A 134,869-nucleotide genomic window follows, 5' to 3' on the forward strand; every position below is an offset into this window, starting at 1 on the left:
GACATGTAATGACGCAGTTATTAAATGCACCATGTACAAAAAGACAATTGAGACCAATGGAAAGGTGCTTTTGCATAGTGCCTCTCTGCCTTCAGTCTTGTAAATATGAGCAATGTGCAGCTGAACAAGTTAAAGTTCATAAACGTGAATAACGTGACAAAAGTGAGTAGCAGTGGTTCTCCCATCCAGTGTTGAGTGTCAACTCTCTTGCACCACTCGGTTGAAAGAACGTATAACAGCTACGGTAGCCTTCATGTTTCCAGAAACCAAGATGCCAATCCACATCATTTCAGCCAGATACTGTGATCATAGGGCTTGAAAAGGGGGCGTCACAATGGAAAAAACGCACTGTTTTATCGGCCAACTGGACAGTTGGTTTATAACACAGTCGCCAGCTCTGTTGGTGTGTTGAAGTCTGTCTGCTAAACTGTTAAACTCATGATGGAGACGTGCTCTGTTAACTACCACACTCCTTCCCATGATCACTTCAGGAAAGCATTGCTTTGCTAATGTATCCATTTCATTGATGGAGGAAGGGCCATGGACTCCAATCCTGGAAATGAACAGTGATGCGGCGTATAACCTGGACAGCAGCCAAGAGACCTCGAAACATCACCTTGATGGAATCACGTGACACGTTGGTGTGTTCACGGCAGTTTTGACTGGGAAGTATGAATAAACAAATCACGAATCAAAGCACGTGTTGTGGTTTTGCGTGTAATGCCGTTGCGTCCAACGTCAAGTAGTCCACATCTCTGCACTCAGCAAGGATTGACTGCGAGTTTGTTGAAGGCTTTTTTTACATTTGGCTCTCACAACATGCTTTAACCAAATAATGAATCAAACCACGTGTTGCACTGGTTCACAAGTGTCACATAGTAGCACTCAGGTTAGCTTATGTGTTTCAATGCGACAGACAGACAGGAGTCGATCATCTTAAGTTTATTGAATGTTTTTTATCATCTCAAGTTCATGGCATAATTATATAGATTTTTCCCACCTCTAGATGTGACTTATAAAAACAATTTTATTTACTGTCAAGAGCCCCAAACAATAGTAGTTAATAACAAAGCCTTAATCTAGGAACATTACATGTGCTGGCTCTTAATGGTTCAAAACATACACCTCTCAGGTAAATGGGAAACCTGGCCAGACAGCAAGTAGGTACTTGGAATCAATCCTGTGATCCGACCAGAGTGATACCGTTTCAGTCTGGGTCTCAGGAGAGCTTATCGACTGCCTTTGAAGATAGCTTGCCTTTCGTGCCTCTGCGATACCTAGAAGGCTCTGAGCCTTGCACAATGGCTTCCCTTTGCTGCTCCTCCACTCTGCGTTCATGGGAACACACAGTGCATGCTGTCTGCTCAGCATATTCACCACTTCTCTGCTCTGCGACCACTTCCACCCACTCTTCCCGGCACAGTCAGCCCTAGCATGACCCAGCACCTCCCTTCTCATCTGGGGCTGGTGGTTGTTTGCAGTGATCCGATTCACGTTGCTGCTGATGGACTGGAGCTGCCCAGACCTACTTGGATGTTTTCCTTTCATCCCACCTGCCCCCTGTGTGATGCTGGCACCATTCTGATTCCTTCCACTTCCTCCCCATCCCACCCCAATAGTGTGAAGATTCTTCATTTCCTTTAGAAGTAAAAACACATTTTCACTCACGACTCTGAATAAACTTGTCTTAAACCAAATAAAATGAAGGCTAGCTAATTGATAATTCCAGCATGTCTCAGACAGGACACTGGTGTATGAGCACTCTCACTTAGATTTCAAGACTTTATTATGGTTCACATTCATTCTCACCTGCATAAATGGGCTTAAAATTAAGCTGGTGTATTAGAGCAACACATTCTTGACATTCTGGTAATGAGGTGAGATGTTGGCTCAAGAGTTATTAGGATCCCTCTCATTGGACACACTTCATTCGTTTCAAAGGAGAGGTATTTCTGCACATCCTGGCTCATGTTTTCCCATGACTTATTCTCAAAAACAAAACTACAACAAACAAAAAATTGTTTAATTCAGTTAAGAAAGATAAAGCTCAAGACCACAGCAACCACTTCCCTGCGGTTTGTATTTGTTAAACTTATGTGCGGTATGTAAACACTTTTGTAGGATGAATTTAATGGCTATTTGTTTTTCTAAAACAATGACTTTCAAGGGTTTAGTTATAGAACAGGAATGTTAAAAGCAATGATTTACTGACCTAGTAAGTCACTGAAAAGAGCCACAAAAATTGTGACGTGAAGTCACCATCTCACTGTTACAAAAAAACAGTATTTTAGTGACATCCTCTGTTTCATGAAATACCATACTACAGAGTTTCCAACACTGCTTCATCTATCATATTGGTTGCATAGTCACCAAGATCCACTGAGTATTGACTGCATGGCTTCACTTAATATTCTAATTGGTGTGGAGGATGAGAAACGTATCTGGCCATTACACAACATTCACATCACCACTTGACTGTGATGATCGGAAATGTCTGCACAATGTCTGAGCGTCACATGTCTCTCAAGTGTCTTTCTATGTTGAGAATTATGTGGAAATAAGATAGGTCTTATACATGGATAAAATTCAACCTTCTTTTAGTCAGTCAGTTCTTTTAGTCACAGACACAGACCTCCTGAAGTCAGAACCATAACCCTGGAGTCATTGGCCTCCACAAGCCTTCTTCATTCAAGTGTTCCATTTGCTTCAACAGTTGCAGTTCATTATGGCACTTGCACTGTGTGTGGTGGCCGTTCTCTTTACTGGTGAGGCACATTATGGAATTATGTTAGTACCCATATACAGTTTGATCACTGCTTTGATTTTAACATGCTTGTTTAATGTCAGAATAGTTTAGCTTTGTGTGTGTGTGAACTCACTCACAGAGCTCCAACTTCCACTGCAACCCCAGCGTGATATGAGAAAACCGCAACCCACAGAGTCTTGAAAAAAACATTTTATATCCAAACATAATAACTGCTCTTAAAAGCTCTTCTCTCTCCACACTGCTTGATTTTCAATAAAAGCTGACACAGAACACAATCTTGCCAACTGATTTGGCTCAGCACTTGCCACACACAGACACACTCGGACACACACACGCACACTTAGATCTGTGGACTGTCCTTATACAACCTTTCCCGGCTCTATAAAGTGCAATGAAGCTGTTTTCACATCATAAAGCCTAAACTCTACCTTTGCTGCTTCTGTGGCCATTATCATTTATTTAAGTGAATAAATGAAAAGACCCCAGAGAGTCTTAAAAGATTCTTTAAGACCAACCATTGATCACGAAGAAGAAAAAAAAGTCACCCTGATGTTATTTTTTTTTCCTCTGGAGGAATAAACAATGTTGGAAGGAGAAGTTTATGGGACAAGAGAAAGTTGGAAGAGCTGAAAGCAGTTTCCATTCCAGTGAAGGTTAAAACGCTTTACACAAATATACATGTCCAAATCTTCATTTTATGGAGAAAAAACAACATGAAAATACAAAATACTACAGAGGGAGCTCAGGAAAACGCCAAATTCAAACAGGAAGTAGATATACAAAATAAAATGGATCATAAACAGCACAGTCCATTTCTTAAAATCATCTATTTGCTTTGTTTGAAGTGAACAATGACTTAAATTTATGTGAATGAATTGCAACCTAAATTATTTCATTCACTTTATAACCATGGTGAGCGGTTTTGTCCCCTGGTTCCTTGAGCCTTTCTATGCATTTGCACTTGCAGATGTCACCATCATCACTCGCAAAAGACAGGAAGCCCTTGATGCACTGCAACAGTTGACAGTCAACGTGAAAAGAGCCACTGTCTGTTCCAGATTAAACATGAGCAGTTTGAAGGAGCATATTTATGGTGTCTGAGTGATGATTCCACCCCTGGACTGGATTATTTCTGGCACGAGATGACTGAGGTCCAAATCCTACTTTTAACACTGATGTAACACAATTTCTCCTCAGTGTCACCTGAGGCAGCATTGACATGCTCATGGCTTTATTAACTTGTTTCCTTCTTAGAGCTGAGAGCATGTGTTGCATTAGCGGATTATTCCGCCTTGAAATTTCTGGATTTTCACTTGATGAGATACTGAAATGAAAATGAATGACTCTGTGCAGTCTCATGATTAATGCTTCATGTGAACACAAAAGTGACCCAGTTTGGTCAGAATCAGTGTTTGCTATTAATTTAGATGAATTAGAGAGAGTTTGTAATTAACTAGATTATTTTGTAATTACCAGTTCCAATTACGGCGCGACGAATATTCTGCATCTCTAATCTGATTGCATCGTCAAAAGTCTAGCCAGAAGCTTCACCCCAATGTTTCAGGCGTCATGATTTTTTTTTTTCTTTTTAAGCTCATTGACACGCTTCAAATCCACAGGTCTAACAAAATAAATGTCTCCTCACTGAAGCTGAAAACCTCACACTTGTCAACCATAAAGTTGTTGCCTTTTCAAGCTGTTTAAACTGGAGTGTAAATTATTAACTGGCCACTCTGCAACTTCAATTCCTTGTTTTACACTCCCTTTCTTCTGTGAATGCTGAAATGTGTCTTTGGGCTGTGGGACAAAAAACCACCGATGCCAGAATCAATGATCGGCTCAGACGGCTGGACACAGGAAGGCTTCCTCTATAGGCAAAGATTCTTTAAAAGGTCAAGTCCGGTCCAGAAGTTGATCCAGCTCCAGCATTTGGATCCATCTATTCCCGAACAACTTAGAAATCTCAAGCATCTCATTTCGCTTCAAATGAGGTGAGACGCCCCTGAAGGTTAAGTGAGCAGAGGAGAAGGTGAGCTCTGGCCCGTTCATTAGGGAAAAACCTGACTTTGCGTTTTTCTTCAGAGGCCTCTCACGGGTTGCAGTCTGGATTCTATGTAGATAAAACCTGGTGACACACAGGTTAATCACTGACTAAAAAAGGTGTAAATGGGTCTTTTGGAAGAGTGAGATCTTAAACTCCACGATGATGTGGGAATTGGAGGGTCTGAGCTCATTAGAAATATGAATACGTGACTTCAGTATAACCTCAAGAAGAACCACACTGCAGAACATTTCCGACCTGCTGTGCTCTCCTGCTGAATTCTTGCTTGCATAATTGCACGCATTTTCATCGACCCAGCTGAGGTCAAGCTGAAGAAATCTCTTCCAAAGAATGACCAGGCATTCCTGTTCGAGAGGTAAAGTATCTTCCTCATGTTGGTGGCCCTCCTCTGTGGTGGAGCACCTCAGCAGAGAGGCATCCCTGAGCTCCACTACTGACTGATCTAGAAGCCTTTCCTGGCTGACCACCTGCAGAGATGACTCATTTGAGTATTGTTTTGGTCACAGACATTTGGCCGTGAGTGAGGAGAAGAATGTAGTGATCTCAGAGCTTTGCCTTTTGGCCCAGCTCTCTCATTTATGGAAGATGCTGCAATGATTCACCTGGTGACCTCAAACTCCACCTGTCCATCACTTGTACACAAGAGCACATTTGAACACACTCAATGAAGCCATAAGGTGGAGTGTAATGTGTGTTGGCTGTAACATCTTGATGGTTATAATACAATCTCCATGTGAGGAATGAGACCTAAATAATTGAATAAAACATTGGTTTGAGGAAAGAAACTGTCGCACAAGGAGCAGCTCAGTGATGTTGACAGAAAACAGGTTGGATGAGGTCCCCCCTCACGGGTGAAAGCTTAGCTAACTGGACACTCACCACCTCCACTGGGTCAAGCGAACACCCCGGGACAGAACCGGCCTTTTTAATGTGGATTATCAGTCTTCTCTCGTAGCTGTTGTGTTGTGGCTGTTCCATGGTGCTGCTGCCTCCAGTGAGGCATGTGAGGTCCTCAGGAGCAAATACAGTCGAGCCTGACCTTTGATGTACCTGATATCATCAGCGTGCCGCTAGTCCAATTGGTTTTTATCAGTAAAACCTACGTTCATGGTACTTCCAGGATCCTGATCTCATCAATCTAGTGTTGCCATTTGTCTTCTTTGTGAGGAATATTGGAATTAGTCCAAAAAATCCTTTCTTATTTTGTGAGTTAAATGTGAGTTTATGTGCTGGACAAGTGACAACTGCTGCACTTGTTTGTAAACAACATGCAGTTTCCTGATGTTCACACTTGGATTTAACAAGCACACATGAATGTGAATAGGTGAAGCCGAAGATTCTGATGCTGAAATCGAAACTAGTCGACCACTTGTCCAGATGTCCAAATGTCCAGCCTAATCCTGCACTCTACATCCGTACATGGCTCTTGACCTCTACGTGTGTTCTATTCTGCTTTTCGTGAGTGTCTTGACCTCCATACAATCTCCTGTTTCATTGTTTAATGCCCCGTGTCCGGTGAAGATGGCAGCTATATGTTCGTTTTAATGGAAACTGGGAGGCGCTTTTCAAACAGAAGTGCCCAAAGGGATTAAAATCAAGACATGACAAATGTGTTGATGGTAATAGATATAACACTGGAAAGGCACTCAATAGAGCACATACCATACAATGCTGTCACATTTTAATCCACGCTGACTAGTGTGTGAACTTATAATTTATAAAATAATTTCAATTCAAATTGTATTTTAATACAGTGATTGAATCCACGGTAATACATGTAATTGGATTTATTCTTCTCTGCCTCCCACTTTAAATCTGTCTTTGGAGAATTTAAGGACTGTGGGAGGCGAACGTCTTCAACAACACTGTGCAAGGAAGTAAAGGTGAAGTCACTTCAGCAGTCTTTATTCATATAGCTTTAAACACTTCTGACGACAGTGTTTAGGCAGCATTTTGCAAAATGTATTCTATGTTAAAATATATGCTTCAACATTACAATGTTGAAATGGTATTATTAAGAGAGAGACTGAGCTAAAACACAGTAGGTTATGTTGTTATGTGTTTTGGGGCTCTATACCTCTGTATGTAGACAAAAAAAAATTATGCCTGTTTTTAGTTCAGCGACTCCCAGCTGAAAAAGGAGGAGGGCAGTTTGAAAGAAAGTTCCCCAGCCGTGAGGGAGGGGAACATATGGAGGTGAATAATCATTGTTCTAAATTGGTGTTTATTATTACACAGTTTAGTATGTTTCCCTATCAAAGGGAAGCAACTCCACAAAACCAATCTCCTTCATGAAGAACGATCATTGAATGGTTTGTGCTTTTGTAACAATAATGTGCCAAAATATGACTCCCAGTAAAGTACAGTGACATCTTCAGATTTAGATCTCTTTTAGAATACCAATTCAAATAATGTTGGTGGTAAAGTGCCTCAAAAGGAACCTCATTGTGCACCAAGCACTTCCACTGTAATGGAATTTCATAGGAGATTGGGTGCAGTAAATTGGCTTTACAGTGGCATGGATATAAAATAACTCAATGCTTCTCATAACTGCTTGAGAGGTAAGCCTTCCAACTGGAATGACAACTGAACATTTGAATTGTTTTTACAAATACACGTATAATAAAATGCGCTCTCAACAAACTTCCATTTTCCTCCAATATTTGCTTTTGTCCTTTCTCATTTGGGTGTATTTTGATAGCCATTTAAAATGATGTCTGTTTAGCTACTCAGGAGTTTAAGACAAGCAGAGTCTAAACAATGGAATAGAATAAACAACAGCACACTGCTGTGAATAATTCCATATGTTCTGGTCCTGGAGATTTTACATCTGTATTTGGTAGCATGGCTAAACCACTCACCACATTTCAACAAGTATTTGGATCCACAACTGACAGTTTCATTGATTTTATCTGATGCCAAAAATGCAATATAAACCATTTTTCTGCAGTGACAAACGCAAATACCCCTGCAGGACACCTGCTGCCAATCCAAGCACATCTAATGCTTCTAATCCCGATGAAGATCAGCAAACTTTCTTGATTTGTTTGAGTAATGCCTTCTTATCTGCACTCTGACGACTTAATCTTCCTTTTAGGTGAAGTGCTGCAACCTTTAGGGGGCTTAGACCACTATAGTTAATGAAGCATAAAGCCATTATTAGTTTAATGAGCCGCAGCACGAGACAATCGAGACGGAACGCATCATAGATTAACAAGTTCAACAAGTAAAGTAAACATCCCTAAACAGTCTGATCGATTCGTCTTGATAGTTGAAGGAGCAAACAAAAGTTGTCAGGTGGCTTTGTTTGTTAGAGGGTTGGTTTTAATGGGTTCTTTGTCCTGCAAGGGAAAACTGGGATGGTGATGTTAGGCAGCAACAAGGAAAGCTAGCAGTCTGTGGTTGTGGTTTTTAACAGGACAGCAAGAGTCTGGTTCTCCCTAGTTTTAAGGCTAGAGATTCGGGGGCTTTTCACACTGCAGGTTCTGTCTCGGGTGGCCTGGGTTTGATTCGCCCCCTGCTGTGCAGCCCCGCACCTCTGCGTCTCAGGCCATGTCCCTTCTTTCCTGCTCAGCTGGCGCCGCTCTGCGCAAAATAGCTGGTTTGTGACCCACGACGAAGCACTTCTTAAGGAAGTTAAGGAACCGCGCTACAACCTTTTTACCACCATCGGCTTGACCTCCTTATTTCTCTGTCACTTCTACTACTATGGCGCTACGAGTCATCGTCACCTCAGATATGAACTGATGACGGAGCTCCGCCACGACTGTAACAAAATGTGGCGTTTCACAGCCAAAACTAAACAAGAAAGAGTGTTGTCATGTTTATTTCACATGGAAATAGCTGCATAATACGGAGCGTCTTTATTGATCCACGCCGCTCTCACAACACCTTGGACAAAGTGAGAGAGATTACTGACAACTGAGAAGATTTTACTCATTGATGTACAGATCCAGACGTCGGAAATGGTCAATGAATAGTCTGGTGATTTACAGTAACTTGGGGAAAATGAAGTTATGTCTTTCCTCCTCGCAGTCATCCTCATGCAGACAGCTGCGCTGCAGCCACATCACAGCAGTGAAAACAATTACAGTACTGTACAGCACAGCATTATTAATTTCAGCAAATCTGTCTGTCAATAAAATCAGGTGTTTATCAGCCTAATAAAGCCAAAAGCACATGAGTTATCAAACATCTACACACATCGCGAGTCCATCACGAGTGCAGGTCTCCATCCGGGATAAAGTCCGCGGCCAAAACCCGACTCGCTTGTGTTCACATCTCGGACTTCTGAGCCGAAAGAGCTTTGTCTCGAGACAGAACCCGCAGTGTGAAAGCGCCCTCAGTGATGCTGGAGGATGAGGTTCACTCTGGTTTAGAAATATATCTGGATTACTCATTGATAGGTAGCTGAACTCATGCGAATGAATTTGAGAAAGAATTTGTTGTCTCAAATAAAAACAACCTTTTATCCAATACGCTGTGTGGTTCGATCTGGACCATGTCACAGGTTGGATCACTCCATCTGGCTCCAGCTCTGACTTTCTTCTATTACACCACTGCCATCTTTAATTTAAGCTTTCAGTACTTCATGTCTGCTTGGATCTCGGCTGTGGCTGACATCTTCAGTGTCAGCAGGGTCTCAATAGCCTGACTAGAACAAAAGATATAGCAGGATACAAACGTGAAGTGTTTCAGTGGATCCTGCTGCAAGAAAGCAATTTAAATCATGGAAAAGCCTCACTATAAATCACATAGAAGGATTTAGGTTACGCAACCAAACTTGAGTAAAGGCAGAGTCTTTCGTCACCCTGAATGAGCCGAGGGTACATTCAGCACCATGATGCATGAGCGTGAGAATCATTTGTGTCTTGAATAGTGAGTCAATGACTAGAGATTTCAGCTTTCCTCAACGCAAAACTTGTTGTCCTTGTAAATGCCTATGTTTGTGCGGATGTATTTTCCACATCAACCATGTGACTAGTTCTTGTTTTTTTCTGAGCAGGTAATAACATACGGTTGATATTTGGACTTTCAAATTCTTGAGATCAACGGTTCCTGTTATCTTAATCTCTTTTATGCATAATTCCGAATGTCGCAAAGCTTCAGCACATTTTTGTCTGTCAACAAACTCACCCCAAAATGATTTACAGACACACCATTTCATTTTCATATTGCTTTTTTTCCCTCGTTGACATTGCCTTACTAGATCATGAGCGAACATTTTGGTAGCTTCTTGAGCGCCAGCACAGAAAACATTGGAATTTGTTTTTTCAAATGTAGTCACATTAAAGTTATATTTTTGAAACAGACTTATTTTCATTGTTACTGGAGCTAGAATAATGCCAGCCAACAACATGGTAATCCCTCAGCGGGAGAAACAACTACCGTATGCCTAAAGCAATTTATGAAACAATTTCCCTGAAAACACCATCTAAAACAGATGCCAGCAGCTCTGTGAATCTCTTTCAAATTATCTATGTGTAGATAGCTCTTCATTAATTCTTCCACAAGGAAATGCACTTGTCTAGAGTTAAGCCAAATAAAGCAAAAATAATGTAAACAGTAATAGTTGTTGTTGGAGCTGCAGACTCACATAGTTACAGGTTGAAGTCCATCTTCCAGTGCCTCAAGGTTCAGAGCATGTTGTCTTTCCTTCTTTCGTCTTTTTTTGTGTGGCTAGAATCCATATGTTTCACGGTGACCTTTATATTAACAGTCTGCAATTACAGCCAGCTGTCACATTGTGGGTCCTAAAGAGTCAAAGTTCAACCAAAAATGAATGATACAAATGCCTTTGAATGATCTAAACAAGGGTCTGTTCCCTACATGAAGGGATTCATCATTTATTCTAATTTTATAATATATTTTCTAATATATATTATTAATAATGTGCTTCAATGCTGTTACAGGAAGAGGTTTGTTAGCACGTAACCTGGCTGAAAACATAAAACTTGAGATTACTCTTAACCGTAATATCATACAGTCATGAATATGACCTGCAGACACGAGCACTGTCAGCAGGATGAAAATGATAGTAAGCTTTAATAAATGACAGCAGCAGATTGAAAGAGGGATTCAAAGATGGTGTAAGAATGTGGGAAAGGGGGATTTATGAAGAGAGGAGGGTGTACGGTAATAGCAGGTAATGGATAATAAAAGAGGAATAGCAGCATAAATTCCAGAGATGGGCAGAAACAGACGGGCGGCTGAGGCGCCAAAATGAGGACCAGAGATTGAGAAAGTGGGCTGTAAGAGAGTGGCTGATCATTTCAGGTCGGCTTCTGGTGTAATACCCCAGCGAGGGAGCTCCCCCGCCGAGCCTCTAATCCCCGGCCTCCACAAAACAGAAATTGAGCTAAATGCTGACTCCAGTTGCCACTTGAGACAGTCCAAAATATTATGGGATATATTCTGCTGATTTCACACAGTGACAAAGATGAGACTGGGAGTTTTGTTTGTTGGGTGTTTTCACACTGTGACCCACTTATTCTCAGAGCAGTTGACCAAAAACAGTGTCTGTGATATAACCATTACTAATATATAGATACATATAGTGCACTTTAAAAGTATGTGCAAGTGGCATGAATAAGAGAAAAATGTAGATCAAACAGAGATGTTTGATGTGGTCAAGAGCTAAGCATAGTGACTGAACATAATCCTGGATAAACCTGTCTGAAATGCACTTCCCTGCAACATCTTTTCTCACCCTTTAAGATGGGAAAGTGAGCGAAATCATAAAGGGTAGACACAGAATAGAGCTTCATGTTGAGAGATGCAAGTCGAGGTGACTCTGGCTGCTGGTCAGGACTCCTTCCTCAAGGGGCGTTGAGTACATGCAAATGAGAGCAGGCAGACCCAGGAAGGAATGTGTCCTGGTGTCCAGAACGCTGAAGATATCTGAGTGGAGGAAAGCTTATTTCAATAGCCCCCGAGGACTAATGGTGGCTGTAGTTTCTGTCCAATATATGGACAGAAACTACAGTAGTTACAAAGAAATGACCTGGAGTCTGGTCAATGAATTGTCAAAATAAATGGCAAGTCAACCAGAAGGAGTTTGTCAGCATCCGAATAAAGTCATGTGATATATATATGACTGGTCACCATGATAATCAGACTACACCTTATGTATTCTGTTTACCGTGAGCAACTGCTCCATATCTGTTGTGATTCTCCTTCACTTTTCCAGGTGATTAAACGCCAACAAGAAGGTCAAAGGTAATGTAAGCTTGCAATGGAAAACAGAGAAGGTAGACACACTCAGAAACTGAGAACAGCGTTCACTCACCCTTCCTGTGGGGACAGAATACTAAAATGATTCTGGATCTAGGCGCTATAAAATCAAAGCCTCACATGTTACTGAACAGCCTCAAACAGTTTGTTGCCCAAATGAAAACGACTCAGTTCCTACAATTTACTGTCCGGTCTTCACAGCTCTTCTAGTGAAACACTGAACCTGGAGGGCAACAATGAGAAACAGCTTAAAGGGGGTTTGATTCAATAGCCAAAGTTCACTATAGGTGCGAGAGCCATTTTGCAAAAGAAAACTTTAATGAATAAATCTTTCAGCAGGCGTCCCTCCTGACTCCATTTAGGTGGCAGAGCTCATGAATTTTCATCAGGCTCTGTCTGCCCTCAGTCAGCCTTACATGACAGCCTCTTACCTCAAACCAGTGTCACCATTTTTAGGAACACCTTTCACACATCTGCCCGACCATCTCTGTCCCAAATCAGGGTCCACCCTTATCCATGGGGACGACAAACTCTTGCCCCTCCTTCCTCGAAATTCCCACAACGCCAGTGCTGCCTCCATTTAGACTTGGCAGACTGTTGTTGGTTAAAAAGTAGAAACCGTTGAATAGAAAACTGCCGATCAGGTTTGCAGATCCCAATCTTTCACTGCGATGAACACCTCAGATTGCATTTCAAACAGAGAGCACAGGTTAGAAATTAAACCAAATTGAGGTCAAAATTCAAAATCCAAAACAAAAGATAATAATCTCATACTTTAATCTGGAGCACAATTTTGGCTCTTTTCTGCAGTTGCAATGCATTATGGGATGTATGTCACAAATGTTTTGGCAGAATTCAACTTCCTTGCAAATGATCTCCAGGCCACCTTTGCTCAGTCTGCCGTCAGTTCAAAAATTCACCATGGACCAGTCTATTCTTTCCTTTCATGCATCTCACCAAATAAATTAAAGCCCTCACAACACATTGCAGCAGCGTCTCTTCGGTCCTCCCTCCTCCGTAATCATTATTCGACTGTCTCCAAATAACTTCAGTTGAAAACAGACAATCAATAGCACAGATGTTCTGACGATTCTGATTACAAGCTTGGGCTTCCTTGGCTGGGAAGAAAAGAAAACATGGCGTAGAATTGGCAGCCAGCGATAACAAGCCAGACATATTGATCGGGCATTGGGCTGGTAATGATGTCATTCATCTTTAATCTATTGCTATGGACATCTTGAAGAAACTTCATTTAATAAATCAGCAATGGGGTGTTACACATGTTCTCCACAGTTACGTATTTCACCGGCACCATATTCATTTTTGGTGCCTGCTATTACCAGTTATTTTCCTCCTTCAAATGAGACAAGAGTCAAAATTGTTTTTGTTGAGTGTCAAAAACCACAGGGCTTGTTTAGACAAGTGGGATAAAAGTGACTATAAGCATCTTGTCTTGTGTTCAATCTATCTCCGTCACCAGTCTTGCACTTTAACTCCAAGCTGCCCTTCTGCTGCCCAACTGCTCATTGCAGCGCTCGTTCTTTCTGCTTTGACAATTGAGGAGATTTGACTTGATCACGGGGCTGAATGTTTATTCAGTTCACCGAAAAACAAGCATTTTCTCTGCCAAAAAAATTAATAGCACTGAAAATAAAAAATACCTTACGGAGACAACAAGAACTGCACCAGAATACCAACCACGAGGTGAACACAAACAGAGTGCAGGAGCAAAGCCAATTTTCTAGCATATGCGCAAAGTGGATGAGGCTCTCGCTGGTGGAGCTGTGGAGTTTATGAGCAGGCGGCTTGACTGGGTGATTAGTTCCAGGTGTGTGCCATTTAATGAAGCTTTAGGGAAGACAGTGGAGGCCAGGCAGGGAACACATATACAAAATAAAAACAAAAAACAGACAGAATCGACAGAATATGGCTAAATATTAGTGATGGGGTGAGGTATCATGAAACAGTACTGCAGGGTTGATCACAGTGTCCTCTTGGTTTAGAAATGATGTGAGGTTTCATTGACAGACAGCGCCATCTGGTGGCCTCTGAAGATCAGGATAGTGTGTCATGAAACGTCATCGACCCAGCTATACTTCGTCACGAAACCTCATGACCCATTCTTCAGTTAAAAAAACAGGTCGTGCAATGTTACTGCCATTTCCTTAAACCAATACATCACATCCTCTAGTCTCCGTGTGACAACTAACAATGAAAACTGGATCAGAAATAACGTAGTTGAATGTAGTTGTCTGCACATTACCAGACCAACGACATTGTCAACAACATGGTAATTACAGTTGTGTGTTTATCACAGAAATGAACCACATACAGCATCTAGTTATACACACGACTTCCCTTCTGTATACAATGCTATAGATCATCTCCGCTCCTTCCAGAACACTTCACACATCACTGTTCACTTCTGTGAACAGCACTTTGTGCCGGCCCAGATCACCCGGTCCGATTTCAGTCAATCTAAGCGGTTACATGAGGCTTCATCAAGGTCCGACTAGCAGAAATGTTTTTTTTCCATAGTCTGTTCATCGCTGCTCAATTGCATTTTAAAGATCCAACCTTAGCTGGACTATGGACAGCAAGGTCTTTTTCTGGGCCGTCATGTGGCCGTTGCTTAGCTTGTGACTAACTATGGAGAATTGACATTATCAGATGAACATGCAATGTTTCCATCAATAGATTTCTAACCCAAAACCTCGATAAACACACAAAAATCATCAGTACGAATGTTAAATTCCTATTAGGGATTTTGCAGTTGATTCCGAACAGCTGCCATAGATTTGCACAATTCAATTTGCATGGATACATTTGAATGTTATTGGAAATTAGACTCAAACAGACTGTCTAGCACAGACAACAAACCTTTCCTGGTTAGTGCAACTCTCCATTTATTCTAATGGGAAGGGCCATAATTTGACCTTAATTAAAATTAATGGCACATCCCCCAGACCATAGCGAAACAGATGTGTTATGGAGTGCCAAATATGAATTTAGATTGTTCAACAAATGCTGATAAATGTACGCAACAATGAAGCAAACTAGTTGTAATAACAATAAAGGCGGTGACACCTCACGAAACAGTGTTTGGGTTCACAGCGTCCCCTTCCAGAGCAAAGCTGTGATGACGCATTCTGGCTGTGAACACTGATTTATTTGCCATGACAGGTGGGCAGGATCATTGATTCAATGAATAATTGGAAATAAGGATGTTCTGTTTAACTAAAAAACAAACAGCAGGCAGAAGCTCATAATGAGAGCAGGATCAGCTGCGGGAGGAATCCTAATGTGTTGGTCAACATGATCGTTCATTCCAACTGCAAATTCTCTAGGAAGGTTATGAAACTCATCTGAAGTCCAGAGTGATGAGCAGCTGCAGCGGAAAACAGACCGACGGAAACAGTTGGAAGGTTGTTTTTTTTTTCTCCGACAAGGAAGGTAGTCAGTCATGCCAGCCGGTCAATCACACTTTGGCTTCTGCAAAGGAAATATGTTGGAAAAACAAACCTGTGGCAGTTGACGTCAGCGACCTCGGCCAAAGGAGGTGTTCTGTGAAAGTGATTACAGATTAGAATCATGCTAGCATCAGCATGAGATTATGACATCACGAATGAAAGCCTCTGCTCCGTGTCAATATTAGCATTTTCTCTTCCCCGCCGCTGTCATCTGCCTGCTGAATTTAAATGCACTCGGGTAATAAGAATCTGTCTGATATGACTGAGAGTATTGATTCCGTTTTGCTGGTGTTTACCGAAGCAATTATACAACGCAGTTTGCTTTGCCACATGATTTCATGCGGTAGATTTTTAATGCCCTGCTTAAATAAAGTCGGGGATCTAAGATGACCAAGCAGAATGTCCGTAGCGTTGTGCCTGTCTTCATTTGATACAGGTTTAGTGTCGAGGTGTACTTGGGGTGTGAGTTCTAATATATTTAAAACAGTGAGGTACAAATATTTTGGCCTCTACTGTCCATCCAACTGCAATACAAACAAAACACAACAGTACGTATATCATTTCTATATGGTTGCTAATGCTTGGCTTCACCATCCTACCAGGATTTTATCCAAGTCATGCACTCACTTTCACATTCACTAAATCATTACAACACAGCATATGCTTAAAGTAACAAATATCTCCACGGCTGCTGAATCATCTGTTCAATACACAGACATCACATCAACATTGGTAAAGGAGTACATGAGAGATCATGAAATGATGTGAACTGTCAGGAGCATGATTCCCTATGAACCGGAAAGAAAAGTTATTTAAATGGGGCAATGGGGTTTTAAGGCAGTAGCCAGAAATGGGTCGCAGTTGCTTCCACTCAGGACAGGAAAACTTAGCCACGTCTCACTTTGGGAAACATTCTTGCAGTGTCAGTGGAGGCTTCAAAGTAACTCACAGAGCTCATTTCTTTCTCAGTAAAATCCTTAGCTTTCTTCTTCCGGCAGCGTCTCATCCATGCATGTGCCTCTTATAATGGGAATAACAGGGCTTTCATCCACACTGACATCTTTCTGTCAGAGACTGTCTTCTGTACAGTGATGCCATGCAGGTGCGGAGTGATGGACTAAAAAGGTAGACAGCACTGTGGCACGATGGTGCAGGGTCCAAAGCTTAGATCAGCTCAGGTACTCACTAACCTACAAGAGTGGGATTCTCATGTGTGGTGAATGAAAGCGCTTCAGTGTGGTGTTTGAATGGGCCGACAGGGAAAACAGAGCCTCTACAAATGAGACCCAAGAGGTGGTGATATAAAGGTGAAGACTTGTAAGTGTTAGGTGAAGGAGGACTGGAGTGCAACCAACAACATCAAATCCAGGCCTATGAAACACCCACAGTGATAATACTAACCTTGAGACTGCATGAATGAGAATGAGGCTCTTTCCCATGCTGGGTTTGAGGCCAGGTCAGGACACGTGTAATACACTCTCCATGACAAATAGTGTCGCACGCCGGAGTGTCACTTGAGATGTGCAGTGTGCAGAGTATGCGTGACGCATTTTAAAGATGCATAGTGATAATACGAGCAGCTCTCAGTCAATAGTTGGAGGGAGTCAAAACAACATGGTGGTCAGGTCTTCAATGTGGAAAGGGAAGACTGCAATACAATTTTAGCGTCAGGTTTTACTTTATAATGGCTTAAAAATCAGCGCAGGGTAAAATGGAGCTGGACATCTGAGGCAGAAGGCTTGTGTGGCAACAGACCGTCTGGAAAGGACCTCAGGAGTGACAAAAATATTGCGATGCATCTGGGTTTTCTCTGCAGGTTCATTTGCATATGGGTCTCTGAGTTGCTGTTGAAAGATGAAATGTGTTGCATGCAGATGTTTAATTGACGATTATTGCCATTTCTACCAAGTTCTGTTCATGCGACACTTTTCTTGTAGTGTGAAAATCGTTTTTGAAAAAAAAAAACTATAAGTTGTTGCTTTTCAGTGAGAATTCTAAATTGAAGGGAAACAGTTAAATGTGTTGCTGTCAGCTGAACATCATCTGCATTTTAGTGGCCGAATGCCATCGATCAGTGAAGGTGGAGCGTAAATCTGGCAAACTGTGATTAGACTCAAAGCCGCCGCATTTTAATTTACTTATTAAAACACTGACCTTGACTAAGTTGAGAAAGCTTAAACGATATATTGGCATAGAAACTTATGATTTTGCATGAGAAGCAGCCAATGTTGACCATAATCAAAAGACAGATTTTACGAAACACACAACTTACTGCTTTGAGGATTTAGAAGGCGATACATGAAACAACGCAATTTATTTGAGATGTACAATTTTGACAGAGAACTGTAGCGTTCAGACAGAAGTGTTTTGTTTATTTTTGTCACAACCATGAAGAGACAGCTACTACATGTGATCATACCCGCTGTGTGCAATATTCTGGGGGTCTTTGTGGTTCAGTTCAGGTTGGCGAAAGGACAATCCTGATTCGATCCTCTATGCATATGAGGTTAAGAAAATTTTTTATCCTTATTTTTATATATATTATTTAAATTAAATTCATACCGACAACTCGTAAATATACATAACTTACGATGTTATTGCTTCATGTGCTTCGATTCGTCTTCTGACAAAATAATGAACTAAATAACACTCATTATTAAACATCCAAAAGACATCATAATGCTTTTACTGTATAAGGCTTGATAGAATATGTTATGAATGTACCAACTCATGCTTGGTAACTTATGACAAGGCTTATGAAGTATGATAAAGTTATTACAAATAATGTATGACACCTTCATTATTATAAACACAACATCTTCTACAAAGCCATGTAAATGCACTGTGATGACTTTCGAATGTTCCAATAATGCATCATCGATGAGCCCTTTGTATAAAGTGTAACCAGAATTTCTTTGCTGGAATTCCAGATGATCTGGTCTGGTCTGGTCTGATGGTCTCAGCACATGGAAACCGTCCTCACCCAGGAGCGTTGCCCTTGTGTTTAAAATCTCCTACAATACACCTGCTATATCACGCAATATGACGACACAGTGGCTCAACCATTGGGTCACAAACCCAACTAAACCATAATGCATGGTGTCCCTCTACAAAGCAACAGAGACGGACACAGTGTGTGAGGCAGAAAACAGGACGAATTGATGCAACAGAGGTTAATCTGTGGTAATCTGCTAATCAGCAGTCCAAGCTGCCGGTTGAATACTCTGCCAAGTAAAACATTAGCTTTTCATTATCTGTGGTCATTCTTGAAAATATCACACGCCCCGCAGAGCTGGACATTTCCATCCTCGGACGTTAAAGGGGAAAGATTTGTGCGATGAATATACTGAATAATAACGTCAATATCTGGAGTGTTTCTCAAAGGAGAGCGTGAAAATGCTACATAATAACAGTGAGTCAAGTTTGAAAAAACTTTCTGAACTCAATTTTCCAATGATTTGAATCAGTGAATCATCCCCCATTCCCAGTGTCCTTTTATTCATTTCTCTGTAATTGTCATCTATCATCTATGTAACATTGTGTCATCAGTATCCACTATATAGTGTATGAGCAAGTATATATATATATATATATATATATATATATATATATATATATATATATATATATATATATATATATATATATATCTCTAGCAGGGAATGTTCGTTGTTTGATGTATTCTGCTCGAGTTCATTTGATTTTTTTGCACGTAATATATAAAACACCTGCTGACAAGGTTGTTTGTTTGGCAGCATGATTGAGTTGGTGAGTGAGATTTGAGCCAGGATGAAGTAACAATAGAAAGGATTAAGATGTTGGCACAAAAGAGAGACAACAATGTTGTCACTGAATCACTTGTCATCACAGACCAGACAGAGAAACCTTGAAGAAGATGCCTTTTTGTTTCTGTATTGGAGGAAGGAGTTGTTCATGTTTTTGCAGTGTTCATTTGGAAGTACTGAACTGATACAGTTGTCCATGTCTGGAGGAATCAGGCTGCAAGTATTCATGAGGGGCCAATACGTTGAAGAATGTTGGATAGAAGAAAGGTTTTATTGCCACTTGAGAGGAGGAGCACACGAAAGAAGCAACTCTTTAGCTACGTTGATGTTGAGAAATTTTCTTTTTCGTGGAATGAAACCTGATGAAGCAGACAGCAGAGTTACACACGAGCGAATGGTTTAATACAGGTAATTAAAAAAAAGAAAAATCTTTGCCTTCTTTTCAGCTGGTCTTTCTCTGTGCCACACAGCTGAAAGACTCATTAAAATGACAGCTCAGGGGCGTTGGAATGTCTGCCTGCTAAGGTCGGGCTGAGCTCAGTTTGAATGGGCAAGGTGAGCGCTTTTAGAGCCACGTTAAACAAGAGCTCGGATTCGTTGGTGCGGATTCACTGCATCCTGTCTTGGTGGTATTAAGAATCATTTCAATGAAGTGTCGTCCTTGTGCGTGTGTGTGTGTACATGCTTGTGATTTCTTTTAGTCTTTTGAGTTTCCTCTAAAGCCAATTCTTGCAAAATGTCATTGCGCACATCCTGTGCACATTTACTAAACCATGTCCTTCCAGCATCGCCCCGACCCGATCCCACGTCCCACCCTCCGGCTCCTTCTTCCATCCTTGGTTTTCCCTCCTCAGCTTCACTGATCACCTCAGCCTTCCTCCTCCTCCTCCTCTGTCAAAATCTCTCTCGGCTGATCGATCAGAATAATTGATCTTGAATATCCCAGTGGCATGTCTTCTCATTTCAGGCCTGACCATTAGCCAATCATTAATCTAGATCAGAGCATTAGCCAATCATTAATCTGAGTGTCCATTTATACTGAGGCTGCTGAACTAGTCAATGGTGACCCTTGACCTGTGGGTGAAGCATTGGATCTGCCTCCTGTTGGCAATGAACTAATTGGTTGTCCTCACGTGAAAGACAAATCTCTCTTAGACCATTGGCTTAAATGTGTATTTCAAATTGACTCAATACTCTTCAGACGTAGCACACTTCTCCATGTTCCTCAAAATAAATAAACTGCTCATTGTTAACTTTGCTATTATTGTTTTTTATATCCTTGTACTTACACTCTCAATTCATTGTTCCTTTCTTTTTTACACAAGTGTTATTGAACTGCAGACAACAGGGATGTTTTTACCACCAACCATGGAAACAGATCTTCAGCTGAATGTTGAATAAGATAACAGCATGTTGTTTGTCATAACAGAGGCTGGCACTTAAAAAGCATGGGTGCCAAGCGTAATCACGCAGGCGGCCACACACACACTCACAAGTACAAGAACAAGCCACACGGTTGTGAGTTGACTATGGAGCGCAATACAATATAACCTGCACTAATTTAAGAAAAACACTTTCGTAGTGACACAAGCCGCACTCGTTCATAAAAGAAAGAACGGGCCATGATTTTAATGTTCAGTCTGTGGGAGGAATCATAACATCACTCCTTAAAAAGTTGTTTTTTTTTAAATAAAGGATCCATCACTTAGCCTAATCAACAATGAAAACAAACTCAGAGATGTTTTATGTCTCTACAGCCAGTCACAGCTGTGGTGTGTAGCACACAGCAGTGGTGGACTCATGGGTGTAAACTGCACAATGAGCACTTTAATGTCAATAATTCATCTTCTAATTTCATTAGTTGAAGACAAGGCTAAATATATTGGTCATGTGAAGCTTGTTTGTCCTTGAAAATCAACTTATTACTTAAGGCTCCTTCCAGAATTTACGGTTACTGGCAAACCTTTAAGCTGAGTCTAAAACAGAATGCATGGCATCTGTCAAAAAAATGGCAGATGTAGTTTTGATTGCTCTTCACCAGGTACATGCACATGTAGACTGTTGGTGGGGCACAAGCAGCAGCCCTTTTCCATGAAGGACAGTGTCCCTTCTAATGTCCCATCTTCCCCATTCTTAAATTGCAGAGAGAAAAAGTCACTCTCTCATCAGTCCCACCCAATGTTGTGGTGCTGTGTTTATTTGCGTTTGTGTGGGAATTGTTCGCCCACCTGCACCTAAGTGTAAACCAGCCTGCTCTGTGGCCCTCCACTTCCTCTAATGCAGCTCCTCCAACCCGTAGAATCAAGGCGGTTTCACTCTGCGGACTCTGTCTCCAGACAAAGTGCATTCGGCTCAGATGTGAACACAAGGAAGTCGGGTTTTGGCCGCGGACTTGATCCTGGCTGGAGAGCTGTACCTTCTCTCGGGAAACTCTCCACGGCGGGTGAGCTTCTCACCTCAGGCGACTTGGCGCTAGATGCTGGAAACTACGTGTAGAGTGTGGTAAACAGATAGGTAAAATCGTATGCCCTTCAGCCATAGTAGTGGTATGTTCTATTATTATTATTATTATTGGAATTGTCAATTGGCTGACACATGAAATGGCCTTGTTACATTAAAATAAAAATTGATTGATGTTTCCCACATTGGTTGGCCTGGAGAAATGCGGCTTGCCTCGACTAAGGTAACATCCATATTTTTTTTATTTAAAAATCTGATGTAAAAGTTTTTTTCTTGATTGTCCTTAACCTTATGGCCTTAGTTTATTATTTAACTGACTCAAGGTATAACACATTAAATTTAAAAGACTTACACCGGACATGAACCAACAAACTTTAGTTTCCAGGGGATATGCACTGACCATCATTCCAGCGTGACACATGTCACATGTAAAGCAGCTTTGAAGTTTGGACATACTTAATGTAAATTACAGTACATGCATAGCATAATCTTTGCACAATATTTAGAAATTTTCGCCAGAAAATATTTTACTTTCTCCAATCATTTCCAATATGAACAACTCAACAGTAACTTGACCAAAACCACGGCTGCGAGAATTTGTTTGTCCATTTTGCATTCATTCATTTTCATAGCGGTGCCACGAAAAAGCCACGTTTGGTGTGAGTCCAGTCACGTGAAAGCTCTGAGGCTTTGGCCCCTTGGCAACAAGTAATAATATGAGCGTGAGACATGATAATAACCACTTAAGGAGCGACCTCCAACCAGTTGTACGTACTTTACTTGTTAATCCGTCCCTTGAACTACAATATATGCAGTCCACCATACAGTTAACTTTACAGCATGACTTGTGAGATGAGGGTTGGCGCAGTAAATACAATGAAATGGTAAGCACCACTTTGCCTACATTCATCTACAAGCAGGTGGAACATATTGCATATACACTCTGGTTTGGGGATTTCATGGGATTCTTCTGTCTGACTTTTACAGTAGGTGTGTTAACTTTGTCCATGAGCTGCCTGAACACACTGAAAAATGTAATTTTCCATCTTCCAGCCCCCACAGTTCATCGGCGATGCCTCAACACAATTGGGGAAGAGGCTTTCTGACTTTCAATCTTGTCCTAAAACGTAAATCCAAACGATAATGTAAAGCTGTGTTTGGGATTCATATCTCTTTTTCAAATGACTATCTAAAAGTCACTTCAATCCTAAGTCACTATCCGGTATTTTACATCCAAACCAAATGGCAACGTCTGAGTGCGTCAGTGCGTGACGCAATGAACCCAGACGCTGATGAGGGGCGTGCGAGTGTGGAACCGCGTACCACAGCGGAGTGTGCGCAGATGCGTGAGCTCGCGCCAGAGGTGTCGCCAGAGCAAGTGGACAGAGGTCCAACGCTGCGCGCTGCAGGTCGCTGGCCCGGTGTCTGCGTCTCCTCCCCGGAAGGAACTAGTGCTTTTCTGGAGTCTGCGTCCTGGAAGATGATGGAATCACTTTGTTTCCAAACCCAGTCAGAGTCCGCAGGATTTCCCTGCTTTGGAATGCGCACAAGCCAGTGTTGTCGCAACCTCCTCCCGCCGCGGGCTTGTTGCTCACTCCGTGGATTATACGAGGAAATGTTCGATCGCACGTGTTGTTCGCTGACAAGAAGTGAATGATGGGAATCTCTTTGAGATGAAAGACGGCACTTTGAGGGGCAAGTGTCTGCTTGTGCGTGGATCCTGTCCGTCTGCGCGCGCCAGCAGCCTGTTGTCTGTGGAGAAAAGCGCAACTTTGCTCCAGTCTGGAGCCGGTGCTGGCTTCAGTCTCGCGCTGGCAGGAGCGGCGCCAGCATGGAGACCTGCCGGTCTGTGATCAGACGGAGCGCCGGGTCTTGTGCGGAGATGATGAAGATGCTGAGGAGGACGGAGGGTCCAGAAGCGGGGTCAGACGCGAGGGTCTCCCCATTTGTCTGCTTTCTCTTGTGCGCCCTGGTTTTATTCCCGCCGGGCGCACACTCGCACCCGCAACCCTGCCAGGTGCTCAAACGGATCGGGCACACGGTCCGAGTGGGGGCTCTGCATGTGCAGCCCCGATTGCTCTCTTCTGAGGACCCTGGGCCCGGGAGAACTCTGGCTGAGAACAGTGAAGAGAAGCGGGTTCAGAGAAGTGTGGCGGAGTTCGGGAGCCTCCGGAGCAGAGGATCAACAAACAACCAGCGGGGCCCCGGCAGGAGCAGATCCCAACCCCGCCAGCGGGAGGAAAACACCCCCAGGGAGAGTCGAGTCTTCTCCCCTCGCGACTCGATGCTTCTAGCCGCCGAGGCTCTGAACAGGGCCGGAGTGCTTCCCTTCAATCTAACCCTGGAGCTGGTGATGGCTGTGGGCTCCGGACTTGGGGAGCTTCCCGCTTTTTCCTTCTCGTCCCCTGGGAGCCCCGACCACGAGGACCCGCTGTCCTTCGTTGAGAGTGTGTGTCACACAGTGGTCGTGCAGGGGGTTTCTGCCATGATTTCGTTTCCGCGGAACCGGGACGAGTTCGTCAAGTTGGAGTTCGTGTCTCAGGCTCTTCAGATGCCAGTGGTCAGCGTGGTCCAGAGAGAGTTCAGACGCCACAGCGAGGTGAGAGGTCAAGTGTTGTCCATGAGGTATCAACCCATCTCAAGTTCTAAAATACGCCTGAAAAACGATAACCGTAACAATAATAATAATACATTGTCTTGTCTTAAATGAGTAAAACCCAGAGATCTCTTGCAGATCATCATCATGGCTGCACATCTTCTCCAGGAGAGCCTTCCACCCTTTCATCCACACCTAGCACTTCAGTCGAGAAAAACATTAAATGTTGGGTGATGACTATGTCACCAAAGTGCCATGACTAAACCACAAAATCCTCTCTCTCTCACAAGTCATATTCTACCACGTAGGGGTCAAAAGTCGCCTGAAAATCTGAGAACTTAGAATGTGTCATTTAACAGAGGAAATGGCATGTTTTCGACAACTAATGTAAGCTATTATGGAATAATACAGAATCCTCTCCAAACTTGTGGCACTTTTAAAAGCAGCAGCGTCCATAAAGGGAGGAATATAAGCAAAAGAAGTGGAACAGTGCTTCATCTTGGTCACACGCTCACAGAGCGATCCCCCAGTTACTTCTGTTATTAAGAAGGAAAAAAAAAAAGCTCATTCAGGCAGAAATTACACCAGAACCAGACTCTCCCATCCGCAGTTTAAAAAAACATGAACCACAGTGACAGTGCCGGAAGTGTAGAAATGTTGAATCGGACAGAAATTATTCAGTACATAAGCCCCACTGAAATAAATAATTTCTTGTCAACGCTGATTAATTTTACGCTGGTTAAATGGACTCACAACAAGAAAAAGCCTGAAAATTACTGCGGTAGCTTTCGTGACACAACACTCGGAGACTGAGTGGGAAGAGCTGCTTGTGGTTCTGAAATCAAGGACAGGATGTTTTTCTGTAAAACCACGGAGGAGTTTTCTTTTTGAAACGCACAGTAAATGTTTCAAATTAAAGCACTACAAAGACTGCAACCAAGATGAAGCATATTGGCAGACGTGTTTTTGGTTGTTAGTTAGAAGTTGAAACCTCATGTTTTCAAAAACTTATGGAAATATAATGAGTTCTATTCCTTTACCAACATTTGTTTTATTATCTTTATGTTAGATTGAGTTACAGGAACTAACAAAAATATTGTTCACATGGTGTCAGTTTGGTCAACCTGGTGGAATTTTGTTTCCAGTCCAAAGCTTGTTCTAGAGCAAGGCTTCTAAGTTTTTTTTTTTAGAAAATTCAGTATAATACTTCTCAAGGTCACGTTCCATTTTGAAGTTCCACATATTGTGTGCGATACTTTTTCAAAGTCACATTTTGTGTTTTAGGAAGCTGGACTGTGAAGTCGAGAGCATTTGTCTTCTTCAGGGGATCAGAAACAATTTAAACTGTTGTTGCTCATGAACAGGCTGTTGAATAAAAAAAAAAAAAAAAAAAAAAAACTTTTTCAGGTTCACAAATTGGACTCGACAGACATGAATTTGCAGAGCAAGCACAAAAGAAGCAGGCAAGGAGCCTGATTAAAGACGGAAGACTTGAAAGACCAGCAGACTCAAGCGCTTATTCCTTGATAAAAATGACAGCAATGTTGTCCTGATTTACGTGACAGGTTATGTGCAATATTTAAATTTTCTGATCAGAAATGTATTGTCCTGAGAGCAATGAAGGAAGGTGAAATGAATTAAATATCAAAATTTGCATGAAATACTTTGAAAAGGTTTCAGTAAAAGTGTGCCGATGTTTGACCAGGTCTTCTTCTAATGCAGTATGACACACATGAGCTTCATCTGTCTCCACTGGAGACTGGCTCCAGGCAGATCAATATAGAAGAAGATCAAATACACCTACAAGCCATGAATATGACACACAACCAGAGAGACTGTTGCTGCTGGCACATGTCTCAGAGCTTTTGAGTCTTACTCTAATGGTCGAAGACTTGGTGTTTGCGTGTCTGTATTGGGGTGTGTTTATTTTAGGTCTTTTCTGCTCTCTTCATAAGTAGGGATGTAACAGTAGGAATGATCATTATCGTGGTATTGTGGAAATGTAGTCAAATGTGAAAAAAATTACGTAAATAAGTGGTTTATTCAGTGAAAACAATCATTTGCAGATGTTTAGCGCCACACAAATTATGCAAACAACTATGCAGCACAGATTACTCCAGAACATTGGAAAAGTCTCTGATCATTGATGTAAAAGTGAGCAAAACAATGTTAAACAATGTTTCTGTTGTATCAACAACATATATTAGATCACCAAAATGCCATGTTTAATGCGCTCAACATCCTGAGGTCTGTGAAAACACTACATTCACATTTATTTTGGGTTACAATTGACTCAACACTGAAACGCTTCTATATAAATTCAAAAAATAACATTTTTTCCAGCTTGGTTCTTTAAAATAGGGCAGTAATGCTGACTGTCTGGGACTTCACCAGGAAGGATTTCGCTAAAAAATTCTCTGCAGGTGTTAAGAGCCTGGGCTGCTTTCTCAGAGTCAATAAAATCCAGCCATGTAATTTCTGTATTATTTCAAGAGAACCTACACCTGTTCATGAATAACAATAATAAGCTCACAATTTTGCATGCTGTGTGTGTTGTGCAAGCGAGTTCTGAGACAATACTGTCACCTGCTGGCCTTTTGAGACCATTGCTATAAAACAATATTTCAAATACAAAAGAAGGTACTGAATTCAATGGATCCATTCAATGCTGGGATATACTCTACTGTTTTGTCCAGTCTGTTCCCCTGAGAGAGTGAAAACTTTTGAACACAATTTTCATGGTCTGCACCACCAACTGAAGCACAGTGGGGACTGGAGCTGTAGATAAAAGTTACAGCAGAGTGCAGCGGCTGGAAGGAAGCTCTGATACATTATCTTTAGAATCGGCGAAATATGCAACAGCAATGACAAGTTGCTCTAAAAACAAGCAGGTTTTCTATGACAAGCGCTCAGATGAACAGAAGTAAATCAGACAGAAACTATGAACGTGGAATAACCCCTAAATGAAGGTTATTTAAGTTAGCTTTTAAGGCTCCTCAGAGATCACCTTATCGTGGCCTTTTCCACAACCCTCCGCCTGGACTTGTTTTATCATTTGAATTTTAAAGCTAATTAATAATTAGCCACGGCCGTGCCCCGCTGCTGAACCAACTCGCGATAAGGACAAAACAGCATAAATAGGTAATGAAAGGCCTCCATCATGCCGGTGCACCTCAGTTAAAAATATGCTAATAGCACATCTGGCTGAATGCCTATATGAGTTTCGTAGCATATATTACTTTACTGGCGCCATGACACACCAGCTGGAGGCAGCTCTTAGAGTGTCTCTCTGTGTGGAATTTTTATGTTCTCTCTGAGCTTGCATGGCTTTCCTGCGGCACTCTGGTTTCTTCCCACCAATGAGTTGGCGCATGGATGTTTGTTTGTCTTTATGTGCCCGTGGCTGGCTGACATTGTGTTCAGGGCGTCCCTGGCTTCGGGATCGGCTCCCTGCCCCCTCACAACCTCAGTAGGGAATAAGCGGAAGGAAAAAGAGGAGGAATGAGAATTCACTCTCTTATGTACATACTGTCATCAGAACATTAAATGGATCTCAGAAGGTGTCCACGCTCCTGGTCTTAAGTCACTTCACTCCTGCATGTGCAGCGAATCACAGACCTTGAGGTCTGGCTTATCATCCCCTGCTGGACTTAAATTCAGAAGGGGTCTGATATTCTTCAGTAAAGTTGACACCTGTTCGAAGAAAGGTTTTCACATTATTTAAGCTATGGTGGTTTGAAAGTTTACTATTGAAGAATGAACATTATTCATTTATCAGATCCAAACCCTCTACAATGAATCATGTATTCAAGATGAGATCAATAACTAACTTATTACTGCAGTATTGGATTTGTCCATTGGCACAACGCTCCCTCAGTCCTCACAAGTTTACCATAATGCCACAGCTGCACCTTGAAAACTAAAGAGTATTTTGGCATAGAAAGAGAAAAGAAACACTTGACTTTACATTTCAAGTGTTGAGGATTCAAGGGGAAAACTGTCCACCCAGGGGGACAACAGGACTTGAGCTCCGGTGCCGCCATTTCTTTCCATTAGCTTCTTGACTCAAAACAGTTGGTATTGCTGCTGTTGGTGCTTTTGTGATAGAACCAATCCATCTCTCTGAACAAACAGCAGCAATAATCTCATTTACAGTCCGAGCGATTAATGAGATAAATGAATAATTAGACGATAGTGCAAAGCTTGTGTAAAAGTTGGAAAGCATTTTGAGTCGCTAAAAACTGCAAGTGCGTGTTTTTGTTTACTTGTGTTTTTGCTACACAGTTTGGCCTTTATAAGTTAATATGGAGTGAAATATATGTTAATATGGAGTAAAAAAACCAACTCCATTGGTCTGCCCCTTTGATAAAATTAACTCATTTCAATTCCAACTAGTTAATAAATGCTCTGATGGATCAATGAAAAATGAAGACACGCCCTTGTGATGTGTTTCGTGTATAATGGTATTCATGGGTGCAGGTGAGTGGAGGCAGGAATCCAATATGTGTTCCTGTCTGTGTTTGTTCTCAAGGAACAGATTGCATTCTTGGAAAGAAAGTAATTCCGCTTTTGAAATTTTAACCTTTTGTCTGTCCTTCCCTGCTTTTTTTCCACTCTACTACATCTGTTTTCACCTTCCACTTACCCCAATTCATCCCTTAATCCAAATCAAACTCCCCTGTTTTTCTCCCCTCTCCTTTAATCCACCCAATTGTTCCACGCGCACTTGATGCTAATCTTCCCACCCGCACAAACTGGCTCATCACCACATTCACTGCTACGTTTCATTTTCCCTTTATTTCTCCTGGATGCCTTCCATCCCATTTCCTGTGCTCTTTTAAAACCCCTCACCATTCTCTGTCTTCAACTGTCTCTCCATGCTGAATTTCACTTATCTTTTCCCCTGAAATACTCTCCTCCTAAATTACCTTCACTCTGCTTTTACTGTCTTCTTATCTTCATCTCACTTTCCTTTTCTCCTGTGTTTTACAATCTCATGGAAGAATCCTCTTCATTTCCAAATGGCCATGCAGACAGTGGAGGCGCCGCCATCTCGTCTTGTCTACTCCCTGTTGATGATGAACGGCTGGTGGGACATCAGCGTTCTCCTCTGCCAGGATTTGGACATAAGTGACTTTCTTTTTCTCATCAAGAACAACACCCGCTTCCATCTGGGAACGCTTGTCAACCTGACATCCTCCTCTTTGACTTTGTTACAGTCATCCACAACTTTATTGTCCTCAGGAGCTGCTTTAAGTGCTCAGACGGGAGCCGACTCCTCGCAGGCACTGTTGACTTTACCTCATTTGCCCGCTGATACTTCGCCTCCTGCTTTCTCTCTGAAAGTGGACCAGCACCAGGCGGTGATGAGACAGCTGGAGGCCCTCAGAGACGCTACCTCCACGAGGGGAGTTGTGACGTTTGGTTGTGAGATCCGAGAACTTCGGCGACTGTGGACCTTGGCCACGCGGATGATGCTGCCAGAATATTACTGGGTTTTAGGGGACAGTCAGAATGTGGCTGAGCTCAGGACCGAAGGATTGCCATTGGGGTTACTGTCTCACGGGGTTATGGGGTCCCCGTCCTTGGATCACTACGTTCATGACGCTTTGGAGCTGGTGGCACGGGCTGTGGGCAGTGCTGCCCAGGAGAATCCAGCCTTGGCACTCATTCCTGGAACTACGAACTGTTTTGACACGCAGCAGAGGAAGGGGAGCTCTGGAGAGTACCTGTCAAGGTAAGGGTTGTTTATAACCAGTTATTGCAAACAGGGCCCCTGGAACAAAACAATTTATGCTGTATGCTTGTATTAAGATTCCTTTTTTTTTTTTTTTGATTGACTCAAGTTGGTCGGACAGGTGACCAAATTGCTGCAAGCTAATCCCTGCCTACTATAAAGGTTGTGTACCACTATGTACCAATACAGCAGGTGTACAATCCTTAGGTACACATAACAAATGCATCAATATTGGAACACACATCCATGAATATATGCTCTCGAGTGGAAAAACCAATGGAAACCCCATGAAATGCACTTGAGGCTGCAGGTTTATACCTGGAAAAGTCTGAAGATTCTCAAATAAGTGAACGGTCAGTACACACAGACACTCTTGCTGTACTCAGAAAGTGTTGACAAAGGGCACATGTAGCATTCGTAAGTAAGTGATGAGTGCGCATCGAGCTCCTGTAGTGTAGTTGCCTACTGTATGAAGAGACTTGATCACATGAGATGGCATCCGACTTCTCTTAGTTCTCATTACTCACTGCACTGAAGATCTTTTGACCAAATCAGTAAGGTAGACCATCTGGACAAGCACAGACTACCTACACAGATGGTCCAACCAGGAGCTCATGAACACGATCTTGTTGGTCATCAGTTGTGCTAAAAGTGTCGATCATCACAGGCAGAACCATAGAAAGAAACAAAACCCAGCCATGTGTCAGTCATTTAACTGGTGTTAAACACAAAAACATTCTTCATTGATTTTGGAGACAGAGTCTAGTCATGCAGACTGGACTTTGTTAAAGTTTGGTTTTAAGTTTGTTTTGTGATTTTGAGCGCACAGGGGATGGTCTTGTGGCTGGTGTATTGACGAGGAAGTGGGTCCTTGGCTGCGAGTCATTTTAACTTACAAGTGTGTAGTTATATGGAGTTTAACAATGCAGCGACAAGATCTTGCTCCTGGCAATAGCAAGGCGTCCATCCACCGATTTTATTTTCACAAATACAAGTAACATCCGACTTACACCCGGGATCGTTTCCGACCAACCGTTCGTAAGTCGGATTGGACCTAAGTCTGCCATTCAAAATGGCATGGTTATAGGTTCTACTGTAGTGGTAGATCGCTGTGTCAGAGTGAGATGCCTGGCATACTGTGCTGCCATAACTGTTTGTATGCGTTGCTGGGGTGCTACGTGCTGCCGTGCCAGACATTGAATAAAAAAATCGCATCTGCTGGCCGGGGTTGAGTACGAGTGGGGAAAAAATGATGTCACATCCCTGTCTGTTTCAGCTTTCTCCCCAAAAGTTGCCACTACAATACTGGCAAATTATGTAAAGCAACTGTTGAGGTTACTGTCAATATTAACAAGAAATCTTCCGCTACTTCGTCATTTTAAGCAGCTAATGATTGTTGAGCAGCACACGCTCTTCAGAGAAGCCAGTCGCTAACACGAGTGTAATACACCGAGTGAATGTTTATTTTCTCAAATGACATCAAGCATGAACTATGAATTTAAATTCAAGCTGACTATGGCCCGTAGTGTTGATGGAGCAGGAAGCAGGTGACCACAGAGCTGTTGGAATCACAAGTCCCCGGACACTCTCTCATGTCTCTGACTCGAGTAGCTGAAACGCATCCACAGTAAACACCATTTGTTATGCTCCAGTGCAGGGCCTGTCGATTATGGCAAACATAATAATCTGATTGTTTTTGATTCTTAATCAACGATATACGCTTGTTCTGTCATTGAACTTTCAAACTTTATTAAACAATGAACTACCATGAAACTATGCGTAAGATATAGATAGTATTTTAACAGTTACATTTAACACGCACGGTTTGTCTTTAGAGAACAGTGGAGACAGGGGACAATACTTGGAGCTGAACAGGCACTTGCCAGGCAAATTTTTATTAACCAATGGAAATTAGCATAAAGTCACAGTTTCTATTTGAAATTTTCACTACAATTACTAAAAACTAATGACTGATGTTCTTCAGCAGACTTGTCGATTTCAAACTGTCATGTTTCTCCTGAAGACTTTTCATGTGAGCGGCGTTCCTCCCAACCAATGAGAGCAGAGAAGGCGTGGCTTGGGGAGAACAGCTACTTTAACCCTAACCCTAACCTACCCTCCATTTAAAAGACACTTAAATCCCTAGGACAGGACCTCTTTAAGGAGAAATACAGCTACGAAGCTGCCAATAGAGGTGCAGTCCCATGAAGAAAGAATGAACATGAACAAGATGACAATTGAGGCTTTTCTTTGTGTACTTAATTCTAAAAACAATGTTGTTTATTTTGCATTATTACTCACTGACACAAAAGGAGAGTAAAGAACTGGATTAATTGATTAAATATTAACAAATTAAACCATTACCAGTTAAAGCACACACCAGGGTTAAGATGTGTATGTTTACTGAACAAATTCCTTTATATTATTCCACATATTGAGCCTCCCAGTAAGAATCTATTATTTCAGCAAAACAGAAAATCTGCTTTCCATAATTGTGTTGTTTCTGTGGAGTCATTCGAAGAAGAAGCAAATGCCAGCTGGGATTTAGATGTGGCACACTAACTCTTATCGAGTCCCAACCCTTCGCCTTTGTTCTGTTTTCAGCTGCCAATAGTTTTGTTCTATTAGCTTGAAATATTTTCATCTGCTGCGCTTCTCACCTCGTCCTATCAGCAATAACGCCTTTCATATTTTCCACCCTTCTGAATGACTCCTTTGATGTATTTTTTACTTGAACAGTTTTCCCGCTTGGCTTCATTGAGGGCTAATTCAATGTGTTTCTCATAGTTAATGTGACAGAACTCCATTAAGTGGTTTGCATTGCAGACTGTTTAGAGTGGTAAATCCCCATTCATTAATATTCATATTCTGGAAGCACTTTCAGGGTAACTACTCCCATATTATGTCAAGTTTGCAATTGTTGTGCATTAACAACAAAGCAGTACTGCGCTTCTATGTTAAGGACATAAGCTACAAAATGACTTCACCCCGATAGACCCCAACAACCCAAACCAGTTGTGTGTGCAGTGTTTCTGACTACATGCATTTCCTGGCACCAGATCTCCAGAGGCCCCTGAGTCGGCAAGGCGGATGGAGGTGAAAAGATCAGGGGACTTGGAAATGTATGGAAACCCACATAGGCTGCTGCATCAAATTGAATCTCATCCAAAATAGCGTCCAGGCTTCGAAGGAAGAAATAAGCTTGGGGGTTACTGTGGCTCAATTTCACCATTATATGTGTATTTGGCATTTCTCAATGTCACAACACAATTACAACATGTACTGTTGCACACCACCTCATAAAGATTCTGCCTCAACACCGATCGAGGAGCTCGACCTCCCAGCCAGATGTCTCTTGTCTCACCCGTGATAAAACAAAGTGGAGGCGTCACAACAATCCGGAGGAAACAACTTGCCACATGCATCGGGTGTATTGTGTTTCTTTAAATAGAAAAGAACAACGGGAAGAAATCCCAAGAGAAAGGTTCCAATCACTAAATGACAACACCTCCACTGCTCACGGGACTAAAGCTAGTCGTTCAGACACACAAAGAAGCATTAAAAACATTACATGCACATTCCATGTCACGGTTCAAGTCGGGAGCAGTCGGCCCTCGCCACACACATAAAGAGGGCAAAGCTCTTAACACACCACTGAATATCTTGTCCCTATAAGAGTTAAGATACTTCGCGTTTAAAATTCTTGGTCAGGAAGGAGCAAAATCCCGATCCCGATATGTGTGTGGCCCCGTAAAGACCAAGATGTTGAGGGCGACCAAGGTGGGGTAACATCACATATGGAACAGAAACACATTAGCCTATCTGTCATACTGCAAAATAGATAACCTAGATATAAAATGTTTTATTTATAATGTGATAAAATGTTCAAGAACAAACAGCCATCTAGAAAATAAAGCTAAAAAATGTCGCATTCAGAGCGAGCGACTCTTTTATTTATGATGTAAATAAAGTTCTTACGTGTGCGCAACCAGTATTAACCAGCCCACAAGTGGCAGTTTTTACAAGACAAAAAAACCTGAACTTTTTAGTTTCACACTTATGTCCAGTTTGACTGAGTCTAAAGACAGAGAAATAAAATTGGCTAACCATCACGCTAAACCAGAGAAGTACTGTGTTATACATATCATTTATTCTGACCATTTCTGCCAGCAAATAAAACCGAATGATTATTTGAACCAAGCAACCAGATAAATCAACCTCTATTAAAAGGCAGAGAGGCCAGTTTACCAGTTTAGAAGCAAGGACGATCTGGCACAGCAGACTGGAATCCGGGAGCTATAGTAATGGAGTACGGGTGAGTTGACGTCTCAGTGGTTCCACCAAGCTCCAGTGTTGTTCCAGCTGTGTGCCATCAAACCCACAGAGACTCTGAGGGGTGGGAACAGGAAATACATAGAAAATAAAACCAGAATTCAAGAAACAAGGATCGTGACATTCTCCTGGAAACGTTTCTACGTTGTGACACTGTATAAAAAACGTCGCAATGATAACTTGCTTTAAGTCAACTGGATGTCAAAAATTAAACAAGCTCAGAATTCAATGGCATTCAGAAAGAGATTTCATATTCTTTCAATGATCACGTGTCATGAGCATAGAGGAACTTAAGTGAGAAGTTAGTTTAAGACAAACTATTTCAATAGCTCCTTGTCTGCTCTACATATGAGTGGCCATGAATTGTTTCTTGACAGTCGGCATCTCGCGATTAGCTGACATTGTTTAAAGAGATTGGCATTTTGGGGACTGTTTTCTTTGTGTGCAGGAGAACGACAAATCAGAGGAGACTTTTGAAACATCCCGAAATGCTTTCATAAGTAATCTTTAAAGTTCAAACACGAGATGGATAGATAGATGCTCCTCGTGTCCTCCAGCTCCACATGACATTCAAGCAGTGAGTCAGTCTGATTTGGTGACATTGTGCAGCACCATTGAACACAGTTTTAACAGAGTGGAAGAGATTGACAGTGTATTGTCCAGCGGTGGGCGATCACATTTCCTCAGGGGCCGCTTGGAATTTTGGGCTGGTTCTGAGGGGTCGTCCAACCAAATCCAGTTTAAAAGAAGCTGTTGTTGTTACTGTTGTTAGTGGAATGATGTTGTGCATTAATGGTTGATTAAAGATACAAATGCAACTTTCTTTTATAAACTTTTAATTTACCTATAAAACAAGCAACATTCTGACCCAATACTTGCTTTTACAGAGCTCGGATATATACCAGGTATTTGAATAATTATGACCTTCACCAGGGCCAGTTACATACATGCTTACAACCACACCTGGGCTGCCATTGTCTTAAAAACCCTGTGAAAAATCCATGTACTGAACTTCAGAGAAATGCTTTCACCTGGCAGCAGAGTGAGGATGTGCCTTGTGCTGCAAACATACAGCTTCAGACAGTGGAGTCTGTATTGTCTCCCAGTGTTTGTGAGGGTTTCCTCTGGGTGCTCGTGGTCTTCCCACTGTTCAAAGATCAACAGAGGTTAACTGACATCTTAGCTTGTTCACGCTGCTCACCCTCAGTAGCTGGGAGGAGCTTCGGCCCATATCATCACAAGGATGTCAAGGATGTGTCATCACCATCATCTTTTCAACATTCTTCGACAAGGTTTTTGATCAGGGAAAAAACTCCATCGGCTGAAGCGCCTGATATAATGATAATCTCAGTGGCCCGAGTAATTAAACTTTTGATTTGTTTTGCTTCCGGCTCCTTATTCAGGTGGACTGGGAGTTCGAGTTCTGCTGGACCCTCTCATCATGGAAATGAGCTGATAACAAAATATGGATAATGCAAATAAATGATAAGGGGAGCTAATGGAAACTCTCTTCAAAGAAGTGACTTCATACAAAGGCTGGAACTGTCCCTCCAACTAGATTGTAGCAGAGAATATTCATATAAACTATCAAAAAAAAGGTAAAATTAAATGAATGCAGTCAAATCAGATTAATGATTTTTAATGTGACAAAACAGGTGCAGTCATAAAGTATACTACAGCTATTTTACAATAAATAGATACCAAGTTAACCTTGGAAGGAGTCAACAGTAGACGTGGTGTGAGGATGAACCCAAAGCATGAACTGCTGTTCTCTTGTGACTATCTACTGTTCCATGCTGTAGCCGTTGGTTTCCCTCTACAGCCCACTCAAAGTAGACTTTGCTAACCAGTAATGCTAAATACTGTGATGTGAGCACTTCAATAGTACTGTACTACTGAAGCATAGAAAGCATATGTTTATCAGATGAAATGGAAAATTGGACACATATAATGATTTCTGATGATTTATAATGGTAAATTTCAATGAAGAATCTTCAGTCAATAGTGTCAGTCTCAGTTACTTCTCACTCATTTGTATTCCTTATATGCAACTGTCACCCTCTAATTTTAGCATCTCAGGCCAGTTTCAAAAGTTAAAAATTCTTCACGTTCTGCACTGACTCTGCTTCATAACACAAGTAAATGTGATCAAGCTGCATCAGTTTTGGGGTTTTTGTTAGTCTGTATGTTAACATTTTTAATATCTTCAACCAGTTGAATGCAAGTGCTGTCGAACTACAGTATTGGGCCAAGGCGTCTACATTGGAGTTTTTCAGGATTCAATGAAATTATGGTCCATTTATGCTTATTTATAGCTCCTGTGGGCCATATAAAATAGAAGGGCTGGATTTAACGCTCTGTTTTTGAGTTTGACACATGCTTTAAATTAAGTGACAGTTTAGTAGACAATATGTGACCTATATTTACAAGACGTCCAATGAAGTGAACCAGCGAGTAGCAGTAAACGGTATTGCCGAGCTCCTCTACACGATAGATTGGCATCAGGACGAGCTGCTGGAGGAGCAGCGCCGGTGATAGATGATATCGCAAGTTGTCACTCAAAAACCTTCCCGTCACTTTTGACGGCACAGTGTGCGCTCACGGGTCACATTTGTTTACTGCATCGTGAGCTTAAGTCCAACATGTCAGTGACAGGAGATGAGGTAGACGAAGACGGTTCAGGGATGCAGGGAGGAGGATCAAAGTTTGGACAGACTTGGTGTCGCAATCCCTGTTGAGAAAGGCGAGAAAGGAAATGTAACCAGAATAAGACTATCCGATCCCAACGGCAGACAGGCGCACCATAAGAAATCAGTGTCTTTTTCTCCATTTATGGAGATTTTTTTTTGTCATGTGATCCGTATTAATCCCCGTCCTGGCTACACCCCTGGTTGATCTGCATTCAGCGCAAAACAGAACTGACAAATAGATCTTCAAACAACGCAGCAATTTGTTCTGTTCAGTGAAGTGAAGTGACTCAGACACATGTTTTAGACGCTCGGCAGCAGCCCTGGTGTTCACACCCGAGCGTGAGTGGAGTGAATTAACTCTCTTTGACCTTAAAATCTCCAGCAAGGAAAATCACTGAACAAGACGCTTCAATTAGAGGATCATCAATCACCCTGGCGATAGATAGGGCGCATTCTCTCCGCGACGTTGGACACCTCTTCTCCAGCGCCGGTTAACAAGTTACAGCCCAGTGAAGTTCATCTTGACTTGGTTCGGAGGCTGTGTATGTCAATTGTTGGGATGCAGTTTTCCATTAGTCACAATGTTTCGAGTCATAGCACTCACACATGCATCTGAGGGCTGTTTAACTGCTTGAAATTGATTCTGACTCTCCTTGTGGTAGGAAGGTGTTTTTTTTTATGGACAAGTGTGCTTCTGAAGAGGAGCACTAATGGTGCTGTTGGCTTCCGCTTTCTGTGACAGCCTGCCATCATTATATGAGAGAAGTCTCCGAAGAGAGACTCCTTCAGGAAAATGTATTGTCGGATGATTGTCGGATGATTGGCCAGTCATTCAGTCAGTCACAGGAGAGCTGATGACATGAGTAGCTGTAGTTATCAGGCATCTGGAGAAGTGATGCAGAGCTGTCGCAGGGTTTGAGATGTAGAATAACATGCTGACTTGTATGCGAACAAACACATTTCATATCCAGTTTTATCCTAACACCTTGTTTGCATCGAAAAAAACAGTGTTTCCTGTCAAAGTATTTTTTACCAAGTGTAGTATGTCAGTGAAACAGAATGTAAATTTAGTAGGAGTAGATCGACAGATTTTTTTTTTTCAACGGAAATATTTGCCATCGTCCAGACAGTGTCACATATAATACTGGGCACCGCACCCCTGCCCCTTCTTTTAAAAAAAGAAACAAAACGGAACTGAACGCTGCCAATCCAGAAGTGATAGAGAAACAGAGGGGAATGTTTTGTCATTCACTGAATTGGTGACAGCAAAAACGCAAGTTTTTAATCATGAGAAGTAAATCTGCCTCCAATCCAAGCGGTCCGTCTCTTCACATGTCCAGCTGGAGTGCGCGACTTGAATTCAGTGAGCAATGGACTTTAGTCATTAAGATGTTTCGTTAGGGATTTTTGCACAAATAACAAAACTGTAAATATCTAAAATGTTGGCACTCACCTAGGCCTGCGCTAGTCGCTTGATCAGAAGTGGCAAACAAACCCTTTCTCCGCCTGCATTATCTATGTCATTGGTCTGAAGCTTGTTTGCCCATGAATGTTTTAGCTTCAGAGGGTTTAGAGAGCGAGACAAAAAGTAGCGGTTAGTCTGGAAATCGCTGTATGAGTGTCCAGTTACAGGACACGTACAAGTCACACTCAATATGAGGCCAAATAGATGGCCTGCTGTCACCAACTCGTGATCTGATTGGCGATCGCATCTATCCGTCAACTATATATGTGCCCGTTCACTGAAGGTGCACCTGCGTCTGCACCTTCCATTCTAAAGGCTCCAGACTGATTTCATACAACCTGGCAACACAAGCTAGCTAAATTCCAATTGGGAAAAACTAACTGAGAAAAACTACTCTGGGATGTACTGTGACGTGAAGATGAAGAATATATTTAGCATATTATATGTATTATATATATTGTATCTCATATATTTTGGATAATACATAAAAAATGAAATGAACTTTTAGCATAAATATGCTCATGACCATGTCTTGTACTGATCAGTTTGTAAATGGCTTTCTTTAACAGGAAAAAGTAATTTAAACAGAATCAGATTAGCTTCCACAAACAAAAAACTGTCCTCCTTCACCCCGACTCACAACACAGGACAAAGTCTTGTGTTCTTCTTGAAGCACAAGTTGTCCTTCTTCCATTCAATTCCCATGGTGTTGCATCAGCGTTTTTGGCATTTTCCAGATCGATCATATCCACTTGCAAGCATGTCGAAGGACAAAGCTTGAACTCTAACCTTAGTAGGTCATATCAATAGGCTTTTTGTTGGTTTGCTTCATTTGAATTATTTTTCTGTTGCTCTTCCAGGCCACTTAAAAGGATTCGCTGGCCCATGTTTGGCCCCCCGGGGCATCGACTTTGAGATATGATCAATAATAAGGTGTCAAACTCAGTCACAGTATTGACTGTTTTGAAAGTTCAACTGCTGTAGTGCATTACGGAACCTACCGCATGAATTAATGGTGCATTATGGGCCAGGGGCTAAAACAGAGTATATCGCGGGTGATATACCGTAATTTCCGGACTATGGAGTACACCGGATTACTAGCCGCTTCCACTAAATTTAAGAAGGAAAATAGATCTTGTTCATACACAAGTCGCACCGATCTATAAGCAGCAAGTTCAGTGGTGCTGTCTGAACTGTGGACAGGTCAAAAACGCTAAAAATGTTAAAAACGCTTTTCAAAGCTAGTTTTGAAGAGGGGGTCCAGCATCAAGAGTGAGGAAATAGCAGAAACAAGCTGCCTTAATACGGAGCATCTTGATTTATCTACGCTGCTCTCACAATAGACAAAGTGCAGCCCTCCAGCCAGGATCAAGTCCGCGGCCAAAACCCGACTCGCTTGTATTCACATCGGACTTTTGAGCCACTGTATATGGATTTTTACAGGCTGAAATCAGATTAAATCAGAGGCGATGAAATCAGAGGTTTTTTATTTACTCTTAAAGCACTCAAAATGCACTGTTTTTGCCCGCGTGCCCAAAGTTCCAACACCACTGCCGGTCTCTGCTTCTCGATTCCTGGCCTCCAGGAGATCGACTCTGTTGATGGAGATAACACCGCATTTTGAGTGCTTTAAGAGTAAATAAAAAACCTCTGATTTCATCGCCTCTGATTTAATCTTTCAGCCTGTAAAAATCCATATACAGTGGTACCTCGGTCCTCGACCACAATCCGTTCCAGAAGGCCGTTCGAGAAGCGATTTGTTCGAAATCTGAATCGATTTTTCCCAGAAATAATGCGTTCCAAGCCTTAAAATAGGCTTTTGTAGGAGTGAATGTAGAGTGTCTGCTGCAGGTGGCTGTTCGTCTATGTGTGTGGCCGCTGCATGTGGGAGGGGTTGCCGAGTGAGTGACGTCTCTCCAGAAGTGAAGAGGTGCCCGGTGCGTGTCCAGCTCTGAATGTGCGCTTCTGTGCAGTTCGGCTGTGACAAAGTCATAAACCAAGTAACGCTCTGTCCGAGACTCGCCTCATCCCTGTCCCAGCTCCAGGCACTCTACACGTCTGCATACAGAGACTGCCTTATACACAATAACAAAGCGCGTCGTGGGTCAGCTGGTCGGTCCGTTATGTTTTCCCGGCTTTTTTCAGGGGTGTTCGAGTACTGGATTTTCGTTCGAAATCCGAAGCAAAAAAATCTCGAAATTTTTGTTCGAACACCGATATGTTTGAATTCCGGGATGTTCGAAAACCGAGGTACCACTGTATTAGCCACGCTGTTTTATAAGCCGCAGGGCTCAGGCCGCGAGAAAAAGGCAGCGCCTTGTAGTCCGGAAATTACGGTATGTAATTACATCTCTAGCTAGTTGAAAATAACTTATTTATAGAGATGAATCTTGGTTCCATGGGCTACTGGCTCCTTCACCGGCCTCAATGTGTACCTGTATTTTTTTTAATTATTTTGCAGGGGCCTCTCTTAGTCTAGAATGTATGTATCCATTAGCTTGACGGGCTTGTTCTCTGTCAATATGTGATTTGTTTCTACTGAGAGCTGAACAAAAGTTCAGAGAATCCCCGTTTGCACTCATCACACATCTGCGTGCCACTGGAGCAACCTCAGCTCGCTGTGTTCCACATGTCGTGTTCATTATTTGGGCGAGAAAGAAGTACAAGCGCAAACATTCCGATGACAGTGACATGTAGCAGAGATGATCATGCTGAGACGCAATGTCCCGCTAGAGGCAAAGTCATGAGACTCACACTCTGCTAGTTTGACGCTTTGTGTTACTGTTGATTTCATCAACACAACTCAAACACCGACTTGTGAGTAAAACTAGCTGGTGATATTATCTCTGGCCTTTTGATGAAAGCCACTTGCAGCCTTGTGTCTGGTTACAAGGACTAGGAGTTTATGTAAAGATATCTTTTTAACAAAAGACATCTATTCAAGCATTTGCATAAATGGATATTCATTTATTTTCTTATTTTCACATTTATGTCCAACGTATTACCTAAGAATGGGCCTAATTTAATTCTTCACTATGATATCTCATATTTAATAACTGAGGTTTGGAGTCTGTGGATGTGCTGTATCATAGTAGTAAAAATACAAAACACCATGACAGAAATGTATTCATTCAGCGACTGCCTAAAATGACCTATTAATTCCTCTGGTGAAGTGTTTCAACTGGCATGTTGTTGAGGCTGAGACAAAATGTCTTGAACCAGCCATCTACATGGCATTTATTATATCATCCAGAACTGGGACTCTGTGCAAACTTGTCTGAATTTAGTTTGATTACTTCCTGGCATTTGGTCAGCAGTGCTTTGCTTCACGGAAGGTTGAGTGGTAGTCTGAGTGTCGACGAACTGGGGACCTTTCCAGGGTGTTCCCTGCTAAATATTTAAAATAATAAGTAAATGAAATTAAACTATTACCTGCAGTGCTTCAATTTGGTCTTCACAACTGCCTTTTTTCGTTTTCTTTTTTTTTTTTTTTGGCAATTGTAATTGTTCTTCACTCATATCATGTTTATATGTTGTGTACAGTACTTAGGTGAGTTTTGAATTGTGACTAACTGTACGTTCTTCCCACTCCTCACCCTGGCTCTCCTCTGTAGGTTCCTGTCCAACACATCATTTGAAGGCCACAGCGGGTTTATATCCAGAGACAGTTTGAGAAAGACTGTCATCTCCGAGTCTCATCACTACATCTGGTCCCTGCAGCTGGACCCGCTCGGCCAGCCAACGTGGACTCGCCTGGGGCGCTGGCGCAGAGGGAAAGTTCTGATGGACCAGGGAGCGTGGCCAAGCCATCAGGGCTCTGGAGCTGGAGGTGACTGGCGCAGGTCGGCAAAGCTGCACTTGCGCGTGGTGACGCTCGTGGAGCACCCGTTCGTCTTCACCCGGGAGGTGGACGGTGATGGTTTATGTCCCGCAGGTCAGCTGTGTCTGGACCCTCTTACCAACGACTCATCCATACTAGAAGGGTTTTTTCAGAACATTGCGGCTCCAAATGGATCTGTCCCCACTGAGCTGAAGAAATGCTGTTATGGTTACTGTATCGACCTGCTGGAGAAGCTGGCTGAGGACATGGGATTTACCTTTGACCTCTACATTGTTGGCGATGGAAAGTATGGCGGGTTCAAGAACGGTCGCTGGACTGGACTGGTGGGCGATTTGCTCAGTGGCGCCGCCCACCTGGCCGTGACTTCTTTCAGCATTAATTCAGCGAGAAGCCAAGTGATTGACTTCACCTCTCCTTTCTTCTCCACCAGCCTGGGAATCCTGGTCAGTATTATGCTTTTCTCTTCCCCCGTTTCATCCATCAAAGCTCTGACTCTTTGCTCCATTTTCACCGTCATTGACCCGACCTCAACTCTGCATGCTCCAAACGCTGCTGGTCAGTCGCCGTGTTTTATGACTCTGAGCCCTACATTATTGGATCCTAATGCAATCCTCTATACTATGTTGAACTGGCCAGTGTGCAGCTTTGTCCGATGAGTCAATTACTGCAATTTTTATTGCAGGTTTCACTAGTTGACAGACAAAGTGCTGCTGGGAGTAATCACTCTGCTGCGGCTCTGTTTGAAAGGTCCTGAGAGAAGGGGAAGCATCTGTTTACCGCCTCCTGCCCTGGTTTAGTCTCTGTATACGTGGGATGTGAAATGGAACTGAAGACTGTCAGTATTAAATCGCTAAACTGTGACGACTATTCACTCAGAATTTGTTTAGTTAAGTGATAAAGTGCTCCACCACAGATGTTTGGATACCGAAGAAAATCTTTCCATTTTGAATTTCCTTTTCAGTTTCTATAAAAGTCATGATTTTCAGATCCATGCAGGCTTTTGATTCAATATTTAAAAACTCAGTGCCAGGTGGCTGGTTAAATTCAATGTTGGTGTTTATATTCCAAATAACAAACTGTTTTCCAAAAAATGTGCACGCACAGCACTGTTTTTCAGACCAACACAGCTTCACAGCTCATGCCCAGGCTATATGAAACTAGGCATCCTGGAGTTTGACGTGTCTGCTTTTCCGTTCCCCCCATGCCAGGTGCGGACGCGAGACACCGCTGCCCCCATCGGTGCCTTCATGTGGCCACTCCACTGGTCCATGTGGCTGGGCATCTTCGTCTCGCTCCACGTCACAGCAGTTTTCCTCACCATCTACGAGTGGCACAGCCCATTTGGTATGACGCCACGAGGACGCAACCGGGACCGAGTGTTCTCCTTCTCCTCAGCCCTGAATGTGTGTTATGCAATTCTCTTTGGGAGAACTGTGGCCATCAAGCCCCCAAAGTGTTGGACGGGTCGGCTGCTGATGAACCTTTGGGCCATCTTCTGCCTCTTCTGTCTGTCCACCTACACTGCTAATCTGGCCGCTGTCATGGTCGGGGAGAAGACCTACGAACAACTGTCTGGGATACATGACCCAAAGGTACCTCGGTTCCTGCTGCAGATCCTAATCCTTGCGGTTCAAGTTGCATCCGAGCAGCCTAACATCCTAGATAAGATAGTCAATATGGGTGGGGCTTTGTTTAAACCAAAATGTCCTCCAGCATTACAAGCGGATCGAGCCCCCATCCACAGAAATAACCTTTCTACCGCCACCAAAGAGATCATGTGTTGCGCAAGGGAGTTCCACTATGTTACAGCTGCCTGTCAGTTAGAGTGTCCCTGACTAAAGTGACTAGCAGTTTTGTTAGGGGTTGGAAACCAAATCCATTTGAGGTTTAAAATGGACGAATCGTGATATTTTAATGTATGACCCCAGAATGATCGAATTTAAGTTGAATATGAACTTCAATTTCACACGATTTGGCGCGTAATTCGAATGCCATTAGAAACAGCCGACGTGAGGGTTATAGCTCCTACTGCATTGGTAGATCATTGTGTGACAGTGAGATGCCGGGATACTGTGCTGCCGTACGTAACTGTTGTTCGCGTTGCCGGGCTGCTATGTGCCAGACATTGAATTAAATCTGCTGGCCGTATGGGTGGACGTAAGTTGAGCAGGTGGTGAGTCAGATGTTACTTGTATAAGGTGGAACACCTGGTCCCTACGAAAGACACGACATGAAGGCATGTAATGCATATTGAGCTTTTCAATGCTGTACAGTAAACCCTACTTTGTAATCAATGCTCAAAGCAATGCCTCGTTCTTTGGCAACATTTCAGAGCAGTGAAATGCCTCAACTGAAATCCACATCTGCGATCATCATTGTTAACAGACCTTCACTTCTATCAAAATGGAGTCCAAATAAGTGTGTATTGGACCGGGGAGCGAGTAGAACCGAGGAACGTGTTTTCGAGCTGACCGCTGCCGATGATGAGAAAAGTGTGAAAATTGAAAATAATGGGGTGATTTTTAAGGTAACATGTTGGTTTATTGGTTCTTTCTCACAGTTGCACCATCCCTCTCAGGGATTCCGATTTGCCACGGTGAGAGAGAGCAGCGCCGAGGACTATGTCAAGAAGAGTTTCCCTGAGATGCACGAGTACATGAGACGATACAACGTTCCAGCCACACCAGATGGAATTCACAATCTCAAGTAATTACAAACGTGACATTCGTGGCAACGCCAGTGTTCACCTCTCAAGTTTTTCTACGTGGTCATAGCCAGAAAAAAAAAATAAGAAAGCTGGATCTGTTATTGTCTGTCAAAGTGAAACATGAGTTGCGTGTCCAGGGAAAGACAAAGTTTGAAAAGAAAAAAATCTTCTCCCAGCTGCTGTCATTTTCTCCAGTGCAAGGCTGCCTGTTTACATTCTGATCTCAGCCCGCTGCTTACCCGCCATTGCTGTCATCCTAAGCTGCTTCGACATTCAACCGGCATCCCTGCGGAGCAGAGCAGCATAAAGTGAGGCGAAGCAGCTGGAGTCGAGGCAGAGGTTGTGCAGGACACAATTTCAAAGAATCCACCAAGATTTTATGATATTTTACTGAGCTTGTAATATGCTAATTGGAAGGTCCTGGGGGAAATGTCACGCCAAAATTACAAAGCAGGAACGAGACGGAGCTCAGGAGTTCCATAATGCATTGAGTGCTGTCTCCCATGAGGATATAAATGATGGGCTTTGATGTGTTTACGTCTGTATCAGGCAGAAATACTGCGCTGACAGGAACTGATGAATTCATGAGGTTAAGCAAGAGCAGTGGTTTCCAAAGCGGTCAGTACACCCTCCTGTGAGGTGGGGGACCCAAACAAATTTGGATGTGAAGAAAAAAAAATATCAAAAGAGATGAAGGAGGTAAAAACAATGTGCTGCGTTTAATGCAGCAAGCGAAACATGGTGTATTTTGGGGATAGGAAAGTCGCTGTTGTCACCTGTCTGTTGAAATACAGAGGTGTTGCGTTGCCAAATCGCTACAAAACAAGATTTGTTCCACATTTGTCAAGTGTCCTGAATGCAGCAGCGTGCTGATATATGTCTTTCTCTCTCTCTGCGGGAGAGCTAGACTCCTACAAGCAGGAAATAAGCGATGCCGACTTAAAATTCCAGAAGCGAGCGGTTCTTTATGTAGTTCTCTTCCTAAAGTGCATCCAAAACTGGAAACTGAAGGTATGTCTTTAAAACAAAAACTAGAGGGCAAAGTGCTATAAAAAGATATACAAAATCATCCAGGTCGAAAAGTAATAAAGTGACGGGTGAGGTGTAACAAATTGGTGTTGACGTTGAGATCAACTAACCCAAGACCAGAGCACAGAGACTTAAGATCAAAACCAAACTGAATGCAAAATACAGAAGCGCCTACAGTATTCGTCACACACACAGAGACACATACTGTGTGTCTTACTGCAAAAGAAATAGTAGTCATTTTTTCAAATGAAATCATTGGAACAAACTACCCGTAGTCATTTGTTCTGTGTCTAGTTTGGTTTGGCCTCTCACAGGTCTTGGTCTGGCGTTAGGTTACATTAGAGTCGATATCCCTTATTTGTCCTACAGCAGAGATATTTGACTACAAGACTAGAACTAATAAAGTAAAAGGCACTCAGCAGAGTCAGCAAATTAGTATTATAAGTAAAGGAAAATACTTTTGACGTACCAAGTAAAATAGTATGACGAGAGAAGGACTGGGGCAAGTGGACAAGACAGGACAAGAAAAAAAAGGGCAGTGCAAAGTGTGGAAGTGAAATAATTTGGTGGCGCAGCTAAACCCCACTGATGCTCTGTAACTACAGCATAATAACATAACATAAAGATGGAAACATTTGTCAATGGCAAATAGCTGATTGTGATTTGGGGAAATTCTGAATCTATTGATTAAGTAAAAAAAAAGTCTTTTAATTCTGGGGTGTTAGAGAATTCCATAGGACTTTGAGATGTGTGGCATTTAACTAGCTGTGATGTTTCCAGCGCTTCTGAATTTCTCTTGCAATAATTACTGTCAAGATATTTTTATGAATTCAAATATTACTCTCAAGTTTTCTTAAAATATCGAATAGAGGAAAAAAATATTATATAAATAGATAACATTTGTTGTTGATGCATATTATTCTGTAATTTTGAAAAGCAACAATTATCAATTGTCTGTGTAACTATTGTATCTCACCGTGCTTCTTACAAATGCAGTTTTTTTGCAGTATCTCCAGAAAAAGGAAAATGCAGCATTCAGAGCTTTTGCGTCGGAATGTTTTGGTTAAGCGTGAGGCCATTCTGATTAGACATTTCAATGATCATTAGTTTCAGTAACAAATGTAGTTGGGAAAACTCGCACTCACTTGTCTGTGAGTTCAGTCAGAAAACAACCTTTCACAGATGAACAACAGAAGTGAGTTTGCCCTTAAAACTGTCTTTGCATAACAAATCCCATGCTTTATGTTTACGCAGCGTGACGCTCCGATTTACTTCCTAATGCACTTTTGTTTGTTTACCTGAAGAGGATATTGGATAATGACCCTCAGCAGAAAGGTTATGTTTATGCCTGCATGGCTTTGTGTGTCTGTCAGCAGAAGTATGTTCAAACTTGAACTGATTGAAGATCATCGCTCTAAAGTTTTTGGAGGGCAGGCACAAAAGGACATCGGAAAACAGCATCCTCTAAAACAACATGTTCTGATGAAGAGCCTTCCTATGATGCATTACAAGCACCAATTTTATCTGCTGATCATTAACTTCTATTATCACCATTGCAGCGTCTTTTAGAAATCTAAATATTTGCATTTGAAATGAGGCAAACTCCGCCTGGCAAAACAGTACAACAAATGAATGGCCCTTCCTTTCATGAAGCCTCAATAATCCTTCCTGTCATAACATACTGTATCAACTACTGTGTATATAATTATTATTAAGGAGTATCTATTGGGAAAGAAAATGAAACTTTTCCTTCTCCAAGACAAAAGAGGCAAAGATGTTTAAGTATTAAGCACTTAAGGGTCAACAGTGTGTACGACACCACACGCTATTTGTGCCACGTGAGACTGTCAGCTGTGGAAAATGATCCAGTTTCATCTAATATGTCCGGAGATAAGGGGCGATATGATGATATTAAATCATGAACGATTAAAACCAAGTTGGAAAGCTACCAATGTGAGGTGACTACATGGATTCACATTCTTTCTATACACTACAGATCTATGCTGATGCGCTGACACTCACAGTAAAGAAGACGGTCAATTTTTTTTTTTTTATTGACACTCGTGGACCATCAATGTTGGCTTCGTGGTTTGAAAGTTAGCTAAAAACTAAATACAGAACCAAATATATGCGTTCCAAAACATGAGAGAGACGGAATCATTGTTGTTATGAAATTGAGGCAAAGAATGCTAAAGATTTGTCTGGTAATTCCCCAAGCTAGAATAAAATCATGCAAAGGACATTGTGATAATATCCAAACAGTTATTTAAAATTAATAAGTAAATAAGCACAACTAAGCACAATTGTGCTTTGGCTGAGGTTCCTCTGGTGGTGAGCCTCTGGATTTTTTCAACGAACGAAATGTTCCGTGGCTTAAGAAGGTTGAAAAACGTCAGAATTTGGTCATGCTGACTTGAGGAAAAGCCTGAACGTTCTAACTGATGTGTTCTTCTGGATGTTTGTCTTCAGGGCTGACCCTCAGAAACTGGATGCCTTCATCATGGACAAAGCGCTGCTGGACTATGAAGTTTCCATAGATGCAGACTGCAAAACATTGACAGTCGGGAAGCCATTTGCCATTGAAGGTATCTCATCTACTGTTTGTGGGTGTTTGCTTGTGCGACTCTAGGAGTTCCATAAACATCTTTACAGAGGTGGACCTCTTCGCGTGAGATCATGGTTTAGTGATGGCGTACCTCAGGTGCCACACCAGTCAGGTGGAGGACTCTCAGTGTTAATGAGTCTGGTTTATTGGTGCTGGAGTAATGAGGCATGAGATTGATGGAAGAATTGAAGCTGGAGGGTCATCGTAAGTTTGTTTTACTGCACCCTTGAAACCAGGCGGCAAGTTGGCCAGAAGGCAAACTTCTTTATTGTCTAATTAATTTTCTCCTTTGCCGTACGTTGTTCGCTAACTGCAGCTCATGATGAAAATTATTTGATTTAGAATACAGTGAATTTCCTGGCCTGTGTTGAGAAATGTGTATTTTACTGTTGTCACTGAGGAACTCGTGGAACCAGGGAGCGAGGACTTTTAGTGTCACTACGGAAACCAATGCAGACTGGAAGTGACTTCATATTAATATGTGAGGAGTAGAACAGAGAAAGACATCTATTGTTTTTGTCCTAAAATGAGATCATATTTGAGGGTCATTTCAGCGTCAGAATGTTGTCGAGGATAAGAGTCATCTGAGTACAGTTTTTAGTGAAACGCCATCAATCACTAGGCGTCTTCTCTCAGCAGCAGACAAGCTCCTCTGTCTGCTGTTAATCTGCTGGCCATTTAGCCGGGCCATTCTCTCCCGGTGTGAAACGGTTCCCACGGCGCTTACCTCCATTACAGTCCACCTCAGTCCCACACTCTAACGTTTGCGTTAATTACTTAATGTACCCTTAAGCCGCCAGGATACAATGCCATCCATCAGGGTACTTTTTGCAAGGCAAGGTACTTGGGTAATTGGCTATCGGTAAATTTCCAGCATGACCTGACACGCTGGCGACTTGCACCGGCCTGTATTGTATGTCAGTGAAACCATGTCGCAGAAGACGTGTGTAACATGTATGTGTACCGATGAAGAAGACAGTGAACGGAAGGTGTGCAACGGAAGTGTCCTTCTTCAAGAAATTTGTGTGTCGTATGACTGACGTGTTTCCAAACAAGAGGTTATAAGACGAATGGAATCTAGCACGATAGCTGACACGCTGAGACTAAATTGTAAAAATGCACAAGCATCAGCAGGACGGAGGCTCATGCTATCTGTGTGTCTCCGCCATCAGGTTACGGGATCGGACTCCCTCAGAACTCCCCCCTCACCTCCAACATCTCGGAGCTTGTTAGTCAGTACAAGTCAGACGGCTTCATGGACATGCTGCATGACAAATGGTACAAGGTCGTGCCCTGCGGGAAGCGCAGCTTCGCTGTCACTGAGGTAAGAGCAGAAAGTCCCTCTTTTTAAAACCAATGACGGTATGACGCTTCAAGTGATAGCCCTGTCTGAGATGGCTTTACGAAGTGAAAATGATTCAGCTATATCTGATACACTGTCCCCTTGTTGACAACTGTTTCTAGCTATCCTATAAAACACACCTGCTCATGCCAGGCCTCATCTGTTCGCAGTTACTGTTTATTTTCTGTCCAACCTCAATTGTCTTTACCTTTCCAACGGCTTCAAAATGATAGTGAAAAACAAGCCAGGATTTTACTGACCACTTCTTCATGTCACCTGAGCAGTGGTGTAGCTGTGCTGTTCGATGAGCCAGCTTCATTACTATATTTATCTAATCGATCAGGGTGTTTGTTCAAGTGATCCGTGTTGTCCAGATATACCTGGTAAAGACAAGTGAAAGCTCTGAGGGTGTTGTGTCGGTGGAGCATATCGTACCTGAAAAAAATAGTACTTACTACTGCCTCCGATTAAAATGCTATGCATCTCACAGCTACTTTCACAGATCTGTTTTGTGTCCCTCTGTATCTGGTGTGGGGTTTACACATTACACAGTATACGGTGGCGCAACATTTCAAATATAAATTAATAAAACTGAGGGAGGGGAAAGTAGAAGATGAGGTCATTCTCAGACCTTCCTATTGTTTCAAACAGGCGGAAGTTTCAAAAAGTGAGGCATTCCTCTTGGGGAAAGGTTCAAGAGGAAGAGTAATTTTACCTTCAAGCACCAACCTAGAGCAATATGCATCCCCTGAAAACTTGAGGGATTGTTTTCTTTATGCATCCTGAGCGGGACTCTCAAATGGGAGAAAGACTTGGGCGTGGTTTCAGCTATCAAGGCTCCTTGCAGCTTCCAACTTCTGGGACCAGCCTGTGCCAACACTGTGCTCAATAGCAAGAGCTGCTGCTTAAAGTTGTCTAGTTTGGTTGGAGTGAAGTTTGCAGGAAAGCTAACTGACCTGCACGTTAACTGACGTACTTGAGTGGTTTATGGAGTCGAATTCTTTTTTGAGAGTCACAGCTGCCTCTTCCCGGTAGGTTTTCTATTGGGGAATAATAATGGATTTTGCTACATTATTACAAATCTGATGTGTTATTCAGCGTGTGGTGAGAGAATGCTGTACAAGCATATTGTAGCGTTGACTAAGAACACAGCAAGTGGCCTTTAAGTGTATGAGAATGCGATAATAACTGTGTTATGACTCATTGTTCTCCTCTCACTGGAGGAAAGGCGTGGAGTTCCGGCTGCAATTAGACTAGGTGGAGTGCGGAGGAAGAGAAGTGGAACTGATTTTCCAGTCGAAACCAACACCGAGACGGAATCTAAGTCGTGTGTAATTGAACCGAACAGTGTTGAGCTCATTGACTTATTGACCGAATGTAGCCAGACGCTGGTTATCCCAAGATCTGGAGCATCAGGAGAATTTGAGTGACAGTGGTACTCTGCCATGACTTTGTCGGAAGATCAAGCTGAGGGTCACTCATCGATTTGCATTCATTAACAGGCCTAGAACGAGACTCTGGATCAATACGGAGTGACTCCTCCTTGGCCCCATGTGTCACGAACAATTTCCCTGGCTGGACGTCACTAAAAACATTCTGGTGTCTGAGTGACCGAAAATACACCGGGAACCATTAACAAAGGAAAATGATAAAACCGTCCCCAAGCGTTTTTTTTTCTCTACCCTTTAAATCTAACTTGATCATATACGTTTTGTTCCCATATGCTCCAAATAATGTTTAGTGTTTCATTAATCTCTAAACAAGTCCGACCCGTCTCTCGCGAAAGTGGCTACACTCCTGCAGGCGGTTGCACACCGGCAGTGCACTTACTTCAATTAGGAGTCTGGCCGTCACAGCTGCGACTTCGGAATCCCCAAACGTGCCCAATAGGTCCAGACACAACACACTCTGATGATACCCTTTTGTGCAAAACTTTTCCATACTTTGGGGAGAAATGTAAAGAAAACCTGTGTCGGCAAGGTCACCTTGACAAAATGCTGTTACACGTGACATGGATGTTCACATCGGAGAATACTAAGAACTTTTCACTGCTCAAAATATAAACAGATAGGCACCCTATTCCACTGAATTTTAATATTACATCCCATCACTGGCAGAAGCAGACCCATAAGGACCTCTGTGGACATAGATCTGATAGTGTTTCTGACCTGGATGTCTCAACGCAAGTCCATGTGAAATATACATATACAGGAAAACAGCCCAGTCAATGAAAACACTTCAAGAGGGAGTCGAGAAAAGGCTGAAATGAAATAGAATTGTGTGTTTACTAAACAGTGCTGGTGTGAATCAGTGTCTTCATTTTGAATATTTCCTACTTAAAATAAATGAGTGTGTGAATGTAGGATGAAGGTGAAGAGCTGCTCACGTCCAGAAGAGATATTGGTTCGGCGTCACTGTTGCTGGGCTGTAATACATGCTATCAATATTTTCAGACATTTATATTGCTCCAGGTACAATTCAGTTTGCAGCAACATTTGGCAGCTGCCTGCAGCGATGCATGCAGAACCAGCTTGAAAAATGAACAGCAGGAAAAAAATGTGACCCAGAATTTGTCCTGCCGATGATTCATACACAGAAACAGCCTCTTTCAACCTTTACTCTGATACATAGGCGGTGGATTCACGAAACGAACATTAGCAGCTTGTAGGGGGAGGTAGCTGCTCACATGGCGCAAGGTTACACAGGTCAAGTGGAGCTTTATACCAGGGGTTCTGAACCGTTTTGATCTCAGGGACCCACCTTTTCCAGAGCAAATGGGTCCGGAGCCCATCCAAGGAATAGAACTGATTCATTACTGTGATAACTGATTTCTGATTTCAGAATTACTGATTTCATTTGTGTTCAATAACCACACATGTTAACAAAGCAAAACCTTATGAAATGCCATGAAGCCATGTGCACATCGCAAAGATATTTATTTGTCATCAAAAAGTCCAACCAGCAGCAGAACCAGGTGCAAGTCATATTCATCAAGTTTACTAAAGGAAAAAAAGAAGAAGAAAAAATGCCCTTAATGCAAAATGTTGAGAAAATTGGAAAAACTGAATAAAATAAAGGAATGAATAAATGAAATAAAAATAATATATTTTATTTAACCTCTAAAAGAAATGGCATGAAACCATGTGCTCATCACAAAGATATTTATTTGTCATTGAAAAGTCCAACCAGCAGCAGAACCAGGTGCAAGTCATGTTCATGAAATTTACTAAAGGGAAAAAAGAAGAAGAAAAAATACCCTTAATGCAAAATGTTGAGAAAATTGGAAAAACTGAATAAAATAAATGAAATAAAAATAATATATTTTATTTAAACTCCGAAGAAGATATAAGTAAGTGTAAATGAAAGTATCGCCATAAAACGTTCAGCTGTCAAGTCAATTCAGTGACACACTACTGCCACCATACGTGGCTAATGTATTAGAACTCAGCGTCTGGTGGCCTTCACTGCCCAACTGTGTAAAACTAAAAAACGTTTCGCGCTCGCGTCCCAACCATGGGCCCTGGTCCTATGGTTAAGAATCACTGCTTTAGACGAATGTGTGGCTTTTTGTTTTCCTTGTGGTTGTTTCCTCTGGAAACACACGGTTGAGGTGAGTTGATGCTTCCTATTCTCTGGGGGTGTGGGTGGTCTTAATCTGGTTCCAGCACACCTTTGTTTTGAAATCTGAGGAATGGTTTGTGTGACTGAATTGACATCAGATAAATATATGGTCATGATCCTCCTCTTTGTATCTGCAGACACAAAGAATGTCTTCACAGTTTGAGTTGTACTGAGGATTATGCAATCTGAGATGGTCATGCCAAATGTAGAACATGATCAAGTCATGACATCTTCCATGCTGCAGCTTGGTGTTGATTGAAGGTGATGTTTCATGCATATCTGCACAAACAGCCTTGATAAACTAGAACAAAGATTCCTGGCCGGTTGACAGTCTTCCATCAGACCGATCCGTGGACAACAGCAACGGGACACTCTTCTGATATCAGCCATAAGTTACAGACAAACCTGGCTCCGCTTGGCCGCACTCAGCATTTTTTGCTGCAATCTGTTATTTCACTGAATGATCACTACGCCACCAGCAGCAGAGTTGGGATTCAAAAAAGATGGAAAATGTGATGGATTGGTTTCACAGGAGCAGCCAAACTCTTTGGCAAGCCGCCGCTTCCCTGTCACCCAGCAGACAAGAGCCAATTGGAAGTGATAAAAACGGAAACCCATAAACGACACATTGTTGAATTAGCCGAACGTCTGAGCCCAACACGATCACAAATAAAAGGTGTGATCTTCGTTGCTTTATTTACTTTTGTAGAGTATTAAAGTCACCTGACAGTACCATTGAAACACCCCTTTTTAAATCGAGAGGGAAAGACCCAAAGAGAAAGAAAGAAAGCAAACGGCACAGCTGTAATCTTAGTCGGGTCACCACAACACTAACAATGTTATTTGTTTTGTAATACAGTGACTCCTTTTGTCATTTAGAATCCTGCATGTAGCAGTTGTGTTGTTGCCGGTGTGACTCTTTCACGCAAACTCTGTAGGCGGATCAAAGAGTCCACCTACTGTTTCTGAATCAGCCGAATATGACAAAGTTTAAATGTTGGTTCATACATCATTCATGCAAAATTTGAATACCAGGTGAGGTGCTTTTGTGCATTATGATTCTTCCCTGAGTCCAGAGCTGTCCACAGGTGTGTGAGTGAGTGTGTGGAGGTGTGTGTGTTTGTGCGTGTGTGAGTGTGGTCATACATCTCAATGTGGCCTGTGATGGACAGGTGACCTTTCAAGGTCAACAAATCCCAGCGACCTTGTTATGTGAAATAAGAATATGAATGAATGAAAGTCTAATAACTGCTTCAGAAATGAATTTCCTTATTTGAACAAAAAACCTTTATTGTCATGCTTCACAGTGTCTCCAGCATTACTATGACATTTCATAGGCAGCTTTATAGCCTGCGAAAACAAGCAATGAATGGAAGAAACAGTGAAAAAAACAAATTCTAATAAGCACAAGTAAACAACAGCAACAATTATGAAAAGAAGAATATTAATATGGTGCATGAATGAATTCATATTCTTTAAAGAGCCCAGGCGGCAGGTATATGTCAATAGATCATGGACATCTAAGTACTAAGAAACAAGCTCTGAATACAGTCAGATGTGACATTTTGAGGGAAAAGACAGAATGTTGTGTGGAAATATATATTGTAGCAAGTATCAGTGGCGCTTTGAGGAGGATTACTGCAAATTTAAAAGGAATATTTAAGAACAAGAATATGTAAATGAATGTATGCAAAACAAACACAAATATTGGTGGAATTAAGGCAGGATTTTGTTTTATATATTATTAGGAAATATAGTAAAAATGGGGGAAAATTAAAATTAGTTGGAAAAAAAGTGTTGTCGGTAGAATGGTATGTGTAACAGGGGAAATATCACTCACAATAAATATATATTATGAGAAAATATATTACATATAATAATATAATAAATTGTTTTTTCATTGACATTTTTCATAAGAACTTAATATTTCACTCATGAGGGTCAGCCACGTGCCTCAGTTCATCTGATGCTGTTTCATGCATTTGTTCATTCACTCACCATGACTGGATGAAGAAAAACAAATAAGTCTCATGTGTCACCTTGGATTTCATTATGTCATCACAATTTAAAGAACATGTAAGTCATTCATGGGACGGGCAAAGTCAGAGCTGAGCCAAAGCGTGACTCCTCACAAACCACCTGGCGTGGTGCTCACCCTTTTATGGCACGAGGTCAGGATTTCAACAAATGAAACAACAAAGTCTTTCATTTCTAACTCATAGCAAACACATTTCTTCATGCAGAGCAACACAGCCCAACACAGTTACACCAACTTGTCATTCTATCTTGAAAGTTTAGTATGTATTGTTTCAGTTCCCTGACGTTGTTCAGCAGACGCGACGGTTGGCAGGTTCTTTTTATTGTCAGCATCATGGGGCCTCAAACAAAGACTACTTCCAGTGTCTGCATTTTCTTCTGAGACCCAGACAGAGTTACATCACTCCCCTGTATAACAAATGTATTTACAGTATGTGGCAGTTGGTATACATTATAGCAAGGTGATCTAGGAACCTCAGAGTAATAATCCTTCCCCGACGTCCACAGACATGACTTGTTTTAGGCAGCAGCGATGAAAAGCTTCATGATTTTAGCTGGCAGCCACACGTCCGTGACCCGGCTGATCTAACCTTCTCGCCTGAACGCAGAGCTCCACACAAACTTCTGATCCAGCTGCTGCAGCAATATTTGCAGCGAACTCATGGATGATGCATTACATTTGTCAATGCGGCTTTTTTTTGTCCGTGGAAGCGGTTTTTAATGGGGTTTGTTGAGAAAAGTGAAGAATGATGACTCCTCACAAGTTGCCAAACTTGTAATAGAGGAAGCTGTGACCTTGGTGAAAATGTGGCTTCGAAATTTTACGGCTGCTAATGAAAAATAAACCCATACACGCTCGAGTTTCCGGTTTAAATATGAAAGAAATCCATTTTGTGTTCGCCACCCGGGCAACTACACCTGCTTCATTAAGATAAGGTGGGTGGACAAAAGTTGCAATCCCAAACACAGTTTTTCTGTCATGGCATAATTTGGTTGCAGTTAGTTAGCGCTAGGATTTGTCCACAACGTGACTCATAGCAGCTGTCAGGACCTGCTACACATGATTTCTTCATCTACATCTCACTGCAACACGGTCCCTATCAAGGTGATCATCTTCCCGAGCCAACTCATCGCCAGCGCCTCCCTCACGGTGTTTGAGGCTGCCGGTTTCAACTGAGTTACATCTCATGTGGTCCCAGTCTCACGCTTGAAAAACCTCAAACGTGGCGCTTCCAGTTTTTAGGATCTGACAAACCACCCAAATAAAAGACTCTGAATTCTGTGAGACAGTGTTTGCTTACTTTCTCTTGGCCTTTTGCTTTGGTTTCCTCAAGATGGGGGAATTAACTCATCTTTAATCGCAGTGCTGGCCACCGCCTCAAGATCAGCCCCAAATATTCAAGTTGCTGGCACCGTGAGGGAACTCAGATGCAAAAAAAAAATGGGAAAAGATTTGGTCGCACAGGGAGTTTGTTGAAAGTAGACTACTTTGGACAAGATTTCTGACTGAAATTAAGGACCAAAGATGTGAGTTCAACCAGGAACGAAACCAAATTGGCTCTGGAAACTGTTCCTGAGCAGACGTTTGCAAGTGATGCATGTAAAGGGACAGTGAGACTGTGGCAGATGGCCTTTGTTCTGTTCCATGTGAGCAGGTTCGGTTGCAAGTTCCAGGGTGACTTGGGAAAACGCTTCATCTAGACAAAATGAAGGCAAGCCAGTTTAGTCTGAATAAAACAGCCACTAGAACCTGCTTATGGAGGGATATCTGCCATTGAAATTTGAATACAAAAAACAAATTGAATTCGAAGAAAAAAAATGCATTCCGAAAAATGATGTTTTGATGCCTTGTTATTAATGTTACATAGTATTTAAAAAAGTTCTGAATACATTGTGAAAATTAATAGTTGGTAATATGAAGAAGTTTTTTTATTCATTTCAAATAGTATTTCCAAATTCATTTTTTTTTTCAGATTCAAAACACACTGCTCCAATCTACATGCCATTTAAGGTGCAACTTGCCATCAAACACAATATAAAATAAGTAAATAATGTCACACTGTATGATTCTGTGATCACATTTCAAATGTCCAATTTCCTCCAACAACATTGAATGTAAAGTCACTAGCAGTTCACCACTGCAATCAAAACATAATTTTTGTTTTTTTGTATTCAAATCATGAGTTATCCTTCCATACTAGTTTAGCTTCCCTGAGAGACGCAACGGACAAGGTTCATTCCTCAAAGGCTTCAAATCCAGATCATGCTGTGTGAGCGAACTCCTTCACTAAATACACTTCAAAATCTTGGAACCGTGTGGATGCAACTCACTGTTCCACTGTAAATCTCATTCTATTGACCCTTCAAAGTCGGTGTGTGGATGTCAACATTTATTCATACTTCTGGTCATGAGTCCAGTCCACTGCGGACACTCTGACCTGTCGTATCAGTCAAGTCAAGGTCAAACCACTATAGACGACGAGGCTTGGAAAAAAAAAACTGTTTCCTCTTATTGTTGTCTTCTGTTCTAATTCTCTCTCTCTCACCTCACAGACGCTGCAGATGGGCATCAAACATTTCTCAGGCCTGTTTGTGATGCTGTGTGTGGGCGTGGCCTTGTCCCTGCTGACCACCATGGCGGAACACATTGTATACAAGCTGGTGATCCCCAGAGTGAAGGAGCCTCGCTTCAAGTACTGGCTGCACACCAGCCAGGTACCGAGAGACAAGCCCTCAGTGGCACTTTGGACAGCGCTAATGTGCGGCTTCTTTTGCAGAGACTGCACAGGGCGCTGAATTCTGTCTTCTGTGACGACAAAGTCCAGACCGTCACCAAGCCCGAGAAGAGGTAGAGTTCCCATCCCATCATCCTGGAGCCCATCCAGCCTCGCACACTCCATTAAAGGCAGCGACGAGCTCTCTGACAGTGTATTCCAACTCAATACAATAGTGCTTTCAGCATCAGCGTCAGGAAAAGCTAATGACTGCGCTAAATAGGAGCCAATTAGCTAAGTGTGTTTTCTCTGACTGGACGACATGAGGCGAAGTAACACTCGAATATGCAATGATTGATTTCAATGGACCAGTGCTCTGGTTTAAGTTCGATATTCTAAATAAGCAGCAATGCAGGTGAGAACTGCTGCCGTCAGACCGACCTTCCGAAAGTGAAGATATTCAATATCAATCAGAAAATCTCGTGTCCCGACTTTCTGAGTCCATTTTTTTAACCAACCTGATCTGTGAGCTGTGAACCGTCAAGGCAATAGTAACACCCGCTCATGCAAAGAGTAATTTCATGCGCAAATGGGCACAATATGATCCAAGAAGAGCCAAGCCAGATGAAAAACAAAAATACGAAAACATAGATAAAATGCTTTCAATCTTAGATGTATATTCAATTGCAGCGTACATGTATCAACCTGAGGCACCGCATTCCACACCTGTCTTCAGGCAGCTCTACTGACTTCAGCGTGCTCGGCCCATGCTACGTGTGATAGTGTTGCCTGAGGAGATGCCATCTGATGTCACATAGCAAACAAACTAATAGTACAGACAGGCGAAACGTGGAAAAAAAAACTATGTGGATCAGTCCTCAATGTGTAATCTGTTCATGACGTTTCATGTTGATACAATGCTTCATGTTCTCATATCTTCTAAAGCTCAGGACACCAGTAAAATAATGAAACGTGACATTGGCCACATGAAAAAATAGTAACTCCACATTAGCATTATAAAACAATGATTCTAAACAACATAGATGTCATTAAATATGGTCAAAACATTGATGTTGTCCGTATTTGTCACAGATGGAATGGGTCATCCTCCCATTCATGATTGATAAGCCTCGCTAAAATTATATTTCAAAGAGAGACGCTAGCAGAGAGAAGTGGCACCGGAGGATTGGTTTTGTCTCCATGAGCTAAAAGACTTAGACATTGCCAGTGGCAAAAAACGAAACAAGCTCCAGCACTGAGAATCCATCAGTCAATTCCACCACTGTCATGCCATTCTAACTGCATTCATGCCTTGATGTACTGTATGTTTGCCCACATTGTTGAGCTCCGTCTAGGAGAGAGAGCCACTACATTGGTAGGAAGATGTTGAGGTTGGACCTGCCAGGCAGAAGGTGGAGAGGAAGGCCACAGAGGAGAGTTATGGAGGTGGTGAAGGAGGACATGAGGTTTGTAGGTTTGAGAGAAGAGGAAGCAGAGGACAGGGTGAGATGGAGGAGGATGATCCTCTGTGGTGACCCCTGACGGGAGAAGCCCAAAGAGAAAGAAGAAGTCTGCGAGAGAGTGACACCAATTAACATCGAGCAGCAGTTTTCAAGCCTGTTATTAACCAAAATGTTCTGTAACTGGGACGTGTGATGAAGCTGGTTATCTATGGAAATTGAGCGTCTAATCTCATGTGGAGTGGGATTGTTTAGCTCAGTGGGTGGGAGGGAAACTCTGAAAACTCTCAGCCTCCAGCCAAATGTTGCGGAGCTGCACTTTTTCCTGATGAGCAGAAAATGGTCCATTAAGACATTTGGACAACTCTAAACTGGGCTACATTGCCGGTAATATGTGTTTAGGGTTAGCTGTAATTACTCACATTGGCTCATCTAGTTCATTTTCAAGATTTATTGCCATCTTTTCAGGTCCTTTTGTCCTGCAATGGTGGGAACGGATGGTTTTCTTGAAGGCAATTGTGAGGTGCGGTCAAAAAAGACCTGTAAGGTTTCGGTCTCTCCTTGCTGCCAGGCTTCGCTCTCATCCTCTCTGTGCTACTGCTGCAGGTTGAGGGGCTGTTGAAATGCTGGAGGCACGCAGTACAGATGTGAGGATTCCATAGCGAAGGTCATATGAGGCCAGAATGTGTTCATGTGGATACATCATCATGTTATCTAATAATAATAATAATAATAACATCATATGATGATGTTATCATTTTTATTGTGACCCTGGTGTCACAATAAAAACAGACGACGATGACTACTCCAGTAGAGACATTATGCGTATATATATGTCAAAACATTCAACATTTTCCTGTCAAAAAACTGTCCTCAAGTTGATATTGTAAATAATAGGTTGGTTCTTTAATTGACAGAATATTGATTCATATTTTCTAAATAGCATTGGAAACTGTGTGATAAAGTTCTTCTCAGAATGACTGCCGTAAACAATGTTATTGATTAGCTAAACCAGCTAATCTAATGTGCAGTTTTGAATTTCCTTCACGTTACAATACAAGTAGATCATGTCAAATAACGTGGAAACTCATCTGCTTGTGACCTTGGTTCCTGCAAGGGGTTGAGTGATGTCATCTGCTCTCTGTGATGTCACTTAAACTGTGTCTTTGTAGCAGGCACAAAATGCAGATATTATGAGTGGTGTGTAAAATTTGTCGACCAGGTCCTTTTTTTTTATATATGGGACGTATGAAATAGTAAAAAAGGAAATGACCTAAAGAAAAAAGAATGACTTTATTGTGAGTTGAAATATCATCTCACTGGGGCAGATGGTAGATGCAATATAAAGTGCCACACTTTGCCTCTGTGTTCTGAGCAAGTATTGTTTTTATCTTTTTAAATGCATTTTTGACCCAGTTTTTACACTTTCAAGAGCTCATGAAAAGAGCCTGACGCAAAAAGGCACCGGTTTTGATGAACGACCCATGTGGCCACAGCAGCGACTTGTTTCATGTGAAATGCAGGTGAACCAGGGAACATAGTACCGTCCCAGAGAGATTTGAAAGTTTTCAAGATGAACCATTTAAGGGGATGATATCAGAAAGAGGCACATTTGAAATTCAGAATAGCTTTGGCTACTCCAGTTAAATGAAGATAAACTTCTTAACCGATTTGACAAGGATGCAGAACTAGCTAAAGGCATCAGAGATATTCCTGTCCGAGAGAATTAGGAACCGAGTCATTAATACCCCGGAACTCTTTGTGATGACAAGCCAAGATTGTGTTTGCCGTGTTCATGGAACTGTAGAAAAGTTTTCACCCCGTGATCCTTTTTAATGCGTGATTCACTGCAGCGCAGCGCCACCGCTGCCATCTCTGGTGGCGGAGATTTAGAGATAGAGTGTTTTGTGACACGGAGAGGTCACTTCATGCTCTGCGTCTGAATTTTAATGATTCCACTAAGCAGCTTGCATGAGTGTTCCGTGCTCACGCAAAGAAGAGAGCTGCGGTAGAGCACGAGATCTGTCTGTTTGTTGCTGTGATAAAGTCTTTAAGATAAGGGCTTGGATCCATGGGGAGTCACAGCGGCTTTGTGTAACTTTTACTAGACCCTCCAGGAAATCGCAATGTTGCAATCGCTACTATTAAAGAAATTTCTGCTAAGTTCGTGAATGGTTCTGACTCCATTATTTAAATGTACAATAGATTGAACTAAAAAGCAGGAGTCACCAGTGCAACGCACCCAAACACTATACGGCTGGATTGTAACAAACTTGGCTGGAGCCATCTGACACTGTGTAACACCTCACTAGTTACTGTTTTAATACACTGTATTAATGAGTCACTGAAAAACTCCTGTCATCCAGCCACGCACACACATCCTCTACCTTTACCTCTCAGACTCCGCCCTCATGAAGTGCTACGTAACAAGTACACACTCCCCACTGTCACACCGTTATTTACTTCATTTTTATTGTCCTTTGCACTTAAAATACTCAATGTTGTAAGTGAAGCCTGGAGATGTTTTTTTAGAATAAAAAATGAAACTAGTTTGTTACAACCTAAAAGGTACTTATTTCCATCATGTTGTTCAAGAACCATAGATGATCACATCTTTCACTGCATTTTTTTGCCACAAAATCAGGTGTGTTTTCACCGCAACAATAATAATAATAAAAAGTCTGTGAAATCCACTGACAGGATCTTTTTAAAAAGTGAATCAGGTTGTTGTTCATTTTTGTACATCTTTTATTTACAATGTTTCAATGATGGAGTCAGCAAAAATGATGAACAAAGCACAAGCACAAATACAATTGAATTTATCATGTAACGTTGTAATATTTAAATGGTCCAGTCTTGCCTTATTAAATCCTTAGTACAGAAATATCAAGATTTTTGGAGAGGTTTGGAGCCAACTGTACTTATACAAGACAAATACCACACTTTGTGTATTACCAGATTAGCTGGCCTGGTGCCTTGCTAAAAGGGTCTGGGGCACAATTAATATTGCACAATGCACTTTGATTATATGCATAATGTATATTAGCATGAAGCGCTGCCGCTTGTGCAATTCAAGGTGAAATCACAATAATCCTATAAAGATAGCTGCACAGTCCGGAGCAAGACATTCTCTTCAGTGGTCAAACATGCAATAAGTTAACAATGTATTCAACTGACATATCTGTTGTTTGTAGATTTGATACAGACGGGTGTGCTTCAAGGGGAATGAAATATTTTTACCCCTGTCATGGATCCAGGGTCATGTTCGCACTGTAGAAAACTTTAGTTGATAGAATCTTTTCAGGAAGTGTTTCAGCACGTGGAGCTGTCCTTTGCACAGGAACCTTTTGAGTTTGCGCATAAGAAGTAACCATTGCATTTCTCCTCAAAATATTGCAGCTGCTTCAATAGACGAGAGTCTGGCAGCAACCGTGTGTGTTCCCCTGAATTCAGACTTAATGGTGATCAATAATGAATATAAGTGGGACTTTGGGCTGGTGAGCCCAGGTCCGAATCGCCCCCTGCTGTGCAGCCTTGAACCACTTCGCTCCAGAATATGACTTTTTTCTACTCTTTTTTTTTGCTTATGAAGAAGCATCTCCAGTCAGGTGATGCTGCGGTCCAGATGGTGAGCACATTTGCCGAACATCTGTGGCTATTCCGTCTTGATGTTTTGCACATGATCCCTTCTCTTTTCTCTGTCAACACCATACTGTATATGAGGAGGCCCCATCAGTATAGGGATGCAAGGGCCGACTTTCTTATTTTGATGTAGAGATGTACAGACACACTCAAGGTCACTGCGTTACAGGTAATGACAGACCTCCATGAACCTCAACAGACGAGTCTTTCAAATCTTTTTGAGGTCATTTCATCATCAGCGACTGGAATATAGTGAGAACAGTGGAAGAAGTTACTGACAGTAGAGCATCATCATGAGCATCGTCATGATTCAAACACATGAATGATCAGTTGATAGTCTGGTAATCCTCATTCACTTTAGTGAAGTCAGCGTCAGGCGTGTTACTGAACAAGCACTTGATGAGTGTACAGTTGTGGACTTTTTTTCTGTCTACTGAGGGAGACCCTTTGAGATGTTCTGTGGAAGTGACACAGAATGGTGACAGCAAAGAAACAAAAACTATTTCAAGACATTCAAAAACAAGTGGGATCATCACTGGGTGATAACTGCTTTAAGGCGAAGTGAATGTTAGTATTCCACTGACAACAGGACAGAGAACGTTGGAGCCACATCTTCTATCTTACGTTTTGTTCTGAGGGAAACAAGCCTGTGTGGTTGGATTACACTGGTCGCCTTAAACCTTGTTCGCAAAAATTCTTTACAGAAAGAGCTGTCGGCAGTGACAGAGAGTTTTAAAATCACTTCAACTTTTTCACCCAGCTGATGTTTCATGCTGATATGGATTTGTCACCAAGTGCCTCTTCCTCCAGAAGAAGAGTTTAGGATGTTTTCCTTCCTGAAGAATCTCTCTTTATTGGTGTTTTTTGTGCCTGCATTTAAGTGTGTTTTTTGGCCTTTTCTGCATCACCCAGCCATTGCCTCGGGTCGGCGGGGTGTAGACACTTAAGCCATGAGGTGCAGCCCGTCTTTCAAGTACAGGTGCAGCTGTATTCACATCAGCATGTCCTGGTCCTTTGCAGTTGCAGTTTCTCCCAGGCAGACCTGCTTGCACACCCGATGCCAGTTGCTCTGGTCACTTCAACTGCTTCACTCAGTGGGTGTTTCTCCTTTAACTCAGACAAAGTCTGGCTATGATAAAGCTACACATCCTTTGTCCACTGGCGTAATACATTGACGTTGGGAAAGAGGACTTTTGCGTCCTGTCCTTGTGCCTCACATAGAAGAAGGTTGGAGTTGGAACGCTGCACTGGAAGGGAAGCGTTTTGCACACCATTGAAACTGCCTTCGGCGTCAGTGAAGGACGCAAAAGTCCTGTTTACCAACAGCAGTATATTACACCACAGGAGTGAGGATGTGTTGCACAAGGAGGTGAGGTGATTCAACAGCTTGTGACTTGTTCTCTTTGACTCACTACCCTAAACATGTGAGTAGAATTGAGAGAGGGAAGGTAGATTGTCTGGAGAGCTTTGTCTTTTGGCTCAGCTCTTTCTTCACAAAACAGAACGATTCAGTCCTCATGACTCAGATGCTATTTAACCTGTCGTAACCACACTAGAACGCTTGAACTCCTCCATTAGGAGTTGGAATTCATCCCCAAGTTGTGGTGGCCATCGATCCGTGATTTCAGATTTGAAGGAGCTGATTTTTTTGCTTAAAAGTTAACCAACATTAGAATTCATCCTCAGAACACCCAAGCCGAAAACCCCTCTTCACCCTGGCAGTGTGCAGAAATGTCCATGAACAAACGAGTGGACGGAGGAGTTGAACTCTGACTGGTGAGCCAAGACTCCAAGTCAGGTCATGCATCACCTGACCTCACGCTTGAGACCCCACAAAGAGCTAACAACATGAATTCCAGACATCACAGCATAAATATTCTTCTGTGTCGAGTCAATAATTTATGTTGTCCGTTATGAACCTGATCGAATGGATGGTGCAAAAAAAAAGAGAGAATGTAACAAAGTAAAACAGTTGAACAGTGAAGTTTATAGATGAAACCCCTCAGTGCAACAGCATCTGTAGCTGTGATTGGATGTTGCTCTAAGCCTCTTCAGATGGTAGAATATGGTCTGCTGCAGCTGCAAGTCGAAGGACGCTCACGCTGCTGCAGACGTCGGGTTGTAACTGAGGAAGCAACACCTGCAGTGACAGATGGGCTGGGAAACACTCGTCAGCAGTGCAACCATCCAAAATCTTTGCCAAGGATGAAGCCAAGAAAAATGCAGAGCAGCAGGAGAAATATCAAAATCACAGAATCAAGGCGACCACTAAGTCTGCTTTATGCAAAATATACATGTAAAATATGAGAATGAGCACCTGGGGAATGAACATTTCCAACTGCCACGTTGATGTTATTGACTGCTATTTATTCATTCATTCATGGCTAGTCATTCATTTGAAACGTGAACTCAGTCATGCCTTTATTTTGCCTCGATATACCTTCAGTGGATTTGATTTGAGCGACTTCCGAAGGGCGTGAGACAGTATATTTAATGGCGATATGGTGTGAGTGTTGGGGAGTCACCTCTACTGTCTCCAGATCTCACCAGTTCAGTTTTGACGGACAACAGTAAAAGAGCCGTCAGCGTCTTTGTCCTGACCTCCCACACAGCCCTGCTAGGCGGCACTGCTTTTAGACATCGCTGCTGGCACCGTGCTACAGACTTGACAGTGAGTTTGGTGGTTAGTGTTTAATTATCTGACTGTCTTACTGGGCGGTTGTCGCTTTCTAATGAGAGGTGGTATTCAAGACCAAGCTGGAAATCAACCCAATGCCCCCATAGTTTGTTTTGACATGCCTCTTGGTGGCTGCATGTAGACTAACCCCACGGATTCAAGCCCGCTCCTCACATCCTCCAAAACATCCTCTGCAGCTGAGGTGCTGCTGTAATGCTGGGACACTTGTGGTTGCTGCTCTGGGTTTTGGGAAGCAGATCCCAGTTCTCTATCAGATGTCCATGGAGCAGTTAGGTTTCTACAGCATGGCACTTGGAAGCTTGTTTCTCTCTTGCAGCTGCAAGTTGAGTGTTCAAGTGTTCAGCTGTAAGATTCATCGTGGGTCTGCAAACTCCAGCTGGTTTCCCACTGCCGTGTAAGAATCTCAGGAAGGAAGTTCAGAAACTGTTCCAGCACCTTTCCATGGGACAACCATCACACTAATTCACTGCACCCTGTGTCATAGTCTTCTGTCTGAACTGTCTGTGCTCCTGAGACAATATCATGTGCTACATATACGACACAAAGAGAATGTGAACGTGAAAAGCAGTAAATGGGGTTTTTCTCTTCCTGATTTCGCTGCCAGGCAGATAGTTTTCATTGGATTTTGGAAGCACCATTTTAACACAGAGGGGCCTTGCCATGTAGAACAAAATGAGCCAGTGTTACAAACAATATTGTAAATGTGCTGTGATGCCAGGGTTGGCAGTTACCCCCCGACTGGAGCAGGAAAAAAAATCCTCTGTAAAAAATTAAACAAAGGACAAATATAATATAATCAGCCTATTTTAAGCATACAACATGATGGCGTTATTACAGTTACTTCAGTCTCTTGCCTTCCACAATGTAATGTGGCACCGTATTTAATATCCCATGCTTGAATTAAAGCTTCACAAGCCGCAGTGAGTAACTCAGTTATAAGCTATGGCGGAAGATCAGGGCTTGATTTTAAGATTCATTTTAAAGATTAATAAATAGATTTTTAAAAAATCTTTATTAATTGTATGAGAAAAGGCAATGGTCATTATTTGTTGTCTGTCCAGAACTCTCACATTGTTACTTTAAAGCAGCTGTTGCAAGCGGAAGCTGTAGATTTCTCTGGTTTGACATTTGAAGATCCACCTGCCTTCCAGCCAAAACTTACCCTGTTGATATTTTTTGTGTGTTTTCTCCAACCTTGGGTAAAAAAAAAAACCCAGCCAGACTCCACATATCAGTGGCTCCAGGCACAAATGCCGCACCAGAATTATTCGCAGTGTTTTCTATTTGGTCATAAATCAAAATCCAGGGCTCTGGCCAAATGCTTGCAGGAAATGATCAGCAAGGTTACAGCATCAACGTAGCTTGTTATAAATAATCCCCGGGACATGAATGACATTAATAAAATCTCATTCCATTAAAATCTACATCTGTGGTTTCTATGAAAGTGTGAACCACATTACAGAACTTCCGGATTGTCAACAGGAAGCTGTTTGGAAGTATTTGGGACATGAGAGCACACGTTCAAATCATTTAAAAAATATATCTGTAGAAATTACAATATGTCCAGAATATAAACTTTTTTAGGTTCATATGCAATATAACACAAGGCCTGAGGGCCAAATCTGGCCAGTCAAGTCATTTTTTGTGGCCAGTGATAAATTCGTTTTTAATATGTTTTGGGTTTGTGTTAAAATTCATGCCTCTGTGTCTATGAAACTGGAGAATTAAATGTCAGAAAACAATAATAATAATTTTTAACTCACCAGAATATTGAACTAAACTTTTTGTGGATCACAAAATATCTGCTCGCACATTCTTACCCAGTAAGTTTTAGGGGACAGGATTTTATTGGATGAATGTGATGTCTAACAGATTTCTCGATCGCATCAGGTGCAATGAAGGAAACAACCAGTCGGCCTCCTGGAATCCGTCGGATTCTCACTGCAACAGACATCGAGTTCTCCCTCTAGAGCTACAGAATGACTTGGAACACATGGCCGCTGGAGATATTTCCTCCCCCTCTCCTCTTCCTCTGTCCAATTCTCTCCCTCTTCTGGAGAAACATCGACCCATCGTGACCACCTCCAATGGTCGCTCTGAAATGCTTGGCCGTAGTTTGTGCCAAAGTCTGGGCGGTCCCGGACAGGGACTAGCACCCGGTCAGTGCAGAGGTTTGGGCGCTGGCGACTGCGGACCTGGACTGGCTGTGGGCCGAAACCCACTTTGTCAGGAATTATCGGAACTAGAGGGTCAAATAGTCAAGATCAAGCAGCAGCTCCAGTCGGCCATGAGGAGAAAGAGGGAGCTGGAACAATACCAAGCAGAGAACCAGCAACCGAACCAGACTGGCGCCCAGTTCCCACAGTTTGCTCTCTCACACAGCCAGACTAGCCAGAACACGAACACACTCCCTGAGTTCTGATCATCAGCACCTGTTTTTTTTTTTTTTTTTGAGACAAAACTCGTTTTACAAAAAAACAGCCTTGTTGGTTCTTGACAAGGTTCCCTGCCTTTCTAATGTCAGAGCCTTTATCGGTATGTGGAGGTTAAACCCTTCTTGGCCTCAGGAGTTCCTCTGCTATCTCACACTGCTGTAAAGCCTTTCCTTCATGCCATGTTCCCAGAGGTGCTGGAGGACCTCAACATCCTCAGTCTTGTGGTTTCTGAAGACATGCACACCCACCTCCACCACACATTTCTGATCCTTTTGTAAGATTCAATGGCGTCCCCTCCTCCCCCCCTTCACCGCCATGAGTCCATCTCTTTTGAGTCCCCTGACACGTATGATGAAAGATATGATGACTCGTAGGCGATTTAGACCATTAGGCTTAAAGACTCACTCACGTACATGTGAACTGGAGATGAACCCGACCCACGTTTTCCCCACCTCGTCTGGCTGACGCTTGTATTTTTGAGAAAGCCAAAGAAAAGTAAAAGAATAATAAAATACAGTAAGTTCAATTTTCAGTAAGATGGTACATTTTTTTGACATCCCTTACTCGACTACACTGAGCATGCTGTTGCCTTTGTTGTTGTCAGAACGTTGGTCTGTAATGGATCATTTTTGGGGGGGTGAGTGTGTGAGACGTAACACACTCGCTACGTGAGGCAAACATTTGATGGTTTTGTGATCACACCCAAGTATCTTAGTAGCGTTATAGGAGAGAAGCCTAATAGGTGCACAGGCTGACGCTGGTCTTAACCCCTCCTTCTCAACACATATACAGTACACCTGCCGACCAAGTTTTTCCAGCCTGATAGTGACACTCATATTTAAGTTAATTTATGTTGTCAAGACCAGCTGTCTGTGAGTGTTAGGTTTTTTTTTTCTTCTTTTGGTCACTGAATGAAACACTGCAGCTTTATCGATGTCGTGAGATCCTGTACAGTGATGGACCTTCAACGCCACGTGTTGACGCGGTGTTTCACTATATTGGCATTTAAACATGAGGTGATCTGTGTTACCCGTTTTGGAATCTGTCCACATATTAAAGATTGACCTCTTTTTACACTCATGAACAATGTGTCTTTGCTGATAAAAATGAAGTTTAGCTGTGAGCGACATGGATTACACACACACACACACAAGAGAAAATGAAATAAATGTGCTGCGAGATGTAAATAAATGTCTGTATCCTACACTCGCCATATATATATATATATATATATGCTTCAACATTGAGGAATGTTTTCCTGGTGCTTTCTGGCTTGCTCAAGTTCTTGGACCCTCTGTAAAGGTAAGTTGATCCAAAAAAGTTGGCCACCCGTTGATTGAGAGCCCTTCCTGAGAGAGAAACTTTGATTCAATAGCGCATGGCTAAATGCATTTTTTAATGCAAGAAAGACTCATTAATGATATTAGTGGACAAGGCCCGGACGACTGACCCGGTGTAGGCAGTGACAAAATTGGCGAATGCGCTGGCGTATACGGAATACAATGCATTTTACGCACTCATCTAGCAAAAAAGTATCTCAGCATGTCTCACACAGTATGATAATTTTGTCATAACTTATGAACACATATTGATGTATTTCACTTAGTATGACAGTAAAAACAGTCAGATAAATTCCATAATATTAAATCACAAACGTAGGCTTGGAAGAAAAGACCCACAAAATCAAAGGATTTCATTAAAAGAAACTCATCACAGTGCGCCACGGGGGTCCGTTATCATTTTAAAATCCCCAGAAATACCAAGGATATGGCCCCTTCAAAGTGTAATGTGACAAACTCGAGACCGAAAATAGGTTCAAAAGACCATAGATGAAGTAAAATTCTACATTCATTTTGAAGGGATCTGAGAACTCGATGGCCCACAATGCAGTGCAGAGGGGAACTGTCACCTGACTCAGAAGCAATTCATTGGAATTACTTTAAGAGTTAGATTCAACTAATGTTAAACTCTTAGTGAATAAAGAGCTGAATGATAATTTATTAAATGAGTTTCATATCTGGATTTCATGACTGAAAAGCGGTCGAATTGCTGACACCACAGTCAGAGAACATCACTGCAGTAATGAAGGAACAAAAACATCACGAATATGCTCACTTTTATATGTTTTCTTTCAACTTTTAATTTTAAAACTTGTGATAAGAGCTATTTAATGGCATCAAACTTCCTCAGATCGAAGGCACGCTCATTATGAAAAATTGTAAATGAGCTAACTCCTCTACAGCTGAAGGAAGTATTTGCCAAAACTGGAAGCACAGTGAGGAAGTTGCTTCTGTCGCCATACAGTTCGGCCACGACGTCCTAATGTCGTGGGGGTTACTCCCTATGGCTGTTATACATCACCAAATTGTCCTTGTGGGACAGTGGGGATTACCTTGGGCAATTCTTTCTTTTTTACCATGAAACACTGTTTATATATATAAAAAAAAGCACTACAGCATTTCATTGCAACTTTCTTCTCACCTCCATCTGATATTTACTGAGAGGTGAAGGCAATTTGGACAGAGAATTTCTGAACCCACGGCACTGCCGTCACACACACAGTGTATTAGCCAGTGTGTGTACTCTGCAGGGTAAGCGCTGGCTGTCACAACTGAAATTAATACCTGACAGAGCAGAAGAGCCGGTGCACTGGCTAAGCCGCCAGCTGCCTTTGTGCGAACATGTTCTGCCGAGCAGCGGTCGACATCACTGGTGTCATCACAGTGAGTGAATCATCAGCAGCATTATTTTGCTTGTCGTGAACAAAAATGAACAGAATAAAGTCGTGAACATGGACGAAGGCGACTTTTTTTCCAAAACACTTCACTCAGACAAAGCCACTTGTTTTTTCTCGTGCAATAACAGACAAATTGCTGCCTAAAATTATGTTTCTACTCAGGTTTATATACACCAGTGACGGGCCGTCAGGGCCAGCAAGCCCTTCTCATGAGCATATATGACAAAAGTGAGTTTCATTTTTAATGTATTTTCACAAAATATGATATATATATAGTGTATATAATAATCATACTCATGTCATAGTATCTATCCTAGTGTTGTTTTTTGGAGTTTTCATCCAGTCAGAATGCAGCTAGCTTGTGTGGTCATGTCCAAGGCCTTCAGCAGCAACAGTGCAGGCGCAGGTGCTCTCAGAGTGAACGGTCACATATAGTTGATGGATAGTTGCAATAGCCAATCAGATCACGAGTTGGGGACGGCAAGGCCTTCTAGCCTTGAACGTGACTTGTACGCGTCCTGTGATTGGATACTCCTACCGTCATTTCAGGACCAAGCGCTACTCGTTCCTCGCTCCTGGAAGCCTGTGGCTTAAACATATGAGGATATTTATGAGCAAACTAGCTTCAGAGCAATGAAACCACAGATGTTTGGTGATATCCCAGCGCATATTACACTGTTCTCCGACCCTGCATTACCCGGCCATCTACACCGACGAGATAACCAGGCGGAGAAAGTTCGCCACTTTCAATGAGGGTTCTACAGCAGACTTGGCGCTTGGTGAGTGCAAACGTTTGAGAAGTTTATTTTGTTGACGTTTAACATTTTAATAACGGGGCGACTCGTTTCTTGTGCAGCTGTCGGCAGATTGTGGCCTTTCTGATACGAAACTGAGACTGCGCAAACAAGAGTACAACAAGGCTTCTGCCACGTAAAAACTAGCCTGGCGGTGCGGCACGGCTGACATGAGAGCCGCCACGCCATCAGAAAACTGATATCTTTTTACAGTTGAAATGATCGCATGATCACGCCTATTAAAACTTGTATTAAAAGTAGAATCATCAAAGAGGTGGTCTTGAACGTGTTGCGAGTTATTCGCAGAAAAATACCGGAAGAAATATGACTGAAGTCCGTTGCTGGCAGAACCCAAGTCGCAGATTCCGGACAGACATATGAGCAGATGGACCGCCACCGTTTGGAGACAGGTTTACTCGATATAAAAACTACAGTTTTTGCTGTCACCAATTCAGTGAGTCACAAAACATTCCCCTCCGTTTCTGTATATATATATATATATATATATAATGTGGGGGAAACCAACTTTTACTTAGACACTTGAGTGTGAGTTGTCAGAGGACGTTGTGACAGTCCCCATATTCCCAAATTATATTAGAACGTTCATGCCTGCTGACCGGTGAGGAAACATACTCCCATCACACAAGCTGGTCCCAAAGTGGAAAAATGTCTGTTTGCTATCCACAATCTGTATGTAGACATGAGGCACATAAAACCTCAGGTCCTCATCCAAAGAGCAGGCAAAACCTGGGCGTAGAGAGAACACCACATCACTGTCTTCCTCAGCCTCCCAACCAGGCCAGAGTAAGACGTCCCCCTTCAGTTTGGTGCCTCTTATCATCACCTTGTTTGGATCGGGAGAGTGGCAGAGATTGGACTTTGGTGCTGCCAAAAGACATGGTTTTGCTCATTGACTGAGCATTTAGCGCCCACTCCTGAGCTTTTTATGAGCTCTGTGGTCAGACCATGATTGGCACCGGCTCTAACTAATGAGCTCGACTTCGTGCGGAAAAACGGAGCTCACTGGCAGAAGTTCCCAGGAGGCTGAGTGTTCTACATTTTTATCAATTTCATTGCTTTGTTTATACGGCCTTATTTGGGATAGGAGCAAAAAATATATAGTGGTGGATTGGTCATTATTTATTGAGAAATGGCACAATAAGTGCCAAAGAATCTGCTGCTGGTGGTGGTGCGCACGTAGATGGAAAGGCTTTAAAAAAAATAAAAATAAAATCACCCTTTTTCTGACATGGATCATGGTAAACATGAAGTCAACTGTGTCTTGGATGTCGGACTTGACAAATATTCTGACCGACATGTTAAACTTAGAGGAGCTGGAGTCGGAGCTGGCACACGACAGAAGGAGTCTCAACCCAATGGAAATGAGCTCATGTCAGTCAAAGTTGGATGAACAATCTCAAGAGTTTGCCTTTCTCAAGCTAGGTGCTACATTTATTTACCCATTCGCAGAGTGTACCTTGGTTGATACAAAGCTGCTATGCAGTTTCACACCCACTCGTCTGGAATGGTGGATGAGATTCTGACACCTCAGTCTGACTTTGCTCGATTTCAGGACTTAACCTGAAAATGTGCTTCCTCCTTGACTACATTACGTGCCTGGACTTGCAAATTCACATTACTCTTTTCTTAAAGATCATGAAGTGCATGCACTGTTCTGGAGCTGCGAAAGGATTGAAGGGATTTTTAATTGTCATTTGGGTCTGCAAAGATGAAGAGCAGATGATGGCAGCAGCACTGGATCAGGTCAACACAAGGCTCCAACACCCACAAGAAGGACACAACGTTGCTACTGACTATTTAATTTGTCAAAACATGAAAAAAAATATATGCAGCATTTCAAAAGAAACACTTCTTTTAAATGTAAAGACAACAATAACCACGATGATAATGTTTCAAATCATGAATATCTATAAAACATCTTCTCTCTTCATGCTGGGTCTTCCAATAGGAGATGGAGTCACAACATTGCATCACAATCCACTGGTGGGTTCAGGGGGGAGGGGGAGCAGGAAACTCTTAGCATCGGGCCAACCTTGAATTTTCTTCAGTTTTCACAACAGCATTTTTGCACCCTTGAGGGTTGAGCGTAAGAGCAGACGGGTCAGTTCTGCCAAAAACTTACACAATAATGTCATAAAAATACAAGAATAATATTGATAAATGCAACCAAAATTTGAAACTAAATTCCAACCAAGGTAATGGACAAGCAGCTTGATCAAAGCATCTCAGAATTGACCGCCAGACGTCCGTTTCCTCCACAAGGTTCCAAAAATGCTGTTGTCTGGTTTTGATATTTACCAGTGAAATATTTGCTCCGACACACAACAGACAAATATGTACAACACTCCGATGACCATGTTAAGTCATCACTGCGACACTGCAGGTGACGCAAACATCTTTTCTCTCCTCCGAGGACAAAGAGGTCGTACTGATACCAAAACATATCCAGGTTTACAGCAGGCAGACAGGTCCAAACGGATCATAATAATACAGATTAACAAAAATCTTTACAAAATATGACCTGATATGGTCGATAATGTACAGAAAGCGATAATAAAAAGAAGAAGTTTGTCTTTTTTCTCTGTACAGATGATAAACATCACAGAATGACAACAACATCAACGTTTTTTTTTCTGCCTGTAGCACGTTTTCAGACTGAGGGATGTGGAGTCACCTCACAAGATGCAATGTAACACGGAGTGAGATGTGCAGGTCGAACAGCGTCAGGATAGCTACAGCAATCGCTCATACAAAATGTGCAAAACACCATCCTAACTATGAACAGAACATTGGAGGAGGAGCCAACACTCCCATGTTTCCGATGGTTTCTGGTATCTGGAGAAAGCTAATGTGCTTTAGCGGTTTTCGTACCACTGGTGTGATCGGAGCGTCTTGGCTGGTGAGGATTGAGCGGAGCTCAACGAGATTAAAACCATCATAAACATGGCGTGTTTCGTCCCCCCGGCTGACTTGAACGGATATCTGAAGTGTGTTTAGTTAAGCATTCGGAGCCACGTGGCATGCGTCCTTGTCATTGTGTCTGGAAGTGCTGTGGAGACGCAAACGTGACCCGGTGCTGCCCCCTTAGTCATGTGACCTCTGTCATCGATGCCGAGTGGTTCTGGAAGAAGGGGACGTGGGAGGAGGTGAATAGGGAAGTACAAGGGGAGGAGGAAAGAGAGTGACAAGGGAGTGGAAATGAAAAGTCACATCAAAACTGACAGAGTTTGTGAACGTGGTGATGTTTCATGCCGTTGTTTCTTGTCATCACAAGAAATCAGAAATCAGAAAGATAGAACCACAGGAAAAGAAAAACTGTTTTAAGTCAAAAATGTAGTAGCAAAAATGGAAGGCGAAAACAAAAAACACAGGTCAGGATTGAAACTTAAGGTAAATGAAAATGTTTTACCGCTCTCAGTAAATAACATTTCTTCAAAGCCTTCTGATTCGATGTGTCTCATTGTAATGACTTCAGAAAACAGCGGGCAAAAAGTTGAACTCCTCAAGAACCTTCAATGAATGACTGGTGTTTTCACGCTACCTGGGCACTGAGGGTCTCCAGAGGACTCTCCACTCGGGGGAAAGTCATCAGAGGAAGACCGCGGTAGTCTTCCCTCTTCTGTTTAGTTGCAGCACCATGGACACCTTTGAAATTGTTCACCACACATATACCCTGCAGGGAAGGGGCGGATCACATCACAAAGGAGACAGCAGCAAAAACATAGCAAGCCATGTTTGCAGAGGTTATTTTCCCACAAGTTTACTGACATCTTCATCATCCTGCTTCCTGTGATTACGATCACAGGATCCTATCACACCTCAAACGCCTGTGCACCTGGCACACAAATATTGCAGTGTTTTATTAAAGTCGAGCGGCGGCATCATCACCAAATATTAACACATTGTTTAACCCCAAAACACCAAGAGCCGTTTTCTGATTTGGCTCTTTTTCTTAGCGAGCTGACACCACACCACCACAGCAGTGTTAAAAAAAAACTGAAGACACATAAATAAAACTAGTAAAAACTGTATGCAACATTTACAGTATTCAAACATTGAAATATTTTGGGGATTCAGATTTTGATTTTAAATTCACACATTTGCTGCCACATCTAAAAAATGTGGCCACAGTTGTTTCTCTAAAGACACATTTCAGATTTTTTTTTTTTTTTAGGAAGCTGAGGTTTTTTTTAAATCCATTTATTTATAACAACTTGCAGCCATCACTGAAAGCTTTATGAGGGTGTAAACCAAGAGATGACGGAGGGGAAGTGATGCAGTCTGTCAACTGAGACTGGCGCTCGTCATTCACGTCTGATTCAACTTCCCTGAAAATGTGCCATTTTGTTGATCAGTCAGGTCGTCTGAACATCAACAAAGAAGCAAAAGTGGTCTGGGACTCCACATGGACCAGTTAATACAAAGAAAGGAAACCTGAGACGGATTTTAACACCCCCGGGCGAAGCGAGCCCTCAGGCTGTGCTGCAGACATGAAATGAAGGAGGGGGATTCACTTGTGAATGGAAACTCAAGATTTTTTTTTAGTTTGTGCAGAAGCTCATGGAATAGAAAGAGGAATCTCAACTGCTGGACCGGAGCCTGGGGCTTAGCCCTAACCAGGTCAGAGAATGTCAGACTACTTCTTGGAATTTATAATAATAATAATTTTAATAATATAAACACGCCTTGATACAAACTGGTGTCTGTTGCTTTCAAGACCAAAAACTGTCTCACACACAGATGGGAATATGAAACATTCCCATTCAAGGGAGAATACTTGGTTCGACTTGTTGTCATGGTAACAACAGGAAAGGTGTAAAGGGACAAACAAAAGCTCTGACAACAGGTTGGTGGGGATCTTGAACCAGATCCAAGAGAGAAATTAGGGGACCTTCCTGTTGAGGGATTGCAAAGTTTTGTTCTCTTCCTTCTGTCGATATTTGACTCCCTTTCAGATCTGAAGTTCATTTACACCTGCACTAATGAGTGGGTTTCTCCCATCACTTTTCTTGATGTTATTAAATAATATCATTGCAGTTTCCATCCGGAACAAATCCTGCTCATGATTCCATAGGACTGTATAACACACTGAACAGAAAACGTGTTGTGCTCGACTCCTCCTCCATTCACAGAATGTGAATAAGGCCTTACATCAGTTCACTTCTGGACTTTAAATAACATTTTGGTAAGAGGTGACAAAAGTTCAAACATTATGCTTCGGCTGAAAATTCCAATCGCGCTGAGCACATAGTTCTGCAGCATAACCCGCAACCTCACTGTGACCTCACAATGACATGACGGATGTTTGCCTTAAATAAAGAAAAAATGACTAGTGTCCTTTAAGATAGCAAAAAAAACAATTAGATTTCCTTGATGTTGAGCAACAGATGATAATCCAATCTGTATGACTCCCAATGAGATCAAACTGGGGTGAAACAGTAATTTAGGACAGAATTTGTAACCTCTGTTCTGAGTTGCGGCCAAAAATATTCATAGCTTCGGCAAATATGGAGGAGAAGTTTGGTTTTTTTTTTTCTTCATGTGAAATACTCTGTCACATTTAGTCACCTCAAACCTTCAGGCACAGGTTTCTCCCAGTAGATACTGTAAGATGGCATTCCATTATATACAGAAATATATATCTTTTAATTTACATTTGCAACATTATTCACTATCATATGGCCACTAGGTTTCAGTTGATAAGTATTATAGGCAGCATTTTCATTGGTTCAATGGCCTTTAGAGGCTTATCTATAACTGAGAAGAGTTTGGATCCCTTTGAACAGGCCACATTTTTGTTCAAATGTTTCCATGTAAATGCTGGCTGGTTGCTTAAAAGTCACTCTAGTCAAACGTTGCCTGTGGTATGACTCGTTTTGGACTTGACTATAGCTCCTCAAATTCTTATATAATGTGTTCCTCTGGGCTTCTCTGGTGTTCCTTGAAATGCTACCAGCCACAGTGGTCTATGATCTGGGGCCCGGGACAGGGACTCTGCTGCAGGGCTCACCAGCCCAGGAGCTTCCCTGATCATGTTTATTCTACACTGTAGTTGCTGGTTGTTAGCCCAATGAGTGCCACCTATGGCTGTATTTCAATGTGTCTCAATGTTGACCCTCCCCCAGAGTGACTATGGGCATCGCTCTCTTTTCCAAATGTTTTTCTATCTGAAGGACTTTTGTTCACATGCATTCATATATGAACAATTTGCATCTGGTCCTCACAGTGTCTGCAGGGAAAATTTGCCCCTCAGTCAAACACAGTTGTGACCCCAAGCCCGCAGCAAGGTCGCAATAGTGAAGCCTGTAGGTGGTGCCGGTGTGTAGAACCTGAAGTCTTTGTGACATGGGCTGGTTCACCCCCTGAGGTCTGCAGGTCTCGGTTGTTGATCCTGTGTCATCGTCTTTGCTCAAAGCTTCCATTCTAATCCAATCCCTTCTGTGTAAAGCACATTTCACTTTCAGGAATAAGAAGTATCCCGTTTATGATTCATTGACTGAGAAAACTTGACTCAATACAACTGCAAAAAAAGGATTTTCAGAACCCAACTTGAAGTCATGTCAAGTCGGCATTTGTTTTGCGATTATCTGTACATATGAAAACAGCTCCTCAGTGACCCGAGTAGGTTAACTTCAAGACAGATCTCTTTAAAGCTGTAAGAACGACGGAGTCAGTCCGGTCGACAAGCGCTTCATGAGCGCGACGACGAGTGGGACTTAAGCTCCATGTGGTTAATTTCCCTTCAGATCAGCATCCATCAAAGCATATCAGCTGTCACATGACAAGACGGTGATCTGGACCATTAGCGCTACATGAAGGGAAGCTGCTGCCCCCTGAGTGTCACGTCGGCATGTTAATTACGGTGAAAGGAGGAGGTTCGAATCCGCAAGACTCGTGATCGACCTGCGCCAGTTCATCTTTCCCTCAGGATCACTGACTCAAAAAGCTTGTCAATTTTAATAGTCCACTCATTAAAAGCTCATATTGCTCTTAATAGAGTGGAGCCTGGTAGGTCCTTCAATAATGCAGCAAGGACGAGCTGCCCTGTGCTCACCTCAGTTTGCCCTTCAGTTTGCACGGGTTTGACTTGGTGGAATGAAAAGGTAGTGTATGTGAAATATGACTTACGACTTACTCGCAGCCATGAATCAGTGTGCTGCTCAAACAAGTGCAAATTGCATTGTTGTTTTATGCCTTTCATTCGAGCAGATTTACGCAGGCCACCCTGTCAGGGTGAGGTTGCAGATGTTACATTACTTAAAAGGACTTCTCCACTTCTTGAGGAGGATCAGGTCCTTCAACGTCTGCGGGACAACACAGGATGTTTTATGAGGTGGTGGTGTCCAGTGGAATTCTGTTCTCTGTGGTTTGCTGGGGCAGCAGATTAACGGTGGCGGACACTAACAGACTCATCCGCAACGCTGGTGATGTGGTGGGGCTGAAACTGGACTCCTTGGAGACGGTTATGGAGAGAAGGATGTTCCTGAAACTAAGGAGCATCCTGGACAACACCACCCACCCGCCCCTGGTTCAATAGACCAGAGACTGAGACTACCCATCTCCAAGACTGAGCGCCACAGGAGGTCCTTTTTTCCTGTGGCAATGAAAACATATAATTCATCCCTGATAATTTAACAGTGAAGGATTCTTTGGCACGTTTTTCTGTTCACTCTGTCCTTGAATCTGCATTTTCTTGCACATTGTTTCTTAGCTCTTTTGTATAGCTTTTTGCCCTTTATAATATCATTTCATCTTATTGTGATATGTTGTGTACAGAGCATGTTACAAACATAATTTCCCTTGGGATTAATAAAGTTTTCTGATTCTGATTATTCATGTCTTGAAATGAAACGACGCCAAAGCCAGCCACTTGTCTTGGCTGATGTTCCTCTAAACGGCACACCTGAGCTCTTCACTTGTGCTCACCTTCCATGGCTCCACAATTCTTCCTTTCTAATTTGTACTTTCACTGAATAAACATGTCAAGAGACTTCAAACGCATTGAAACTTCAGACTGACACAAGAGACTGTCGCAATTCTCGCTCTCTTCCCCTGAAATGAAACCCATGACTCAGTCGGCTGAAGTGCAGCCTCTTCCTTAGGCTTGTCTACTGAGCTTTACTCACACTCCCCGCTTCCATTTCCAGCAGTAATTATGTGTAATGAAACCCAAGAGAGCCCTTCACTACGCTGAGGTTTCCTCAGGCCTTCTATTGACACACCTCTACATTTTTAAATATTACATTGTGTGTAGGTGAACATGAAGCATCACACCCGGAACATTAAGACACTCCAACCTGTTACTACTCTGTCCACAAGCATTAAGGCTGAGAGGAAATGATGACTGTAGCGGCAACTAGCTGACACCCACGCTGTTAAACCTCAATCATTACCTTTCACTGACATAAACGGCTCCAGTTTGTCTCTGTGTTCAAGGGAATTTTATCCTGCCATTCAGCAGTAATGCTCTCACACCTGTTGCTCAGGAGACGATCATTCAGTTATTATCAGCTTCTGTTTTGTTGCCGATAACATCTGGAACTGAGATAACAAGTGTGTAAGGGTTCACAGAGGAGGCCAGCGTCGCCTTGTCTTAATTCAATTATGCATCATTAATGAGGCTAATCCAATAGTGTAGTCTCCAAATACACACACACTACTTCCAGTCCCAACGTTTAAACTACAGTTTAAATGTCATTTAGTTTTCTCAGATGACCTCGAATACTGACATCTGTGATGTACTGGCTAGTCTGAGTGAGAGTGTCAGGGCCTACATTCTAGTGCTGTTCATTCCAACCATGCAGCTTTGCTGTAACCCAAACACAACAACAAAATCCCCCTGAAGCGTTCTTCAAATATGAAATGAAAAATGAAATGTTGATGGGCTCGGCCCTTCCGCTTTGCATATGAATAGTTGTGACAGGCACTTTCTTGCTTGAACATTTCTTCATATATCAAATAATCAAATTTATATCATATATTGTATGTCAAATACATTTTTGTTTATAGGTAGTGTATATTATATATACTACACGTAGACATGCCTTCTGATTGTTTTTTATTTTCCTCATTTTTACCACTTTCTGCATTGTAGATACATACTGAAGCCATCATAAATATATGAAGCATGATCTATGGAATTATGTAGCAAAGAAAAAAAGAGCAATAACTCTAAATATGTTTCATATTTTAGAAGACTCAAAGTAGCCACTTTTGCTTTTCTTTATCAGGTGACTACATCATGAAGCTCATAGCAAGAAAGCCAAGAGTTTTTTGTAATAGTTAATGTAATATGGCACATTAATTGACTTAATTGAAAAAGGTGTATTTTTTTTAGATAAAAATATTTTGAAATGAAAAATCATAGCCATCGCGTAAAGGTGGTCATTGTCCACTGACAGAGGTGTTAAATAGAACACTTGATCTTTTGATCTTTCATTTCACACCACTAGAGTGAGAAATAATTATTCTTGCTTTTAGTCTTATAGCAGACAAGTTTCAAACCTCAGACGAGCAACAGCGTTGTTTGTTCAGTCCTTGAACAGTATCTCTGTCTCAGTTAGTTATAAGCAAATATTTCATTTATGAAAAACCAAGACTCAAAGCAGTGATTTTCTTTGAGTGTCACTCTTTCCCTTCATTCCGCACAGCTGCTCTCCCTTTCACAGTTATTCTCCAGCATTGTAAATCAACATCTAAACTTTATTCACGCTGCTTATAAATCACCGAAAAAGTGCGCTGAGCCAGATCCATACCCTTCCCAGAAGATGAGGAAACTCCACCGTAGAGTAAAAAGGACATAAATCTGACTTTTAAAATGCTCCAAACCTAAATTAAAGGCTTTATACTGCAGCCTGCGTTAATAATATAATTTGTCATTTGATCCGGTTCCAAAATGAAGGTAAATCAAACATGACATTGTTATGATTACACTGTAATTCCTCTCTAAAAACCTACAATAAAAGAGAAGGGAGGGTGGGATCCCCACTTTTCTCACCAAAAAGAGAGCGATAGCTGATCCTAGTATGAACCCAGCCACCACATCGGAGCAGTGGTTCCGGTACTCGGACACCCTGTTTAGGCCGGTGAGGAAGGCCGAGCACAGAGTCCCCAGACACAGAACCGGCTTGGCCAGGCGACTGGACTTGGTCTTGATGGTGCTGGTAATGTACATCTGTAGAGAAACCGTGAATCAGAGAGTCAGTTATGGGGGACTGAACAGATGGGATTTTTGGCAGCTGGTGTCTTAATTGGTGAGAGTTGGGTAAGGCTGTCTAAATGAAGCAAAGCTTAGGTTTATCATTTGTTACGCTGTAGTTGAACTGGATCAACAAAATATTTCATGGATATTTTCTACATCCAGGCAGCGTCTGCCATTAAAACCACAGGCTTGCACACAACATGATTGTGTATTTCAGCAGAGCACATTAGCCTCACCGTCAGGTACACAGCGGAGTAAACACTCAATGAAGCGTCCTTGGAGGGGAAGGAGCGGCGGGCGCTTTCCACAACCACTGGATTCCCCGTGCAGATGTTGCTATTGATGATGAACTGGTGATTAAAGCGACACTCAGTGCCGGTGTAATTGGGCTTGCAGACTGAGAGGAAATAGGGCGAGAGGCCACCCGTCACCACCTGCCCCGCGTTGACAAAGATGTCTGTGGCAAACAGGCCGAACGCGAACACACCTGGGACATGGAGACACACGCAGAAGAACAATGAGGGTCAGCAGCGCAAACATCCTGCCGATGGAGTTAAGAATCACACAGAGTCACTGTGGAAGGCTGACACATTGGTGGGTTCACATTCAGGGTGAAATTGAATTGTGGGGATGAGCTCGAGCCGCACGACACCAGCTCCCTTCTGTCATTAGGAGGAGTTAAACAGCAGCAGACCCGCGCACACGCATGCGCACTCACGCACGCGCGCACACGCACGCACGCACACACACACACACCACGGAGCTCAATATCATTACCTCAATGATAATCCATAAGCCTGAATGTTTCATTGCGCAAAAATGGTTGGAACTTGAACTCATAAGTGAACACATATCACTGTTACTCTGACAACACATCCATCAGTGAGGATCTGGCTTGTTCTGCTCTCACTCCTTGGCATACACAGAAGAATGGATGGACTCAAATCGATACATACAGCAAACACAGAACAAGAATCAGTGTCATACTGCTGTCGCAACATAAACATATAAAGAAAAACTAGGGATGCTCCGATCAGAATTTCTGCTGCCGATCACCGATACTGTTCAGCCAGAGTGCCGATCACCACCGGTCACCGATACCGATCACATGAATTTGTAATCATGAGGTGAAAACATGAACCATAAAATCATTTTAATTCAGACATGTTTTTATACACCTCTTCAAGGTGGCAAAAATGGAAAAACCTTGCTGAATGCAGCAATTGTTTTGTCACAAGGACAACTGAAAAAGATGTAATTCGATGCGAGACGTCGCAGGTGAATCTTTAGAGACTGTGCTATGTCCGTGAAATATTTACATACTGTAGCGGGACTCTGAGTCAGAGAGCATTGCATTTATGAAAGTTTCCACTCTGTATGTTTTCAAAAGTTTCAGATTCAGTCGTTTGCATTTCTGCATAAACAACACCTGAGAAAGGCTGGTCATCTAGCTCGGTGAAATTAATAATTATTTCTTATCATTCCGAATGTCACGCTCGGACCGGCGGGTGTTGCCAAACAGCCTGCTGCGGTAACTGCCTGCTGCTGAGGAACGAGCAGTCTCACTTTCCTCCATGCTCCGTCAAGTGCAGGTGCTTTAAATGGAGTGTTTAATTTGAAGGCGCTTCCCTGCACAGCATTTTCCCATGCATGTGCTGCAGGATGCAAACATTACATGACAGATTGAAAGAATCTCCACAGCAGACATGGTGCTGCTAAGTGAGCAGCGAGTTGGGTACGACCTCTAATACTCACTGTGACATCCATAATGTACTGGTTCATCTGAGTGAAAATGTAAGGAGCTACATTCTATTGCTGTTCATTCCAGCCATGCAGCTTAGGTGTAACACAAAAACGAAATCCGCCTGAAGCATTCTTCAAATATATTCCTAAAAAATGAAATTTTGATGGGCTCGGCCCTTCAACTTTGCATATGAATAGTTGTGACAGGCACTTTCTTGCTTGAACATTTCTTCATATATCAAATAACATCAAATATACCACATTTATTCCATGTATATTCTATATCAAATATATTTTGGTTTATGGGTAGTGTATATTATATATACAAGAACTGCTGTAGACTGAAAGGGAGCAAAACAAAGAGGAAGGAGTGACGATAATAAAGTGTTGTTTCAGACTTTTAAATGAGGATCATCAATACTTGGAAGGCGGGTTGCACGAACAGGAAGTGTGGTAGCTAAAGGGCGAACGCGTAAGAAGGCCTCTCCATGCTCTAATATCCATTTATGTTTGGGAGTCTGAGTTGTTTGTGTGAAGAGAGAAGCGAATGATTAGAGGGGAGGAACGTTGATGGAAAGTCAGCAAAGAAGGAAACTCATGAAAACAAATGTGCTACTGTGACAAGACTGTGTTTTCGGCCCACCAGGCTGGACCACTCTGTCTGCATTCCTTTAGCTGTGAAATATGACTGCTGATTATCTGACCTGCTTAGCCATGAAATTACTCTGCTTTGTGTTCTCATCCTGGGGTGGGGGGGCGGCAGGAGGGATGAGGATGGAGGAGGTAGAGGCTGAACGTGTGAAGGGTCCGGTGCTCATGAAAGGTAGGACTGTATGAAGGGCGACGAGTTAAAGAGAGAGCTCGAGGAATCAAGGAGAAATACGATAAACCAAGAAATGAAGCTGGCTGCCCGAGTAAAGACAGAAATATGAATCATGTGAAATAGTATCGGGTCACACACCGAGTCACAAACACAATGTGTTGGAGATGCAGTTCATTGTAAATACCGAAATATGTAAAACTATTTATCTCATTATCCACTGGTATTTGATCATGTATCCCTGACATTTAATTCCTCACAGCTGTTCATCAACTCCTCTGCATGCTTGACACCAAAGACAAATCATCATGTCACTCTCAGGTCATGGGAACTTGGGACGCTTGAGGGGGAGGTAGATTAATTACAGGAATTCTCCAGTGAGTGATTTGTTCTCTTGATAAATAAATGTTTGCATTTCCCTTCCGTAGTATAAGAACACCAAAAAGGCACATTTGTGTGATGCTCATAACCATCAAATCAGCTCTGTCACAGATGAAAGTGCAGATATGTGCAGTCAGTCAGGTAGGATACAGATTGAAAGTCAGGTTGTCAGGGAGACAACACTACAGAACCCCTCCAAACCTGTGTTTGCAAGGTGCAAGCAATGTCAAACAAACCGTTACCTTTAGAGGTGTTGCATATTGTAGTTTCATTTTGCCATAGTCCCACACTTTTGATCCCAACATTTAATGTGTCATAGTAAATACTGTGCCGTCTATTGAACCATTTTCTTTAATGATATTGACGCAAACTTGCTCAGATTCTATCAGCAATTTTGCTGTCAGACAGGAAACTCTGTGATGTGGTCATGTGGCTTACAACCAATCGTTCACAGAGCCAAATAAAAACGTAGACCAGCGACCTCATGTTTTGAATTTGACACGCCAGCATAATTCGGTTTGTCAGCAGTCACAGACATATGTGTTTGAAAGGACAACTACAGCATCTTGGACAGGTCAAACAGTGAGCCAGTCAGCGCTCATGAGGCTGCATGTGGATATGCTAATCTAAGGATGCTTTCTCAACCGTGGCACAGACCAGTGTTTCAGCCCGGAAACTCACCTATGAAGCGGATGATGCGGCGGATCAGAGGGTTGAGGTAACAACAGTCTCCTGTCACTATGGTTTTCTCCTGCGCCAACAGAGCTTCTCTCGTTGATTTCATTACATACATGGAGACTTCGCCGATGAAAATCTGAACACAAACGCAGAAAGAAAAAGAACATTTGTTACATGACTGGACAGGAGACTGTGTTCATATGAATAGTCCTGTTCTGAATGGTTTCTTGGGCTCCATTGCATGCTGAACAAGGATTGAAAGGAAACCTGCACAAGGATGGAAAATGTTGAACAGCACAATCATGTTTGTTGCTGTCCAAAACTGTGATAGAACTTCCTTTGAGCTGGAGACCATTGATTCATAAATCATTTAATTTTCAGTACAATATTGATCCCAGTTACTTTGCTTGTATTTATTTCTTTAGTGTATTTATGATCATCACTGACACACTAATACTTTTGAGACGTTTAGGAGCACTGCACACAGCACAAATCCCTAATGCCTGATCTACTACAGGACTATGGCCACAGACACACATCCACCATTGCTGCACGAACATCATTCTGGATGACAGGAACAAGAACTCCACTCACCACTAACCAAACATTAATGCCCACTTGGCTAACCAAAATTTAAATTTCACTGAAAATAAAATCATTCATGAGGTTGTTGTTGACATCAAGAATTTAACTAATCACCCAACTTAAAAAAAAAAGAAAAAAAAAAACCCAGTTCCTTAAACTGAAATCAACATTCCTCAAGGGTTCAACCAATCAGAAAGCGGTAAAAAATGACCATAATAAAGAATAAAAAGCGGTAAATCCTGGACATAAATCTTCAGAGCAGTTCAGCTGACATAAAACAAAAAGCTGCCCTCTGTCACGATAACCGACTCGCCCACCGTCGGACCAGATTAACGGCCCCTCAGGACCACACTTCCCCTTAGCGCATGAAATAGTGCACCTGCAACATTAAAATGACAGATAGTAACTGCTCACTGTATTTTAAGAGGGTCCCTTTTATGCGTTTCACCTTTTCACTTTTCCAAACACATTAAATGCTCATTATTTAGAAATTTATGCACCTTTAAATTGAACTTCCAGCAGACTTTTAAGACCAACCAAATAAAGTTTAGCGTCTGCAGTAAAGCGTTTAGAGTCTTCTGAAGGTTGTTTTGATTCAGGGACAGCAGGTTTGTGTGATTCGGAGGCAGAAGAGTGATATAGTGGAAAAGATAAGGCGTGAACAGATGTGGCAAGCAGGTGTGCGACAGCTAATGGAGAAATTTTCTTTTGAATGGAAATGATTCCTCTAATGAACGTCAGTGAATTAAATTTCTGACTGCAGAGGAGATTCACTTTATCTTTGGTGTTTTTCCAGTTTGTCTCGAAAGGGCCAAATAACCAAAATGACATGCAGGTTAACAGTACAAACCTGTTAAAGAACATTTCCCATGGATGAGGGCCAGGTCACACATATATTTATTATAAATCCAATCATAGGATAGAGCATCAAATTTAAAATGATAACAGTTCACTTATTATTTGAGAAAAAAAAAGATTATGGTCATTATTATTACTATTATTATCAGTATCAGATCAGCCGACCGATTTAGTGGCACTGATATTATGTCATTATCATCGGCCGATCAAATGTTTACATTGTGGGTTTGAATTGTTCATTGAAAATGGAATAAAAGTTATTATATATTAAACTCTTGCATTTTGTATTGTTCATTTTTTTTAAAAGTTGAAATGTTTTCTATAAAGTGTTGTGTTGTAGTATTGGAAATTATTATTATGTTATTTAACAGGTTTGAGTGATTAATAATACTAAAAAAGTTAAGGAAGGAAAGAAGGAAATAGAGATTCTGGGGTTACGGTCTGAGGCTAGCATCAGACTTCAGTTTCAGGTCAACTATCAGTGACCCTGTTCTTCTACAGCTCCACTTCAGACGTAGAAGAACGCGCTTTCATTATCTGGGCTCTTCTGATTTACAGACAAATGCATGAATGAGACCGGTGTCAGCAGCAATGCCTCCCATTGGCCCGGCCAAGTGGAACATCCGCATTAATTGCTGGCTGTTTTCTAACTGGCTGACATCCCAGACTTGTCATCATTAATTCTGATTGGCTGCTTTGCTGGATTATGCGCAGACATAGAGATCCACGGTGTCAAGCACGACTTTACTACCTGACACAGCATCTCTCAAAGGACACAATTAAAAGTTTAGAATAGCAGAGAGACGGATAAAGACACCAAGGCCACATGCACATCAATTCATAGACAAAGAAGAGTTCACTGAGTGGTCCATACAATTTTACTCCAAAGTGATGGAAGAAAATGTTCATTTAAAAATCATGCAAGCCAGGAGTTCCAGTCCGACAACATATTTCACGTTTGTAAACATGATTTATTCAGTGGAAGAATCCCAATGATGCGACCGTCTGTAAATAACTTGCATTTCTGAGACCACTGAAGCATTAGTCTGAAAGCTATTTTATCGACTTTGACAGGTAAAAGAATGAATGGATTAATCTTCCACATAAAATCATATAGAAAAAACATTGGGGTAAGAAACAAAAAAAGTGATGAGCATGTTAAGACATGACAATACTCCAGCTGTGAGTGAGTGTGTATATCTACATAGCCACTCAACCGCTGGCAGCCGGCTGTGTTTTATTTGTTCAGTGATGACAAAGTGACAGTAATTCCGATCTCTCTCGGGTCTAACAAAGTGGAACGACACTGTAGGTGCAGACTCTCACAGCTGAGGGAGCAGAACAATAACAAACTGAAGACACAAGGCTGCACTCAGCTGTGACATCACTTTACAAGCAACGTGGCTGTGATTCAGGGAACCAAGACAGCAGGGGGCGGCTAAAGGTCGGATTCCTAAAGGTAGGAATAAACAGCAATGTACTTGAGTGTGCATTTCTGGATTTTAAGTTGATGCAAAATTAAGCATTTTAACTTCATTGCACACCTGACAAATATCATAACTTGTATGGTAGATCTTCCCATACAGTACATGAAATATTTACATTCAGTTATCTCTTATCACAGCGCGTGGAAACAACAAAAAGTAAGATGAACACTACAATGAACCTGTTTATTCTTTTGCTTACATGTGTTTTAGCTGTTACGGGAAGGGATGATTTGCTGATAGAACATCCGACAGCCAGGGCACATTAAAGCCTTGTTGCTACAGCATTTCTCCTGCAGCTTTCAGAGAAAATGACTTCTGTAATACAAACTCGATCTGCTACATATTTTAAACCCAGCTAACAGAATGCAGAACAATCCGTGCCAACTTGAGTGGATCGGTATTCAAGGACGGATGCTTCTTATCCTTCACACCTGGCCGAGATCACATTAAAAAAATAAATTACAATGTTAAACACGCCGGGGTACACACACTGCTGGAGGAAAATATTTGACTTGGCTTGAATAATGAACTCACACAGGTGCCCTGAGACACGGTCCGGACTACTTAGAGCAACACTGCCCCCTAGTGGTTATATACGCTGTATAGCTATATTTCATTCATGGAACGTCACTGCGGGCTAATTCATACTCATCTAGTTGAAGTTGTGTTCAGGTTAATCTATGATAAGGTGCATATTAGATGACGTAATGCATTATCTGAATACTAAATTCACCAAAAAGATAATGTTAATTCATAGATATAGGGTACAAAAATATACATCTGTATCAACTGAGATTTTCTAAACATTGTAATTCAGCAACACATTTTTTTATTAGGCATTTATTTATCAAATTGCAGCCTTAAAAAGAAAAGTGACGTGTGGCTTTTTCTCCCTGAACATTTTATTTTACCATGCTGACCTACCGGTGACCCAAAAGAAACAGAATTCCATCGCACAGAATCACTTCCAGACATCAACCACTGTATGTGAGCTTTTCAGGGAGGCTAGAGTTTACAGAGGGACAGACAAAATCATTTTCATCTTAATTTAAACTGCCCCATTTTGAAAACAATTGATAAACACAAGACGAATTTCCTTTTACCAGAGGAACACAAACAACTTGACTGACAATCACCTCAATAGGAGATCCAGACAAAATAAGGTGACTACTTCCATCTCCAATTAAATGCAAATTGGCTTGGCTGAAAAGAAATCACAATTGCCAGTCCGCACTGTAGATAAAAAGCATTTTTTTGTTTTTGTTTTTGTTTTTTGTTTCCACGGCTGAGCTCCGATGAGAGTAGGTGCGCTTAGCGGACAGCTCCAGGTAGTGATAAACAAACATGACAGAGATGACGTTAAAAAAAAAAAAATCTCTCCAGGGTGAGGCGTGCACATTAAAGAGGATGAATCAGGAGTGACCCATCCTCAGTTTGTTTAGACGACTTGTCATTGTGATCACAACAAAAAACAAGCTTTGTAATGCTTAGATAAATAATAAATTAAATTAATAATAACTAATGAATAATTTACATTATTACTTAGTACTAAATAATACAGTACAATTACATAATTTTATACAAATTCACAGACACATTTGAACCCCATTGCCGGGGGAAGCACGTCCACTCTGAACACATGAGCGACCCTTGTTAGTGAAGTCGTAAGCAAAATTTGAATCACTTTTATTGCCCAATATTGTATATGAGGAATATTTAAGAGCCGAACCTTTGAATACTTTCTAGTTTCTGTTAGATTTAAAAGATATATGTCTTTCAAGCCCCCCCGCTCGTGAAGTGAAGTTGACCAAATGTAAATTTGCAGTATTGATCATTAGCTTGTGCAAAGTCAATGCTCCAATCTGAAGCATGTTGACTTTGGAACAGCCTGCAAGCCTTTGTTCAAATTTTGTCATGAAATTGTCTTACTTTTATGTGTGGAAATGAATGAATCAGTTTCAGAATTGACGATAAATTGTGATGAATTACATCAATTATATTGAATTCATTATGTTTGAATTGAATGAATTAACTTGCGTTAAATCTGAACACATAAGCTTCAACATCATAATAGAAGTGCGAACTCTTCGCAGCAATGGAAATTGAAGCGCAGTTTTTGTGCTTCTATCCTGAAGTTTTAAACCAACTGTCTACAAACTCAATGAGTCTCTTTCATCAAGGATTTGTTGGTAATGACATCACATTGTATCATGTGAGGTGAGCCTGGAATAGTGTGCCAGGATTCAATAGTTTCTTCTTCTTCATGTTCCCATCATAGGCTCAAATTCCACAGTTCACCTCAAGAAGCTGATCAGACAAGTAGATGACACTCGAGTTTCATCCTTGTGTAAGTGGTTTTACTCACGATAGCAGTGGGAGCAGCAGCCACAACGCTGTAGAGAATGAGAGGAGGGATGAAGCTGGACTCCTCCGTGCCCGGGTACGGCTTCATCAGTTCTGCGTCGTTACAGAAGAAGCCTTGCAGGTGCACGCCAAAAAGGTCCGTGCACTCCATGTAGTAGGCCAGCAACACCGTGCCGGACATGATGACAAGCTGGAAGAAAAACATGAGGTGAGCGTCCTGCGGGAACCACGTCCAAAGATGTAAAGTTTGTGGTCAAAACTTTTTTGTTTAATTTTCTTCTGCTGTCAACCGTCTCCTCAAAGCTGTTGTTCCATTCAGCAAGACATAAGTACCAAAAATGTTTTAAAAAGTACTGAGAAAAATCATGTGCTATCATGTCTCTTTCTCTCTCTCGCACTAACAGCGTTCCACCACATCCCACCGCACTCACATCCACCAGCACCACTCACCACCCCCTCTCCCTTTTATCCCTCTAACATCATCTTTTGTCTCTGGCCTCCTTTCCAGAAATGAGCTGCAGGCAATTTATTTTTATGTATGGTATCTTTAGTCACTGATGACGAACTACCGTTGGAACACAGACTGGAAGCTGTATCACTGCACGGACGCCAAGCAGATTTTGAGAGAATCGCTTGCATCCGTTCATTCAGCCACAAACGCACTGAAAATGTGCCCAGTCGAGCCAGCAGACTGGTATTATGCTGAGGTCTGAAGCGACCAAAAGACTTGGCGCTGGACCAAAGAAGTGACACACAATGTGAGGGGAGGTCGGATCACCGGTCAGATAAAAGTGCTATCAAATCACTCAAACATTTGACTTCTAATTACGAGTCAGTGCACCACGTAAGGACCCATGTGACAAAAATAAATAATTGCTTAGTCATAGATGCGGTCTGCTCCTTTTATTAAATTAATTATGCTGCCTCACTATAGGTTTTTGGTCGTGAACCAATTTTCTATTTCAAGTTCTTTGCCTGAATCCCAGTCTGATCTAAGTAACATATTACTTCTCATTTAGATGCGTGTAAGAAAAACAGCTTCAGATCAATGGCTGCAAACTGTCACAGAAGCATTGAACAAAAAATTCTACATAGATAACACAAGGCACAGATGTACATATACAGCAGAAGCATTTACCACCACAATTAATTGACAATGAATATCCTGTAATAGAACTAACTAGGGTGGATCACGTTTGTTGACGAAAACGGCTAATAATTCAAAGCGCTCAGTCATACATCCATAACCAATAATATCCATCCATCCGATATATGACAGTAAAGAGAAAGTAAAAAAAATCTCAGTGTCCATTTTTTTAACCACTCAGGGCTGTTTTAATTTAAAAACATTTCTCCAAAACAAACCTGAGTCTCACAACATCGGTTATACAGGTAGATGCCACATAGGTTAAGTTGTAGCAGCGTTCTTGTATGAGTGCTCTGTTTCAACACCGCCAGATGACTCACATTATCTACAAGGAAATTTAAAAAAAAAAAACTAATAAAAAGCAACATTAGCTTTTTATGAAATGTTGCACACCTCCATCATCACAATAAAAAAAACCAAAACTAAGGGGGTAAGAGGGTGCCCAGAGGGAAGATGGGTAGTGTCTTCTTTCATTCCAAATTAGGTTGCATTTTATCTCAATGTATTTATCTAACAACCAAAACTTGCATTTCTAGACTATGCACATGCTGAATATACTGAAATCTTACATTATTAATTGTTTGTTCAACAAACCCAGGTAAGAACAAGACCATGTTCACATCAATCCCACTCTACAGTATACATGCTACAACAACTCTTCCACGCAGTTTCACAATTGCAAAGAATAAATCTTAAAATATCTGCCCTTATTTCATGCATTTCCACCAGACAGATCAAATTAATATCACTCTCATAAATGACCACTGTTCTCAAGAGTGCTTTAAGTTAACGTAAATAAACTGTCAGACAAAGAGTGAGTATCATTACTAAATACTTGTGATGTATAGTATAAATTGATCTTTGGCATTACTGAGCACTTCATACAGTAAACTTCTCTATCCATTTTTCAAAAACCTCAGATGGTTTCAGGACAGTAGGAATGAGAGGAGACTTCCAGCTAAATGCTCATAACCTGAGTTAGATAATTATTCACAATAATTACAGGTAAACTAAAACGTTTGGTGTGTGAATCAAGAACCTCCACAGTGATCAGGACTAACTAAGTTACAAGAGATTAGGATGTAAATTATGTTTTGAAAAATCTGACAAAATGGGAATGGAATAAATCAGAATGAGAGAACTCGCCCAGATAGTTTACTTGGTTTGTAGTGATGTTTAAATACTAAAAATGACCTTGTACCAGTCAAGTAAGCAGTACTAAATAAAAGAATACAACTTAACACTGCTTACTTTCATTAGCCTGGAAAGCTGTAATACATCTCTCAAACATACGGGGTCACTATTGTAGTACTAATCGCGACTATGAGCTCAATGTTTAAATAACTGATATCATTTTGAGACTAAAGTTTACATTTCAAACTTAAAAAAAAAAAAGAATGCTGTATGCTTCTTTTTCTAGTTTATCAACTAAAGAGGGACAAAATTCGCACTTTGTCAAGGTCTGCTGGAGTCACAATAAACCCATGCTGCTGCTGCTGCTGCTGCTGCTGCTGCTGCTGCTGCTGCTGCGGCTGCTTGCAATGGAACACTTCAAGTCTGGAATTACATGCATAACCTTTACAACGTGTTTACAGTTTGACATTCAACAGGCCTTCTGTGAGCATTGTTGTTAACAGCCCGGTCAGTTGTATGCTAGACATTAGTTGACCAGAGTCTACAATTTAGACATTTCTGAGACGGAAGGAAATCTTATCTCAAATTATCAAGTCCATCAGCGCCAGAGTGACGTCAAATCCCAGCGATGATTCGTCCCTGGACAGACATTATTAAAATGTGCACAACAACAGAAGATTAAAATAGTGCTATTCATTATTTACAGCAACGTCAACTATCAGAATAAAGACAGCAACAACAAAAGGAACTCTTGGCTAACACAGAACTGACAGATGGTTGTGTGTGTGTGTGTGTGTGTACAGTATGTGTGTGTGCGTGTCTTTGCAAGACAGGATTTGAGTGCAAAATGTAGTTATCTTTCCATTAGTTAAAGCTGTGATCAAATTCACGTAGAAGCCAAATTACCCAAATTCATGCAAAAATATGAGGTCTGAATCGGGACATTTGAATGTCCCCCTTGTTCTGCAAACAACTCTGAAGCAGATGATGCACAGAAAATATGAATCACCACTTGCCTCTGCAAATATGATAATTCTTTGACTCATGAATTACAATGCGGCAGCAGTGTTTATTTGCATTTTAATAAAATAAAGCAGAGAGGAAACAGAGTTCTAAGATTAGAATAACTTCGATTAGAGGTCAGCTCTTGACTTTTGCTTGCTGCACTGGCATTACAATTTCAATACTGAAAGAGCAAACTAATCTCATTATACAGCTGTTACGACTATGTTCAGATACAGTATGATGTACAAATGTTGTTCTACGCAGTTTTAAATTCATGGGTCTTTTTACTGAACCCAATACAACCATCACTGCAGGAATCATGTGGATTTTAATGAATGATTACGTTGTGTGCGTCTTTATTTAGCAATGTTTACCATCCCAATACTGATACTGCCCAATAATGATTTTGCACGAGAACTAGGAGAGTATTCTTTGTCCTGATGAAATACCAACTACTATCGACCTTTCTACAAGCAATGGTTCTTCCATAGTTTTAAGATACAAAATTTCATGTCACTGTCCAGCCAGGGACATCAGTAAAGCAATCCTAAAAATGCTTCCAGGCTAGATTTGTCTTGCTGTTTCTTCATTAACGGTAAACAGGGGTGTGTGTTGGGACAAAGACGATGTCCACATAACCATAACCTTCCTAAACGATATACGATGACGTAGAGTTGTGATGTAGTTGCTCTCGGTTCGGTGTGTATGTGAGTTATAATTCACAGTAAGACAAGAAAGGGATGCAGCACCGGGTCCATCGCCACCCAAAACCTCGAAAGTATGGGGACATTTTGTGACAGACCCACCAAAGATTTAAGTGAGAAGCAACATTTGACAAACATCGGGGTTTAAAAAAAAAAAAAAGCAGAAGAGAAAGTTTTGTCATTGACTGAATTAGAGACAATAAATATGCCAGTTTTTAAACATGATAAGTAAACTGCTCTCCAATCAGCAGCAGTCCGTCTCTCCATTTGTTCAGCCGGAACACGCGACTTGAGTTCCGTGCAATGGACATCAGTCATTATGATAATTCTGTCTGCATTTTTCCCATGTAAAAAAAAAAAAAAAAAAAAAAAAAAAAGACCTTTGATCATGTGAGATTTCATCTTTAAAAAGACATCAATTTTCTGAAGGTGGAGTAGCTGTCATTTAACCCATGGCGTGGTGCGCCACACTCATTCACAAACCCTGAACACACCTTTCAAGCCATATTTTAAACAACGTAAATATAAGTGTATACAAACTTTTAAGACCATACAGTTGTTTAAAACTACTTACAAATGCCGACTAATTGTAAAATAGCCGATGACTAGTAATATATATATAGTCAACAGCAGCATCCCTAAACCCAACCCAATATTATGACCACATGCACGCCATGGTCTATATGTGTCACTTCTGGAGCTACAAATACCCGATTAATATGATTTATTTTTGGCTCAACTCTGTTGTTCTGATTGACAACCCTAAGACTACGTAACACCAGGAAAATCTTCCCCTTCCTGTTGCTGTCATGGTACGTCTGTCGGCAGGAATCCGACTGACAGAAATGAGCGTCTTAGGTCGACTTGACTCCCTCAAGATTCTGATGTTTTGCTTTTGTTGTCAACGTGAAGGGAGGCAAAGAAACTGAACAACTCTTTCCACAAAACCACCGAGAATCCACAGCAAGTGTTGAGTCATTAAAAAGGAAGCAAATTACAGTTCAGAGTGATAAATCTTACTATGAGCCTTTGCTATTACAAGACCTGAATTTTTAATGTAGGTCAGTATCTAAGCGCACCATTAAGCCCCGTCTGAGTCAGCTGTGATCTATTGGGAGTCACTTAAACTAATCTTTAAAAGTGAATATACTGTGATTATTTTCAAAATTAAATCAAAATTATACTAAGAATAACAAGAAAGATATATACATTTAGAATTCACAAAGGACAGACAGACTAAAAATCACACAAAGTGTAATCACAGTGCACAATAGAAACACTAACAGAAGACAGGAAAGAATTGTCACGTCATGTCTCTTCACACCAACATATTGCACTAGCATGATCATTTAGCCGATGAATTCACAAGCATGTGCGTAATGCTAGAGCAACAGTAGAACATTTGGGTTCGGTTTATTTGTTCGCCTATTTATTTTATTATATTTTTTTCTTCCAGCCACCGTTAATTGAAACACTGCATCCAGACTGGGGGCGGTTCACACGCCTACGATTGAGAGGTCTCAGTCATGTACGGGAACTGTTTTGTTTAACTTGAAAAAAATTTGGATGCAGTCTTAATCCCTATAAATGCATACCACACTAACCAGGGGTGGCAGTCAAAAACTTTAAATGTGATTTGATTTAATTCAATAGTAGAAAAAAAAAGTTTGCCTACTGAGACGTGGCAGACGAGGAACAGGTCAAAAGCTAACAGCAGGAACAAATGTATGGAGCCATTTTTGTGCACAAGGTAGGGTCATAAAACCCTCAGGCTCTCTCAACTCCCATAATCAGGAGGTTCACCACACATCCGCTCCTTATCTCTCCGCTCCTCTTCTCAACCATGCTTTCACTTAATTATTTTTAGGCGTAATTGAGCCACTGATCTCTGCCTTTCCCCCGACTTTATTACCCAGTCCTCATCCTTTTCATCTTCCTTCCTCCTCCCGCTGTCCCTTTTACTATCCATCCAGTCCTCTCATCCCATTTTTATTTTTACACCCCTTTCATCTCACATTACACTGACCTGCACACAAATAGCAAAGATACCGACAAATAAATCTCCTGTGTTCAAGTAACGGATGAGGAAAGAGCAACAAGTAACATGAAAAAAAAATTATACCCATGAATAAACATCCTCTCACACACTGCCCCTGGTGCTAAGCTGCTCCAATTATGAAGCTGTGTCATGTGATCGTCCCTCTGCATTATCCCTTCGCAACAGGCATGGTAAGTGAAAAAAGTGCAGTGAAGGAGCAGCTAAAATGAGAGATGAAGCGATATGGCGTAAGAGATGGAAGGTGGAGTTGGTGTGACAACATGAGGAACAGGGAAGGTGCATGGAGGAGGCGTCGTGAGAAAAATGGTGGTGGTGTGGGCGTGACAGTGGCATCTACGAGCGAGAGCAGGAGAGGAAGAGGCAATGGTGCCTTTGAGAGGCTGACGGGAATATGGTGTGAATTAAAAACAAACAAACGAAAAACTCCATGTTGCCGTCTTCTTGAAAGATGGGCTTCGCCTCAGCATGAAAGGAAAAAAGCTTTTTGGGATGTAGCACTGGCCATTATGTTTAGATGAGCGTCACCCTAAACAATATGGCAACATTTAAATAATAGATAACACAAGCCTTTATTTATATAGCACCTTTCAGAACACGGTTCTGCAAACTAAACAGAACTTAAAGAGAGAACAGTATACAAAGAAATAGTAATAAAATCTGCACAAGGGCAAGGATTCCAGTGGGAGGCAAGGCTATGTCACCCCTAGACTTAAGTCTTGACTTTGATCCTCAAGTGGGACCCTGCTTGTTGCCCCAGAGGGCTGGCTAGAGCTGGGGCAAGTTCAAAACGGGCTTTAAAAAGTAAAAAAGAAATAGAACTGGGGTGATGATCGAAATAGTTCGTGTTGGAAGCCTCACAGTCCATGTTAGGGAACTTGAGTGAGTGAACAAGAACTCACACGAGGACTGGTCTGCCGTAGCGGAGTACGAAAACATGATTCTCATTTGCTACAATTCAGAATCCATTTAAATTTACCCCAAATTATTCCAATATGCAACATCTGGATGTTACTGTAGAGCCCACTCTGGAACGCATGCATGCACCCAAGTTCCAAAACAAAGATAGTGGCGAAGGAGATGCAACCATCTCCGTCTTTGATGAAGACTAGTGTTTGGCCCAGGAACACCAAGCTGGACACGACGCATAGAGTGTCCAAGCATTGCACGAAGATCGAGCATCACAGCAACACCAAAAAGTGGCTAGTATTTATAAGGATTAGTAGGCCAAGTGATGTTGCAATATAATGTAGGCCATATTGTCTGCCTTGCAAATCAGATGGGAGCATAACATGATCAGAACTCATTATGAATAAAATACAAATCGAAAATCATTTAACTTAGTCATGCGATAGTAAAAGATTTCCGCTCCTAGTTTTCTAGTCCCTATTTTGAAACTTCATAATTCCAATTCTTTTTTAAAATCCTCACAGACCCACAAAAACACATCTGTTGCACGTTTCTCCACCTCTCCACCTCAAGTCCATGAAGGTTAACTTCTTCATGGCTTCAATAACAAATATAGTGTAAACTTGTTTTGGCAGGATTCACCGTGCTGTTAATCTGGATCAGTGTCATTAAGACAATCACCAATTAAGCACCATCTAGTTACAGACCTTCATTACCCTAATGAGGCCGGCATGATTAGATACGTCCAATTGAACATAACATTCACTCAAGATGTTTAAAATTCACGCATGCTGAGAAACTCCCTCCCAAACCCAGACCACATGATGTCAGTAAGAAAAACAAAAATCATGTTGACCGGAGGTTGTGAGTACAAACACATGTAAAATCAGGATTAATAAATCAATTAATATTACTTTACTCAGCCTGCAAATTATGAGACAAACACCAGCAGCGGGACGATTGAAACTTTGGCAATGTAAAGGAACACTACCGCATTTACAATTTACCGATTGTAAAATGTATTCTTAAAACTACATGAGGCACTCACCATATTAACTTCCAGGTAAAAACAGCTCAGAAGTAAGAATGGGTGATATGGTTTAAAAAAAAAAATCGTCGATCATGATAATAAATACATTTTCATTCTATTCCTATTTATGTGTTGTACACGCTACAGTCTCTCTTCAAACTATTTTATGATGAAACCTATTAGTGGAATTTGTCTCCAACATCATTATTTGTTAATGTTTAAATATAATAGTTAACCAAGTGTAGAGATGAGAAATTCAATGTTTCACGTCTCTGATAGAAGCCGCTGGTGTCTGACAGACTCTTCTGCCAGTTTTATTTAGGGGTTAAATTGAGCCGTCTGTCTGCTGTATCTCATGTCTCTTAACAGTTTACGTTGACTATGGACCAGTCTGGACACATTTCTTAGATGCCATTGAAGAAATATTAGAAATAATGTGGATAAATGATTATTTGGCCATATCATGTATGTGTGATGAAAAACCTTTTCACAATTCTCTCTTCTAAAATAGTTGTTTTTCATTGCCTTATTGAAGGTTTCCCTAATACTATGAACATTTTAGAATTTGTTGGTGGTCCCCAACTGATGCTGATGGTTGTAGCATTGGTGCTGCCTGTGAGAGAGTGTCCGCGATCAGTGAACCCTAATCGGGGACGTGGAAAAGGACGACATCCATATCAGAGCGGCTCTCCACCGAATATCCAACTATATTCACCACGTTGTTTTGTGTGTAATTTGTCACGATAAGCAGAATTCTCTTCACGGAAATTGTTTATTTATTATCACCCATCCCTACTCATAAGTGTGCCGGCCCGTGATGTGCAGCAACAACCTGAACTCAAAAAGATTCATAGTCATCTAGATTGTATCCTCTTCCTTTATAAGCACTAACTTCTTGTGCTCCTTAGGTTGAATCTTTTCTTGAAATCATTTTGACCTTTCTGCTCTAAGTTCACTCCTCCCAAGAGGATGTAACTGAGTGTAAGAGTGTAACTGTAAAGCACATCACAGCGGCTTGTGAAGACAGCAGCAGGCAAGTGCTGGAGGGAAAGGATGTGCAAGGAGAAAAGACGAATTTCACACTAATCAAACACTTCACGCGAGTATTAGCTGTCATTCTGCCAGATTAATGAAATAATTAAACTGCCACTCACGCGGATACTTCACTAAGAGCGTGAATCTCAAGAGATTCTCATGGACTCACCTCGACGAAGATGAAGCAAGGAATGATGGAGTAGCTGCGGAGGGTGTTATTGGACGCCATCTTCTTCTGTTTAGAGAATTTCCTCTCAGAATTCACAGCAGCTCACTCTGCAAAGACATGGACCACAATTGTCAGTGCTAAAGAACATAAATGTTAACTAACTCCAACAGTTGGACATGACAGATGAGAGAACACTGGTATTGATGTTCTGCCTCCAATGGAACTCTACTGCAGAGTGTATGCACTATGAATAAGGTCATTTTCAATCTATGAATATCTTTCACTTCAGCAAATGCCAGTCTCAACATCCAGGGTTTTGCATTCCATCATCATCAATAACATGATATTTACTAAAGAGTGAATAGATGACTTGAGTGAGAATATGATCCTGATTTACTTGTCCCTGAGTCAAGGGTTGTACTTGCAGATGGAGTCTACAAGCCATCCACTGCAGTTATGTTAAAAAAAAAGCCCAGAGTAAGTGTCTGCTTCTACTAGTCACATCACCTCATCTAGAGTATCCATCCATACTCCATGCAAAACAAAAGCAAGACACAATGAAGAAGTACATTTTCCAATGGAAATAACCAAGACACAGAATAGACATACAGCATGAGCTGAGGCTTAGTTGGATTATATCCTACACACTAAGGAACATACACAATCTCAGAGGTCTTCAGCCTGAAAAGCTTTCGTAGTAATACAAAAGCTACTTCATTTTCTTGAAACAAAACAAAACAGAGGGCCCTAAATTGAGGTATGGACCTCTGCACCTCTGATAAAGAAATGGACTGGGGTATGCCACCTTTGCAAAAAAATCCAGGTAGAAACCCTGAACTTTGTTATTATGATCGCCAAGCGTTTGAAGTCAACTATATAGAAACCTTGTCTTGACAGTATACTTAGAGCACCACTTACGGGACTGGCGTGTTATTAACTTGTCCAAAGTTGCGTCAGACTGGAGGTATTCTTACAAATGATCTGGAACCATTTTGTTATTACAATTCAGATGCTTCTACTTGACTGACTGCCTGTGGGAAACCCTACAATGGCATGACACTAAAATATTACAGTTAAACCTGAATAAACAGACTTAATAGCTTCCACCTGTTGAATGAGGAGAAAGGATGAGTACACTTGGATTGAGAAAAGCTTTTCCAAAGGATGAGGAGTCTTTGGCATTTTTCTGTAAATCCTCAAGTAAACTTGTTTGTATGATCCGTCTCAGTACACGTTACAGCATAATCAGCCTGTGGTGATTCAACGCCAGTTAATATTGTAATAAAATGGTTGAGCTTCATGTCTACAGAATTTGTAGTATTTGTCCTGGCAGTGTAGTGTAAGACTCAAAATTAAATGACCGTGCAAATCTTGTTTTCTCTGATACTACAAAATCCATGTATACACATCAGTTTTTAATAGTAGAAAACTTTCAATTTGTCGAGTTAGCAGTCACTGAAGTAATATTAATAATGGAATTCAGACCGAGGTGACAGTGGTCCACAGCAGGAAGCTTACTGTGCCCTTCATAGTGTTGCAATGGCAGTTTATGATGGGCAGGTTTTTAGCTAGGAGGGCGTCTGGGCATCCTGAGGACGCCCTGAACTGCAAAAGATGAACTCCCTCCTCCATCCACAGCAGGACGCACTAAATGTCCGATCATTAGTACCTGTATAATGCCCTACTCGTAGTGTCGCACACTACTTTCCATGAAAAAGACTGTTTCCACACGGCGAATACGATTGAAATTGGCCGGTTTTAACCACTTTTGCAGCTGTAGCTTGGCCATCGTGGGCGCCATATCATGGTTATCCATATCTCGCGTGTTGCCACACATGGCATGGAAGCGATGTGATCGATGTCTGACACCGATGAGGAGGAAACCGCAGATACGTTCCAAACTTTAAACAATCGTTTACGAAGCTAACTCATAACACTTTTTATCTGAGGAGTATTATGGCGTTTCTTTTACACCGCTCGCTCCACCGCTTCTCCAGTGCCGTGCAGCGGAGGATCACACAGCACTTACCAAAGTGCGAGCAAAATAGCTTAACATTATATATTTTGTTTGAATGAAATGGAATGAAATTGTGAATGTTTAGAAAACAGATACACAGCTAATAGTACTGTAGCTCATCTTGCTTAAATATAAGAAAGAAAAACTCAAGACCCTTAGCTTGTAGTAAGGGAAAGAATCATTATAAAAATGTGCATTTTTCTTTTTAAATTAATCAGGATCAGTCATGTCAAACAGCTGCCCAGGAGACTCCTGTATCTGAAAGTGTTACTGTGGCAACAGCTACTGAGTCCATGTCTGTTAACGATTATTTTACTATGTTTTTAAAGAGTTAGTTATTTTAGTATAGACAAAGTTATTTTTGTACAAATAGACGTTTGCAGCATGCTTTCTTTTTGCTGTCACACATAATCCGTTATGATCGGCAATGACTATTAAATGATGTATGAAATGAAACAATAAATGCAACAATACCATCATTTACTCAATATTTCTGCAGTATCAAAAGAATATATTTGATCTATTTAACAACACAAATGCTGCATTGGATGTAGCACGCGATGTCTGGCAGGACTCGTAGGTCGTAGATAAAACTCCTGGTCTCTAATATGGAGATATTTTGGATTCCAAAACGAGGACGAGCAATGTCAGTATGACTGGTAAGAAGTAGCCCATTAACTTTTGCAGTGATTTCATCGTTCACTGGTGTTGTCAGCTCACTGACACTCTGGTAGAATAACTGAGCAGGAGAGCAGTTGAAGTTCAATCAGATGAGTACGCTGCTCTCAATATTTCACAGTCAGCTCAGGAGCACCGGTGTCTAGACAAAGTCATCACCGCCTGGCTGAATGCAGCGCGGACGCTGATGGAACCTGACAAGGCCTGTAGGCGGCTAGTTTGATGAGCTCGCCACTGGGAGGACAATCTCATCACCTTTTCTCTGACTGTAATTAATCAGCTGTGGAAGAATGACGCTCAGTGGAAATGCCCTCGGACACGGTCTGGAACTGTGGTGTGTCAAGGTTAGAGCATGCAGACTTTTCTACAACCTGGATCAGTAGTTGGTAGTCAGAGCTTCGGGGGATCCAGCAATTTAATGAATGTTGGCAAACTCTTTGACAGTGAATGACCTTTTTTTATTCTCTGGTTCATATCACTTGTCATACAGCTTTGAATACAACTGTCAAACATTTTGTATGTGAGGGGCAGCGCTAATCATCAGATTTACATGATTTAGCTGTTGGTTTACGTTCGAAAACCGTGGGGCATCCAGCCATCATGTAACTGTTCGACATTTTTTGTCTCATATCAAGATGAAGAGCATTTTTACGTGCAAATAGTGAGCGAACAGGACGTAGCTCCGGCGATGTCAAAGGCTTGTTTCCGGTTCTCGCATTGATTCACTCAGAACTTGATCTACACTTGTTTGGCATTGCAATTCAGTAGAACCACTTGTAGACGATGTACGATCATTTCATACTGCATGTATTTTTCCTGCATTCAAGCATTTTGATTAGACCAACATTGTGGAAAGAATATAGTTTTAAGTTACTATTACACACTGAACTACGTCTCACAGGCACCCAAACCAATACTGAAAATTAAGACTTGGTGTATACACTGGGGATGCTCCAATCAGGGTTTTTGCTGCAGATCACCGATACCGATCAGCCAGAGTGCCGATCACCAATACCGATCACAAGGATTGACAATTCATTTGAAATCAAAATGATAAGATCTTCTGTGTACATGATGTGAAAAGATGAACCATTAAATCATTTTAATTCACGTTTTAATACACCTCTTCAAAAAGGCAAAAAATAGAGGAAAGAAACCTTGCAAAATGCAGCAACTATTATGTCAAATGGACAACTGAAAAACATTTAATTTGATGTGAGATGTCGCAGTTTGGTGAATCTCTTGACACTCTGCTATGTCCGTGAAATATTTACATACTGGCGCTTGTAGCGGGACTCAGAGACAGAGAGCACTGCATTTATGAAAGTTGCACTCCGGTTATTTTCAAAAGTTTCAGATTCAGGTAGCTAACGAACGCTGAGCCAGTCTCAGTCGTTTCCGTCTCTGCATAGCTCTGTGAAATTATTTTTATTTTTTGGGCAATTAGCTTAGCATAGCACGCTCGGACCAGCGGGCGTTGCTAAACGTCAGCTGCGCCACCAGTCTGCTGCTGAGGAACCAGCGGTCTCACTTTTATGAGCCCGGAAAACTCTCCGCGCTCCACCAAGTGAATTTTAAATGCTGCGTTTACTTTGAAGGCGCTTCCTTGCATAGCATTTTCCCGTGCATGTGCTGAAGATTGACAGATTGAAATAACTTTCACGACAGACATGCTGCTGCCCAGTCAGCAGCGAGGAGTGGACGCATCACAACCAGCGGGGCTTCATCAGAGCGTCGGCTGTCACACGTGATCAGGTGTTGTAATCAGCAATGACAGGTAGCAATTGCTGTTGACCATTTTTTTCCCCAAACAACTCAGCAAATGGACAGATGTCATAGTGACTGATCAATGGTCAAAGCCAGCCTTAATAACAGAGACAGGTCTGTCCATATTTACTCCCGTCCCTCGTCTGTGACAAACTACCTACGATCACAGAACAAATGTACAACAGCAAACATACAAGACAGAGGCAGAGACCCCTGTAACCCCGGACAAGATTATGTAGCACAGGCTCTTATAGGCTGCTAATGGTGCACATTAGAGTTAAGATGGTTGCTGTCTGTTTTAATTATTCTCATCACTGGCATGTCAACCAAGGTTAGTATAAGGGAGGAAGAAGATGTACCATTCTCCAGGCCTCTGGGATAATGACGGAAAAACAAAATCTTACTTGGCGGCAGCGGCCACGTTCTCTAAAATAAATTGGTACACAAGCTTTTTACAAATCACTGCAGTTTTGAAGCTCGGGATGATGAATTCGGCTGGTGTCGGCATAATTATCGCATGTGTATACATATTTGTATCCATTTCTTTGCCCACAAATAATAAAAACCCAGTGCCTGCAAATGCAAAGCCAGGGTTTTATTTGTGGATACGGCTGAACAATACTGATGCGCCTGACCTATGCGCTCAGATGCAGCAGAACAAACCGTGGTTGAGTTGGATTAAATAACCAACATCCAACTAATTCCACTTCAGTGATACAACCCTGAGCAGCCGTCGATCATATTCATAGTGTCAACAACCTCGGAGGAGCTTTAATGACCAGCTCCATCTCAGGCCATCCGTGATGTCTTAAAGAGACGTTTGCCAGGCAGGCTTCAGCAGTCAATAGAGTATGTGGTTGTGTTAGCTGGGCCTTGAGGGGGCAGCACACAAGTGACATTGGCCATTGCTGTAGCTTTACATGCAGGGTGAGCAGTGTTCATGCATATTGTTTTGAGATATTAATATGTTCATATCTTGATAGGTATACAATAATGATGCATTACTCAGTACTACCAGTGGCGTCCAAAGTCCAGCAACAACCGTGCGTCGTGAAAGACAAGATGCTCACTCTTTAAAAGACATAATCCGGGTGTTCGTAATGAGTGCAACGGTTGTTCATTAATTAAGCTGCATTTGTGAAATAGCAAAGACTACTACAGGACCATGTTTAATACAACTACAATTGTCTTTTCTGTATACTGGAATTATTTTAATACTGATAATAATAAAATCATAAATCTTTATTCATTTTGCAATTTAAAGCATAAAGACATGGTGCTACACATAGAATGAATCAAAATCGATAGGAAGGACATGACAGACAAAAGGAGAAGGCAGACAGAGAAATGCAGGAGATCAAAATGCAGTATGACAGCAACTGTGCGAAGTATCATCCGGAAGTACCAAAGATTTCACTCCGTCAAAACCTCAAAGGACGTGGACGGAAGTCAATAGTGTCACCTCGGCTTGCCAGAAAAACCAAGCGGGATGTTGAAAACAATCCAATGACCACTATTAAGGCTGTTCTGAAGGAACTGAGTTCGAGTGGTGTGACTCTATCAAGGCAGCTCCAGCGGACACTCCACCAAAGTGGCCTCTGTGGACGTCGACCAAGAAAGACCCCCCCAACCTTTGCAAAGACACACGTAAAGACAGATCAAAGTCTCTGGTCGAATCATGAGGAAAGAGCACTACAGCAAGATTCTTCAAGAACCTGTACCTGGGGGAGCATTGGGCCTTTCAGCAGGACAATGATCCAAAGCACAGGGCCAAGGTGGTCAAGAAATGCTTCTAGGACAATTATATTAATGTTATGAAGCGGCCAAGTCGAAGTCCTGATTTAAACTCCTTTGGATGGAGTTCAAGAAACCTCAAAGATCGAGAAACATTTGCAAAGGAGGAATGGTCCAAAATTATATATGTATATAATACAATTTAATATAGATATCCTAGTGTGTAACTGAAAAAAATAAGGAATCATTTGTTTTTGACAGGGGTATGAATAATTTTGGGCTTAAGTGAGTGCATGCGTGCGTCCATACATACATATTGTCAATTTCTTTTTTTTATTAAATCTACAAATATCTATGTGGAGACTCATCTACCACATCTTATACAGGGCCTGAGCTACTATAGCTGACAAAATCTTTCATCGACACAACAAATGTTTTTTGACAAAAAGAAAATGCTCAGTATATTTTTAAAAACGTCCATCATAGCTAATGCTAATGTATTTATATATTCACTCAGTCGTCATTTAAAGTCAACAGATTCAGCGATGTACAAGTAGAAAATTAATCCAGCAGGAATCGTCTCTGTTCCCTGTATAAACAAACCACATTAATGAACAAGGCTTCAGGTACATTTGCATATGTATGAATGTAAATCTTGCTCATGGAAAGGGAGTTCTCCGAGCTGCGCTGCTTATACTTTCTTGAGACGACGCTGAAGGAGGATGGGGCAAATGCTTTACAACTGCTCCTGATTTCAGTCTATACTTAGATCAAAAGAAAACTCAAAATGTTTAATTTAAAAAAAAAACCTTTGACTCGACAGCACAGCAACATTCCGTTGCAGTTTGATTTTCTGGCTCACCATCTCTATCTTCATGTTCAGGTTTCAGGTTTGACTTCAGGACATGCATGACACTGACCCCTCTAACTTGATAAGACCGATAAAATCTTTAATTTGGGGTTTTCTAGTAATTGTCTTCATTCAACCGCTACACTGTTTCAAGACAGGTCTGTTTCTGGTCCTGGTTTTCTTTTGGTGGTGAAAACGTCACCCTGGTGAATTAGGATTTTCACTGTCAAGATGTTCTTCACTGTCAGTCAGTAGATTTAATACCATGGATGACAGAACTACTTGGGCTGAGAAACAAAAAGGTCAACATCAGCTTTTTATAAATGACATAATGTAGTGATTCGATGTAAACTTGGTTTGTTTTTTTTTCACTCGTCAAGACGGCTATTAGAGTAATGTAGTAACCCTTGACTCAAAAGGCAATTACGTTTGTCTAAAATGTTAGTAAAAAGAAAAGGAGTTTCATTTCACCTAGTAAACTCACCATAACGTACAATATTATACCTTATATTTCATAGAGAAATGCGTTTCCATGTTTACTTTCATCAAAATTATGGGAGAATCTGTAATATATACAGCCTTAGATGCTTTTCGGTCAAACAAAATGTGAAGGCAATATTAAGTAGACAGACTTTGCTAGTTTATTAATTCATTTATGCAATCAGAACATCGCACACTGCAGAGAGAGAGAGAGAGTCCTTTTCGTATCAACCTTCCCACTTGGACATCTCCGGTCTGCATCACACATTTGGAACAAGACGAGGGTCAGTCATTTTGTAGAGCCAGAGCTCATCTCAGCCTGAGCCAGTGATTCCCTTGGGACATTACAGTGACAGATCCATTACCCTATCAGGAGCCCGCCCGGTCCATGTCTTCGACCCCCACCACTAACCTACTCCTCTGCTCTGCTGCAACTACATCATGTCGAAATCAAATACCAGCTATCTGTGGACCTCTGAAGACAGACGGGTCATTGTGTGAGACTATATAATTGTGTATGCACGTGATCAATACAATGTCTCCCGCATGGGAGCAGATAATGCATCAGATATCACATTGAAGGTCAGAGGTCATTTCTGGACATCCCAGTAGCAATTTTAATTCCAAACAGGAACCAAGATGACTTTACTGTGAGGAGAACCGTAGCACAATTACTAGGACCTGGATCAATTGAATGACACAGGCCATTATTTGGTCACTTCTTCACCTGGAATTGTTTACCAGCAGGTTGAACCAAACCCTGCAGAGGCAACACCACAGTTCTAAATAAGAAAAACAAACCACATATAGAGAGAGACAACTATATTCCCTGTATATCTTAATGGGAAATGCCAGTGTTTCACCACAGGTTTTTCTTCTCAGTAAGAAAAACTTAACTTTAATTCCATAGCTTTTCATTTTCCTCTAGGAAACTCTGTGAAACTGATACAATATTTGTCCATTGTTTTTGTAAGTTTGTTTGTTTGCTAGGACTTTTTTTGCATTGCGTTAAGAGAAGAGTGAGAATGAGAGTCACAAGCCAAAACAGCCATGGTCAAAATAATCAGTCGGAATGCATTGCAATTTCAGAAATTGATTTGCCATACAAGTAATTTGAGTTGACATACCACAATATTTCAGTGATTGAAGATTGAAATATCCTTTTCAACTTGCAGCAGTTGAAAGATGATGACATTTTTCATTCAACAGTAATCTGCTGTACAGCACGAGTAAAACAAACAGCATTCTCCACATCAAATATAATACAAAAATTCATTCCTGGAATTTAAATGACTGGACAACAATGATGCACTGCAGGAGCGTAAACTGTAAACCTGACAGGAGGACCGATTCTTATCATTAGCCAAAGGTGCTGACATTGTCATGGAAAACTCTTTATTCCTACAAAATGCAATAGTAATGCACCTAAAACACATCTGGCTGCTATGACATGTCCTGCGCAGTTTTAGGCAGGTGGTCAGAAAGTAATGGATGTACTCAATCATCGCTTTTAACTACCTTCACCAGGTTTGTGAATGTTGCCATTTCTTTTCTCTCACAAACTGCAAAACAGATGAATGGATTTCAGTGAAACGTTGACACTGATCTGTGTGTTGCTACAGCAGGCCTGGCCCACGCGCGGCTCCCAAGCCGCATGCAGATCTTTTCCCAGTTTCATGCGGTTCTTCACCAAATGAGCTGTGCCGCAAAGCCGCCAGCACGAAGCCAGCTGCGGTTTTGGTCAAGTTGCTGATGAGATTATTGTTTTTACAGGAAATACACCATAAAAGTAAAAGCTACTCCGGCAAAATTTCATATGCCTACGTATTTGTAGGATGTGGCTTTAGCCTCTGACTGGTTGGCCACCCCTGTGCTAGAGTGAGTTCTGCACCAGCCACCTGCTGTCTGAAGTGGGCTACACACAATGATAATCGTGCTGTTTTTGTCCCACTCTTGACCCTTCTCCATCCCCCAAGGACAGCAAACAACCTTATCTCTTTTAGGACAATCCTATTATATCATCCAGCGTTCGGAGGCGTGTTGAATTTGTCAAAATCATCTACTAGGCAGAGAGTCATTCAAATTAAACATGTTCAATATTTACGATGAAAAAAAAACTGAAATTGTGACCAGATTGTAGCCAATGAATTAGCGAGCTAATGGAGAAACCACAACGTGAAGGGCGAAGTCTTGGCATGCTCTTTCTCCACTCCATGTAAACGATCGTGACGCACCATGCTTTTTTTTTTTTTTTTTTGAATGGACTTTCATGTGACTTTGTAAAACAAAGTGGAAACATCAAAATAGGCAGATATCACACAACACATCATGGAGGTGTATATGATTTTGGGTGTGTCTTTAACTGAAAAATCCCTGAATAAACACCGCAAAAAAAAAATAACATGAACACATCCAGTGCTCGTGGAATTAAAGTAGTGCATCCGGACAGATGGACGGAGGGAGGACAGCTGCAGATTGGAGAGAGATTTTCTTCTCATGATTAAAATGTTTTTATTGTCATTAATTTTTTTTCTCCACATAGCAGAAACCCATGATTTATTTAAGGTAAAAATAGGGATTGATCAGCCGGCTGGGATCCTGGTGTGATTGACTGATTCCTTTTTTGACATTGACACCATCTACAGTGCTCATCTACCATAGTCTCCCACTGCACACTCCAGCAAACCCATGGTAGCAACTGAGGAGCCAAGTTTTACAATTGAAACGTGACCCTATTAAACACCAGACAGACATGCTGCCAACCAAAACACACACGATGCACAAGCAAACTTCATCACTCAAACCCCCACCATACTGCTTCCTGGGTAATGACGTAGGAAACACATGAGTCAGGGTAAAGGAACAGTAGTACACAGTCAGAGGATCACAAGAGCCAAAATAAGTTGTGGACGGATCACAGTCAAATCTTTCAGCACAACAAACCTCATTTGCAACTTTGAACTCGACAACCTGCTAACCACGCATTTGAAGGCGGTCAAGCTTAAGCTAGCAGGAGTATTTCAACTACAGTATATGTACAAAGTATTTCTCATAAAAATAATCAGTGGTCCTAAGTTTTAGCTGTTCTATTATTATTATTATTATTATTATTATTAAATGTCATTTACTTGTTATAGATACACAAAGCTACTTAAGAGCAGGAGGGATGTACAGCAAAATGTTGGGGTGAAAATGTCTGAGTAATCGCTCTCCTCCACGCACAGCCTGGGCTCTGGAACCCAACTCCTCGAGAAAGGCTGGACCCTCTACTTTTCTGGAGTTGTCCGTGGGGAGAGGCGGCGGCTTACGGGCCGAACAGCAGTGCAGACTACCCGGCTTTCTTGGAGTCACTGGGAGGGGTACTTGACAGTGCCCCAACCGGGGACTCCATTGTTCTACTGGGAGACTTCAACGCCCACGTAGGCAATGACAGCAAGACTTGGAGGGGCGCCGTCACGTCTTCCATTCAGGAAGCGGGGACTGAGGACTCAGACGACTCTCTCATCACCCGGGCCGAAGTCACCGAGGTTGTTCGTAAGCTCCTCCATGGAAGGGCCCCGGGGGTGGACGAGATCCGTCCTGAGTATCTGAAATCCCTGGATGTTGTAGGGTTGTCGTGGCTGACGCGTCTCTGCAACATCGCGTGGCAGTCGAGGACAGTGCCTCTGGATTGGCAGACCGGGGTGGTGGTCCCCCTGTTTAAGAAGGGGGTCCGGAGGGTGTGTTCCAACTACAGAGGGATCACACTCCTCAGCCTCCCTGGAAAGGTCTATTCCAGGGTACTAGAGAGGAGACTTGGGCCAATAGTCGAACCTCAGATCCAGTAGGAACAGTGTGGTTTTCGTCCTGGTCGTGGAACACTGGACGAGCTTTATACCCTCCATCGGGTGCTCGAGGGTTCATGGGAGTTTGCCCAACCAGTCCACATGTGCTTTGTGGATTTGGAGAAGGCGTTCGACCGTGTCCCTCGCGATGTCCTGTGGGGGGTGTTCCGGGAATATGGGGTACGGGGCCCTCTGCTAGGGGCTGTCCGGTCCCTGTATGACCGGAGCAGGAGCATGGTTCGCATTGCCGGCAGTAAATCAGACCTGTTCCCGGTGCATGTTGGCCTCTGCCAGGGCTGCCCATTGTCACCGGTTCTGTTCACTTTTATGGACAGAATTTCTAGGCGTAGCCAGGGGTCGGAGGGGATCCGGTTCGGGAACCACAGAATTTCATCTCTGCTATTTGCGGACGATGTTGTTCTGTTGGCCTCATCGGACCGGGACCTTCAGTATGCGCTGGGGCGGTTTGCAGCCGAGTGTGAAGCGGCCAGGATGAGGATCAGCACCTCCAAGTCTGAGGCCATGGTTCTCGACCGGAATAAGGTGGTTTGCTCTCTCCGGGTCGGTGGAGAGTTCTTGCCCCAAGTGGTGGAGTTTAAGTATCTCGGGGTCTTGTTCTCGAGTGAGGGAAAAGGGGAGCGTGAGATTGATAGACGGGTCGGTGCAGCGGCAGCAGTGATGCGGTCGCTGTATCGGACCGTCGTGGTGAAGAGGGAGCTGAGTCACAAGACGAAGCTCTCGATTTACCAATCGATCTACGTTCCCACCCTCACCTATGGTCACGAGCTTTGGGTAATGATCGAAAGGATGAGATCGCAGATACAAGCGGCTGAGATGAGTTTCCTCCGCAGGGTGGCTGGGTGCACCCTTAGAGATAGGGTGAGGAGTTCGGTCATCCGGGAGGAGCTCGGGGTGGAGCCGCTGCTCCTCCACATCGAGAGGAACCAGTTGAGGTGGCTCGGGCATCTGATCCGGATGCCCCCTGGACGCCTCCTGGGGAGGTGTTCCGGGCATGTCCTACCGGGAGGAGACCCCGGGGAAGACCCAGGACTCGCTGGGGAGATTATGTCTCTGGTCTGGCCTGGGAACGCCTCGGGATCCCCCGGGAGGAGCTGGAGGAGGTTTGTGCGGACCGGGGAGTTTGGGCTTCCCTGCTCCGAATGCTGCCTCCGCGACCCGACCCCGGATAAGCAGTAGAAGAAGGAAGAAAGGAAGGTAATCGTAATCCACTTGCCTTATATAACCAATATCCAACTAATTTGACTGCAGTTACACACTCCAAAGAAAATAGGAAAAACATGATCAATACAACCTTCAACCTTGGTTTCAGTTAATACACTATCCCAATATCAAATTGGCTTATCATTTATAAAGAGTATTAATCACTCTTTGTGTATATATATATATATATATACATATATATATATACATATATACACACATACACAAAGCTGTTCATGTGCCATAACAAGATGCAAGTTCACCTGACAGTAAACTCAAGTTAAACTCAATGTGCATGAACTTCTTGCAGTAAAAGTGCGGGGATAAATTGTTTCAGTGATGGCGCGCTGTCGTCATAAAGACAGACCTCTACCCACAGACGCAGGCTGCGCAAGAAAAACGATTAGGATCTGGATTAATCTAACTTCCAAACAATTTCCCCGGAGATCTGCACCCCAGAACAACTCTTGCTCATATTGATGATGTTAAGCCAGCATCTACCAACCTCAGAGGAAGAATACTGAGCAGCTCTGTCTCGGTAAGCTTTGCGTGACTGACTGCAATTAGCATCAGCTACGTGGGTCCTTGAATGAGTTACCGTATCGTATGATTTGGGTCTGAAAATAAAAGTTTGTTGCATATACGGAACATGTTTTGATTGGTTGCTGTTGTGTCGTATTTGTGATGCCTTCAAGAGACATAAAACCATCCATCAGCGGCAAGCTTTGTAGCTCTGCAGTGAACGGAGAGCGCAAAAAATTACGTTGATATTAACAAATTTACTGACACAGGGAAAATGGCATGGGTTAAATTTGACATTTTTCGCCCAGGCTTAATTGAAGGTGTATTTTGTCAAATTCTGTGACGCTTCTCACAAATCTGAGAGCAGAAAACTGCAATTTTAAAAAATAATCTCGGTGAATCTTAGTCCCACCTGCCACCATCTTCTCCTGGTGCAAGACTTTCACTTGGCGAGCAGCAGTTGAGTGAAGCAGTCATTTAATAACTTGGATGATTCCTTTAAAATAACATTTAAAACCACTAATCAGCCTGTCCACGTCCAAGTTCTGCGTGTCTTTCCCAGTTGTTCCGCTGTTTCAACACAAGCTGATTAATAACAAATCTTGATAATGTTTTTCCGCCGCTCCAATTAGTCCCTAGATTGATCACCACTGCATAATTTACTAATATGAGCTTAAATTGACTCCAGTGATAAATTGTCTCTGGCACATACAGAATGCATGCATGCTGAATATAATCAGAAAAGGGTCAGCGTTACTGTGTTGCGATACTATGTTGCTCAGCCCATTTCATACATAAATCTGATCAAGGTTGCAATGACAATAAGATGCTTTTGACTGACCAAGTTTTTAAACGAAGGAAACAAACACCATCGTTTTGAGCCAACAAGTACAAACCATTTAGTCACAAGGAATTGACAGTACAAGAATAAACCCATACAGACAGTACATGTTGAATTGCCATCTGAGCGTAACGCAGCAGGGTCACTAAAACATTGCCACACTTACTCCTCAATTCTTCACTATAGCCTTCGTGTTAACACTTTTGGCATCAGATCTGCTCCTCTTTACCTACACAGCGTACACACAAGCGCCCACTGGAGGTGGGCGTATGTGGCAAACATGTCCAGCAGCAGACCCTGCTGACAGCCAACTGAAGGCTCACCTGATGCCAACACACCTGCCATCTGTCTGCTGAGAAAAAATGCTTCCAACTTCCTGCAACCACAGCTGGTAAACACAAACAAACAATGTACTGGTCAATGGCTGCACTTCATTTTTGGATACTTCAGTTTCACTGTAATAAAAATGTCAGCTTTAAGTTTTCAAATCCAAACCTATTTATTGTGAGGTATTTTTTTTATATGATTATGACAAGACTAAGTTTTCTTCATGGAGGGCAGGTACGTGAACGCACCGCAGACATGGCATGACGAGACGCACGATGATGACACAAGCAGTAATGGGTGCATCTCTCAAGATTTATGAATATCAATCGTACGTGGCTCTGCTCGTCTCTGGGCTAAGTGAGGAGGGGAAGTCTGCCTCAGATTGGGGGTGGGGGGCGGGGAGCTGGCCCAAATGTGTATTTCGGGTGGTATTTCCACTGGCTATTGCACAAAATCATTGAAGTGGTCCAATAAACAAGCGCGTGTTTTGACAAACCCCGAGGCGGAAACAGCCAAGATTCGACATGTGTGTTGACTGTTGCTAATGGAGAGACAGGTGTCTATCGGGCCAGCGCGATTTGACGTTGAATCCGTTTGGAACCAAACACACACGCCGTTCCTCCATCAACACCAGCGCATCTAACCATCCGACCACTGTCTTCTGTCTCGAGGGAAGCCACGGATCCGCGATAAAACTCACGAGTTGACCGTCGTGGTGTGATTTAGCAGCCAACTTGCCTCAGGAACAGACAATAGCTCCACAGTCACGTTTCCACTCACCCACTCGCCCGCGGCTACAACTCACCAGGGTGGAAGGAGGAGATATTCCAGAGATAGGTGGACTCCATGGAAGGAAAGCGAGGAAGGACGGCGTCTTCCACAGCGGCAGGGCAGCGCCAGCTACTCCATGGGCACTGAGAGAGTCAGCTCCGGGTTTGTGATGGGGATCACGCAGCATGAACGAGGATGGATGCGGTGCTGTGGTGGAGGGCGGGGCCAAGACCACTCTCGACAGGGGCGTTACTGCCCCTTATAAGGACGCCGGGCGAGCAAGAGCCAGCTGCCCCTCCTAAAAAATGTTGTCAGTTGGTGTTCTCTAATATCAAGACCCCAAATTGCTGGCGACAGATAGTGCAGGGGTCCCTCCTGAGCATAACCTTAAAACCAAGTCTAGCTTGCCAGGTCATCTTTTACCAGCCACGAGAGATGTATAACAGGAATTCTATTGTTTACAATCACACCAAATATTGTTTTCAAAATATACCTGTATTTGTGTGTTGCATGTTGTCCCTCCTATTTATTTCTTCTTTGTGTGTTTTGCTTTGAATTGTGGCTGTCTCATCCTGCTCCCTGTTTTTGATAGACTTTACTTTATTGCCATATTTTTGTTGTTTATGGAGCGTGTTAAGTTACAAGCAAAATTTTCTTTGTATTAATATTTTTTTCTGATTCTGATTCTCATCCTTTCTTGTTGTAACTGTATTGTTTTGTGTGCATATTTTCACATTTCAAGCACTATTGATACTTAATTTTTGTTTGGTGTACCGGTGACGTGTATCTTTATTTTCAGTGTCAAGAGGTGGCAACTGTAACACTGATCACCGATAAAATTATCCAGCAGCACCTGTGGCCTGCACAAGGACTTTTACTCAACTTTCAAACAGCGTCCTAATTCTCTGAGCTAAGCAGGTGGCACTCAAACAATGTGAGGTTTCAGTGAAATCCTTGACAGTGCTATTTGGTGGACTCTGAAAGTATCAAGCCATCAAGCATTGCCCCTTCTAGAATCTAGCTTTTCTTGCAAAAGACACCTGCAAAAAAAGCACAAAATGGCCTGTAGCACTCTCCATTTTGTTGTTCACGGCTACTGCTGTCTGTGGTTAGAATTAGAACATCAGGTTATTAAGCTGCCTCGATTCACTGCAGAATTGAATTGTAAAAAATTGAATGTAAAAGCTTGGTCGAATCAGAATTGGATTAGGATTCGGGGAACAGAGATCACCAGACTGGTGATCTGCTTTGGTGTCCTTGTAATATGTCACATTATTTTCCCACATAAGAAAAATAATCAAACTGTAAATAAGTATAGAAAATAAATAGTAAATAGACTAGGTTAAAGCTGCTAGAAGTAGCAGTAAGAAGATACTGTCACTTGGCACCTGAAGAAGAGCCATTCACAGTTTCAAAGTATTAACCTGTACTTGGACTTCTATGGTCCCTGTTTTTCAAAACCCTGCCAGTCTTTCCTCGCTCCCTTGCTAACTGTTCCTTACCAGTTTACAGAAATGTTTAAAATATGTTTGAAATTACTCGGTACAGACCTACATAATAGCTATAATCAAAACCTTATCCTTGATCAGGACTGGAGCAAAATCCCCACGTCCCCACTACAGTATACAAGGGACCAAGTTATTGGTGTTAAACCATTTTTTGAATGACTCTCATAAATAAATACACATGTTTAGCCACAATTACGAGTGTTCAATATGGCCAACGTCACTTGGCTGATTTTGAAGACAACAGCTGTCGGGAGTCATTTTATCATAGCAATGGAACAAAGCACTAGTATCTGCACGTTCCTGATGATATGCTGCTGTGTAAAACAGAGCAGGCATCATTTGGCGACTGCGCCCCCACAAGAGGATTTATTGCCTATTCACAGTGAAACCAGACAACCGGCAACACTGTCTAGCCTGGTTCTTTCATTCACTCGATGCTGCCCCTTCTTCTTTTGAAATACTGTTCAAATCTGAATTTCCACTCCTGTGACCCTGAGATGTGTAACACTGGCCCTGATGCCGTTCGCTGTTTGGACTGGAACATACGCACCGGGGAGAGACGAGAGTGTCTATCTGTGCTATAAGGAATTATTGAAGAAACACTAGTGTGTTCAGTGATCTAGATTCTGAGAGCACGCTACATTAAACCCTGCACTTAGGCTCCCCCTCTCCCAGTTCCTCTGCCCAGTTCTGTCACTCCTCCCCTCATCCTTCGTCTGTGAACTGTTTTTTGCATTCATTAACAGAGTGGAGGAAAATGATTTTAATTAATGTGTTTTTCATCAGCAAAAATGGAGTACAGTACCATTTAAATCCAGGCTGCGACTGCAGATTACTCCACCGGATGAGGTTGTGATTACTGCTGTGCCTATACAATTAATAATATTTTGTTTCATTGAAGGTCATTTTAAAGCACGTGGTGACAAACATGGTGGTGCAGTGTTAGGCACTGTGAGCTCCTCTAATAACAGCCAGTGACACCATCCTCTTGTTACCTTTTACGGCAGAAGCTAAGGGAACGCGATGATTCAGATGCTCTACACTCGGCTTCTGAATTCTCTGTGTCGCAGTTTTAAAGGGTAGGATGACATTTGAACTTGTGAAGTACATTAAAAGCTAATGTGAATACTGGCTGATGGGCAGTGGTGTCAGAGAGGGTTGAGCAGAAACAGACTGGGAACCCTCCCCCTTCAGTGTCTTTTAGCCTTCTACTGTAAGCAAACCAGAATTTACATACATGTTGACCCCATTAGTTGGCCGCTGCAAAATGGCCATTTTTGTCAAGCTGTGGTTATATGTAGCAAAATATTTTCAAAATATTAAATCATATATTTCCATGTAAGTTTCTGCTGGAGTCCAAACATAATCCATGCTCACTGTGTCCTCTGCAACATTAACATAAATGCAATTACCCCGTCACTTGATTTTAACAACAGCGGACATCTTTCCGGACTAATCTCTCGGTGTGTCTCCGCTGCGTAGATGCTGAAAGAGAAAACATCTGCGCCGCAAGATGCATAACTCACACTATTAATAACTCCACCTCATCAGGAAGGACAAAATAGGGTCAACCCTGAAGCTATTCGAGAGAGGTTTGTAAAGTTGAGATTCCCACGCTTGTAAAATCAACATCACCCTTGTTTTTGCTGACTGCTCTCTCACCGGGAGCTATTGGTGTAATTTTAGAGCAGAGCATGATTGAATCACCAGCAGAGATGGACACTATTTCTTTGACTAGTTCATGAGAATGTCACGTTGACATGTTTAAAGACAGCGGTCTTTCTGGGTTCTTTCTCCTTTTCCCTTCCGTGTTGGCAGCAACTTAGCTGGTCACAGAGGTCATAGAGATGCCAGGGAAGCAAACATTTCTCACTGTCACACACAAAAAAAGATTCTTCAATTGATACAAGTTGACTGCTGAGCTTTGATATTCTGGGCCTGACCACTGTTGAGTTGCATGAAGGGTCTCTTGTTGTCCCATCCGTTGTCAATATGGTAAAGAAGTAAGTACTAAGTACTTTTTCAGCGTCTTTTATTTATTTTGAAATACTGTCAAAATGAGCATTCTGAAATGTCACATTTAAAATGGACTAAAACAGTGAAAACAGTGTAAAGACCTACATAATAGCTGAAACACTTTAACTTTAAATGGTAATTAATTATATATTTTTTAAAAATGGTAATTTCTGTTTCTACCTCACTAGGACCATATAAGTAGAGGCAAAGGGCTGCACATTTCCCCCGGGCCAAACTTTGTCCATGTCTGACCCAGGCAAAATGTAATTTTTCTGCCTCCTTTTTTCTTTCAAACTATAATTCAGGCTATATTGTGTCTTGTATGGGGATCAAACTGTGTTTGTCTTTCATCTAGAATACACATTTAATTATATAAAGTTCAATTTCATTCTTGACTTGTGTCATTTATGGATGATCTCATCTCTACTGGTTGAAACAGCCAGGGAATAAACCCTGACCAGCTCCTTTGGGTGAACACTGATGTTAAACTGGTTTATCTCACTATGGTGGAGCAGATGCTGTGCTGTGAACCTTTGCCAGAGCTTCGCACGGTCCAGATGATTTGTGGAGGCACCGTAACTAATTACATCTCAGCTTATGATCACCGGTCAGGGTTGGGAAATAGGTGAACCCCCCCTGAAGGCCTGATCTTTTGGCTCAGCTCTTTCTTCACCAGAATAAACAGATATCTCTTCACTCATAAACAAGACCCGTGATACTCAAAGACAGGAACTCACTTCCAACCTAGACCATAAACTCACTTCATCACAATTTAGTTTTTGTCAGTGTGGCTGGTTTATTTTTGTCAAGTCATATTGTCTTCTCGGGAGACACAACACAGCATTAGCCCCGTTATTTTAGCTCTAACTCTGGCATCATTTTTCAGGAGTCATTTGAAATCAGACCTCCAATTTGCTGGATCTATTCCCACACCGCCCCTCAGGACTACTACACACAGCATGCACACTCTGGGAGAGAAATATCAGCTTACACAACATCAGAGCACTTGTCTTCTCTCACACTTACTGCCAGACATTATTCCTCTCCATCTGCTGAAGCGGCCACAGACCGACAATAGAGTATAGAGTTTCATTAAAATGATGATGATCGTAACAAAGCCACAAAAGAAGGCAAGTGAAAGCCGAGCTAAAAGCTTGTGATTTATTAATAACTTTCACCTGGAATGCAGCACAATGTCTTGAATCTATAAAGAAGTGTGATATATTTGCAGTCCATAAAAAAAAAAAGCTTAATGTTTCACACTTGGCAAAACATCATTCATTTAAGACGACCCCTGATCCCAACTAGTGAAGTGACAAACCTTCATCCTTCACAATCATTGTCAAGTCACTAACTTCAGTGATACAGTCTATGTTGTTTCTAAAACTACACTATGTTGGACTGTAAATGGAAGCCTAACAGTACGTGTGTGTGACACATTTAAATGTAATGTGCTCATTATGAAGTGGTGGTGTGGTTGTGTTCACTGATAGCTGCTTTGCCACTCTGTAAAGAGGCCCGTGGGATTCAAAAGAGTCTTCCTGTGAGTCCCTCCATTTTAATAAGTGGCTGAATTTGTGTTGCACTGATGGTGCTTAACTGCTGTACTGAGACGGCTGTGTGAAAGCGCGTTTGACAGTGTGAGCGTGAGTGACAGCATGAGCGCGCCTCTGCCCCCATTATTTGAGAAGCTTATTGATCAGGAGGTGTTTGGTTTCTCAGTAGCTTCAAAAGAAGTTGCCTCGTTTCCATGGCAACAAAACCGGCTGGCCGTGAAGCACCGGCCTTGGCTGTGATTACTGTTGTTGGTGAGCCGCACAAACCTCCTTTTTTCACTCAGACGCACACACAAGGATGCCCACACACACACACACACAAAAACTTGAACGACACAAAAAAGAAACAGCGATTAATCAGATTTTGTTAAAAACAAAACACATGCAACAGTATTTAAAGTGCTTCAGAATTTTTCCCCGATATGTAGTTTTAGAATAAAAATAAAATAAAAACTGCATAATTTCTGCCATCTGTCATCTTCACACTTTCAACTCCATCTGTGCTTTTTTTCTAATTTCCAGAAAAGCTCAAAGCCAAACATGTCGCTGGCTATAAAAAGTTCAAACCCAGAGGGTGGGTTGTGACTCACTGTCACAGGATGATTTGGTCAAAAAGATCTTCATTGCCAACTTATTGAATAAAAGTGTCGGCTCGACGAGGGAGAGAGAGACGATGCTGCTGGAGCACAAAAGCACTGTGCACATTGGATAAATATAGTGGTAAGTACCGCAGATATATTTACCTTCATAATACCATCTGAATATAAGGCACACCCACTACATATCAGAAGAAGCATTGATTTTGCGTACACATATGAGTCGTGCTGGTCTATAAGCTGCAGATGCAGCTCTTCAGTCCATGACATAGTCATGTCAGTGACTTCTGCACAGCGGATTAAAATTGCCCGAGAATACATAACAGCACTTTTTGAAAACGTGATCCAGCAGCGAGTCTGATGCTGACAAAAAACTCTAGCGATTCTCTAAGCACATTATACTGCCAATATAATTAGACATGTCATGTCAGAGCAATAAAGTTACACACGTTACAGGCATCAATATCTTGATGGCAAGAAGCTTGTTTGCCCATGAAAATCCATATACCAGCCGCAGCGTAGTTTAAGCTGCAAATTAAAAGTAGGGCTTATACTGTATTTCAGGAATTACTAGGGCTGGGCATCGTGAGTGATCATCACATGTAATTTTTCTTCACTAAACAACAGGTGAGACATTACATTAAATAATTGAAAGTCAAACAAAACTCTTAAGCCTGGACGCGTTTTGAGTTGTTTTATATTTCTGCACTGGTTCATCATTGTTTTAGCAGAGAAGGAAAGTGAATGGCATCTCTGAACAGCTGCAAAATTGATATAAGGACACACCGAGGCTGGTGAGAAAAATCAACACATAGTGTGCGGAGATTGTGTGGACCCAAATAGCTCTCTTTATGTGGCCCTGATGAGGAGGATGCGACTCTTGGCTCGACTGTGTTTTTTTAAAGTACTTCAGATGAGGCCAGAATGAGGTGGAATGACGTGCTCCTTTAGTCAACAGTACAGTAGGACTCTCAACTCTGGTCCTATGGTCATGTGAACATTTTAGACCCCATGACGGACTGTACATACTGTATATCCCAGTGTTGTCGCTACATTTCCGTCAAACCAATGATCCTTTCTGTCTGTCTCCTCACTCACAATTCCTTCTGTTTGCCATGATTTTAAGTGAAATCCTTTAGGGTTTCCTGCGGTGTTGATGGAAACTGCAGTGTTCCCGCCTCAGATGGGTTTCTTCTCAGCCATCTAATCTTCAGGGTAATCTCTTGAAATCTTAATTGGACTGAGATCCGAATGGTTTGACTCAGACCCAAGCAGTTTAACTTTGTTTAACTAGGTATATCATGTAGCCTCTTGAAATTAGCTACCTCATATCATGGTATTGGATACTGTTACTAGTATAAAATAGTAAGGAGGCACCAGTATGTGCACTTGTGTTAGCGTAATGCTCGCCTGCAAGAGAATTTGACCTGGATATCCTTGTGACTTCCTTCCCAACACTATCAGACATCAGAGGGAGACCTTGTTTTACAGATATAAGCTGCCATAACATGCCACAAGTCTAAGATTGATACAATGTAACAGAGTCAGTTTGATGTCTCAGGCCACTGATGTCAATGGGAGGCCAAGAATGAAGCAGCTACTTAAACGGAAGACAACCAGTGAGGTTTATTGACCTGTAAATAACAACATGAAGGGGATAGGTGTAACTAGGGAGGGAGCAGGCAGCCACCTCCTGATGATGTTACGCTATATGAACAAGATGAGCCTTGAGAATGAACCTGACATGGAAGATATGTCCAGGCTGCTGCTTGTTGATAACATCCTGAAGGATTCAATACAATTCAATACAGTACAAGTAACATCCGACTTGCGACCTGCTCGACTTACGTCCACCTGTACTTACGACCACGGCCAGCAGATGCTTATTTTTTTAAATTCAATGTCTGGCACCGCAGCCTGTAGCAGCCCGGCATCGTGTACAACAGTTACAGCAGCACAGTATCCCAGCATCTCAGTCTAACTCAGTGATCTACCACTGCAGTAGCAACTATAACCCTCGCCTTGGCTATTTTGAATGGCATTCGACTTACGTCCAATCTGACTTCTGACTGAATTCGGAACCGATCCCGGTCATAAGTCGGATGTTTTGCACAGTCAACAAAGATTTAGTTGATGGCTGAGCAGTAAGTATCATGGATGCATTGGTTGTACCTTCCTGGACTGAGATGATGCTAAAAGTAGAAAAATAGGTGGCCATTCAGCTGAGTTTTTCTATCAGCCAAAGAAAGACATACAGTGAGTTTGTTCACTGCTAGGTTCAGTATGTGCACAGCAATTTCACTGCGCAAGTCTGAGGTGCTAAGTGTAAAATTACTCTTAGCGCATAATAATGAAGTCTTGTATCTCTCTTGGGATTTTTTACTGTATGTCAGGGGTTTGTCCTGGCCATCCCTTCAGTCCCCCCCACAAACTGATAACATACACGTGTGCATGTTTTAAGATCTAAGAAAGCCTTCACTAAAGCAAAACAAACAGTGATGTGGGATTTTGAAACTAATCCAGATAGCGCTTTTACACAACATCAACATCTCATCATCATTTCCCCCAGTTCGAGATTCATGTGCAAGTGCAGTATCTCAGCTGCATTCTAGACGACACGGTGTTTTTGTTTTGTTTTGTTTTGTTTTATGTCATACTATCAACATCAAGACTGACACTTGGGATGGGGCAAACTAATGTGATGATGCCTTTCATGTTCTATTTGAAAACAAATTGGACTGAAACAATTGGATCAAAACACAAAGGCTCGGAGAGTTTATAATGTGGATGAGCATGTTGATCTGCTTCTATTTATAACAGGGCCTGGTGAGGTTGTCATGGCAACCAACAAGCTGACGCTAGGTTGTAAGAGCTGAGATCCTTCGGGGAAGAGCTGTATTTGAGGAGGAGTCAAAACAAATGGGTTAGTATCATATGAAGTTTTAAAGTCAGCTCTGAGGGGTAAAAGACGGCCAAGACTCATGAGACTGAAATTAAAGGTGATGGTTTTAAACCCTGGCGTTTGACATCTGCACTTTGGCCGAATGCCTCAATTTCCTTGTTTTGTATCTCTAATCTGAAACAAACAAACACAGACAGACAAAACATCTGCTTAAACCGAGAAGAGGATTTATTGTTGTTTTTTTTCCCCCCTGCACCACCATGGATGGGATCAGACAGATGCTGCCGCTGATCTGCCCCGACATGTGGCATATACTGTGTGTGAGCAGACACTAATGCAGCCTAAAGCTTTAACAGGATCATGAGGGGAGACGGGGGCGGGTCAAGGCTGGAGTGCAGAGGGCAGGACGAATCTGTAAGACGAGGTCGATGGGGCAAAATAGATGTTAGAATGAGTGTGAGGAAGGCGTGACTGAGAGCTAACAGATGAAATATGGCACAATTGAGAGGCTCGATAACAGAGACATGTGCTTGTCACACCCAGGAGGTGTAAGAGGAAAAGGGGCCGCTCACAGAAGATGTGGGCTTAAGTAAGAGGATGGATTAGAACGACAAAATCCCTGCGGAAGGAGTGGGAGCGTTTGATCTGCATCTCCCATAAATCATCTCCCTGCAGAATTTGGGGTTTGTCTCTCATACTGATAGGGGCTGTACCTTCCGCGAGTGTGTGGGGAGGTAACTCTGATGGACCTGAGATGGACTGGCAATATGTTCTGTACTGATTCTTCTCATTATTTTATTCTAACAATATAGTCTGTCATAGTCGTTTAAACGGCGTTCTCAACTAAAACATTGTTTTAATAATTGTAACTCAGTTCACATTACATATATTCAGTGTGATCTAGGGCCAAGTCCTAAAATGAAGCTCCAAAAATGATTTCAAAGTAGACGTATGTCTATTCATATTCAGTAAATAAACTCCTCACACACAAATTCACATGCACAAACATAAAATGTACTTCTCATTAGTGTGATTCAAATTTGCTGTAATGTTAAGAGAGACAAGATTCATTATGATATGAGGCTCAGAGGGGAGTATGTTGAGGACTGACTCAGCCTACACACTCACGCTCAGCCCCTTTTGCTGTTGATAATATAGATCTGCTTTGAGAACATTCACAGAGAAGTGTACACTGCGATGACAGCGCCTTGTTGCCAATAGGAATAAATAATGTAGCGAAAGATAAATAATACAACATAAAGCTCTGTTTCCTGCTTCTGTATCACCTGCAGCCTCTTGATTTCTGTCATGTTTTGCCACCTTGCCTGCCCCAACTACATTAGTTAGTGCCCTTTCTCTTCCTCTCGCAGTCACATGGGCCAGTGAATGCATTGTCTCAGATACGACCCGAATTTCAGTCTCTTCTCTTTGGAGCCTCCATTACTGCCAAGCTTTCTAAAGGTCAACACTGAATCGCTCACACCATTCAGTGATAGATAAAAAGATGTGGTGAAGTGATCTGAGAAACGTGTTTAATTGTTGTTTTCAAACATAAATGCCACTATAAAATGTGACACGTCCTGAGATTACATCAGAGTATGATGAGAAGCACACTCACGCAAGATGGAAAAGTATAGCCTACTGGTCAAAGCAGACGTTTGCATTGTGAAGCGCAAGTGCAGCATGGAAACTTTCTTGAGTGGGATTGACCATTCTGACCCCCTACTGCAGCTGTACAGTGGCTTCCATGCCTTTCCTTTGTGTGTTAACGTTGACTTGTTAATTATTTGGTTAAAGCATCATAAAAAAAAAAAAAAAGCCTTAAAAGAATCTGCACAATGCCTTTGAGGCTCCAGCCTCCTGCACCCTGACCTGAGACCCGTGGCCTCTGTAGAGAAGAGGCACCAAAGGAAAAAAAACCCTTTTGTTTAGAAGCTTCTTTTGGACAAATGTGTTTTTTTTAGCCCTTCTGGGTTTTTTAGCCCTTCTGTTACTGATCCATTTAGATCCTATACGCTTCTATATTTGGGTTTCAATTTTAATCGTGTTTTATGTTGCACTATAACGTTTCACTTATGATTTATTGTAATGTTGTTACCTTGTGGTTGCAATGATTTTTTTAACCATTGAATCACTTCTCACTGTGAAAGGTGCTATACAAATAAAGTTTACTACTACTTTATAAATGCTTGAGAGGCATCGTGGTTGGTCCAAAAACAATTAGTGCTAACTCTAAATTCTTCACAATTGTGTTCATCATGTCTATTGTAGTGTTCATCTTCTGCAAAGTGAGTTTACACTGAACAGGTAAAGTGAAGCAAGAGTTTTCCCAGCCTGCCTTGCCCTAACATCATCTCGCCATAGAGTCTTTCAACATTCTGTAGTTTATTTGAGTTGACACAGTCACATGACTCAGCTTTTCTAATGAGAATTTAATGGACTCCATTCTGCTGCTGAAACAATCTAGCCGTCATTCTGATCGCTGCGTGGCTGGGACAGAAAACCCATCTGTGAATCAGCGCCATTAAAATATAATCTGCAATGCAGTGTGCAATGAAATACATGAACCTTTAACCGTTAAAATGCTGCAAAAATATAAATTGTATCTGGGTGAGAGTTGGTAGTGGAGTTCTATTTGGATTTTGAATAATCCGACCTGTGCATCTCACTTCCCTCACTCAAGAACCAAACTTTATATTATTCCTTCACCTGACGCATTTTCACCCGACTATTTTACCACTCTCTACTGAGAACCATGGTCCCAGACACGTTTGACAGCAGACTAAAAAACGAGCTTTTTATTCTTCTTAGGTTGAATTTTAGTGTGCTCATACACCTTTGGGACTAATAGTTTGTTATAATAGTACTGCTAATAGTTATGTTATTGTTTATTAATCTGTTCGAAGTGTCAAATTATTTTAAAGTGATAGAAAAAAAGGCATCATTTAATTAAAGATAGCATTCTACATATCCTCTTTCTTCAATTTTTTATTTTTTATTAGACATGTCATTTTAAGTTCTGAAAAGAAGTGGTCACGGTATAAAGGAGAGATTAACTTGTGAGGTAGACCCTTCTTGTGCAGAAGGGCTGGTGGCCTTGTCAACTGAGAGCACAGCACATGATGATTTGCTGGTTTACCATCCCTGGGCTCAGATTGTTGTTTACTAGTGAGCTGGTGCTGCTCCACTGCGCTCTGTGTGCTCATTGGAGGCACATACAGCTGTGATGGCAGTGATTCAGCCAAATGTGTTTTTTGTTTATTGTTGAATGGATTGACTCTGTGTAACTTGCTAGACGCTAACTTAAAGTCTAGCTATTACAAAGTCAGAGTTTGGCATCTAGAAGCCATTAATAACACGAGACCGTGTTATATGAATTTACACACAGCAAGGCTTTAGTAGTAACTCACTCCTGCCAAGAACTTGATTTTCAAATAAGCATAAATTCAACCAGCAGTTTTAAAGGGTGTTACGAGGAAGACTGTAAATCGGACGTGAACAGGAGGAAGGCTGCGTGTCGGGCGATTTCACAGAACAAAGGGGAGAGAGGCCAAATTATGGAGCCAAGAAAGGGAGACTGATGAAAACGTGAAGGCAGGAGAAAGAGCAGGGAATTATGCAGACAACAAAGCCAAGGTATTATGAAACAGTCAATGTGCAGCTGTGGCTTCAGGCAACTACATGAATGTGCTGGGTGAATCTCAGAAGAGCAGACCGCAGACAGAAACAGATTTCGCTGGATTATCACGTGCCATCACAAGTGTGTGCTTCCTACACAACATATTTCTCTCTGGACGGATGCAAACCCCTGGTCACTTTATATTTAAATGAACTTGAATGCCTGTGTGCAGATTTAGGGAGGAAAGCAGGAGTTTCTGGCGGAGTCTCGTGCAACACATTCTAATAAAGGGCATCTATCTATCTATGTAAAACCAGAACCTTCAATGGTTCAACATAACACATTCAGAAATTATGAAAGGTTCCACAGAGGTAAGGCACAGGAAATCATACAGTAGCTCATTTAGTTAGTCAAGACCATGGAACTCGAGATCAAGACCAATGACGGGGTGAGGCCATGACCGAGTACGATACCAAACTGCAAAAAGCTAATTCCAATGATAGCATTTAAATTCTTGGTTTACTTTGAAAAAAAAGTCGACTGTTTCTTTTGCAGTGAGAAGTTAATGAGCATGACTAAATTTGTATTTTTTTTTTTTATACAGTTCAATCTCACCCCCTCATTGGTCTTGGACTCAGGTTTGGTGCTGTTGACTGCAACGCCATCATTCAGACTCAACAGACCCCCAGTTCTCAACCTGTCTGACCTTGGGAGCCACTGTCACCAGTGCATAAAATAAATATAAAATATAACTGAGAACAAGAGTTCAGCAGAATACCATTCAGTCTGAATGGCAAAGAGCCTTGAGACGGCCGGGACCCACCGAAAGCAGGTTTGTGACCCACTTCTGGGTCCGGACACAGCAGTTGAAAACCAATCCACTCCTCTAAAACCTCAGAGTAACAATGTTTTGCGATTTGCATTCCCTGTTAAAGGGGTGCCAATAATCATACATTTCATTCTGAATCCAATTCGGACTGTGGATAGCGTTCTGGCCCTTTGAGTGGCTGACTTTGACACTCCTGCTGTTAAACATTAACGTGAAATGAAGGGGGTGACTATGCGTAAGGCGGTTTAATACCCACCGCTGAGCTGCTTGCTCTGTGTCCCTGGGTTTCACAGCACAAATACATCTCTCCACATAAGAAATGAATGATTTCTAATTGAATTTTTAATGTTCTAAAATGGAAGTGTCAGGTACCATGGTCGGGTGACAGCTGGGATTAACATACATTTCCAGGGGATTACAAAAATCGCAAGCAGCACGTCAGACGGTTTAGTAAATCCGGGAATTCCCTGTGAGGTATTAAAGGTTGAACCACTTTTTTTTTGTATTATTGTTAAAATAAAGCAAAAGACAGCCATTGTTTATTTTATAGAATTTTATACAATAGAAAAATAATTTTATAAAAGAATATGTAGTTCTTAAAAGGAAAAAAATCAGCCATGGGAGACACATCTCGTAGAATGACACTTGGGGACTGTCAGCAGCCTGACATCTATATTAGAGTGCCCAGATCATGCATTCATAAGTGCTCCATTCATGTGTGTGTGTGTGTACAGCGGGAATTGTGTTCACATTACATTACAAATTATAGCTTCATTCCCTAAAAGGAGCTGACATCTTGAAGAGACGTTATCTTTCCCCCAAACACCTTCAGTTCTCATGCAACCAAACGCTAAATTTAGTTCATGACAAAGACTCACACAATGATAGATAAGCCAATTATCACATGACAACACACACACACACACACACACACACACACACACACACACACACACACACACACACACACACACACTAGTCTAGACCAGACACCATTCATTTTTTTTCTTCCTCCTAAAGTGTCCTGCTGGTTCGTGCTACTTTGTCTTCTGTTATGCACACTGACACACAAGGAGGCACACTCACACTTGCAGACACACTTGCAAACGCACACAGCTAGACACGAATAACGTGACAGTTCTCGAACATACAAGACCTTGTTCCGCCGTGTTGTGTATACTATGCTTGTGTGTGTGTGCGCGCAACTGCGTGCACAGTCAGTGGTGTGCTGCTCTCCATTTTAATGGCAATTCCAACAGAGCCTTTCCCATCTCCTCGTCGCCATGGTAACCCGGCGGATAAACGGCCACGCTTGTCCCTGGGGCCCTGGCCTTCTTTTGCGTGCCACATCTGCACAAACACACACACGGGCACATTCCAGAGCACACATATTTACCCCCGACAGACCCCTGGATACGGCAATTATTAATGGATGAAACCGACAAAATAAACATTTATTCCCCAAAGCAGAAACACGAGCAGCCACACCAGCCGTCCAACCACTGAAGGATCTCCATCAAATGACTCTCCCCTCCTCCACAATGCCCGGGGTTTCCCAATGAAACAGTGAAAGGGATTCTCCGCATTCTCTCAGACAATGAAAGATTTCTGGTCCAGCCAGCAGGCCAAATGGATTTACTGCTGAGTCCCCTATTTCACATATTTACTGGCTGGACTAGACGCTAGAACAAGGTTGCTTCAACACCGCAGCGTCACAGGGACCTGCTCATCTTTAGTCTAAATTATACTCCACTGCAGTAAATTGAGCTCAAAGGTGCCTCATCAGCAGAATCCCCCAGATGGATGACTCACTCATCTGTTTCAAACTGTGAGGACAATTAATGTAGCGAAAACTGAAAATACAGTAGTTCGTTCATTTAAATGGGGCTGGGTTCTGGTGGTTCAGTGGGACCATGACTTAGCTTCTCACAAGGATGACCCCCATTTTTCATTCATTTTTTTCATGGTCCTCAGAACGTAAAAAAGGCTTTTTTTGTGACCCCATGCATGATTCAGTAGATTAAATATTTGTGACCATATGAATGAATTGCCTTGAGACCAGGTTGGGAGGATGAAGAATGTTGTCCATAGTTGCCTTCTGCTCCTCCTCTCTCTCCTCTCCTCTCCTCTCCTCTCCTCTCCTCTCCTCTCTTGTCCTCTCTTCTCCTCTCCTCTCCTGTCCTCTCCTCTCTTCTCCTCTCCTCTCCTCTCCTCTCCTCTCCTCTCCTCTCCTCTCCTCTCCTCTCCTCTCTCCTCTCCTCTCCTGTCCTGTCCTCTCCTCTCTTCTCCTCTCCTCTCCTGTCCTCTCCTCTCTTCTCCTCTCCTCTCCTCTCCTCTCCTCTCCTCTCCTGTCCTCTCCTCTCCTCTCCTCTCCTCTCTCCTCTCCTCTCCTCTCCTCTCCTCTCTCTCCTCTCCTCTCCTCTCCTCTCCTCTCCTCTCCTCTCCTCTCCTCTCCTTTCCTCTCTCTCCTCACCTGCCCTCTTCTCACCTCTCCTCTCCTCACCTCTCCTCTCCTCTCCTCTCCTCTCCTCTCCTCTCCTCTCCTCTCCTCTCCTCTCCTCTCCTCTCTTTTCCTCTCTTCTCCTCTCTTCTCTTCTCCTCTCCTCTCCTCTCCTTTCCAATGACAACCCAAGCTCAGGACCTTCCTCATCTGTGTGAGAGGGTGTATCAATGCTGCTGTTGGTTGGATGCCTAGATTTGGATCTCAGGTTTCCGCTAACTTGACAGTCATCTGAGTTATGACCTGTAGAAGAGGAGGTGTTAGAAATGTGAGAAGTGCAAATCACCAAATATTTTTGACCACACAGAATTACATAAATATAGAGATGATGAATGTCACCTTTTCCTCATGCAGATGTTTTTTTTAAATCTCTCAGTCGCCAGAAGTGACGTGGATGCGCCAAGGTATTTCCTTGTCCTTGTCCCAATGTTTGGACCAGGACAGAGTTGAACTATGTATCCAAGCAGCATCTGGGATGAGGAGAAGTGTCACTGTGATGTGTGTTGGTTTCTCTTGAGTTTCTGTCGCACGACTGGTCATGCAGATATACGATACATAAAACCTAAAACTTTCCACACTCTGGACCGAATTATTCAGAGCATTGATAATGAGCAGTTGCTTCATTGTGCCGACAGTAGTGACTATTGATTCAGACTAGTGGGCAGATAATATTCACTGAAAGTTGCTATTTGACATTCATAACGTGGTCTGACTAAATTTGATGTGTGTGAGTACTTTCATAAAACTTTTTCATATAACCATTCAGAACCAATTCTTTGCCTGATAACGTGAGTTTCCAAGCGCTACACTAGACACCGCCTTCAGATATGCACATCTGTTGAGACCAATGGTTCAGAGTTTGCATGGAACATATGGCAAGTACTGATTTGGAGGACACTGCCCTCTGCTGGACGGTAATTGACAGCAGAATTTCTTGGGCGCTCAGTAAATTGTTCCTCCTCGATCGCAAGGTCCGGTCATATTTCCGTTTTATCATGCATCAGAAATATTTACCCAACACTTGTCACATTTACGTTGTATGTGACAAGTGCTGGGTTACACTCTGTGCAAGTCACTTCTTTTTCAGCATGGCAAAATTAAAGCAACCAATGACTGCAGCCATCATTGTCGTTTTTTTATTTATTTCTAAATGTAATTGATCACAAAAAAGCACTAAATATAGATGACTAAATACACTATAAAGTTGGAACTGGATGAAATAACCAATGTTGATATGTTGATCAGTCATATTGTTAATGTCTGATGTAAAAACAAACAAACTGTTAATAATAATGTTGTCAATAACAACGCACAGAAAGCGCTTGAATGAAACATCAAGAGAAATAAGGACATTGCGGGCCATTTTTTATTGGTGAAAACATTCATGTAAAGGGACATACACCACACTAACATGTCTCTACCTGATGGTATCAAGTAGGGGTTACAAATAGAAATTCCCAAAACACACAATTAAATCCTTTTAATGACATAGACTGCATCTCCTTCTACATTGTCATCATGGACTCTAATTTAATGGACTAATAAGTGGGCATGTCTAGTCAATTCACTTCATTTCGTACTTCAGTATTGATTTGACTGTGCAATTTGAGATGATGGTGGTGTGATGAACGTAACAAATCATGAATTATTGATTCACATTGAGGTGCTGAGGGCCTCATTGGATGTCCATTTAAGGTCACAACATTAAGCAGAAGAGAGGCCTTGAAATAACTAGCATACCAGCCGACGCGATAAGCGCGAGGCCAACACATTTGACAGAAACAGAGGAAAGATAAGCAGAGAGGAAACACATTTCCATGGGTGTTGATGTGAACCTGAGCCAAGTAAAGCTGAGAAAAACCTCAGCGTTTGACTTGCCATACGAAAAGATGCAGATCAGACAAATGAATCTCATACCAGATCGATTGAGGGTTAACAACAACCGCCATCAGTGCTGACAACCAGCAGGGTGCTGATGGAAATTGGACTAGTGTAGGTCAAAGACAAGGAGAGGGGGGAGGCTTGCCGATAGAGAGAGGGAGAACTAGAGGGGAGGAGGAAGGTGGATATTCTATGTGTTCGGGAGGAGCAAGGCTCGACGCTTAGGAGCAGGGTTTAAACTGTTTAACATGGTGTAGATGGCAATGTAGAATGGAGTGGGAGTCATCCTGAAGGAGAAGTTTGTCAGGAATGTTCTAATAGTGAGAAGAGTATCACACAGAGTGATCAGTCTCAAGTTAGAAATTGAAGGGGCCATCTTCAATGTAGTTAGTGCTTATGCCTCACAGGGGGGGGGGGGGGGAGACCTTCTGGAGTGAATTAAATGAGTATTCCCAAAGGTGAGAGACTGGCCATTGGGGCAGACTTCAATGGACATGTTGATGCAGGAAACAGAGGTGATGAGGAAGTGATGAGAAAGTTTGGTGTTCAGGATAGGAACACTGAAGGTCAGTTGGTAGTAGACTTTGCAAAAAGGATGGAAATGGCTGTGGTCAAGACTTTCTTCCAGAAGAGAGATGAGCATCAGGTGACTTCCAGAAGTGGAGGTAGGAGCACTTGTGTAGAGGATGTCACTTGAAGGAGATTAGTGATTGTAAAGTAGTAGTGGGTGAGAGTGTGGCCAAACAACATAGGATGGTGGTGTGCAGGATGACCATGGTGGTGAGGAAGGTGACGAGGGCAAATGCAGAGAAGAAGACAAAGTGGTGGAAGCTGAAGGAGGAGTCTTGTGTTCCTTTCAGGGAGGGATTGAACTAGACTTTGGGTGACTCAAGTGAGAAGGGCATTGAAGAGGATGAAGAGTGGAGTGGCAGTGGACCCTGATGATATACCTGTGGAGGAGGTGGCAGTAGACTTTTTGACTAGAATATTTAACAGGGTCTTTGAGAGTGAGAGGACTCGTGATGAATGGAGGAGAAGTGTGCTGGTGCCCATCTTCAAGAACAAGGGAGATGTCCAGTGTTGTGGCAACTATAGAGGGATAAACTTGATGACCCATATGATGAAGTTGAGAGAAAGTGCAGTGGAAAGTAGACAATGGGCAGATGTTCGCATTTGTAAGCAACAGATCACAATCAGAAGTAGGATCAGCTTTATTGCCATGGTCAGTGAGGATCCCACTAACTAGGAAAGTGCTTTGGAATAACGTGCAAGCAAAATAAAATAAAATAAAATATAATAACAAAGGCTCATCACAAATTCATAAATCACACAGCGAAAGGGAAGAAGCTGTTCCTGTGACGGGAGGTTCTGGTCTGGATTGACCGTAGCCTCCTGCCAGAGGGAAGACGAACAAACGGAAGAACATTCTCTGCTGGGCCTTCTTGCTGTGGGACCTGACGGTCGGCTCCCATTTGAGGTCCTCGGTGATGGTGGTTCCTAGGAATCAGGAGTCTACAGTGGGAATGGGCAAACCAGAGCTGGGAGAATTGTGTTGAAAGCAGAGCTGAAGTCCACAAACAGGATCCTGGCATAGGTTCCTGGGGAGTCCAGATGCTCCAGATTGAAATAAAGGGCCTGGTTTACTGCATCATCCGCAGATCTGTTGGCTCCGTAGGCAAACTGCATTGAGTCCAGGAGGAAAGCAGTGATAGATTTCAGGTGAGATAGAACCTGGCGCTCAAAGGACTTCATGAACACAGACGTCAGTGCCACCGGTCTGTAGTCATTCAGTCCTGTGATCCTTGCTCAGAAGAAACTCCATTGTGTCTTTGTGGACCTGGAGA

The 134,869-nt window shown here is 42.0% G+C and overlaps 2 protein-coding genes across 2 annotated transcripts; one reads left to right on the forward strand and one right to left on the reverse strand.

Moving 5' to 3' along the window:
- Positions 1-23,152: 23,152 nt before the first annotated feature.
- On the forward strand, positions 23,153-69,850 carry grin3a (glutamate receptor, ionotropic, N-methyl-D-aspartate 3A). Its single transcript, XM_053879547.1, has 10 exons — positions 23,153-24,376; positions 29,377-30,110; positions 42,212-42,881; positions 43,647-44,030; positions 44,999-45,144; positions 48,644-48,759; positions 49,952-50,103; positions 58,333-58,494; positions 58,557-58,627; positions 68,184-69,850. The coding sequence occupies exons 1-10, from the start codon at positions 23,609-23,611 to the stop codon at positions 68,713-68,715; spliced, it is 3,735 nt and encodes a 1,244-aa protein (XP_053735522.1). The 5' UTR covers positions 23,153-23,608; the 3' UTR covers positions 68,716-69,850.
- Positions 69,851-72,842: 2,992 nt separating this feature from the next.
- On the reverse strand, positions 72,843-115,812 carry plppr1 (phospholipid phosphatase related 1). Its single transcript, XM_053846409.1, has 8 exons — positions 115,653-115,812; positions 100,587-100,693; positions 91,399-91,587; positions 86,107-86,239; positions 82,718-82,968; positions 82,278-82,454; positions 75,822-75,953; positions 72,843-75,401 (listed from the first exon to the last, which is right to left on the reverse strand). The coding sequence occupies exons 2-8, from the start codon at positions 100,644-100,646 to the stop codon at positions 75,369-75,371; spliced, it is 975 nt and encodes a 324-aa protein (XP_053702384.1). The 5' UTR covers positions 100,647-100,693; positions 115,653-115,812; the 3' UTR covers positions 72,843-75,368.
- Between the last annotated feature and the right edge of the window lie 19,057 nt (positions 115,813-134,869).

The sequence above is a fragment of the Synchiropus splendidus genome, chromosome 1, assembly GCF_027744825.2.
Source record: "Synchiropus splendidus isolate RoL2022-P1 chromosome 1, RoL_Sspl_1.0, whole genome shotgun sequence".
NCBI lineage: Eukaryota > Metazoa > Chordata > Actinopteri > Syngnathiformes > Callionymidae > Synchiropus > Synchiropus splendidus.

Bases quoted from the DNA above. Each gene is read 5' to 3' on its own strand.
- plppr1 (XM_053846409.1), bottom strand. From the start codon at position 100,646: ATGGCGTCCAATAACACCCTCCGCAGCTACTCCATCATTCCTTGCTTC. The intron at 91,588-100,586 runs GTGAGTCCATGA...TTTTTCTTCCAG, and splicing joins CTTGCTTCATCTTCGTCGAG to CTTGTCATCATGTCCGGCAC. The intron at 86,240-91,398 runs GTGAGTAAAACC...GTTTGTGTTCAG, and splicing joins CTGCTGCTCCCACTGCTATC to ATTTTCATCGGCGAAGTCTC.
- grin3a (XM_053879547.1), top strand. From the start codon at position 23,609: ATGGAGACCTGCCGGTCTGTGATCAGACGGAGCGCCGGGTCTTGTGCG. The intron at 30,111-42,211 runs GTAAGGGTTGTT...TCTCCTCTGTAG, and splicing joins TCTGGAGAGTACCTGTCAAG to GTTCCTGTCCAACACATCAT. The intron at 45,145-48,643 runs GTAATTACAAAC...GTTTGTCTTCAG, and splicing joins GATGGAATTCACAATCTCAA to GGCTGACCCTCAGAAACTGG.